Here is a 116,864-nt window from a genome sequence, read left to right on the forward strand (position 1 = left end):
CTGAAGTCGGGCCGGCTTGATTTGTCACCATAAGCATCGTGCGAGCTCGTGGGTGAATTATCTCCTGATGCAGGTATCCGGGGTGCTGTGGGGATGATGGCTTAGATTTGTAGAAAACAGGACCTACAAATGTGATTACCCACATAGATCTTTTCCCCTTCTGTTGTTTTTATTCTCTCTCTAACATCCCCACCTCCTCCCCGTCACTCCCTGACTTTGTGTAGTGTATTAAAGCTATGCTAATAAACCATGTCCCTCTGTCTGTCTGTCTGTCCATTCTCCTTTTAGTGTTTTAGTGTTTTAGTGTTCTAGGTGCAGCACACTGTTAAATCTCTTCTCTTTTCTCACTTCAGTCACCTCTAGTTATTCTACAGTCTCAGACCAGACACCCTATGTTCTAGCCCTGTCTTTTTGTCCTTCATCCCAATTCCTCCATTTCCCCTCTGTCTGCCCTTACACAGGTCCGCCTTTATTAAAACGCACAGGTGTTTTCAGGGTCCTGCATCAATCTGAACACTAGCAGATCAGCACAGGTGACTTCTCCTTTGCCCGGTCTTGCTCGTTCTGTTATTTTTCTGTGAAAATTGTTTATGCACATAATTGTATCAATGGAAACTTAATTAAACACTAGCAGATCAGCACAGGTGACTTCTCCTTTGCCCGGTCTTGCTCGTTCTGTTATTTTTCTGTGAAAATTGTTTATGCACATAATTGTATCAATGGAAACTTCATTAAACACTAGCAGATCAGCACAGGTGACTTCTCCTTTGCCCGGTCTTGCTCGTTCTGTTATTTTTCTGTGAAAAATAGTTTATGCACATAATTATACCAATAGAAGCTTCATTAAAAAACCCCCATCCCCACCCCCGCCGTTACGCTTTTAGCTCACCGACCCCCCACCCCGCCGTACCCCCCACCACCACCACCACCACTACCACCTTTCCTTTGATCAACGCCCACTCTCAAATCAGCCACCACATGTGGGGACTAGCCTGTGGGTTTACAGCCCTCCCTGTGAACCCAGCACAGGTTTCATCTCACATGCAGCGCAGGCCATGTAGGTGTGAAGCACTGTGCAATCAGAAAAAGAACACAGCTTGCAAAAATTTCGTCACCTGGCATCATTTATTTTTAAGCGTAGCAAAGGCTCCTGGCTGCACAGTTAGAGCTCGGAATTTGCCCGTGCAAACTGTAACCTGGGAAGCATGCCTAATACTGTATCTCCATGGTGATTTCTCTTTTTTTTTGCTTGAAAAACATGGAATGATCATACCTCTCTACAATACTGCACATGCATTACAGCCACTGCAGACAGACTGTAGATGAAGGCTGCATTGTCTCTCTCACGGCGGTACTGTATGTGCAAGGCTTGCATTAATGCAACGTGTGACGGTGTGGTGAGTCCCAGAGCCGCTCTCGGTCGATACCTCCACTGAAGATTTATCGCCCGGGTCCCCTCTTAGCGAGGATGTTCAGGCAGTGGCCGACAGCCTGGCTTTACAGATTAAACACTGTCAGACTCGCGTACCTTGTGTCCGACACGTTTCCAAACAGATGCAGACCCCAGAGTCTGCAGACCCACTGGTCCCCTGTATTTGTTTCCTGCTCTCTGTCTGTCCTCTGTGGAGGACTCAAGCTCAAAGTGTCATGCGTCACCCGATGCAGTCCTGTGGGACCCGCACATGAGGGAATGTTCGAGGCCTGTCGAACTTTGGAGCAGTCATCACCAGAGGGTGTGTGGGTTCTTATTTCAAGTGGGGGGTACAGCTGGGACAGCTTGCAGCAGGCATTCCACCAAACCGCTCCAGAGATAGACCCATCTGTTTAAACTAGAGCAGGAGTTTGTCATGGTGATAAAAAAATGAAGGAAAAAAGTATGTAGTATAAAATAAAATAATCCACTGGTCACGCATATTTGCAGTCTGTAAGGATAGCAGATGAAATGATACATAGTTTTTTTCTGTATATTTATTTTATTTATTTTTTTTGTACATAACTTCACTGGACCATCCCAAATAAAACTGTACCGAGTGCCCAACAGAACAAACAAGCTATTACTGAAGTAAAACAAAACAATTTCTGCATAAGGCCTCACAAACAAATCTTGTCCAACAAAGAAAGATGAAGCTTTTTATGAAGTGTAAGTTCCTAAGGTCTTCACTAAGCATATAGAACCCCCTAATGAGCACGCCTTTATGAAGCAGTCATAAACAAATGGTGACGCAAACGTCACAAACAACATTTTTTATGACATATGACAGCTGACACAGTGTTTTTATCTACTTATTTCTGTTTACAGTTATCATGTGCTTGGTTTAATTTTCACAGCGCATGTGTCAATATATTTCAGCTATTTTAAACCACTGCAGTTGTTGAATGCCCTATAAAACGGTAATGGTATTATCCTGAAAGTGTTATGTATGCTTTATGAAGGTCTCATAAACACCAAATATAAAGTACAACTTAGAATCAGTTCAAACCCACCAGTGCCAAAATGGACAGGATTATAGCCAGAGATTTTATATTCAATGTGCAGGTATGTGAGGACTGAACATGCTAAAGCAGTTGAGCTATCAATCAGAGGGAGCCTTGTTTTCTGTGTTACACTCATGAATAGAGATGATACAAGGCCAGGGAGATTTAATTATTACCTGCTGTATCATTTTACACGTCATGCTTTTACATTCTGGCGAAGTTGTCAAACGTGCGCTGAGGGTATCACGTGGCCATATTTTCCCAAGCTCTCTTAAGCAAGAAAGACTGTAGATGGGCTCCAGTTGGCTCCAGCCAAAATGTGGGATAGCGTGGATTGGTTATGATACCGGGATGGAATTACATAAGACGTGCAAGCAGCCATTCATTCAGAGGTCATTTAGCACACAGGCCTCCAAACTGTCCTATACTGCACTGCATTGCTTGGGCTTGTTGGCTGAAGGCTGAGAGAGCACAATGCTGAGATATCAGAGTTGACTGACCACAACTCCCTCAGGGCTGAGCTTAGGCAGCATCGGAAGTCTGCCTCCTCTTGCTTTTGACATCATCTCTCCAGTATGATGCTGTTGAGTAGTGTCACACCGCAGCGTGGGACTGTGGGATTGGAGCCGCAATGCCTGGAGAATAGATCCATTCCTGCCTAGCCTCAGCGGATAGCCCCCCCATATCCAGTCTTCTGTTCTCTTAATAAAATACCTTGAGAGTGACTGAGAGGTCTCCTCCCTTTTAAAGAGTCTTTGACAGCCCTGATGAAAAGGAGGGCAGTGGTGTTCTCCACAACCACATGAACTGATTTATACTGTAAATTTGAATGGTAGCGGCAGCAGTGTAGCATAGTGGTAAAGGAGCAGGACTCATAACTAAAAGGTTGCCTGTTCAATTCCCTGCTGCTGTACCCTTGGGCAAGGTCCTTAACCCAAAATTGCCTCAGTAAATATCCAGCTGCATAAATGGATAACACTCCGCTTTCACTGTGGCCCCTCCTACGATGTCCTTTTCTATTCGTTTCCGTTTCTGCTTCTCTCTCTGAGAAAGTTTCCAACCTGATATTGCAGGAGATACACAGGGGAAAAAAAGCCCTTTGATATTACTTTGATTTGCGGGCTACAGTTTCTGCAGTGCTTGTTGTTATTGTGCCAGTTACGGGAGGTCAGCTTGACACGTTGCCATGGATACGGTCTTCACTCTGGGGCGCGTCTCAACCCCTCTCGCCTCGCGGCTCCGGCACTCCTTCCACGCGACCAAAAAATATGCTCTACCCCAAATCGTCAATACTCCACCCCGTACCCCTTCCATCCTTCTCAGCAGCCCCTTAGGCCACTACACCGATTGAGAAACTGTGCAATGGGTGCTGTGTGGGTGCGCCCAGTCCTCCTCTCTCTATCTCTCTCTCCCCATCTCTCCCTCCCGCAGCAGAGGAGTGCTTTTGGACGGCCTCGCTGGCTCCTGGCAGCGGCAGAAACGGAACGGCCCGGACTGCGGACGCAGCAGAAAAGCAGGGAAACGGAAACCGCGGCTGGCGGCACGCGGGGCCACGCGGTGACGGCGTGCGGCCCGGGTCCCACGGCGATGCCATCTGCTCGCTGACGGAGATAGCCTCCGTCCTCAGCACACCCCCCTCGAACCCCCAAAATCACTGCTGAACTGTACTGCATCCACCTAAAATGTTTGGACACATCTATTTTAGAATAATCTATCTTTTAGAATAATAGTAAAGGCTTCAAAACTATGAAATAACATGGATTATATTTTAGATTCTTCAAAGTAGCCAAAAATATTTTTTAAAGTAAATTTTTTACAGAAATTCATACATAGGTATCAACTTCACTATTTATATTCATCTAAGAAACGCATCTCAAGTATTTAAGCATAAGTCCTTAGATCAAACTGTCTTTGAATTTGAATTGATGTTTCCCATTATCTTAATCAGGTGTATCCAAACTTCTGACTGGTACTGTAACAACCAATAGAATGGAAGCAGTAGCATGGCTGATTTCTTTACTCTGCTGAATGTGAGCTAGAGGGTTTTTTCATTTAAATCAAAGCTTTGATTCCTGTGTTCAAAATCAAATCAATGCCATGCCTATGGTGGTAGCTGCTGTATTTCTACACTAGTGTATTCATTGTTTGCATGACAATTTCGGTAGGTAAGCTTAATGCATATCAAGTAGAAGCACACAATTACAAGCACAGGAATGGTTCAACTCATTAAAAGCAATGGCTGAATATATTTAAGCGTTGTAAGAGTTGAGCAGCCATGCTGGATAGGATTGGATCGGGATCTTGGTTCAAACTGAAAAGTAATTTTCTCTTATCTACAACAGAAGGCACTGCTATTGCGGAACACAAAGTTAGTATTCTCTGTCATTCAGAACGTCACCACAGACAGGGATAAGTTTACGCAAATGCGACTGAATTTTTTAGCCAGCCTAGCAATTCTATATTGACAGATAGAATGCACCAGTAAGTCTTGTTGTTATACGTCTGTGCTGGCTTCAGACCTCAGAGGGTGGTGTCAGACACGGGCTGGCGGTGACATTCTATATGCGTCTCATTGATCGGAGTGCTATAGACTGTCAGCTTCAGAAAAGATTTACTTTTATTGTCCTTTTTTAAATGAACAAAATTACACTCACCAATAAGATCTGAGTTTCAAAAGCAATAATCAGACATATGTATTTCTCTACCTTTCACTGCCAACACAATCAGTGCAATATCTCCCCTGGTTACATAACATTATTGTCATTTAGCGGATGCTATTAGCCAGCGCAGCTTGCATAGCTTACAGTTTTTTGACATGTCATCCATTTATACAGTTGAATATTTACTGAGGCAACTGTGGGTTAAATACCTTGCCCAAGGGTGCCACAGCAGTGCCCCAGCGGGGAATCAAACCAGCAACCTTTCAGTTACAAGCCCTGCTTCTTACTGCTATACTACACCACCACATGCCACTACTTGCCACTGTTACTACCTCCGTTTCTAAAGAAGGTAGTAACTGTTCTACCATAATTAGTAAACTAATGGCAGTCCTATCAGCTGTAGCATTAATGGTTATAACAGCAAGCGCAGCCCGGGCGCGAGGCAGCTGTTTGGCTGTCCGTGCCGCGGCGGGTGACAGGTGACACGCGCTGGCGGCTGACGGGGCGTGACACTGATGGAGAGGGGAGATCCTTGCCATTCGTCAGGGAGTGGGGTGACAGCGCATTACGGCTCTCACGGCATCCTGATGAATGGCGGTCTGTGATGCGGGGGTCTGTGTGACGCCTCTCGCCCCCCTTCTAACACTTTAACCACAGTGTGAGAGAGAGAGAGAGAGAGAGAGAGAGAGAGGGAGAGAGAGAGAGGAGCTTCATCTCAGTCAATTTCTATTTCCCCATTCTTTCAGATCCCATTCCATCTCTGTCCTGCGCCAGTGTAACTTGTGTTCTCTCTTTCCCTCTCCCTCTTTCACAATCTATCCACCTATTGCTCTCCCTTCCTCCCTCTCCTACTCTGTCGCTCCCACTATTCCTCTCTCTCTCTCTCTCTCTCTCTCTCAGCATGGTCTCAGAAACATGGAAATCGTAATGAAATGAAAATGTGCAAATCCGGAATGACAGCTCTGATGTTGTCGGTATACAGTGCATAGCACAACGCCAAGGCTTGGGTTTCCAACATAAACACCATATTCCCCACAGAGAGAGAGAGAGAGCTCTCAGCCGTTCTCCCAGAATTCGCAGCAGTGGGGCGCACACAGCATCTAATGTGTCCACCCACCCAGAGAGTGTCCCTCAGGACCATCGAGACAAATGGGAAGTACGCGCCTGCCAATTCAGCCACACTCACCTCCATATGTGCGTGTGTGTGTGTGTGTGCGCGCACATGTGTGTGTGTGTGTGTGTGTGTGTGTGAGTGTGAGTGTGTGTTTCTGTGTGTGTGTACGTGTCTGTGTATGTCTGTGTGCGCACACATGCGTGTGTGTCTGTCTGTGTCCGTGTGTGTGCGCATGTATGTGTGAGTGTGTGTGCGCGCATGTGTGTATGTGTCTGGGTGAATGTGAAGGTACAAAAGTAAAACGTTTAGGGCACAGCACAGTAACTTCCCATTACACTATTACAACTTCCCAGCAGCAATACATCTGTGCCATGTGTTGGTTTCTTTTGAATTTTTACATCACATTTTCAGTCTGTGAGCTGATGCTCTAGACTTTGAGCGCCTAAACAAAAATGATGTGCACCAGAATGAACTTTATTGATACATAGAGACTTATGTAAGTACACTCTCTCTGTCTCTGTTCATATATAATAAATCATATATTCTTCTTTATTACAGTGGCTGCACCGTCAAATCTGTCCGCCTTATTTTTCCCGCTGTCTTTTTGTGTCAATTTATTTTCAATGATTCAGTGAATCATTGGGTAAATTGAGTCTACACTTGACTACAGTCAAGTTTTTTCCCTCTCTCCTCAAGACCTCTGCCTTAAAGTGATCTCTGAGTGCAACCTTTTCGTGGGTCCTGCAGTTATTGATTTTGATTGGCACCTCGTCACACTCCTGGCATTTCCAATCTCAGCTTTCTCTTTATTGTGTGCTGATACTTCTCCTCTCCTCTGATTCTCCACCCTCAGTGCCTGGATGTCAGTTCCTCTTTAAGTCTGGAAGCAGGATGTCAGACCGGTGCTGATGTCACCGCTCTCCCCTCCTGCTTTCTGGCACTTGCAGACCTCACATGAGTTTCCCCTCATAATTGAAAAGATCACAGTTGACGACTGCAGTTCCACACTGCCCCCTATTGGTCAGAACAGGAAAAATAACATCCGTTTGTGTAGTGGTGAGGCGCTCTTGGTAAGCTGGAAGCTGTGTTTGATTACAGGGTACAGCAGCTGAGGCTCACAGCGTGGACACCTTTCTGAATTGTGGACTTCACCAAGGAGCAGGTACTGCAGACCACTACACACCCACTGGAGCAACAAAAAAATATATATTCGCTATGTATCTATGCTTAGTGATAAAGAATATTATAGAATCACAACTGAAGGCTAGATCCCAGCTAAATAAACACAGAAATGGTCTGAGCTGGCATATGTTCAGAGGGAGACATAAGGTAGTCCCTCCCCACTGTCTCATAGCAGATAGCAGCACCTTCTGAGGAGATCAAAGGTATAAAATATAGCTTTAAATGTGCATGACTTTAGGCCCAAGTCAAGTGGACAGGACACAAAGTTGTCAGCTGGACCCAGGGCTGCTGTGTTTCATTTTTGTGCTCCAAAAGATGGACCAGCGCATTGGCTCCCATAACCCATCAGCCTGGTTGTCATAATGTTGAGCGTGGCCAAGCCTTTATTGATGGGCACATTACCAATGGGACTGTGCTGGCCCGATCGGTATTAACCACTGATGTGGCGGCATTCTCAACGACCTCACTGCAGCACTGCAATGCAGATGTTCATTTTACACACACCATAATTCTCCTTTGGTAGTATTTCTGAAGTATTAAATAAATCATAATAAGCATGTTTTGGCTTGGCTCTTTCTCTCTCTCTCTCTCTCTTGCTCTGTCTCTCTCTCACAGTCTGTCTCTCTCACTTTCTCTCTCCTACACACACACGCACACACACACACACACACATACATATATTAAGCGAGAAGTTCCAGTGGCATTGGACAACGATAATCATATTTCACCACTAGAGGGCGAGAAGGCCAGCGAAGTAGTCACAGGTGTTTCGTAGTGTCCAGTCTGTTACTCTCCCATGCATTGCCTTCATATAGGGCATAATTGGAAATACACTGCGGTTGATATGTACACTAATCATTTGTATAATGGATATTTCAATGTCAGGGTTGTTGATTAAATCAGCCACTTATACTATAGCTATGTGGCTCTATCAAACATATTCACAGCATTATAAGTAGAGTGCAATAACATACTGTGGCTTTTGCATGCATTTGTAAAGAGACTCAAGGCAAAGAGTGGTACATTATTTGAGTTATTTATATACAAAAGGGTAAAAACTGTGTGGAATAAACTCACACTCAAAGACACACATGCATCTCGAGTTTATTTTTTCAAAAGCAGTGCTTATTCCAATAACCTACTTTTTCGGATATTCTCTGACGCTTAGCTGTGATAACTATAGGCAAAATAAAGTTAAGGAATAGCATGAATAAATTTGTATTAAACTGAGCTATATTATTTGGAGTTAAAAACAGACTAATTTGTGTAAAACAAATACATGTGTCCTTACACAAACTTAGTTTTTCTTTAAATAACTTCTAGCCACACGTTTCAACTCTGCTACCTTCCTTCAAATGCCAAAATGAGTTTGAGAGTTCAGTGGTCTCTGGTAGTCCTGGAATAAAGCAAACATATATCATATTCACCCACATAATGAAATGCATGTTCGCCAAATAAGCCCGGGATTGCTTGCAGTAGTGTGGCGAGTGGAGAGACTCCGGCAGGATCCATCACTTCTCCATGGAAACGCATGGCGTGAGGCAGGGAGAGGGAGGAACGTGGAGGTGAAAGATGTGCTCCGAGTTAAATATACTGCCTGACCCTCATTTGAATTGTATGAATATGCACTCCATCTGTCAGTCCTGTTCATCATTAGACTACTGAGGACGGAGAAGCGTGCAGGGAGAGAGAGAGAGAGACGGAGAGAGTGGATAGCGACAAGATTGAACTTTTAAAGAGACCCCACCGGTAAGGTGCTACATACAGTGATACATTTCATTAATTTTAGAGTCATATTTCCCAAAGCCGTTTATCTCAGTACCTGTCTCTCCCCCTCTTCCTCTCCTGTGGAATGCATTCATGCATTCATTGACCGGCACTCAATATTAAATCATTCAATAAAGCAGGGGGGTCTGACCCTTGCCCAGGGGATCGGCAGTATTGCTGTGGCTATGTTTTTATTTAATCCCATTCCGTAACAGATTTACACAGTCAATGGGGTCTCATCAGACAATTGCTGCTCCTATGAGGTGTTCTGGACTTGACTGTTCAAGCAGGAGAGACATGCTGCCAAACGTCCTGCCTGAGCTACCCTGGTCAAGATGGGATGGGGACGATTCTTCTGAAAAAGGTAAAACGCTGCTCTTGATACAGTGAACCAGAACTCAGTCTAGCAGCTGTCATTATTAACCCATGCAAACACAGAGAAAATGGTGAATGCCAGAGCACTTAACAGGTGCTCAAAAGCTGTTAATTATGATGAGATCTGGGAGGGGAATGACTGGGAGTGCTTTGAGTGTTGGTGCCAGCTGTTCTACCCATTACTAAAGTGATGCTGGAATAAAATAAAGTCATATTAGAATGTACACCCTGTAAGCTTCAAGGGGGACAACTCTATTCACTATAACAGCAGTATAATAGCATACAATATAATAGTTTTGGGTAATATTTCATTTGAAAATAATATGGTTGTATAAATAATATGGTTGTATAACTATTTTCTATTATATCATTACTATATATATTATATACATAATTGAAAATACTAAAAACAGATGACAACAGATGATCTCTTCCACCCCATTCAGTCTCATCTCTCTCTCTCTCCTGTAGCCCCCAGCACTCTCCCCCTCTCTCTTTCTCTTTCTCTATCTCTTACCTGAATTCAGTGCTTTATTAGCAGGACAAACAGAAGTGTTGCCATAGCGGCGATGAGCAATACAAAACATGTAACTATGAAGGACAAAAGAGTAGCACATACACTCACACATTATAACAGACATGTCCCCTTCAGCACACACACACACACACTCTCTCTTCCTCTCTGCTGGCACTACACCCCCCCCCCCCCCCAACCTCCCTCTCTCTCTCTCTCTCTGTTCCTCTTTGGCGTGGCCTGGCCTCTCCAGCAGTCTGTCCTTTCTGGCCATCTGCTCTGCTCCCGGCCAACGCTCCGGATTCACTTAGCGCAGCAAAGTCCCTGCCGTCAGCACAAAAACGCTCAGCCACAATGTAATATTTATACATGCTCGGCATAATTGACCCTGTTAAATAAAGGAGGCGTCATGCTGCTTAATTCACAAACACTGCTGCTTAGTTCCCGCCATAAATTTGCATCTTTTCACCGGCCTGAGAGCCGTTGCAGGGAACTTGCACACCTCGAAAACGGGCTGGGATGGTGCCACGAGTCAGATTTATTAGTGAGATAGGTGAGAAGTAGAACACAGCTGCCATCACTCGATTTCATGGGGCTTTTTTTTTTTTTTTTTTGCTCCATCATCAGCTGGGCTTCACACATAAAACCATGCCAATGGTACTAAGATGTACCAAGGAAAACATGGACCAGGCCATTGACTGACTAAAAGTATGGATGAGCATGTATATTGTGTTTCGTTATTATATTTCAGGCACAGTGGGAGGTTTGGAAAAGGGGGCCGATTTTTCACTCATGAGCGATGACAGGTCATTATGATGTCAGCAGTTAAGCTTAGGCACCCCCCCCCCCCATCACCACCTCCCCCATGCCTTTATCTAAGCCATGGTGTTAACACAACATCCTCTTTCCCCTTATAATGCAGGAAGTTGTGCCATCAAGCGTTACATCAAAAGTGAATTGGTGAAAAAATGTCCCTTAGGGACATCTAGTTCATCTATTTTAAAATGCTTTTTGATTCTCTGCTGCAAAGATCAAATGTAGTGGTCTTTTTCAACATGATTTTTAGACTCTATTGTTATCCTTACGTAAACAGCACACCTCAGAATAAGTAAACTCACCATCCCAGCTTGTGTCTGTTAAACCACAGTCTATAAGAGATATTTCTTTTACAGGCATGCTACAGTTAGAGCTCAAACGCAGTCTTTGTGGAAAATTTGGCTTATGTCCAGCATTGTCTCACTGTAGGAGAGCTGAAGTGAAAAAATCAATCATCACAGTGTGGTGTCAGCTCCCGCCTCTCTGGAACCCCAGGTCTTCTGATCCGCAGCAGAGCGGCACCTCATTTGCGTAAAGCCAAGCAAAGTGACCCCGCTCCTTCGGACACAGTTCATCTACCTTACAGATCAATAGGACAGGTGGGACCGCAGCCTAGTAACACCAGGGGGCGGGATCAACGTAGTGAGTCCACTGTGTTGGAAAAAGAAAGACCTGTCTAAGTCATATTGATCTGGAGAAGAATAAATCGGCCGGAGATGACTGAACTTGAACCCTGCCCTGTCACTCGGCACTTTTTTTTTTTTTTTTTTTAATTAATGTTCATGAAGTGTCTATTGATTTTTGGCTCCTTCATCTGGTGACAGCTGGTGACAATTGGACGTGAATGCCTGTCATTGTCATTCAGTATCAGTGATGCCCCTCATGAAACGGCCTGGTCTCTCTTACGGTGGCAGGGTGGGTTTCAGAAAGTAAGGGCAGGTGTGCAGGCACTACGCCTGAAACACACATCACTTTTTTTTAGTCAAAACCAAAGCAAGCGTGGCCTAGCTAGCGCATGCATGCAGAAATGGCACTTCAGGCTACAACGAATATCATGTCATCATGATTACGATGCTGTGCCATTTACAATGTACATTTGCATTAAATTTATTCATCTGGCAGATGCTTTTATCCAAAGCAACTTGCAAGTGAGGCAGAGCACAACACAAGCAAAAGCCATACACACCAACATTAGAAGTGCTGCATGACCAAATTTCAATAGTTGGCCAGACAAGGTACAAGCTAGCTGGTAGAAACACAAGTGCATTAAACTGTTTTTTTTTTTTTTTAAGGAAAACAGAGTTTAGGATATAATGGTGAGTACTCGGGACAAGATGGCCGCCTGTTGCTTCTGAACATCCAAGCAAGCTCGAGTTTGGGCACGCCTGACTGAATCCATGTTTCTCATTATCTTAAAGACATTATCTTTAGACATTATCTTAAAGAAATGCTTGAAATGAGTTTCTTAGACAAATACAAGTAGTACTGGTTCCTATATATGAATTTCTTTCCAAAACAAAATGTTTAATTTAAAAAAATATTTTTGGCTGCTTTGAAGAATCCAAAATATAAAATTTGATGTAACACTTTTTTTGTCACTGCATAATTCATTTTGTGTAATTTCATAGTTTTAATGTCTTTACTACTATTCTAATATGTGGAAAATAGTGAAAATAAAGAAAAACCCCTCTATTAGTGGGTGTGTCCAAGTGTTTGACTTACTGTACATTCAGCTTTTGAAATGTGAGCCACATCCGTCGTATCTGTTTTGCTGGAGACCAGAGGGAAACCTAGGGAGGTAAAAGGTCCTGTAGCCATTCATGCCAACTCAGCTGACTTAAACGTGCAGCTCCTGGAAACAGAGGCCTTGGTTTAATCTCCCAGGATCAATGTGTCTCTTTTCCCTCCTGACGAGTGACACTCTGAAACGGAACAGCAGAGTGCAGGAATGAGGTAGGCTGGCTGGTAAGTGGAATTTGAGGGCAACATGGGGGTCAGGACAGTGGGATCACTGGCCATCTTCCAAGGGAGACTGAAGACATGCCTCTTCAGACTGTATCTCAGTTCCGCCTCAGTCCCCACCCCCTAACACCTATTATTTGTATTATTTGCTGTTTAATTGTTGTAGCGCAATGTTTTTCTCTTTTTTTGGGGGGGTTGGGGGGGGGTTTGTGATCTAGTGACCGATTTATCGTAGTATACTTGGCTTCTTTTGTCTAGTCAGGTTGCACAAGTTAACTTGTGGTAGGGCTTGAATAGTGTTGTGCTCACACTCACTGGTCTGGGAGTGTTGTTTGCCTGGTCTGACACTGTTGAATGGATACACTTATGTTCTATTGTGCTGGAGGTCACTCTGGATAAGAATGTCTGCTAAATGCAATGTAATGTAATGTAGTGTAATGCAATGTAATGTAATGTAATGTAATGCAGTGTAATGTAATTTAATGCAACAGAAGACAGCCTGCTGCTCTTGCTGTTCATGGAGGCCCAATTTGGATGGGATTAGACATTGCCCCAATCAATAACATATATCTACATGTGTAATAAACAGTGATAAGCAATTTGTCCTTATCAATAACATATTATAGCGTGTAATAAGTAGCGGCACGCAATTTTATCTCAACGCTGGACTATGTATAAACATGTAACACACAGTGAAATGCAATTTGTCTCATTCCACAGCAAATTTATAAAAGTGCAAGAGTGATGCGCTGTTTGTTCAAATCAAAAGCAAATTTATATTCTGTAATCAACAGTAATTGTTCTAATGGATTGAATGTTTATACATTTGTAACCAAATCACTTGGAAAGGAGGTTATAGGTTTTGAGTACAAGTTTACATGAATGCATAATTACATTCTTGAAAAGGCTGAAGTACATAATACAGGAGAGAAAAAAATCAGACCTTATAAATGAGGTTGCAGCTATGAATACCCTGAATATAAGACATAATGTTTTCCCTCTAATGTGCTTACACTGCCAAATGCTTTCAGAACAGAAGCGTCAGTCGCCCAAATAAATCCACTCTCCAGAGCCCTCAAATTATACTAATTTGGTTATGATGGCATTTTGTGCCTGATACCACTTCACTCATAATGGCTTTTACTGCCTTCATTGTTTTAGCAAGCTTTTAAAATGCTTGGGCACACTTAATAAGTACATCAGATCAAACAATTACACATCCTCTGATGGAAGCGCAAGGACAGAAGTCATTATTCAGGCCTTTTTCTTCCTTTGTCTGCTTCTGCAGGCTGTCTCTGGAGTCCTTCTGTATGCATCAGGCAGGTCTCCTATTGGTCATATTTTATATCTGTTGCAGCATTGGTTTGAATAATGCATCAAGATTCTCCTACCTCATAAATACTCATACGGTTTGCTTTGTCCAAAGCTAATCCTTGTGTCACAACTCTGTGGTATTACAGAAAATAATCCGAGCTTTAGCACCATGCCCCGGCTTTCCAAGTGGCCCGATGTTGTGACGTTGCATGCTTTAAAGCATCAACATGTCAGGCGTACCCTCGTACCTTTTCCATCCATGTGGGGACTGCAGAAAGCATTCGCAGAGCTGCTCCCTGACCTTTGAACCTATTAATGTGTCTGTGCATCCCTTGTACCCACAATTCCATTCAGATCAAAAAGAAGAGCACAGGGCTGGGCCCTTCTCATGAGGTCACAGTAGCATGGTGGTCACAGCACACAAATGACCTGGCTATGGATGGCTGCGTCCCCACTGTCACAGACCCCTCATCTGAAGGTCAGAAGCACTTACAGCCAAACAGAGGGCTAAAAGGTGCCAAAGTGGAGATTAGACAGGCTGCCCCGACAGCATTAATCCTGTTTTCACAGCATCCTTAGCTGCAACATTTCTGTGACATACATACAGACATACGTTGTTATCCAAAGAGGGTGCTACAGGACTTTGTAGATCACTCAGTCTTGGGTAAGGGTTTTACATTTCGCTCTCTCCTTCTCTCCACGAACTGGTCCATCTCTGTCTCTCTCAGTTAACTTTCTCAATTTGACATGACCCGTTTGACTGTATGGTCATTAAAACAATGATGAAAAATGGTGAGTGTATTTTGAAAATGAAAATGAAAATGAAAGGTCCGAACGATGTGAAATGATGCAATTGTGACACAATTTCAGTAAAGAACATATACTTTTCACTTTTATATTTATCACAGATTGCAAAAAACTGACACACTGTCTTGACCTCCATTTGCTGACAGCAAGAGTACAGCCTCTTTCTCTCTCTCTCTCTCTCTCTCTCCCTGTCTGTCTCTCAGTCTCTCCCTCCCTCTCTTTCACGCACCTTCACAGTGCACCGGAGAAAGCAGTGGTGTGGTTTGAGTCACTGCGGAAACCAGCAGTCTCCAGCTGCACATGCAAATCGCACCGCTGAGGTAAGTTGACATGGTTTATTACAGTAAAGGATTCTCTCAAGCATAAAGACTTCGAAGGGGAATTTTCGAAAACTTTATTTTCTCCATTAATAAGCACCCATGCCATCTTCCTAATAGCCTCCCCATTAAAGAGCAAAAAAAAAAATCCCGCTCTCAGCAATCACTGACTTACAGTTATCCAATCATATATATTCTACATTGTTTTTGACATATTTCTGACTTTGTTTGAAGTTAAATTAAAGATGAACATTCAATATATATAGAATATATAATGAATACATGTATTCATTCTTCATGAATATGGGCTGTTAGTTCATCCAAAAATTAGTTGAATGATTGTTTTCTTTATCACTTGATTACTTGATTAGTCACCGAATGCTCATATAATGCAAAGGTCTGTGGTAGTTCTAATTTCTCTTTTTTGTTTATTCGATTTTCATTTTCTAATCACTTCCGCAGTTTGAACTGCTCTTTAAAATGTCACTAGTATGTTACTAGCCCAGTAGCGAAAATGACTTATTTGCAAACCCAGAACAAAACCATTAACCATTAAGTCTTCTGTGGCATCACCGCAGTGCAGTCAGGTTAGAAAGTAGCACATTTTGTGCTGCTGAAGAAGCCGGCTAGCTGCAGTTGGTTTGCTATTATGTGGTAGCAGTACGTGTTATGTCACACCTGTGGAGCTTGCAAAGTTTAAAAACTTTAAAATATTTCACTGTTTTATTAAACCTGATAAATATATGCAATGTATACTGACCAACAAGGCTTATTCATAAACTAACATTAACTAACATTAACTGATACCATGTACATACATATTACATACACACAAATTGTTGTATGTTATCAAATGTTTGTACATTAAAATGTTAGTTACCGTATGTAGTGGATTTGAGGTTGCACCTTTTTGACAGTTTTAGCTCAGGAATATATTCATGTTTGGGAGTGTGACCTGCATTCAATCGCAAACTACGATCAGGTGGCAAAAGAAAATCTAATCAGCTAATCACTGACAAAATGGGCAGTTGCAGAGTAGAGATGGAGTCTCAGAACAGAGAGAAACAGTAACATGCAGTCCTATTCTAAAGTTTAACACGAACACAAATTCCATACCTCCCCACCTTGAATGTAACTGTTTTTACTGCAACTTGCAATTATAGAACGCCACTTAGATTATTGATATTGGTAAGTCAAAATAGCTAAAATACAGGAGTATAGTTTTTTTTAATTTCATTAAAAATTATATTTTAATCTTTTATATAGTACTAGATTGTATACTGTTATAAATAGTAATGTACATCACTGATAAAATCAACCTTCCTTACTGAGAAACAAATCTGTTTGATCTCGAACCTTCCGGAAACAGGGGTAGAGAAGGGGGGTGGGGGTCTGCTCGCTATCATCAAGCTTCAGGTTTCTGTGTTCCTTGAAGATAGATATCAGTGAAGATTAGAGACGGCAAAAACATGAAAAACGATAACCATCATTTCAAATATTCTGTAGACATATTTTTAGCTAGTTTAATTTGGCATGTTTGGTCTACTAAACAAAACAATCTCGCTGGGTTTCATTTTCAAACTCTTACCGACTATTTTGAAAGTGCTGAGAAATAAATATCTAGTTATGATTATATATTTAATAATAGGTATTACATATCCATGCATTTAATAGAGGGTCAATATAATAAATTCAAGTGGTGTTCCTTCTTTATCGTTTTATAAGCCCACTGTAAAGGAACCCACCATTTCCTCAAACGCTATCATACTCTGGGGTTTCAGCACTGTGACCGTGGTGTGAAAAGAGAGGACCGCAGGAGACCACACCAGTGTGACAAACGTGTTCTCAAGGTCAAAGAGAACAAAACGTTTGTGTTCCTTGGCAGACAGACTATGCTTTCACACCACCTACCCTCATGCACCTTTCTGTTCAGCTATCACCCCTTTGGCCATCTCAGTCTTCATGAAACTGCTCCCAGGCTCTCCAGCATCATCAAGCTGATATAAATACATACCATAAATACATTAACCATACTGATATATTAAGCACAAATACATAGTGCTTTCATCTGTAGCAACTATTCAATATATAAAGTGTTTTTGCTACTTATTCTCTATGAATGCTTTTTAAAATACAGCCTAATGATTGTGACAGGTGACTGCGGTCAAGACTTTCTTTGCTTAGTATCTTCACCTGCTCAATAGTAGTTTAATATCATTTTTTTAAACCATTTGATATGCATGCTTTTTTATGTAAACGAACCACTTTAATATTACATAAAACCTACTTATTACCACCTCTTGGACTGCCAGACTCACATGTATTGTTAATTATTCACAATTTAGCTAACAATGCTTACATGTTAAATAAAATTGTAAATGGCTCTGTTTAACCATTGGGTCCATCCTGTTCTTGTAATTCACTCCTCTAAGAATTTCATCAATATTTTGGCTTATTTTCCTGATAGACGTCAATCTGATGTTTGGGTAGTTCAGTTCCCAGTAGTAGTAACACTGCGCTATAATGACAATATGCTGTGCTGTAATGATCGGCATCCTCAGTGATATGTTGTTAATGATCTCTCTCGCTGTACCACCATACTCACTATGTTTTGTTCGAGCATGCTGTGAACGTTGGCCTTTTTTCAGCCACACCTGGGACAGAAATGAGGAGGCATTCTCAAGAGCTCCGTTTTAGAATGTTACATTGAAGATACGCTTACAGTCCCTTTCCAGTCCCACACAGCAACAGGGAAACGAGCCCGTGTTTGCTGAAACTCGGCTACCAGATCGACAACGCAACCTTGCTTTTTACAAATCAGTAACCAAGCGTCTTCCTCTTTCGAGCACAGCCGTTTGCTGTTCACGTCCATGAGTAATTGTGCAATGGCTGGGCTTGAGAACAGAGGAATGCCACGCGAGTGCTGGAACAGTGTGGTAAACCGGTTAATATTTCACACTGTGCCAAATGCGGTAATATAAAGGCAGCCTTGTCTGTTATGGTAAGCTACGCCATAACACTGATACAATAAATCATCTCTGCCTTCCTAATTATGCTCTCAGTAAATTTGAATAAACAGGGAACTTTATAGTCTCTCACTTCTTTATTTTCCCTCCTAGATCACCATTGCATTGCCGATGTTTGAGGAAGCTCTGACTAGCAGAAAATGACACAACAGGAAGGCGATCGTTTCATTTAACTTATTTATCCCCATTTATGCTCTTGGAACCATGAATGTGGACTACAGGCCTTTCTCTTTTCTGACCATTTTAGAGAGGAAGGGGTTGATGGTATGGGTGCTAATATGTCACAGACTTAGAGATGCAGACAGGACACTTCTTTCTAAGATTTGTTTTTGTAGCAGAATAATCTGAGCCAAAGAGACTGGTGTGGCTTTTTCCCCATGGATGGATGGATACATGGATATTTACTTTACTTATGGATAGTTACTATAGCAAAACAGGTTACATATCTTGTCAGCAAGGATTTGACCCTGCATCCTTCCGGTTGCAACAGTCAACTCCCAAGTCACAACATTACACTGCTACCCTCCTTCATGTCTATCATTGTGTTAAAATGCGTAACCAGTAGGAATACTTGTTTTGAATTTTATCACATTCAAACTGAAGCTTGTGTGAGCTTTATACTTGAGTCACACAGGATAAGGAATGTAAACTTATATTTATGCGTACAATTTTACAAATTTGAATTTTGATACCACTACGAACAAGCGCAATGCCATTTTTGCAATTTCTGAAGGGACTGTATTAACTGGTTCCCAGCTTTGTGAGCAACAACTTCAAATAAGACATCAAAACTGAAGGATAGGAATTATTCCCTACTACCCTGAGACCTTAGTCTGTGAGCACTGAAGTCTCCGGGCTCCAAGCACTTGCTTCTCCAATGAGCTGATCCAGGATCAGACAACACATCTTAATAGTTACCCCTAACTTAAGATGGAAGCACCTGCAACTGATCTAGGGGGAGCAGTTGGTACCCCACCATCAAAGAGGTAATTTTCCAGCCCACCTGCCTTACTGTGACTCTAGCTGATCCCAGGAGCACACTGTTTAAGACATCACACGGGAGACAGCTGGAATATGCTTATGCAGATCTCCTCTGGCTGAATGAAAAATCACTGATGGTTTGTCTCGGCAAGGCAAATCCTTGCCTGTGTGTAACAGAAAGCCAACTGAACCAAAGGTGGAAGGAGACAACAACCATCTGATTTTAAGCACTTTAGCAAGGCCAAATAATGCTTTATTTCTATGCATGAAAGAGTAACATAGGACAGGCTTTTATCCATAAATACATTAATTTCATTTAGAAACCCTCTCCATTCCTTCTCTGTGGAAATGAACAGGGTTCAGAGTCTTAAGCTTCCGGACAAGTGTCACATCTTCAACTGACTTCAAACCTCACAAGTTCCAGATAGGCCAAGATAACGTAAAATTAGCCACTGAATCTACACATAAGGCAGTGTACAGTGCACAGCTGACACATCTAAGCGTTTGAAGGCACGCATTTGCAGGCGTGCGTATAATCAGTGCGGCTTTCATGTATTTTTGACCTTAAAATATTTTTTGCCTGTGCGGTGTGGGATGAGGAGATAGAGCAGGGGGGAAGGGAACCTAGCGTATCATAAACAGACAGAAACCACAAAGTTCCACCATGTTGCATTCTGTACAGCCTTAACTTCCTGTAGCAGGCTGTACTGCTCCACTTCACACACAACACGTGCAGAGGCTATTTCTTATCTCCTTTGCATATGCTCCCAGAGTTGTTTTTGTTTTTTTTTTTTCTTCCTTCTATGAATTTCTATCACATTAAATGAAATAAAATAAATACAGTGTTTTTAAAGAAAATCAACAGGTGACCCATATAAGTTTTCTTTTTTATTTATTTTAGAAACATTATAGTATATACTGCAGTTTTGTTATAATCAAAGACAAGTGGATCCTGCTTTTATGCTTTTTTACTGCATGACACATGTTACTTCAAACAACTTTGGGGGGGGTCAAACGCTATAGTACACTATCCCAAAACCCATCTCAATAAGCAATGATCCTCAAAAACATGAATTCAGAAAAGCACTTTTTACTTGGTTGATGCTGTTGAAATTTGACTAACATGACGCTACCTCTGAAAATGTGGAATTTCTAACATTTTTAATGCCGGGAGCAGAATTAGGTCAGAAGGGAAAGCATTTGTTTCTGTTGGACATTATGAGATGACACCCGCTTTGGGTGAACACATGCAATGCGATAAAAGCTGTGTATAATTATGACAAAACATGCATGTGTTCTACACTTGGAATGTAAGTGTTCTACACTTTGAACGAACAGACACTAAACAATCGGAACCAACGTCACAGTCCTGGCACCAGGCGCTGGTTTCCAATGAGATGTTCCAGCGCGACATCCAAGAAATGTTAAGTATTTGGAGAAACTACAGACGATGCCAATGGAATGTAAATGGAGAAAACAACGAGAAGAGTGGTTTATATAAATAAGAAAGAAAAAAAAAAAACCTTAGGGTTAACCTATATACTAGGAGAGATTAGGCCTGAATGTTTGCAAATATGCACGCCGCCTGAGTGCATTAATTCGTTAAGATTATAAACTTTTACCTCATTCATAGGTAGCATTTACCAATTCGTTAAAGTGATGCATGTCTGAGAAATGGTGCAGGGTGGTTTATCCGGTTTTGACAAGCTGGGCTTTGAAGTGGAGTTGCTCCGTCAAACGTTAATCTAGTTTACTATTAATTTACACCACGATGTGGGAGGGGTGTAGCGGGAGGCAGCAGGGGGGAGGCGGGTAATTCTGAATTTTAGCTGAACTTTTTTTGTCGTTTTGCATGCACAGACGCAGCCGGGCGGCTATGAAACGACTGAAGCGAAAGTAACCAGTTTTTTTTTTCTTTATTTCTTTTTAACTTGATTGATTGTTGGGAAAGCTGCAGGTTTCATGGCCTAGGGTACTGTATGACGTATTCCTACTGATGCACTTGTCTTGGACATAATAGCCCGAAAACAAGAACGGATCGTCGCAATTTACTACATTTTCTGCGATTCCTTCGTTCTTTATATGGAAACATAAGTAAGTATTTCACTTTTATGTACAACATAGTTGGCATACTTGTCGTTTTTTCCTGGTCATTTAAATGTTGATATAGTCTGTCTGGCAGAATATATCCAGTTCTGTAGTTGATCTTGCTGTTCAGGTTTTGGTATCGTTATTAGGCCTGTTTTATGAGACTACTGTGAACTAAAGTGAATTTGACGAAGCACTAGTTCGGTGTGAGCGTGCTTGTCGGGACCAATTTTACCTGGAATGGTAGAGCGGTTTCTCGGAATGGCCTTCGCAGGTGTGTAAAGCTACCAAGAGAGAACAAGTGGTATGTCTGTACATTCATTGTTATCTCTCTTTCTCCCTTCGCTGGATTCTTTAACTTGCGCACAATTAGCCTTCCTCTACAAACAATCTTTTTTTCTTTTCTCACCTTTTTCAACTTGCGTGCGCGCGTTTGCGTGTGTGAGATGTGGTTGTTTCATTACCTTAACTGGCATCGCTAACTTAACCGTGAACGTCAGCACCAACACCGGCAGTTTTCGGTGAACTGACTCACACCAGTCCTGACTTCGTAACTGAAACCCGACAATATCAAAGGCTGATTATTTCGGTAGGACATGGAACCTTACCGTGTATCACGGTAACACTAAAAGAACAGGTATTAATATATCGTCAAATATTACAAGAAGATATATCTGAATAAGTGCTGTTGGTAATTATCTGCCGCTGTGGAACCGGATGAATTGTAAGTAAAAGGAGACACTATTACATTGTACACCAGGTTTGTCAGCTTGTCCCTAGTGCGTGCATAGTAAGCGTCAAACGGATGGTATAATTTGAATAAAATGGTGTTCATATATATATATATATATATATATACATATATATATATATATATATATATATATATATATATACATATATAATATTCTGTGTGTGTGTACACTGGGTACGAATATACAGTTGAAGCACTGTGGAGTATTCTAGTTTTACAAGCTACTCCAAAAGATGGCATTGAAATCATTTTGGATTGTTATCCAATTAGTATATTGCGTGATGGTTCACCTCATTTACCCTACAGTGCGTATTAGAGAATTATCACTTTAACATAAAACAGGTGCACACAACTCAAACGGAAAAAAAACGTATGTTCTGCGAGTGCAAGTAAGAGGTGACATAGCTGCTTGCGAGAAAATAAAATATTTCTTTTTAATGGTGAACATTTGGTTTTAAATTAGAACATAGCCCTAGCAGTTTGATAGTTTTAGGTTTAGTTAGTCAAACGATGTTGGTCGGTAATCATAGCTTAGTATGTTCAAAGTATATTTACTGTTTGTGTCTGTGTGCGCGCGCGCTCGTTGTGTGTCTACGGTGCGGGTTCGGTGAATCCAAGTGTAGGTCATTTTAAAGTCAGAGTTTGATTTTCGTAATTAATTGTGTACTAAAGAGTTCATTGCAGCTGTGATCGTCTTGCTAGTGTGGATTTACATCTCTCAAGACGCTCCGGTTTTTGTCAGCAAACAGGAGTGGAGGGCAGGCCCGGCGGTATGGGGGTGCTTAGGGGTGCATTTGCACACCCAGACGGATCTCAGTGCACCCCCAGTTGTCTCCTTACATCCCGATGGCTACGTAGTCTTTTTTGTGCACCCCCGTGGATTGCAATTGCACCACTCTGTATTTTCTCCAGGCGCCGAGCTTGCTCTAGGGTAATAAATGTCTTGCTCGGCTTGTTCTCTTTAAAATATCCACTACCTCTCTCGATGCAAAACCTTATGTTTTTCAGTAGTGTCTCATTTTGCCCATGTGCTTTCTAAACACACATAGGCCTACATGCTTTGTCAGTAAACAAAGTTTGTAACAATTAAGGAGGGAAAATCTGTTTTTACAGATTTAAGGTAACCCCTTAGATATTGTGGAGATTGTTACATGAAAAAGTGAAAGTATTTTTTGTACACATTTGCATGTATAATATAGTATTTTAATGTGGTACAGTAACCTCAGTTTCAGGTCAGTGAATTTGACATTCTGAGCAGTGTTTTAAATAATGAGACAATGTTGAATCGATTCAACCTCACCTTTTTCTTTTTAACTCAGGATATGGGCTCTATACGTTTTAGTCAGTGTGCTGATTACAGTATATTTACTCTCTGCTTTACTCTCTCTGTTTTCAGTGGCGTTTATTGCATTATGTCTCAGAAGTCCTGCTTTTTCCTAGTACATCTATTCTGTTGGTCTGCAGTTTCATCTGGAAATTAATATTGGCTCCACTTGAATTCTAAAGACCAGATACGTTCAACAGGTTGTTTTATTTAATTATACATTTTTTTTAGTAAATTATTTTGTCACCTGATGTTTTAGCTTACTAAAGGAGACCGTGATGCACTTTGTCAATGTAAGTATGCATGTATTGCTGGTGTTTAGGTGCCATTAACGCTGAGCATAAATTGATTGAAAGCAGTGCATGCATCCTGTCCTTTTACAGTAAAAAAAAAAAAAAAATCAACTCATTTCAGTTTTACATCAAAATAATTATAAATGCATTTTTTCCTTAGTAAATCATAAACTAATAACCACACAGTGCAAGAGAAGACAAGGACTAAACATAAACCATATACAGCCAATACCAAATCACTAGGAACGTTCAGCTAAGAACAGAGCCTCCAGCCCTCTGTACCAGAGGGGCACTGTGGACTGGGAGGCCAGTGCTGAGGAGCCATTAAGGTGGGTTTTGAACCTGAGGGTTGTGTGTTTTAATCCCAGAAGGGGTCTCACTGTTTTGCTGTGTCTCAGCTGTGTCCTGGGCAGTCCAAAATGGTTAAAGTTAATTGATCGATTGATTGTCGCAAGCTCCCCGGTGCAAGGGTGAATGCTCCTAAATACTGGTGCTGAATACTACAACTGCTGCTGAATCCGTAGCTCAGCCTGCAGCTTGAACTGGGAATGACCAGGACGCACTGGCACATACAAATTGGTGTAAGACATCGGTTTTCGTTGGTGTGCTTATTTGCAGTGTATTATTTTTCTAGCTACTTCCAGAACATTCTTAATGGTGTGGTGCATTTGCACTGCAGCCCGTCTGACCTTCTAATTGGCATTTCACCGGCAATTCACAGCTTTCTCACTAAAGCCACTTCAGTGTGCAGATGAAATTTTCATTTCAGGTTGATTACTGTCCTCTGGTGTTGCGAGGCTATGTCCACCTTCTGACACTGTAGCAAAACTAATTTCAAGGAACTCAATGTGACATTCAGGGAATTTATGTTATTGCATCCTGTTGTACCCTTGAAGCGGATGGGCCCACATTTGCCCAACAGAAGCTGTGCTTTTTTATTGGAAATCATCCATCAGCTATAGTACAAAAGGCACAGCGTATTTCTGTTTGGGTATTATAGCGGACGACATACAAGAGCCTCTGCCTTGCCGCTGTTTATCATAGGTCAAACAAGAACACTGAGCCATTCTCCATGGTGCTTCTTTTTTCAATTAAGATAACTGCTGAATTTAAGTGGGACTGCATATTTATGTGACTGGCGGATAGGTCTTGAAATCTCATTGCCACTCATGTCCAAAAGGATTATGCCTGATAAAAGAGGAGATGAGGGCAGATTAGGTTTGCATGAAGTGATTTGACCCCCTGGAAGAAGTGATGGACAGTTTAAAAGAATGAGAAATGGGAAACTGTGTGTGTCTGAGGGATGAGAGACAGGATAAGCCTCTCTACGTTTGTGAGCCTACTCAAGGCTATGCCAGGCCACCACTGGAAAATTGTATGCACACATCATTAGGTAAGGAAGGGACAGGAATCTGGGGCTTATTGAAACTGGCACAGTATAGTATTGTGCACCTGAGTATTCAATTTCATAAAGTCTGCTTCAGCAAGAGCTTTATTCTAATGGCTGTCCAGCTCCTAAGCATACACTCACAATGAAATCCCTTTAATCATACATGTTCCCATATACAGTAGATACACTTTCTGTGTAAGTCATAGTTTCTTCTGTTTCCTGCGGCAATGTTAACACGTCTTGTTTTTTTGTTTCTGTGATGGTGTTTTTACGCAAGAAACTCTTTTAGACCCGTGGGACAAATATCCCATAGGAAGGCAAACAACCTGAGACTGGAAAATGATGCAGAGCAAATTTGCACTCTTGTCTTGGTTTTTGATGACACCAGTTATCCAACATCGAGATCACAAGTCGATTACTAGGACCAAGCGCATGTTTGTCCACTAATTTCAGAGGCTAAGAGCCCTGTGTTAAATAACAGAAAATTCTCTTAAATTGACAAGTCTGCCTGAAACAATGAATGAGGGCAGTAAGTCACTGTTTTCTCAGAAAGAACTGTAGTCTTATACAAAAACGTGGTTTTAAATCATTTGAATATTTATTCTTGGAAGCCGGAGAACATTTGAATGTCAAATGAACCGACAATTCACATTAGAATTAACGTCTCTGTCAGCGTATTGTCCCTGCATGTCTTTATCTGTGACAGAGATCAGAACACCTCTCTATACTTCCTCCTAACATGGCAGCAAACTCACCAGTCCTTAACTACAACAGGTTAAAACAAAATTAAACATTAGGAAGAGCAGCATTTTTAATCAGCAGTAATACTTTTGTTTCTATAAGAGGTCATGCAGTATGGGGCTGCTGATGGAACTTGTGTTTACACTTAGCTACACCTGAACCTGCCCCAAAGCATCCCAAAGTCGGTGTCTGTTCACCTCATGCTTCGTCAGGCCAAACCATGCTTGTTAGAAGTGGAGATCATTGTGCTGTTTCATCCCAGTAAGCTGCCCTTCTCTTTCAGCTCAAAACCTCAGTTACAGTCCACAGCTATGCTACAGTATTGCTTCAGTCACCTTTCCATTTTAAATCAAGTGTTCAGTTTTAAAATCATTTTTTAATCATAATATTCTAACAGATTGCTGCAAGGTTTACCTAATACTGTGTAAACCTAATAATGTAAACAATGAACCATACCCTTTAGACTTTTGAGATTTCTGACTCTTTTTCCTTGATGAACAAGTTCTGCAGATCATGCCAGACTCCTCAGTTCATATGTGTACATAGTTAAACATATCTTTATTCATCCTTTGATTCCAGCTGTGTAGCCAACAAATCTAGGAAAGTCTGACATCACTGTTTTTTGACATAATACAGGCAAAAATATCTCAATTCGTAATGATCCACAAACACTCCAAAGGCCCGCAACATAACGTGCATCACCTTTCGAACACTTGACCATCGGCAGTTTAATAATACAGGACTGGAAAATACAATCATTTTAGTGTTTCTCCATACATCAGATGCTGTTGTCATTTCATGTCATTTCAGAATGTAAGACACTGAGCCCGTTGAGCATGACAAGGGACAGCTACCCTCTGTTGACTTGAATATTCCAGGGATCAAACTTAGGACCACAGACAAGGCAGTATAGAGCAAAACACCTGCCAAGAGTTTGATACAAGGGCGAAAAACAGGTTTAGTGCCACTGTGGTGGCCTGTGTTAAAGGTTAGTGCATGCTAAAATATGCTTTTCAAAAATACTAGAAATGCATAAATAGCTGTGTGTCCATGTATACAAGGAAACATGGAAATATCTTATATTTGACTTTACACTTTGTTCAGTTGCATGACCTGCTGTATTTCACAGCTGTGGCTTCACAGACGTGGCAGCACAAGTGCTATTTTAAAGAAAGGGCACGGCCCTTGTTTCCTGTGCGTGGCTTCTTTGCAAGTGCAGCTCCAAGACATATGGACCGAAAAGGATCCTGAATGGCAGCTGATTTTTCTCTGGACTGCTGGCGTCATGTCACTGACTGGCATGTCACTGGCTGCAGGCCATAGGCCATTGGGACCTAATTGGTGCGATGAATGGGGGTCAGTTTATCCGGACTCGGCTCCGGTCACATGAAGAAACTCCCATCCTGCCAGATTGAACATTGTGTGTTCTGCCAAGCAGCACCCCACTGGATCCAACTCCCGCTTAGCTTGCGCTAAGTCTTTCGGCACATTGTGCCGTGCTACAGGTCCTGTTTTACAGACTAATGTGTGTTTGATTAAAACATTCAAAACCTTTTTGAGTCTATAATTAAAAACCACCATAATATACAGGAGAGATGAGTTTGTGGGTGGATTGCGACCCACTTTTGATTTAATGGCAACCTAATGTTCTATGCATAAAAGTTCAAGCTGCAAATATTGATGTGCCGCCAAACATTTGCGTCGTGTATGTACATAATTACACTGTGCTTGTGGGAAGCAGACCTCTGATGCAGAGGGCTGTATTTTGCAGGGTTTGTGAGTACATTCGCGTTTTGCTCTCAAACCATCTCAGCCAGATGGCATTAAAATTAAATGAACATAACAGGTAATTCACAGTTGAATAGCCTTGTTTTTGCCCAGATTGTGCCAACGTGTCGCGAGAGAATGATCGAACCAAGTTGGATGTGGGACATAAGCTGCACTAACGGTTTGGAGAGCATTTGAATAAATGAATATTGAGATTTTACAGATGTGCAAATTAAAAATAACGCTTAAATAATAAAATAAAGTTTTGTGGATTCAGAATCCATAGTGGATAAAACTTTTACCTCGCGGGGTTATGGAATGCACCACTGTAAGTTTAGACATGAATAAATTGAAGGGGTTAAAAGGTTACCTGTTATAAGGACTGTAGAAATGTGTATAGTGAGGAATGTGTTCTTTTTGAGAATGTGTGTTCCTGAAAAAGAGCAAGAGAAAGGAGGATCGATACAGCCATCGGCTCGACATGATCTTTGTCCTCTCCAGAATTGCTCAGAGACCACTTAATACAGTGAGGACGTCTTTGTGCATGTAATTCAATTTTATCTACATATCTCATTAAGCCATTTAATCCAAATCATCCTCTTAGTCACAGTGATGTGAATGTTCCTGTAATTACCGCTTGGGCTCTCCCCGACTCCCCGTCCAGAAGTTCTCTGTGAATCGGGGGGGGGGGGGGGGACATTTTTCCGCAAAGCCGTTTTCTATCTGGGAATTAATTACGAGCCTGCAGACCTCAGCCCTGCCCCCACAGTTCTCTGAAGGGGAGGCATGCTTGGGACGTGTTGTCAGGCCCTTGTCCAGCGGCTCCCGACAACCTTGCAATTTTCATTCCGTTACTTTGTTTACATTACATTTTTGGCATTATTTAGATGCTCTTATCCAGAGTGACTTACATAGGTTACAGTTTTTTTTTGTTTTACAGTTTATACAGGTGGATATTTACTGAGGCAATTGTGGGTTAGGTACCTTGCCCAAGGGTGCCCCACTGCCCCACTCCCCCAGTGGGGAATCAAACCGGCAACGGGCAACCTTCCTTATGCTACACTGCCGCCCCATTCCTCTCTTACCCTAAAGGGCACATCCAAACCTCGGGGCATGGGCAGGGCTATAGCAACCAGCTCTGCGGGGGATTTAAGTTGATCAAGGTAGTGAAGGGGGATTGTGTAGCACAGTGGGAACCGGGCTCATAACCGAAAGGTTGCCTGTTCAATTCCCTGTTAGGGAATTGCTGCTGTACGCTTGGGCAAGGTCCTTAACCCAGAATTGTCTCAGCAAATATCCAGCTGTATAAATGGATAACATGTAAAAACTGTATCTTATGTAACTCGCCCTGGATAAGAGCATCTGCTAAATGACAATAATGCAAATGCAAAGTAACAGGCGTGGAGCAGCCAGGAGGCCATTGTGGAAGGCAACTGAGACAGAAAGCACACAGCGACACTGCCTGTCCGAGCACCCGTATTTACAAATCACCCTTTTCACCTGGTTTTCCGCAGGTGGACGGCGGTGGATGCTGGAAGCCAGTGAAGCAGGTGGCAGACCGTCCTCATCTTTCTGACCAAAGGTAAAAGGGGTTGGACAGTCATGCGCTGTGGACACCATCCTGCCCCGTCTTTTTCACGGCCTTAACAGCGTTCTGGCTCAGAGAGCACTGCAGAGCAAAGTCGCTGAGTGATTGATTTACTACATATGATGTAGAAATAAGTTATCAAACATTGACTCTCATCTTTTCCCTGTAGGCATGAACTCTAAGAACCTTCACTGGCACAAGGACAGCTTTGTTAATCTATCTACATCATATTTATCACCCCTCAACCAACCCCTGCAGACCCCCACGAATAAAAAAGAGTGATCTATCAGCCAGTGCTGGTAGTTCTAAGCGAGTGTGCAGTCAGATGAATGCAAGTGTGCTCCTGAAAGTAACGCAAACTGAAATTCAGGGACATGTGGTAGAAAGCAGGGCTGAAAGCAGGATTGCAAATGTGAATTATACTGTATGATAACAGTGATACCCATAAAAATTCTGACAATAATTTACAAAGTAACATAAATATCAATGATAATTATCATAACTATAACAATAAAAGAAACAGACAAAAAGGAATACAAAGTTGCTGTCAACACAAATTAAATACAATAATATAATTTAATATTATAATAATAAATAGCCCTCGTCAGAGAGGCCTCCCTCTGTCTGTGAGGCTCCAACAGGTAAACACATTCAGATCACATAACAGCATCTAGCTGTTATGTTTGGTGTCCATTCTTTATCCGCCAGGAAGGGATTGTACTGTAGTCCAGCAAGGATTTGGGGAAATGATCCTTTCTAATGTCTTCTAATGTGTGTCTCTGTCTCTCTCTCTCCCTCTCTGTCTCTCTTTCTCATTGTCTCTCTCTCTCTCTCCTTCTCTCTGTCTCTCTCTCCCCGTCTCTCTGTCTCTCAGACCGCATTCTTGCTGTGCGCTCTTCCCCTTGACCAGGTCTCTCCTTGCCCATCATGGAAGCCACCGGAAAGTACGACTTCAATGCCACTGCGGAAGACGAGCTGAGTTTTCGAAAGGGAGACGTTTTGAAGGCGAGGGCCTCTTCATGTTCAAAACGCTGTCTTAACCCTCGGTCCTTACTAAAAAAAAAAAATTTAAGAAAAAGGGGAATCACATTAACAATGTCTGAAGTACAGCTAATAACTATGTATTTTATAATCTGCTGAAGTGCTTTGGTTCTGCATTTATCATCAATCGTATTTCTGTCCTCAATCGCTGAATTCATACGTTCAACAAAGACAGACATCTGCAGTCCCCGCATGTTGTGAGAGCTCACTAAAGAGCCAGAGAGAGACGTCTGCTGCTTTTTCTGTTTGTGTTTCCTTTCTTCCTCTGAGCAGAGTCAGAATTGCAGCCAGGTCCTGTCTGTCATGTTGAATCCCCCTCTCTGCTCCGCAGATCTTAGGCACCACCGATGACTGGCATAAGGCAGAGCTGCACGGGCATGAAGGCTTTGTTCCCAAAAACTACATTGACAGACACATTCCCAGGTGAGACACCTGTCTAATAGGCAAGTCTTGAAAGCAGTGTGGAGCTGTGAATGCATGAAATTATGTGTGTGTGTGTGTGTGTGTGTGTGTGTGTGTGTAATACATACAGTATGTGGGAGTGGGTGTGTAATGTATATGTGCGTGTGTGTGTGTGTGTGTGTGTGTGTAATACATATGTGGGAGTGGGTGTGCATGTATGTGTGTGTGACGTGTATATGAATTATGTGTGTATGCATGTGAAACCAGTGTGGGTGTGTAATTAATACATGCGTATGTGTATGCTGCATGTGTCCGTATGTGTCTGCGTGTGAGTATGTGTGTGTGCGCCTATGTCTGTGCATGTATAATAGGTGTGTGTGGAATGTGTATGTGTGCGTGTGCATATGTATGTGTGTATGTGTGCTGACTGCTGACTGCTGTCCTTTACCCAGCTGGTTCCAGGAGAACGCCAGCAGAAATTCAGCAGAGGACATGCTGATGTCCCGTGAGGTGGGAGCCTTCTTGATCCGCGGCAGCCAGAGCTCTCCAGGGGACTTCTCCATCTCTGTCAGGTCAGTCCCAGCCCTGTAGCCAGACCTCCCTAGGGAACTTCTCCATCTCCTTCAGGTCAGTTTTAGCCCTGTAGCCAGCGCTCCCTAGGGAACTTCTCCATCTCCTTCAGGTCAGTTTTAGCCCTGTAGCCAGCGCTCCCTAGGGAACTTCTCCATCTCGTTCAGGTCAGTTTTAGCCCTGTAGCCAGCGCTCCCTAGGGAACTTCTCCATCTCGTTCAGGTCAGTTTTAGCCCTGTAGCCAGCGTTCTCTAGGGAACTTCTCCATCTCGTTAAGGTCAGTTTAAGCCCTGTAGCCAGAGCTTCGCAGGGCCTCACCTGTAAATTCACCTTTGGCTTCTAGAAGGGGAGCTATTTCTTGCCACAGAGCAGAGTGACTGCTACCACACAATGCACCTATACCTGTACAAAGGTGTTTGTGTAGGATTAACGTCAACATGGAGCCAATCCTTCAGCTATGGTTACAGCAGCGATGTTTCCATAATCCGGCAGTGTGGGCCACTAACAGCTGTGTTCTAGAGCCACAAGGCCACCTCGTATGCACCAGCACCTATATGTAGGTCTCAGTATTTCTGCCGATTCAAATGTGAAGTGCTTAAAATCACATTAATATTGCATGACCTACAACTCCCCTTTTCGGTCTGGTCCAACAGTGCAATTTGTATGATCCCCTCACCTCATAAATCATCGATAGGATCCAGCTGCTCTGTAATGCCAGATTCAGGCTGAGTGTGAGGTGGCGTCCTCTTGCCCAGGGCTCCTCCTAGAGGTTAGTTGAGGTACTGCATGTTGCATAAAGCACATTATCAGATGACCCATTGAACTCTGCAACCATGGAGATATTCATGTGTCTTTTTTTGGTCATTGTTTGTTGTTTACCATTTTTTAATCATCCAGTAAATCTTTGGCTCCATGGCGACATTGAATGATGCCAGTAGTTTATTACATAATAATTTAGTAACCTGATTAAGAGTTTGGATGACACGAAGTCCAGACTCATCTGCATGTGCAGTGAGAGGTTGCAGCTATACATGCATCAGTGTTAAAATGTTCCACTATCCGGGCTCAATTAGGTCTTTAAATGTAGACAGTCCACAAGGGAAACCATGTACACCCATGCACTTGGTAGTCAATTTCTGTGACAGACAGTATCGTAGATATTTGATTCCTGCTTCACTCTGGAATCTTCTCAATTCAGCTGTGCGGATGGGGGTAAAATCGATAAAAACACCACTGAGCTGGCTGACACGAGTGTGTTTAACTTGCCATGTGTTCTTTGACCCCCCCCCCCCCCCCCCCCCTCAGGCACGAGTTCGACGTGCAACATTTCAAAGTGATGAAGGACAACAGGGGGCACTACTACCTGTGGACGGAGAAGTTCACCTCCCTCAACAAAATGGTGGAGTACTACAAGACCACCTCCATCTCCCGGCAGAAGCAGATCCTTCTCCGCGACGGGGGCCGAGAAGACTCCCTGCCCCCGCCCCCACAGGTGGGCCTCAACGGTGGCACAGAGAACCCATTGTGAGAGAGTGAGAGAAAAAAAAAAGAAGAATCTGTTCCTGGTTCCGCCCATGGAATTTTATGGAACTGATCCCAGTGCACTAGAATATGTTTCAGAATATGAGGAGAGGAGGCGAGGGGAGGAGGGAGCTTCAGAAAAGCCACCACTTCTGCTGCCAGCCTTAAATTGTGCTTGCGAGCACAGGGAATTGTCTTTTTACAGTACAAAAGGGTTGCATGCAGAAAAAAAGCAATAATCAAAGCTATTTTCTGCCTTATCTGAAAGGTGTTGTAGCAGTTAGGGTTTTTTTAATTGCCCTAGATTGAACTATCAGAAACATTTGTTATATTTTTAGTGTTCCCGTGCAGTGTTTTGTCAGTGGTGTTGTAGAAAAACTTCCTGCTATTAGGAGGTCATAACTGTAAATGAGTGCTTCCTTTTTTTGCATTCACATTTTACAGTTATTCATTTGTTGGATTCTGTTATCCAGAATGACTTGCAAGGCCAGTGTGGCAAGCAACATCAAGTGCTGATAACAAAGGGTAACCATAGGCAACAAAACAGAGTGCAAAGTAACACAACAGAGGAACAATGCTAAGCTAACACTACAGTTCACATATAAGTGAGCATATACTTTATGAAATGAGGTGTAGGTGTAGATTAGTTGGTCTTTTGACTGGTATCTGGTTGAGATCAGGTGAAATAAGTAATATAAGTCAAATACTCTAGCGATTTAATGTTTCTTTTAAGCTGTCATGCCATATGTCAGATTCATAAAATTCTGCATTCACACCACTAATAAAATCAGTAAAGTCTAATATATCAAATTACAATTCTGAAAGGACAGTGCAATGAGCCTGAATGTAGCTTTTGACTCTTTAGCTCTTGTAATGTGACTGTTGCTGTCAGTTGTCTCTGTTAATGTTAGTCTTGACTCTAACTCTAGTAACGTGACTGTTGTTGCCTCTTGTCTCTTGTACTGTAACTCTTTTCATGTGACAATTATTCCATCCAGGGAAAGAGAGGGAGCCTCCCTGAAGAGAGGGGTCACCCCCATGGGGGGTTTGGAGGTCCCCCTAATCCTACAGCTTATCGGAGGGCCTCTGACCTACCCCCCACTCCGCAGGTAACCCATCCAGCCCTTCATATCATGGACCTTCCTTGTGTGGGTCTTCCTCATTTTCCAATTGTGCTTTCACTTTAACAATTTTCCCTTATTTCCTTGCTTCATTGTAAGCAAATTCACAACGATTAACAATAGCAAGTACTGAACTAATAACCTCTTTCAATTCAATAAAAACTGCCACACCATCATATAGGAAAATGTAGTTTCTTGTAATACGCTGGAATGAGTAAATGTGGGAGATTTTTAACATTTTGTTAAATATTGGATTGTACTTTCCTTTAATATGACTTGGCAGATTTGGCTGAGTCCGCTGATAATCTGAAAATACATACAAAGATCATTCTTATCAACTTCTTTTCCTTAAAACCCCTGTGTGTGTGTGTTTTGTTTTTGATTTCTTAGATAATACACTGTTTATGTGTTTCAGTGTTTTTCAGGCATTTTCATGTTGCGCTCTTGTTTGGAAGCAGGCTCTGACATGCTTTATTGGGGGTTGAATTTCATTCCTTTCTTTTCGCAGTACAAGAGAGGCAGTCTGGAGGAGAGATCACACACCCTGGGGGCGATGGGTATGGGCTCTCTCTCCTCCTCCGCCCCAGTCCTCCGCCGGCCGTCCGACACCATGCCACTCCCCCAGGTACTACCCAGGACAGCCAGTCACAGGTGTCATCCTGACCCTTCTCCCACCACTGGAGTTACCCAAGAGTTTCGGCTAAGACTCAGTGATTAGTATCCTACTGTAATACAGTCTGTGCAGTAGTGCAGTACTGTGCAGTAGCGTATTCACAGAGCCGTTAAAGGCCCTGGTCAAGGACTGAATCACACATTTGACCAATCACCTGGCTGGAATGATAGAGTGGAATTTCCCAGAGACTTCTGAATGTGTAAATGAGGGATGGTAGAGTATGCACCACATAAAGAATGATATGAATCGTAGCGAGAACGGGAATGAATTACGCCAGGTGGTTCAAATGGGGATTTTGCTTGTGTGTGTGTACGTCTGTGCGTGTCTGTGTGTCATAGAGGACGGTCATGCAGGTGAGGGCACTCTACGACTTCACCGCCGAAGAAGCAGACGAGCTGGGCTTCAGTGCTGGTGAGGTCATTGAGGTTCTGGACCAATCAGATTCGTCGTGGTGGAAGGGCCGACTGCGTGGAAGAATCGGCCTCTTCCCTGCCAACTACACCATGCCCATCTGACCCCTATGAGATGATGCCATTGGTCCCCTCCAAGCGGAGTGAATCAGGGTAGTGTGCAGAGTGTTAGCGTGACTGAACATGACTTACCACTAATGGAACGAGGCATAGAGAACGAAAACGACACTCACAAACTGTCCGATTTCAAATATTGACATGTGTTGTTATCTAAACAGGAGATGGGCTCTGAGCTGAAAGGAGCAGATGTTAAAATGCATGAGAGAGTGGCTACTGGCTTTTTAATGTGGTCTAAGGAAATATAATGAAAGTTACACACTGTTGTGTAAAAATCGAGTGAGAGATCCTGTACAGGCAAGAGAGAAAGTTACCTCGGAGTCTTCACAAGGCAGCTTCACACGGCCTTCACAAGCTTTCGCTAGGCAGCACCCAGACTCCCTGAAAAATGACATTAAATACAGCATGATAACAGCAGCAGTACCATAAAGACAGTGCACTCCTAATTTATTACAAGTTTTCATAATCATAATCATAACTTCCTTTGATGACTTTACACTCAGATGGCTTCACATTGATTCAGGGGCCGATCCAGACTACCGCTGTGAGAGCCTGCTCGCTGTACAAATGCCCCTTTCTCAAGTTTTGCACTCTAAAGATATGACGCACTCTTCCTCTGGGACCAAATTTCAGGTCATTCCACTAACGACCAAATTGAGTTAATTACGTGCCACTGTTCGTTGTAGTACTTGCACACAGAATGTCCATATTCAGTGCATATGCTTGTACATACTTCCCCATTCAATCCACATTTGTTCTTCAATTTGATTTACAAATAATTTCAGGTCGTACTTTTATTAAATGCAGATACACTTTAACCCCTAGTTGTTTTCAACAAACCACGTGCATAAAGAAACATTTGTGTTTCATTGTGACCCAGTTAAAGACAGCTGTTTGTTTGTTGTATGAAGTACAAGAGACAAAAAACAAAACTAAAAGCATGTCCTGTTATACGCCACAGCAAAGTATTTCTATAAAAGTCCAGAGACCAAAAGCTCAGAGTTAATATACTGTTTCGTATATTTTCACATGTGCATTCATGGACTGTTGACAGCCTGGATAAAGTGATAAGTGACACTGGAAGAAATTTAGCATTGCAATTGAGATTTTTTTTTAATGTATCATTCAGAATGGTAATACTGAAATCCTTGTATTATTATTGATATTATTTTCTTAATAAAATACATTACGGGTGATAGTCCACCGAATTTGTCATTTGTGCAACATAAATTTAATATTAAAATACTTGACTATTTTACAGTGTGGCTTTTTTGTCTGCTCAGATCATGCCTTTAAGGTGAACGGCGATGTTGTGCCACTTGCTAGCAATTTACATGAACTTCTTTATCACAACATCATACGCTTGGCAATGGATAGGGTTCCAAATTTCTTCCATTAGTTACCCAACGACGGAACCAAAATGTGTGTGTGTGTGTGCGCGCGCGCGGTTGGGGGGGGGGGGGGGGGTGAATTGAGAAATGGCATTTTCCTTGAGAATGATTTAAATTATAAGAGATTTTACTCAAAGCACCAGCGCGATCACTCTGCATTGACCTCGCTTGTACTCGCTCCCACCGGCTGGCATGCCAAAGCTGTCTAACCACTCCTTATGAATGACAGTTTAACTCCGCCCCTCCAAGTGTTGGGAAAACTGCTTAGCTCACCTGTATACCTGAATTCTCAGGCAGGTAAAGGTGAGAAGTGGACTTCCTGGAAGGGGGGTATACTGTTATTCTGTGGGGAGTTTTGCAATGGCCGAATCCCAGCTAATGTGCATGGACGATGAACACGTCAATGAAAAGATACCGGAGTCCAAACCCGAGTTTTACTACAGCGAGGAGCAGCGTGCCGCCGTCGAGCAGCTGTTAAAGAACGGAGATGGCGCTTTCAAGATGAGGCTAAAAGAGGACAAAGTTAAGGATTTCCTCTCGGCCCGGGAGATTAAATGGATACGTAAAAACTTTCGCGCATATGACACTGAGGGCGAATCGGACAACGTATGGACCGGACCACAGCGAGACTCCAAAGCGGACTCCGGTGTTCACTCCACTTACTGGCCTCAGCTATCGGATACCGAGGTGCCACCTTTGGACATCGGCTGGCCGGATGGTGGTTTTTATAGAGGAGTGACCCGGGTGACAGTTCACACCCACCCACCTAAAGAAAACGGGCCACATATCAAAGAGGTGGTTCGTAGACTGATCCAAGAATCTAATAAGGTAATGGTCCTCATTATTTACACACAGTCTCATCGATAGTTAAGATTATAATCGATTGAGCCAACCTAATGCCTAAACAACCTGCTGTTCGGGACGGACTGTCATGCAATTATTTATTTTTGTTAGCAACCTATATCTGACGTTGAATTCCGCCAAAAAAAAAAAAAAAACTGAGCCGATTCCCGCGATAGAGTTCATAAAAACACCTTTATAAACCTCATAAACAAGAATGATCTGTTATGAGTTGCTTATACTTTAAATTCATAAACACTTCACAGATGTGGTTCTCAGTCACGTGGTTCGTAACGGCAAACAGGAAACCTCCCGTTTGCCAAAGTGTTTAATCTGGTAAATACAGCTAGTCAAAAACAACCCCACAACACGTAATTATTATTCTGTCTGTAAAACGCATGTCATGCCATGACACATTTTGCCCCCAGGATTCCATGTTTAATATGTAGCGCACATGTAAAACTAACTTTCTTTGGTATCGCACTATTTTTGGACAAATTTTTTTATGTTCACTTATTTGTCTTTGTGCCACATCACCCGTAAATACGCGTGAAACTATTGCGGCTACCTGGTTTGTTAAGAGTTGTTACTGTCCATCTTTGAAAACAGGCGATTAATGTCATAGCATTTTAACTGTAGCTATAGTTATTTTAGAGAACTGTGCTGGTATTTGATTTGACTCTTTCATCCACGGGGATTCACAATGCAGATGCATCCATCTGTGCCGGCAGGCTTATAGAGTCATGTGAGAAAGGTGCCCTAGTCAAGGGAACAGTGGCAAGGAAAGAACTGGAACTTGAACCCACAACCATCGGGTCCAGACACCTGAGCCTTGTATGAACAGTATGACGTGTCCTCGTTTTTAATGTGCATTGAATTTAGTGTAGCTTACTGTATGAGAATTCATTCTGCAAACACCAACCTTTCTTTAGGATGAAGATAAAAAGCACACGTAAACTGATGGCTGTAATTGTTACAGTTAACCGTTACAGGAGGGGATCATTTAGTGAACTCAAGTAGCAAGTGATGCAAACAGGTTTGATCAGGAGATGTTTGATCTTTGGAATTATGCTTGGAATTATGCAAAAGCTGCTCCTACATTTATCGGTCTTATTACTTTTTGCAAGTCAGAGAATTCAGATACACATATAAACTCGTGTAGAAATAAACTGCTGAGTGAGTACGTACCACTAATTACTTGCTGTTGTGCAAGAGGCTTTTTAGCATTGAGCATAAATCATATTACATGCCCTCGATGAATGAATGACTCAGAGAGGGATTAGCAAAATGCAGTGCAAATAACTGAGAGAACAGTAAGGATGTACTTAAGATTGTGACTGATCTGAAAGAGATTTTTTTTTTTATATCAAGTTGCGAAAGGCCAACCTGTCATAAAGTGAAATGTCAGTTTCACATAGGAACCAGCTTGACATGCATCCTGTGTGACACAGTATGTTGGCTTTAATCGCAGTATCGTCCCCATAGGGCCTGTTGTGTCTGGGCTGAAAAGGCCATTCAGTGTTCCTCGTCTGATCAACGTGACTTTTTCCACGACTGGCCAACACTGATGCCCGTGCCTGTGGGCCAAAAAAGTCAGGTGCACGTATATCTCGGTGGTAACGTTGTACAGGCTGTGTCCCTGTAATGTGGAAAGGTAGGAGTTTGGTATCTATGCTGACAGGCCGGTTTCTAGCAGCCATATTGGAACCAGATATGAATGGAGCTCCCTTCCATTATGATAACAGCCTCTCTGAAAATGAGGTTATCACTGTCTCATCAGTAACACTTTCAGATGGCAAAACCTCTGCCATTTACCAGAGGGTTGTCATTTTTTTTTTTAAATTAATCAAACACGAAACTTTATGGCTTGCATTACACATCATGAAAGGAGTGAAAAGGCTATGGTTTAGCTTATTCCCTGAGAGAAAAACATTCCCTCACAGACAACAAAAGTATGTCTGACCCTGCACTATAAATATGTTTTATGAAAGCAGTGAGGCAATAGAGGCCAGGCTGCCTGAAACGTGTCACAAAAATATATGCACACACACATATTTTTATTGGAAAATGTTACAACACTGCCAGTAAAAATGTGGTGATTCAGTATCATGTGCTAAATGTTCCTTCTGAAGTCCTGAGGCTGATAGTTTTTCCCTAAAGGAGAATATGCTGCTCACAGCATATTATTGTAGCTGTGGTTTTAGCACCATGGAGGCTTACTGATGCTGAGTTTTATTTACATTTGTATATACAGTAAGGACATGCCAAAGGTTAGCATATCCCCATGAGTGCTGGTCCACCAGGGATCCATTTAAACATGTGGATTCTGTGTATGATGGTGACGCGTGTGTAACCAAATCAGCCATGTGTGGTCTACAGTTTGACATGTTTTGCATTTTCATGTTCAGGTCAGACTTTCGGGAGCGGTTAATGATTAACCCTTATGTGACAGGCTTACTGCATAATAAAACCAACAGGCAGATGAAAATTACTCATCACCCATCATGGCAGTGACAGCTTTGACAGGCTGTGTCAATTCATATTTCTGTATATGCCGGTATCCAGAACCCCAGGCTTGCAGTGTACATGTTTAACCACATGATGTGTGTTTGTGTGTGTACGTGTGTGTGTGTGTGTGTGTGGTGTGTGTGCGTGTGCGTGTGTGTGTGTATCTGCATACATGCCTTTGTGCATATGCAAGAGCAAATGCTGCCAGGCCTGCAGCATCTCACAGTTCTGTGTTGCTGATATCATGACAGATCTGCAGAGCGAAACCAGGAAATGAGTAAGACCAATTCTGCTGACCGCAGGCCAGCTTGCCCGTCATAACCACTTATTCATCATTTTCAGGCATCTCATGCCATCTTACAGTCTTTACATTCAGAATGTGTGATCTCTTCTGATTGGTGAAAGATACGCTGTACTGACTGAATACACTGAGACTCGGATCATCGTTTATAGAGTACACAGGCCACACCTTTGCACTTATATTAACCTTACCCTCGCTTCACATTTCAAGTTTCTCATTTACAGTGGTTAATGCAGCAGATTGAAGTCTCCTCGGGCTCCTGGAACGTCTTTGTTAAATGAGTAGAGTACAAGATTTCCAGAGGCGCATGTGTGGTGGTTCACTAGTGATTGTGATGCCGTAACATGCACCTGGCATGTGTGGTATTCTCAGAATTTGGGAGTATAAGAACGTAATTAGTCGCTGATTCCAGTTCGGGAGTTTCAAGGTTTCGTGGAATACAGTGCTCAGGGTACTTAATACACTTAACACGTGTGCTGTGCTCCTCCACAGACATGGCAGCAGGGTTACTTTTTTAGGTATTCAAGTTGTGGTGAGGTTGTCTTTGAAGAGCTGATTCAAATGAGTAGCTGAGACGCAGGTAAATTCCAGGAGTAACGGAACTGCCTATCTGAGTTTACCGTGGTAACAGTTAGCCGTGTGCGGCTTCGGCCTGAATTGCTGTCACAGTGTCCACTCCTCACAGCAGTTCAGTTGCATTGTTCAGAGAGGAAACGGGAGCTCGCCATTGCGGTCTGGCTGTGCTGCATACTGTTATTTATGGCTGTTAGGTGTTATTAGCTGAATTTGTGGTTTAAGATGTTAGAAACAGGCTTTGGTCAAAGTAAAGTGTTTGCATTTAAATGTGGTTGAACACAGGCATTTTACTGTCATTGAATTCTTTGGCCATTGTTTATTTTTAAACTGTCTGTATTCGCATTTTATTTTGACATCTGTTAGTTTTCAGAGTTGCATCTGATTGCAGAGGTATTTTTGTGTTTAGATTATAATGCATTTGCATTAACAGTTTGACATTTTATTTTTCTATCCTTTTTTATTTGTTCTCTTTTGCGTCCCTGCCATTTTACTGGATGGTTTCATTCTGCTCTGCCCTGTCATTTCCATACTTGCCCTCCAAAACAGTAATTGAAGACGTTTCCCCGAAGGTGAAAACCTGTCACTGTGCTTCAGCACTGCACTGGAGCCTTAGATTGCACCAATCAACTTGATTTGTGTATTTGTCGAAACATTACATTGTTAGTGTGCTTAATAATGTATGACACTGTTTATTTGGTGAGAAAACACTCATCTCAGGTGAGTCTTAATTATTGTCGACCAATATATTTTATATATTTTTAGTGTACATATTGGTTATATGTTATCGAGGATGTAATTGTGATGTATAATGATAATTTTAGTATAATCTTGAGTTTTATAGGATAACAGTGGCGTGTGTTTGGCCCAAACAGGAAAGTTCAAGTGCAATAGAACAGTAGCACATTGTTGTTGGTTGTTTCTTATTATTTCAAGACAGGGGTGAAATGTTTATGCCAAGACAGGCTGAGGAGGAAATACACCCAGCCATAAACACCCACACACCACACACACACATACACACAAATACAGACACACATGCGCACCAACACATAGGCTATCCCTGTTGTGGATCGAAAATGGTATATTTTGAACAGTATTTGCTTATTAGAAGAATTCGGAAGATAGGTTTGATTTTTACCAACCCTTCTTGTTGCGTAAACGTTCACAGACAGTAATGGTAAACAATGCTATATAGGGAGTCGACATGTTTTGTTAGGGCATATAGCAGTGTGGCTACATTTTGTGTAGCCATATTGTAGTACTCGCTGTTTATTTTCCATGTAGTATTGTGATGTGTTCTGTGAACCAGTGATTTTGATGTAAAGGTAGTATATTTGGCTTCCCTTGTCTAGTCAGGCTGCACAAGTTAACTTAGGGTAGGGCCTGAATAGTGTTATGCTCACACTCACTGGTCTGGGGGTGTTGTTTGCCTGATCTGACACTGCTGCTCATTCAGCTTGATTGGATACACTTATGTCCTGTTGTGCTGGAAGTCGCTCTGGATAAGAGCGTCTGCTAAATGAATGTAATGTAACGCAACATTCTGACTGTCGACGATTACCGAAATACCGAAAAGTATTTTCAAATTCAATCAAATTTGTACTGAAAGAAGAGCTGAGGAGGAAATGTTAACAACACGTGGCATTTTGACGGGAACAAGTTTTTCTAGGTAAGTGTAAAGGTTACCGGCTGCCTCTTTGTCTTTCCACTGGCTTCTGCTCCAAATCCCCTCGGATCCTTTGAATCATACCTGCTGAGTCACATTCACATCCTTAGGGCACGCGGCCCTGTGCTGTAGACATGGAGGAAAAGCTGACTCACTCTATTGTGTACATGAGCTTGTAAGCTATCGCTGTGTGACTGTCTGTATCCCACAAAGAATATCGATATGCATCCATACGTTAATAATGTTCCTGAAATCTGTCAGGCTTCATGTGCTGAACAGGCAAATGTTTCTCATTGATGAATATCAGTGTGGACAAGAGGTTTGTGTGCTATGCGTGAACAATCACCATCAAGAGAAGAACATCTCTGAAGGCATCAATTCTTTCTTTACACTTGACATTATATTTTTCATGCATATTGATGCTTTTAATTATCAGATTAAATTGTAGACTGTACACAAAGCACGAGATTACACTCTCTGCATCCCCTCTTGTTCTGGAAGGGGAAGGGGTTTTTGGTCGCTGTTGAAAATGTTGAACCCATAAGGGATGGAACTCTCCCAGTTCACAATGTTCTGGTTTTCGCTGTCCAGGTGGTTGCAATTGTCATGGATCTCCTGGCCGACCTTCAGATCCTGCAGGATCTTTTGGACGCGGCGTCCAAGCGCAGTGTGGCTGTCTACATTGTGCTGGAGGCGCACGGCATTCCTCACTTCTTGGACATGTGCAGTCGGCTGCAGGTGGGAGCCATGCACCTCCGGGTAAGGACCTTACGTGAATTCTCACAATCTCACTTTCCCTACGATCTCGTAACATTTATTGTTTTTGCCTGCTCTGTAATGGACAGTGTGCTCAGTTAGCTTGCCCCTGCTGAATCAGAAATTGGCAGTGCAATGATTGTGGCATTCGTTTAGCTCAGGCTCTCGCTACTTCTCGGTCTGTGTGGGTGTGACACGGTGCCTCAGTCTGCGTGTCTGCGATTTGACAGCTCTCATTGTGTACCCCCTCTGTGTCTCCTAGAACATTCGAGTGCGGACGGTGCAGGGCATTGGACTAGCGCTGTCATTTGGCAAGCTCGCGGGCTGTCTGTGTAGTAAATACATGCTGGTAGATGGAGACAAAGTCATGTTCGGATCATACAGGTCAGTTTCCATCTCCTCCTTGCTGAGCTCCAATAATGTACTCAGTTCCACCCGGCAACATTCCACTGCATGTAGTGCCATTTCACTCCATTCTATTCCAGAACATTCATTCTGTTCTATTCTGTGCTCTGTTCCAAGCCACTCTCTTCCTTTTAATTTCATTCCATCACATTATACTCTATTACCTTCAGCTTCACTCCGTTCTGTGCAATACCCATTTAAACCTATCCATATTCTCACAAGCAGCGTAAAGATGTTCCCATATCATACTGTCTATGACCTCGACTAAAGATAAAACCTGGACAAGTTTAATGTATTTTTTATTATTTTTGCAGCTTCACATGGAGCTCCTCTCGCATGGACAGGAACATGATCACTGTCATGACGGGTCAGGTGGTGGAAATCTTTGACAATGACTTCCGAGAACTGTACGCCATCTCTGACAACGTGGACCTGTACAAGGAGTTCCACATCACCAAACCCCCCAAGCCCACCCCTGTCAAAGCAACAACAGCCCACAGGCCAGCTCCTGCAGCTTCCACCTCTCGCTTCCAGGTGACCCTGGGGGACTCCAGACAAGCCAGCCTCAAGGTCCCAGCACACAAATACTACAACCCCAAATATTCCCTGGTTGTGGGGAACAGTCAACTGATGACAGGCTCCATGCAGGATCTGCCCTCCATGAGGCCATCGCAAAGCGTGGAGAGCTCGCTGAATTTGATGGAGAAGTTCCTCCAGGCCAGCAGTGACAGCAGTGAGAGGCTGGACACGCTTGCTCCCCTGCCGTCCACCGCTATTGAGGCAGAGGGCAAAGGGGGATCCAAAAGGCAAAACGGACTCGGGGCAAAGAAGCAGCGCAGCTCCTTCAGATTTTTCCTGAAGGGAAAGGCAGCCAATCAGAGCATGGCTGCTGAACCGGAGGCCACGCCCTCTATTCCAAACTCCTCCCCCGTCCGCAAAACCCCGACGACCACAGGTGAGAGGCTGGAGGATAGCTTTGAGATCCTGGTCCCAGAGAAACAGCCGAAAGGAAAAAGTAAGAAGACGTCGAAACTGCAGCCAAGGAGCATGTCTCTACAGGCCGTCAACACGCAAGAGGAAGAAAGTACGTGCCAATGTTTCCTGAAACCCTGTTTTCCAGAGGACAAGGGCATTCCTGTTGGAGGCTTGTTTCTGCACCTTTAAAATGGCTTTATGCCTGTTCTTGTAAGAAATGTTTCAGCTGATCTTTGTTTTCTCTCCGTTTCTTTCAGGCTTGAAAGGTCGAAAGCGAAATCAAAAGAAGGCCTGTATTCAGTCCTGAGAGAGAGGGAGCAAGAGGGAGGCATTCGATAGATCAATGTGAGCAGCAAATAACTGAAGGACTCACTTTCTGCCAAGGTGAAAACTGAGACAATGGATACAAAAATGAACATGAGCGTGTGTGTGAGATCCCAACATGGAGGCCTTGTGCAATACACTGTATCTTTATTTCACATTCCTGAGACGTTGCTGAGAAGTTATGATAATGACTCCTCCGTGGATGGTGAAATCACTCACGGAGTCAGTTGGCAGAGTCCTGTCTTTATTCATTTCATTACATTACATTACAGTACATTGCATTCGTTTAGCAGACCCTCGTATCCAGAGCAACTTCCAGCACAAGAGAACTAGCACCACTCCCAGACCAGTGAGTATGAGTACAACACCATTCAACTAGACTAGACAGCCTAGGAAACTAGGGGAAGTCAATTACATACACTAGCATATATCACACAGTATCCATAACATACTGCAATACTACAAGTAAATTAGTGGTAAGCAATAAAAGTAGCAGATGTTAGGGGGTGGAGACTGATGTGGAGCAGCGATGCAGTCTGAAAAGGACGGTCTTCAGTCTGCGGTGGAAGATGGCCAGTGATTCTGCCCCTCTAATCCCCGTGGGAAGTTAATTCCACCACTGGGGGGGGGCAGTACATACAAGGCATCATGTTATTCAGGGGGCCCTTCGTATATAATGGTCTGAACATCTCTTGCTGAAAACAACTTACACGGAGATCGCAAGGGTCACCAGATGATGCCCTGTGATGAATAAGAAAAGCACTTGCAGCCAGCTCTGAAGACCTTGTAAGGTCAGCTCGTGCATTAGAGGTATGTAGCCTCATCTTGTTCTGTGCACAGTTAGTGTATCAAAAGTTGTCGTGGGCAAGTCAAGCTAGACGTCTTAACAGTGATTGCAGTAACCATGCCCATCTGTGAAGGAAAGCCTTCTCTACATGTGCTGGTAAAGGACAAAAGTTGTCTGAGGTGCCCAGTCACGTTTTTACTGGACATCAATACAGTAATGGTGAACTCTGGCACTTGGTGCTGTTTGTGTGTTCCAATTGGAACCCTAAACCGTGACCTCTGTGTGATCCTAGTATTGAAGCTAATGAGAATCTTGTAGCTTTGCACTTCTACATTGTCTCACATGATCATTAAATATCTAAGGTAATTTTTTATTATTATTTTAACGACACCATTTGGTTAGAAATTACTGCAGTTGTAAAAAGAAAAGGTAAACAGCAGAAGATGTGATTAGGATAATAAGCACATAAAAATTGTAACAGCAAGATTTTGAACAAAAGTGTTGAGAGTAGGGAACTACTGTATTCTGTGTGCCATTTTTACAATGTAAGAACTCCTTTGGCCAGTTTATTTACTCTCTCTGTGTAGTTCACAGACCACATGAAAGGTGCCTATCTCACAAATGTCATCATTGTTGAAGTTCTTGGTTGTTTTTTAACGATTAGCTCTCACATGTAATTATGAGTATTTATGAGTCCAGAAAACATTGATCAACTTTCACTGTACTGTAAAAGAAAGGAAGTGTGTCATGTTGAAGACTCTGTGTCTATCATTCAAACAGACGATTGCTATAGAAAAATAAACTTCTACAAAAACGCAAGAGCTTCTTTCCCTCTCTGCACAGCAATGCAATGTGCATTGAATATAAATGTCCTCTTTATGGCAGGAATGAGCAGCTGCCAACGTACGTCTCATCTACAGGACTTGGTTGAATGAAAGTTCGTCCATCGGGGACTGGACATCACTGTGAAATTTTGAGGAGGGATGCATATGTTGTATGTTCGCAAGTATTTATGTGTGAACGCACGCAGTGAAGGGTCGCTATACCCATGCAGTGGCAGTAGTGCAGAATTCCAAAGATCAGATTCCCCATTAAGGTTATTCAGAGGGAAAGTGTTCAGGGTCTCTGTCCATCAAGTTTTTTTACGTATGAGCATCTCTGCCAAAATTAAGCCCTGCACCCCCTTCCACCCCTGCGCTGTGATTAAAACCCCCTTTTTCCCCTAAACAGCCCAGGAGTGTAATTCATTACTTGTGAGGTTACATTGGAAAGTGCCAGAGAACAGGTGCTTCTTGCCATGTCTTTTCTTCTTATGGAACCCTGTGTCCCTTTTTACATAATGTGGCCGTCCACCATACCTGTGCATTTACGTAGCTCAGGTGCTGTGTGCCTACTGTGTACACATATGCTTACAAGGAGCTGTTAAACTTGTTTGTGGCTCGTATAATTGACCAAAATGGGCAGGTGCACAGTGGTTAGTATAGAGGTACAGTGTGAATACACCAGTATCAGGCAAACTGAATGTGAAATGGGGGCCTTTTGTGTTTTTAATGGATGTGCATGCTTTTTTGTGCCCCCCACACACACACACACACACACATAAAGTAGTAATGGACTGAGGATCTCAACAGCATAAATCACTGACCCAGAGAAGGGCAGCTGGTTAGGGATTGCAGCATTGTGGTTCCTTTGATTCTGGGATGTTGAAAACATTTTAGTTTTGGTGTCAGTGTCCTTTTTACAGAAGGGGAGGGGGGAGTCTGCTGAACAACAAGCTGTGCTTTGACTTTACTGCCCTGGACTGCATGTACCATATAATTCAGCCGTTTGGGATTTTTTTTTGCCTCTTGTTAATGTGGAGGCCATCAGTGACAACACAGACTGTGGACAACTCCCTCTCCTGCCCAACAATTAAGAGTCCCTAGCTTGCATCCTTCTAAAAGGAACTCCTGTTCCCCCCAGAAAAAAAGAGTGCATTCCATATTCCATAGTGAGCAGTGCTGTGATTCCGAAGTGGTGTTCTGTGTAGCTTTGCTCTCTTTCACATTCTGAAACCTCAAGGACAAATTGTTCTTGCTTGTGGCACATCCCATCAACACCCTCAGCATATGTGTCAGAAGCATTCTCTTCTGCTGAGAGATTTGTGTGCTACCCGGCTGGTTTTCAGAGGTTGATGCTTTTTTTAAAAAAAAAAAAAACTGTCCAAATAAATAGACCAAACACAGGTACTTCTGTGAGTTTGAATGTGTCTGTTTCTCAGACTAGAGAGTCCAATGAAGCCTCAGAGTATGCCCTGCATCTATCCCAGATGCACCTGGATGGAAATATTGACTAAGACTCATACCTCAGAGGCCCATTAGTTATAAGTGTTGGAAAAAATGTACAAAACATATCCACTTAAAGTAGGTCTCTTCTCTCACTGAAAAGAAAGAATGGAGTTCAGAGAGTATTTGCTTGGACATGTCAAGCATGAATCAGTCTTGTGAAGTCTTTGACTTGCTGTGTGCTTGGCATGCCAAAGCAAATCTACTCCTTGGCTTCATTTCCCATTCTCATCAGATCATATCTGGAAAGGTAAAGGTAAATGTGCAGTCCTTGATCATGTGTAAATGTAAAATACTAATAGTAGCAAGGTAAACTGGTGATGGAGCAAGAAGTACACATTATTATAGTTATTCAATGTTAAAGAATACTTTCAGTCATTGGTACAATCTAACTCATTTGTAACCAGGTGAAGGTGATCATAAACCAAGACAGATCTAATGAAATTTTGGGATTCGCTGGGATACAAAGTGTCTTCCAGTATTTCAACTGACCACGAAATGTGCAGATGAAAATCATAGGTGGAGTCAGATTGCCCACCTTTGTTTACATTCTTATTGTGCTTCATTTGTTTACTGAGGAGATTTATCTACACTCTAGTCAATGAACATTGAGCTTTGAACAGTTACATAGTGACTGTTCTGATAGCAGTGGTGCATCTACATCCCTGATCCAACGCAGGATTTTCCAGCAGTATGTGAGTATGCTATGTGAGTGTGTACGTGTGAATAGTGAATGACTGTTTTTTCCATCAGGCCCCGTGATCAACAGAACAAATACTATAGCTGTATAGCTGTGTCCAGCCACAGGAAAATGCAGAAACACGGAGGAAGCAAAGATGCACCGATGACGTCTTTTAAAACGTCAGCCTTGCAGCCATTTGTTCCAGCCCAATTTGTCGTATGGCCTTCTGGGCCTGGTGAAAAGGTCTTGTCCACGGGCTATTATTGGAACACCACAACCTTCTATGTCTGGCAGGCATTGAAGCCATTTTGTTCTGTTCGACTCATTTCATTTGCACTACAATGATATTTATTTTTGCGCTAACAAAAAGCAGAAAAACGCCCTCTAAGCTTGCTAAGAAATTTGGCCCCATAATGCATGTTTTCATTATTATTAGCAATAATTGTTTTTGACCTTTGTTTTCGTTTCGCTCTGAATCCCAAATGGGCCAAATACAGCAATGCATCTGTAAGTGGCTGCTGTCTCCAGAGGAACCAGTCGGTTCTGTGCTTGGCAGCGTCACGCTATGCTCTCCCTGGTGCTGCATGATAGAATCTAAACAGCAGAGGCGATAGAGAAAATGCAAAACTGCCATTCAGAAAGGTCACATAATCTGACACGTCGCAATCGCGGGGAGCCAGTTTCTCTCACTCCCGCGTCACCTTGGGCTTCGCGCTTCTGTGGTGCCACAGCAGACCAGGCAGTGCCACCTACTGGCAGAAACTGTGTAAGAGATTATGCAGTTGATTATGGGCATTGAATTTTGTGAATTATTTCTGCTATTTTATTATTTCTACTGGCTTTTGGGGGAAAAAAATCACATCACAAAAAGAGATTTAGTAGTTACAGTTTGTTTATGTGATGTTCTGAAACTTCATAACCATTTTTTTGTGTGCCAGCTCTAGCAAAATGTGTTGGAATAGGACTGTTACCCACCTGAATACAATGAAAAAGTCCTGTTCTCTAACCATGCATGCAGTCCATGGTCATGTATGTGAGAACACAAAATAATCTATGTCCACATAACTATATTTCATTTTTGATATACTCATATTGCCGCCAAACAAATACACATTAATGTACATTAATGAACTAAAAGAAACTAATCCACTGTACCACCCTGTATATATTATATATCCTCCATCGAATATCATTGTTTAACTCCTACATGAATGTAGTGTAAGGTCATAAACACTTTGAGAATCTAACAGAAATTTGTGTTGACATAAGATTCATTTATTAAATAAGACAGTCAATATTTACAAGTTTAAAAGAGGGAATTATTTTCTCAGCTTACTTATTGACAAGGTCATTTACAAGGTTATGTACAGGATCACAGAGCACATATCATGTCTAGACATGTAAAAACTACATCCTATGTCAAAATGCACATGATGTCATGCTACAAACATACAGATTATAACACACATTACACAGTCTGTATGTGCTGCTGTGTAAACCCTAGCTGAATATTACCATGCATACTTTATATGAAATGATCACATTCTTGCACAGAGTATGCTTTTAACACTGATAAATACAGGGATAGCTTATGGAGGTTCTAAAGAGATCTGAAGAGTTATCTTTTAAATTTCATACTAGATGGTAATTGGTCTAATAATTTAGTCATGTTAATAATTATACAGGAGTTATTTGGGGGGGGGGGGGGGGGGCTGGCAAAAAACATAATATGTTATTTGAAGAATTAAAATAGAGGAACCACTGCTTTCCTATAGAATGACACTGTTTGCCAGGATCAGCAAAATATCGGTGAACTAAAAAACATAATAGATAAAATACAGTATTGTTTAGCATAAAGTCATAAAGTCACAGTGGTGAACAGTGGGATGGGGGCTCAATCTGGACACCTCTGCTGACTGAGTCATATTATCATTTCATAAAAGCTGTCAGTGAAGTCCGTACACTTACAAAAACCTTAGAGCAAGATGCCATCGATATCACAAGATATGATAGAAGGTCTAGTGGGAATGTGCCTGACTGATAGCAGGCAAATTTCAAAATAAGCACATCTCATCATTGCCCACTCACTTTCATACTTTATGCATCACTAGCTGTTTTGGTCTTCTGTATCTATAAGGAGGTCCACGGTATGGTGTTAAAACCACATCACTGGCCTCACACACTGACGTGTGCATGTGTACACACAGATATGCATGCGTGTGCATATGTGTGCATGTGTGTGTAAGCATGTGCATGGGTGTTTGTGTGTGTGTATGTGTGTGAGTGAGGTCTTTTGAGTACGTGCCCTGCTGAACAGTGAGCAGGACCCTTAACCTCCAGAACAGGGTGGAAGTGAGAACAAGCTGAAATGGTCGGGCTCTGAAAATAGATGCTTTGTCACAGCTGTTCTGTGAGAAACTTCTCCTTTTCCTTTCTAGCTAATCAACCATCCATTCACATTCACCGTGAGAATATGAACCTATGAAAGCCACATGATACTTTAATGCTCACAAGAGTGATGGCCAGACAGAGCAAGTCTAAAAGAATAGAATGAAGGTAAAACATTCTATAGAATCTACATGAGAATGAATCAGGGGATGAAGAACAAGCTACAATGTTAGTACATGGATCTAGCATACTTTTCCACAAAAAAACCCAAACAAGTAATTCAATAATCTTTTGCACTATGGTCCTTTCCACTTTCACTATCACAAAATGATCAGAGCTATCAATTTTGTTGTCCATTCTGGGCAGACTGATAGGGTTAGATCAAGTCAGTTTTGAGGTTTTCTCTCAGCAGTGCAAAAGTTCACCCCGGCTGTCTTCTCTTATTAATGGCAAAAGTTCTGATATCAGGCTCTGATTGCAGAGCCTCAATACCTTTAACAACCTCAGATGCAATGCCATAGAAACAGATTCTAGGTTGCTTTCCTTAAACCCACACCTGGCTGGGTCTTTTGTGTGTTGTCTTCAGCAACGCAACAGGAACCAGGCTTTGCATGACGGAGAGTGTCCGTAGGCTGAGAGAGGGAGGTACTTGTGCTTTGCTCTTACTCCTTAGTAGAGTCATTGTTTTATGAGGAGGCAAGTGCTTCACAGTGCAGGGGTTCTCCATCTCACCTCCACATGGAAGGCCTTTTGTGAGACCCCCCCACCCCCATGGTCCTCTGTCCACTGACTGACTGCTGATCTCTCAGGGCTGGGACATCTGGTTGATAACCTTCCTCTTACGGACCGACACCAGGTCATAGAAGGGGTCCTTTGTGATACTCGCTCTGCGTTGTGAAACAAGCAGATTATTATCATCAGGGGTGATATCCTGAACAAGTAAAACAGGGCTCCAAAACTGACTCATCCAACCAAATAACGCAGAGCTGCTTTTTTCGGGACTGACCTGATGGACTTTATCCAATCATCTCGCTCCTCAGCTGAGGATGCTGAGATCTTGTAAGATTGGTGCTTCCCCTCCACCACCCGGCCGTCTGTCTCTGTCTTACAGGCCTTGATCTTCTGACCTTTACTATTGGGGTTATAGAGCTCCAGGCAGTACTACATACACACAAACACACACAAATACAAACGGAAACACACACGTGCTGTTTAATGGTTTTGCACCTCAAATTTCAAATATAAGGCATAGATAAATAAATGCAGTTTTGTACAAACTACTGTAACTTAAGAGCTTAAACACCTAAACGTTAGGATGAATCATGAACATTTCTTTCATACATACACGTGCTCACACTGACATACCGGTTTGCGCTGGTCCGTCACTTCCCGTACACACAGGTTTTCAAGTGGAATGATGCCTCTGGGCTCCTTGTCCTGACCGGAGAGACCCATTGTTAGAGCATTCCGATAATTCATTTCACTTCCTTAAACACGTCCACCACACTAATGGCCCATATGAGGCCTGAAGGAACACATACATGTTCTGCTGGATTTTCATCCACCTCTGTTGTTAACTATTTAATCCATAGTTCACACAGATAGCTCCCATTAAGCAAGATTTTTTTTCTGGCATAAATCAGTTGCTGATTCAGAGGTAGATCTGAAAAAATGATTGATTTCAATCCCCTAGGAGTCCAGGATTCTCGCGTGTTCAGTCTACAGTAAGGAGAACTAGTTATCTCCTCTGTTTCTTGCTAAGTTCCTATTCCTGCTCCACCCTAGTTCCTATTCTTTGCCTCGACTTCTCATTCTCCTCCTCTCCTTCCTGGTACTGATGGCTATCAGGGTGCTTACTGCCCAGAACAGCTAATCCAAGGTAAGCTTTTCAAGCCCTAACCTGAAGCCCAATCAATATGTGAAAAAAGCAGGAGGTGGTCTAGGATCAGAACTTTGTGGGAATACCATCCATCCACACTACTGTTAGCTCAGGCTTGCAGCTTCTTTACTTGTTAAGGGTGAGACTGTTACATCAAGGTCATTCTGGCCTTCACTGGCCTCCATGGGACAGATTCCTGACCCATCTGTTCTGAGAGGACCCCTCTGTAGCACCCTAACACTGTTCTCAGGCCCCCCCCCGCCCAGACCCGCATGTGTGACAACGGGAGAGACTTACTGTGGTATACTCAAAGTAGTACAGGCAGTTGTCCGTCAGAATAAACCACCTCCTCTTCCAGGTCTTCACCCTGCCCCCTGTCAGCCCAGAAGAGAAGAAGGCGGCAATGGACTGTTATTCACTGATCACCGACATGTTCCATTCATTTAAGAGCCATTTGTCAGATAGAAAAGCATGCATTATATAAGCACTTTGTGTAGGCATACAGTTTTTGATAATGTGATGATACATACATTGTATTCTAGAGTAGCTTAGGTACTTATACTGAATTAGCTTTTTACTACTAATTTAAATACTGATATTGGTTTGACATTACCAGACAGTTATTTGCTTTAAGCCCCTAACATGTCTTTGTTGGCTGTCTGGCCCATGTGGCCCTTCAACAAAGGCCCCTCAAGTTAATGAGGTTCATCATTGAAATCAAGTTAAACACCAATCACTATAAACAGTCTGGTAATAAGATGAATTATATTCATGAACACACACCTCTTTCACAAAGGACTAACAGCATGTAAATCCAAGCCCGGTATGCAATTATGTTAAATCAAACTTTGATAATTAACAGCTCAGTAGGAACAAAAACCAGCACATAGCATACCCCCAGGGACCAGGGTTAGAAAACCTTGTTCTAGGACAAGACAGATTCACTGCCCTGGGTTTAGTTTAGAGCTCATTTTAAATGAATTTACAGTCTCTCACTACATCTTCTGTGCAACAATGTCCAGCGACATAACATGGGTCACATGTCTCACCCAGTTTGAGCAGCCAGCCCTCTCGGTCAGGGTTGAAGAAGGTGTGAGTGAGGTCATTCCCATCATCCTCTGGGATTTTGAACGGCTCGCTCCTTATGCTCTCGTACAGTTTCTGTGTGGGAATTATAGAACGCAGTATTTTTACACGGAGTCAATCACACCCGAAGATATGAAGTCACCACCCGTGGGAAAGATTCTGCAATGACGGCACGGGATTTTTTCATTTACATATTGCGTCAGGTCTCAGAAATGGGAGATATAAAATTAGTTCACACTGCCTATTCAAATTTCCGTGCTAATACTTGTGGTAACTTATCTAAGTCCAACTGTATCTTAAGTCTTTCATACATATTTTTAATAATGGAAATGCAAGAGAAGATGAAAAAAAATCAGTGATATGCAGATCGCTATTTTTGCGCAACAGTTTAATTTTTGACACATCTGAATCATTCATTCCAGGATCACTGCAAACAGATCGGGGTTCACTGTTCGTAGTGGTGGGCGTGGTCAGCAGCACGCGATGGGCGGAGTCTGTTTACGCTTACTGTGAGAAGCTCGTCGGGCAGGTCACCGCCATTGTTGATGCCTCTGTTCATACTGCTGAATCGCTCCAGTGTGGGTTTGTCCCTTACGTTGGGGTTGTGGAGGCTGGTGTTCAGCATGATGATGGCGAAAGACAGGATGTAGCAGGTATCTGCCCCCCCAAAAAAACAACAAAGCAAACAAAATGGGTGTGAGAGAATAAAGATGGACCCTGAGTCTTACAGGGCGGTAGTGTGGTGGGGCGGTTAAGACAGCAGCTTCATTTCCCAAGTGGGGCACCGTCAATATATCTTTGAGCAAGGTACATGAACTGACTTGATTCAGCAAGTACAAAAGATAACATCCAGTGATGTAAACTATGTCTGCTGCTTAGCATAAGAAAATTAATAACGCAAAATAACAATCTGGAAAGAGTTTATTCAGCCCTTGAGTTCTTGGAGGGTGTTACCAATGGCTGTATGACAGTGTAGTGTAATTCCTGACACTAAACTACAGGAGAGAGTCAGGTGTACCTCCGGAGCCTGCCGTCTGGTGTCTTTTTTGTGAAGGAGTTACAAACTGATTACCCAAAAACATATATGTTCCGGCACAGAGCGTGTGTCTTTACACACGCAAATCCAGGAACCTGTGTCACTGTTACACCATCATTATTACCAAACGGGTACCTTTACGCAAGTTTCTTTCAGGAAAATTTCACATACTCTCGGAGACAGGATCAAAGGGTGAGAAGAGTTTAATAAACTTTGATAAATATATTTTACCTGAATCCTCCATGTCTACAAGAGTTGCTGAATATATAGTGTCAGTTTAATCATTTTCTTTGTGACATCTTCCCTTTCTCCAGGGTCATGAATGCATTTCCATATGGCTGCCCCACCCAGTCGCAGGCGGGGGGGGCGATGGAGGGAGGTGGTGGCCGCTCACCTGTGGACTGGAAGACATCAGAGTTGCAGTTGCAGTAGCGGGTGGCGAAGGCCTCCATCATGCGATCGATTTTCTGCGCTTCTCCCGGGAGACGGAAACTCCACAGGAACTGTCTGAGGGAGCCCATGGGACAGATGGATGTGGGTCAGAGGTGGGTACACAGAGACGACTGTACCAGGCCAGACTTTATAATGCCGTTATCATAGAAAATTATACATGTATCTGTATGGGTTGTATTATAAGCATATCACTAACAAGTGCACTATTAAATATAGGGAAATGAAATTATGTGTGTATAAAACTTCTTTTTTGTTTGTGTGTGATTTTAAATTTTTTTTAATTTTGAAATTTGGTGCTTCTCTGAGTACACCCACCTTAATGCCTGTACAAGGTTAAGGTCTGAAAATTCATGAAGTTCCACAAAGGCTTTCAGGATCTGAAGATGCATGTCTTCCCTGGGGACAACCAGAGCAAGAGGAGAATCCCATCATTTCATCATCATCATCATCATCTTCTTCTTTTTCTCCACCTTCCTCCTGCTTTTCGTCATCATTAATACAATCATGATCATCCCAACAATCACCATCACAATCTGAGTCCTCATTGTTTTCATACCTCTCTCCTAGGAAGTCCCCGATCGCAGTCTTGTTGAGGCCTTCTTCTTTGTACAGGAACTCCGCCACAGCCTCAGGCTCCCACTCTAAGAGGTCATTGTCAACCAAGTACTGTATACCCTGGAGAGTGAGAGAGAGAATGAGATAAAGAGAGCTGGGGGGGGGGGGGGTTAGATACAGCTCAGTCAAAGCTCTTCCAGGCCACCTTGTCTTCCATTTATCTGGGAGCATAGCATTAATGATAAGGAGCACGACTCGTAACCGAAAGGTTGCCATTCGATTCCCCACTGGGGAACTGCCCTGCCGTTCTACCCTTATGCATGGTACTTAACCCAGAATTGCCTCAGTAAATATCCAGCTATATAAATGAATAACATGTAAAAAAACTGTAACAAATGTAACCTAAGTCACTCTGGATAAGAGCATCTGCTAAATGCTAATAATGTAATGTAATTTCAATCACTCTTGTAACCACTGGAGGGTACAGTACTTACATTGACAAAGTCTAATATGTACTCCATCACACATTAAATCACACATGCCTCAGAAAGCTTTTTATGTATATCCCTCTCAGTACATTGTGGGTACATGAGTGGACTTTGAGTTCGCCAGTGAACAGAGATAGCCTTATAGGGTGAGTTACACTCATTAATTTGTATTGCTTGTGTGGAAAGTACAGTTAAACATAAGTCCATTCCACTGAGAGCAAAACATTCATTTCACTGTGTAAGCTATGTATCACTTTGGCAGTTGGGCTACCATTATAGCACTGGCAAATCAGACAAAGATAAACAATTAATTCCTTGATGAAGACTCATTATATATTAGGAGCTGTTGACAGTGTCATGCGAAAAGAGCGAAAGTGAAAAATTGGTGAGCTGAGATGCAATTAACTTAGATACACGGCACAGTCGTGTTCACAAAACACTCATCCGCCTTGTGCAGCAGGTCTTTGCAGAGGCCGTCAGCAAAAGGCACATTCAGCACAGGCGTGAGTTACTAACGTGCGCTCTTTCTGTCTCCAGACCACAGCATTTTTCTCTTTAATTCTTTGAAACCACAGCAATTCAAGTGAAAGAGAGGAAGTCCCTGAGTCGGGCCTGTGCGCTTCGAATGCTGCCGATTTACTGGCAGCCTTGGCCGCAGAGGCCCACGCGTTACAAGCTTCCTGGGTCCCTCTAAGTCAGCTCATTGAAGAGTGCACCGGAGAAATGAGGGAGCCTGCCAGCAGCCACCTCCATCCACACAGTACAGCTTCCTCGGCACCCAATGAGCCTACTGCAACAACGTCACCTGACATCATTGGGGAACCCTGACTGGATCCCTCCCCCCAGGGGGTGCAAGTCACTGGGCAGACGTGCGTCCAGGAGCGGATACATAGCTACAGCAGTGTGTGCAGCTATTCAGAAGAAAATCTAGAAAATCGCTCTAAACAGGATGCATAAAATGTATAAGAATATACACTATGCTGAGTTTTTAATTCAGCAAATTACTAATAATAACTACCCTTCTCAGACAGTGCTCCATATGAGGAATTGCTTCCATTGTATTTCACTGTGTTCTCATCTAATACATCTGAATCTAATAATATAGTAATACTGTAATAATCCAAATTAAATGAGATAATAATCTATATTCATATAATACTACAAACTCTATTCTATATGCATCTAACAGGTAGAGGAGCTCATGCACCAGTTTGTCAACATAAAGCACTCTGTTTTAAAGTATGATGTTATACCTGCACATCACAATGGCAGGTCATAACTGGAGCACCAGTCTTAAAGTCAACTCGAGGGGTCTTCAGCACCCCCCGCGCCCCAGTTTTTTCCTCCAGTGAGGGCAGGATGTGGTTCACTCTACCTTTCTGCAGCTGCGGCTCGGGGCCCTGCAAGCAGCACACAGCATGCAGCCTGCATCCGCTCGCAACGAGCGCTTTCGACGCGGAGGCGTACGCCACGTGTGGCATCCGCAGAGAGAGGGCCGACGCCGGAAAACAGCAGCAGGCAAAAGGATGCCTCGCACAGACCCCGCGCCTTACTGAGGACAATGGGAGGACCTGTGAACTCCACAATAGGTGGAGCCAAGAGTCAGGAGAGCTTTTATTGTCAGCCCATCCATGTACAAGTACACAGTAGGGTTGAAATAACGTTTCCCTGGGACCCGTGGTGCTACATTCAGTCAGTGAAGGACAAAGACAACGTAAGGTGCACCGAATAAAATCAATAAATAACAAGACAGTGGGTACAATAAATACAGCCATGGAGTTGCCATTTACAGTCAATCACTGGCTCGTGTGAGCCAATCAAAAGACTTTGCTGTCTACAGCAACTCACCGTGATGGCATGAAGTTCAGACCACACTGACAACCATGTAACCTCAATCCCACTAATAATTATCTCTCTCCTGCTCTTTCCTTCTTCTGTGTAACCTTCTCTGCATGGTGAATCTCTATGCATCTGCATCTCTATGAATGGTAAAAGAATGACAATATGACCGGTTAGGTTACAGCTTCTGACCTCACCTTTTTGGGGTCCATGTTGAACTTCTTCTTTCCACACAAGAACTGCTTTCCCCTCACAATGTCTTTGCTGTGGAGACAGAGGTGAGCACCGTATGAGCAATGGAAAGGGCGTTGTGCAGCAGTCAGGGAAATTAGCAGCGAGCTAATAGCTAATGGCTAATCACAGCCGCTTATTGTGATTGGCTGCGGGCTTAGCCCTTGAATAAATCTCCCTTCAGGGTAGGTGTCAATGCTAATTAATGTAGCTGCTGAAGTATGCGGGGCTTCTGATTTATAAAACTGCTTACATACGCCACTTGCGTTTGCATGTTTTACAATGCGTGATCTTTTAGGGTGATTGACAAGACAAGCTGTCAGATGATCACCTAAAATGGTACTGCCCACAGAAGCAACCATTGCCAGTCACTAGGTCCACACTTAACATGTCTGTGTTAGTTGAACATAAGAGTAAGCTGACAAGCTGTTTGATCATCATTGTGTTGTGCTACCACGCATGCTTTGTGTGTCACCTATCAGGCATGACTTGCTGTGGTTTGCTGACTGCGCCAAAAGCGGGCCTCCGTTTGACATCTTAAGGGCCAGCAGAGGAACTGATTTGGTTAGAAAAAGGGAAAATCCCTCCTCCTTTACAGATGATATGTGGTCATCTCCATAGAAACGTAAAAGGAACTATCATGTACACAGGGGATTTGCTGTTTGTCTGCCTCAGCTGTATCCAAGACACAAGCAGTCACATCCTCTATGACATATCTACCGCCGGAGGAAATAGCCGTGCAAGGCAAGAAAACGATGCGCTGTTTACCTTGGATACAAGACACGTAATATCTCTTTCGGATATAGCACACCCTTAGTTTACATATTACCCATCATTACTGGGATCGAGACAGCTAGATATTTACAGGAGTTCAGATTATGTGCTTTGCTCAGGACCCCCAAAGCAGCACCTTGCAAGGAATTCAACCCTGCAACTCCGTTTAGGCAGTTAATAAGCAGACCAAATATTTTCATCTACTGTGCTGAGCACTGGATACTACACCAGGACCAATCCTTGCTGCTCGACAGAACCAAATTAATACTCTTCCAATGGAGGTGGCAATTGTCTGACATTCTGTGGGGGTTAAGTCTGGTCTTTCTTTCGGCCTCAGTACAGGGAAATGCATGCATATGAGGGAAAGTATCAGACCCTCCAGCAAAATGGTAACTCTGCTGTTTTAGCAGAATCTTCAGGCTCCTCACGTGGCATGACTTCATTAGACTTTTGATGACATTGTGAAAGACAAGCGCAGTCTTAAACCGTCAACGCTTTCTGCTTCATGCATTTAAACGAACAGGACTCCTGCTGCGCCTTCCTGGTGATTGTTTTAAATATTATGCCCTCATAATGAAAACTAAATATACCAATATTTAATGAAAACCAAGTAAGCGCCACGCTTTAAATCTCGACTTAGGAAGACGGAAGACAGCTAAAATACTGCTAACTCTATAGCTGGTTCATCTAGCTGCCTTTAACAAATGGTGTGCTGACACGCAGGAATAATAAGAAATCAGCCATCAGGTGATCTTACGTGACCTCACGGTATGCAAATCATCACACAATCATTACATACTTTTCCTCTTCCGACTCCATGTTCTGTATTTCTGACATGACGTTGTCGATCTCCATCCTCAGTTTCTGCAACAAAAAAAAAAAAAAAATTCAGACAACATTCCAGTGACATAGTCAGGCCACAAAGCCAAGTGATGCTTCCTCCAGTTCATATTCATATTGCTAAAAAAAATTGTGACATTTGTGACATCCTCTCCAGTTAGTTTTGGAAAGTTTTAGACATTTCTTCTGCCTTATGATATTTTTATCATTGTAGAACAAGATTGTGATTCTAATTGATCACTGGTAAACCTTAGAAGACTTAGATTAATGACTTAGAAGTCATCATATACGTGTGTGTGTGTGTGTGTGTGTGTCCTTCAGTGATGGTGTGTGTATTACCTGAATGTCATCTAGCAGGTCATTCTTGTGTGTTTTCAGGATATTTATTTGCTGCAACTCTGCTGGTGTGAGATCTTCCGAAGCTATGAAACATGCACACACATACAAAAAGGTCAGTGATATTTTTGTTCCTGAACAGCACATTTTATTGTTTTTATTATTGTAGTTTAGATGAAAAACTTCTTGTCATACCATCCTTCTACAAGGATTTGGCATCCACGCAAGTCCTTTTTGTTATGATATTTTCTTATTTGATTCATTAAGTGTACTGAGAGGCTGATAAAAAAAAAAACATGACATGTGTATTACCCAGATTAAAATAAAAATCATATATACAATGATTATATTTTCATTGAATGTCTTTACAGCGTCAGCCAAATAAATGAGCAAATTCTTACTATCATCTGTAATAGAGCAAAATTAAGAAAAAAAAAAAAAAAAAAAACACATGAAAAACTTAGTGTGAAGTTAACGCCCTGGAGCCCAAAAGCACACAGAATGATCATTGGGCTGACCACACATGCCAGTAACAGGCACATTGGCACTGACAGAGACTAGCTTGACAAGGTACACATTTCCCTTACTCATGTTGTACATTTCCACTCATTCATGACCTTTTACTTCCTGATTCTTATTCTCATAGGTAGCCAGTCAGAGTTGTCCTTTCACAGACACTTACGGTCACCGGTTCACTTGACGTCAGGAAAACCAGTGTGTGCTAACACTAAAGCTGACGCTATCAGGACAGGGTGAAGACATAGATATGTGCTAACCGTGGGCGTGATGGCGGTGCCAAAGTTGTAACCAGAGCTTTCCACAAGCTGTGTCTTAATCTCAAAGAACTGTGTTAATTCAAGTGAGGAAGTTATCAAATCATTATTTTTGCTGTGCTTGTGCTTTGACATGGGTAACTGCCTGTCAGTTGAGTTGTAGGACGAGCAAAGTGAAACAAGATAAAATAAAATAGAATTAGATGAAACTGGAATCAATTCATCTAACCTTGCCTGTCCAGAACTGACCTTTGGTCTTATAGTGGATGTAAGTGTGCAGTTGTCTAAAGAAAGATCTGAATTTAAAAAAAAACAGTGTGGAGTTCTGAAGTGGTTTTTAAAAACAGACACTTGGATTCAGAACAAACAGTTTGACTTTGTTAAAAATATCAGTCCCGCTCCCTCAGAATACCACAATTTAGACACTTTAGAGGCCAAAAAGACTGTTATCACACTTTTAAATGGGCCTTCTTTTCTGTACCATGTGACTGATATATATACACTGTATGCACATATGTACACACCAACTAACTCACACAGTTCCCACTGGTGTCATGAAACCACACAATGTAAGTGCAACTTCTGCGTACTGTATGTGCAGATGGATAAACATAGACTTCCCTCTAAGCTCTGGCTATATATACAGTAACTGCTTCTATTTAAATAGGGCGTCAGCTATGAGTACATGACCATCTGACAAGGCTCTTCCCTCTCCAGCCATTAACTCCAGTCTAGAAGAGAGATGCAAAACTCTTTCCCTGATCAGCTCTCATGTGCAGATTGTGCATAAGACTATGCGTTCAGCTATTAGTTCAGATGGTTACGGTACCAAAACGGGCCCCAAGCAGTTCCGTACTGTGTCATTGTGAGACGAAAGTGGCCATCAATAGCTAGACATTGGAGCTCACAATCTATTTATACAGCGGTATTAATTGCCATGTGTACATTAAGTTAAACAGGCAGTTAACACTGTCATTATAGTAAGTATTGTTCCTTGGATGTTTTGTTTATGTTTTTCACTTCCAACTTTTGGTTCACTTTTTGTGGTCTGTGATGGGTCTGAGGGCATGGTCAGACTGGGGACCCAAGGTCAAAACGTATAGTAATCCTTGCATTAGACTGTTTTTGCTATGAAAAACAATCTGCAGATCTGATTGATAAAAGGACCTACCCAAACCTAATTTACTATTTGTATTGTATCTTCAGTTTACATAAGTTGAACTGTGATGAAGCACGGAGACTAGTGGCAACCAAATTAGCAAATTAACTCTGTCCAACAAATTACAGAGATGCCACATGCTGAATAAAAGGTACAACAAAGAGACTAATTTTTATCAAGCTGTGGTGTATCGCAAACAGAAACTGTTTGCATCCTTGATTAATCAGCCTCACCACAGGAGAAGTAATTTGAATGGCTATCCAAGTATCATGTGCTTCTCTCAGTCTATGTCTCAGTCTAGTCTATGCCTCAATGAACCCAGACCATATACTCTTTGCACCTGCTGCTCATTGTCAATGCATTCACTGGTTGGCAGCGAATGCATTGACAATGAGCAGCAAGAAAAATTATCAATCTGATTAATTGTACCATGAGTAATCTAGCACCTTGTATCCATCTGTGATCTTGAAGATCCAAATTGGCAAAATTTTGAAACATTTAATTCATTACTGTCACTTTTTCATTTTGTGGCAGTGTAGCATAGCGCTAAGGAGCAGGGCTCGTAACCAAAAGGTTGCTGGATAGATTCCCTGCTGGGGCAGTGCTGCTATTCCTGTGGGAGTGGTACTTAACCCACAATTGCTTCAGTGGATATCCAGCTGTTTAAATGGGCAACATGTAAACACTGTAGCCTATGTAGGTTGCTCTGGATAAGAGCATCTGCTACAATGACAATAATGTAATGCAATTCATCTAATCACCACCTTCACTCCATTAAATCAATATCGTAAGCTGAGAAGGAGACCTGTCAGTGTTACAGGTCCGAAGAGAATAGGCAAGGCTTCTGGCCTCGCACGTTGCAATGTGTTCACCCGGCGTCACTGGTATTAACCGAGGATCAACCATTTGATCAAGGTGGTCAGACCTCTCCCACCTGCGGTAGGCAGATCAAAGCCGTAGCTTTTGGGATTGCTGAGGGACGGGAAGTGGCTGGTTTTGACATCACAATGGTTTCGAGCTTACAATGAAAACCAGATCTGTGTCAGTTCCGCTGTCTGGATCTCTTTGTGGTGCTCACATTGTGATATCACAGTACTGTTATCTGAGCTTACAACCATGGGCTATCTTCTGGTCACTTCCATGCAAAGTATTCAGCTCCAGCTCAAACAGCAACTGACAGCAACATATCAGCTCCCACTAGATACCGATTCGATGTTGAAGCTGAACACACCAAAGAATTTTCTGCTATTATCACTGATTCAAAAAGAAGACTTGGACCAGCTGCCAGTGTCTTGTATCCAATATCACACAATGCTCAGGGCAATCTCCTTTTGACAAGGCGCATAATCTGGTTAAGATCTGCAACAGGAGAGGTGTCATGCATGAAAGGAGGAAAAGTGCCTTACCTTCTTTTTTTCCCCATAGGAAGCTATCTTTCCTTTGGCTGCCCATCTCACCTGCATTAGAATACATTTCAAAACAGGAAATGTGTGTCAGTGATAAGCCACTTCAAGGAGGTACTTCTGAGCAGACTGTTTTAGAAGCTCCCGTGCAAAAATGATGTTTGCATCATAAAGGGAACCGGTTAACCGGAGTTAAAATTGAGCGCACACATGTTATTTTTACATGTTATTCACTTATACATCTGGATATTTACAGAGGCAATTTTGGGTTAAGTACCTTGCCTAAGGGTACAGCAGCAGTGCCCCAGCAGGGAAACAAACCTTTCGGTTCAGCCCTGCTCCTTACCACTTTGCTACACTGCAACCCATGCTTATGAAGATTGTTGCTTGTAGGATGAATCACGGAGAGTGTAGAAGGGTTAGGGGCTTAATTTCTGTTAACTGGCTGTTACAAGCCTGTGTTCCAAGGTGTATAAATTCCAAAATGCAGTAAACTGTCACTCGGACCTAAGTGGTCTAATGCAGTCCCTCCCCTTCCCACTATCCCCACTCTCAACACAACTTTGTGTCCCCAAACGATTACGCAACTCTACAAACGATATAACACATATCTAACAAAATATATCTTTGCAAGCTTCAACGATTGTTACAATTGATGATTTATGCTCTTGGCAGACTCCCTTGTCCAGGGTAGCTCACATAGCTTGCAATTTTATACATTTACATTTCTTCATTTAGCAGACGCTTTTATCCAAAGCGACTTACATAGGTTACAGTTCTTTACAATGTCCATTTATACAGCTGGATATTTACTGAGGCAATTGTGGGTTAAGTACCTTGCCCAAGGGTAAAGCAGCAGTGGATCAGCGGGGACCGGTAACCGGCAACCTTTCGATTACAAGTCCGGCTCCTTAACCACTATGCTACACTGCCGCATACACCATATGTTTTTACAGCAGGGTATTTAAAGAAGCCATTCAGTCTCAATATCTTATTCAAGGCTACACTAGTAGTGCCCCACCTGGGAACTGATCTTGCAACCATCCAGTGAAATACATAATTATAGATCCTTTAATATAAATCTGTACTGAAGGGGTAGCAAACCACCAAGCTCTATGCACCCAATAATAGTGAAAATAAAGTTTATACACACCTTATACTACATAATGTGGATGGGCTGGATAGGCATTGTCATCGAAAATCTGTTGAACCTTATTGCAGCCTACTGGCTAAACTCCTTCCTTTAATTCCATATTTACAATTATATGAACATTTGTTGCTGCTTTGTAAAGTGTGATGGTATGCTAAATTGTATTGTCCTGAATATAACATAATGACATGACTCAGAAAATGTACTACACATAATATTAACAATGTAAAACAACATATGGTTATACAGAAAACTGAACAATGATTACTACTGCAAAACGTACGTTTGGACAGCCTATACAAAGCCCACACAAAGATACCAGTGCTACCAACAATCGTGATCATTGCTAACCTACTGTCAAGACTAAATGAATTACCACGAACGAACACAAAAGCAATTTAGCAAATCCAGACAAATGAGGAAAAACTTTTGTCTACCTACCTATACGGCAATATGCTGTCATTTGAGCTTGTTATTTGAATTTCTTCAACCTTTTAAAATGTCAGATAACAAAACGTAAGGCAAATCAGTGAAGAATAAAATGCAAGATATCTTAATGTCAGAGAGCACATTGCTTCACAGACATCAAACGAAATTGAGTTCTCTAGTGTCAAGCACTTTCCTGCCCCATCTGACAACTGCGCTGTCGTCATCATTCACAGAAATCGTGCAGCGCAGTTTCCGTTAATGATGTTTTTTTGTGTGACTGCGTTTTTTCTTTTTTCTTTTTCAGACGCATTGTGCCAAGAACGTATTGTGACATGATGCTGCAACTCTTTTGAACTATGCCAGCGGCCATCTATACTTAGGTAAACATTAAGTAGGCAAAATTTCTGGCGTGAAGTCAGAAACAGTATTTTGGAATATCCTGAAGACAAATTTTAAAGTTCTGAAATCGCTGTGAGTGACGGGTAGTCGGCCTCCAGAATTTGAGTTATAACATTTTCTTTACGTTTTCAACACTTCTGGGAAAATGCACATAATATGTAATATCTATTGTATTCTGAATACAACTGGTTCGGGTTTGCGCTCTAGATCTGGTTGTACACAGGTTGCGATGTAGTAACCTCATCTGGTCCATTTTATTGTTGTTTGGCACCGCCTAGTGGATATCTTCTGGAATCACAACTGTGTCAAGTAATTTTAGTTCAATTAATGGAATTCAGAGCTGCAGACCACCTGATGGATGTTGCTACAGATTTACTGGTATAGGGGATTACAAATACGTGCTCACTAAATGAACATCATTAAATATAACACGGTCACGCACATATAGGCTATACATTTGCAAATGTCAATTAGTTGTTTTGTGTCAGTATATCAGTGTCAGTATATCCTTGTACTTCTTGTACTTGTACTTCTACAGTCTTGCGCTTTTGAGATCTTCCTTTTACTCTCACGTTTACCTTTTAGATGACAAACTGAGACACGTTAGGCCGCCTGCTCGCAAGATGAGGCATGAAACGAAACTATGTTCGGTGTGCGCTTTGTGTGTGTGTCTGTGTGTGTGCTGACTGCTGTCTGATTGCTGTCTACTGTGTGAGTGATTGAGAGAGAGGGAAGGAGAGCGAGAGATTTCCTGTACTACATCAAAACTTCGTGTTTTTCCTTTCATAGCAGTTCATAACGTTTTTAAAAGCTGATCCAGCTTCGGCATAATGCAAGCTATTAAATGTGTGGTGGTAGGCGATGGGTAAGTTGTTTAACTATTTTTTCTATGCTGTTCGGTTTTCCTCATTTGTAAGTTACACGTGTGTGTAAATGCGGAGGTGTTCTACAACTGCATTTACGGCGAACTGTTATATACTTTTTACGCGTTATTTGTGTGCTATTGGTGGTTGATGTTTTTACAAAGAGATAATCACGAGCAGCCTACAGTTTGGCTACGCGTTGAAACTTAGATACTTAATCAGAATTTTAGCAGTGATAAGGCGTGTCAACGCAGCGCAGTTTCTATTAAGGTTGTACATTTCACTGCGTTCCTAGTATTCCAGCTCTGCTTTTATGGTTACGTATCGATTGTCATATGTGCCCTTCAGAGAGCCGTACGCTCGTACAGGACTAAGATGTAACGTATAATAGGCCTATAATCTAAAACTCAGTGGTATGACTACCTGAAACTTGTGTGTCTATCTTGTTCTCTCTGACAGTTACAGATAGTGATCATGCAAGCAATTATGAGAAACAAACTGACATTTCATTTATACAGTATATACGCAGACATATATAGGCATTTGCATTTAGCAAGAGGCAGAGCATAGCAGTGTATGTTTTGAATGTTTGCTGCCACGTGCGTGTATTTGAGTTAGGTTTTTTCCCCCAACACCAATGCTGGCACTTTGAGCCCATCTCAACAGTTTTGGAAGCCATTGACCCATTGATCCGCTAAAGTTAAGAAACTTCTTTCCTCTGTAATTATCAGGTAAGCAATGTGACAATGTCCAGGCAAATACTTTTTTGAATTATCGACATAAGACTGTCTTGATCACCCTCCCCAGGTGCCAATTGATGGATTGCAGAGGGTCGTGTTTGGGGTCACGGAATTGGCTATGTTTAGTGGGAGGGGCTTGGGGTTTGAGCATGAGTTTAGGAGGCCCAGAGTTACGGCAGAGATTTGATGCGAACCCTGTTAATTCAATATTACCCCATGTTAATAGACAGTTTTGGTGTACTATGAAATTAAATCTGAGAAATGCTAAAGAGCTCACTTTTGTTAGCATGTTACTGAACACTTTAAAATTCTGATGAAATTATGACTTTATCAGTGCTGACATCTCTTGAGAGCAGAAAGTTTCACTCAAAAAGTTGCAATGTGTAGACTGTAAACAGAAATCACTGGGGCTAGGATGTAACTCTCCTGGGGAGAAATGTAACTGTAGGACTGGTGGAGAGACATAGGCTTTGAACACAGAATTAGCTGGCAATTAGTGTTGCAATTTGGCATAGTGTGTCAACATCACACCTTTATGGCAAGGACAAAGCTCATTAGAGAAGGAATACGCCGTGCAATAATCCCCAGCTCCATTCAGAGCGTATAAACTCTCTCCGTGAGAATTTTCACCTCAGATACCCAAAGGACCTTTGAAAAGAGGGTCTGATTAAAATGTTTACCACGGCCCCTTTCAGTGTGTATTGGAGAAACGATCCTAACAGCGACAAGCTGGGTTGGCCTGGAGAGCAGGAAGTGGCTCTGTGACACTAATGACATGCTGGAGATTGGGAAAGATAGCAGCCGATGCAGAGGCAGAGGGCGATTGAGATGTTGGAACGAGATAGAACTGGAAAGTTTGGCTCAGAGAGAGCGAGGGAGAGAGAGAGAGAGAGAGAGAGGGAGTACAGGAAAGAAAGAAAAAAGGTAGCCACAGACGATAACGTTAAGCACCAAAGAGAGTGAAAGATAAGGAGAAAAAAAAAGAAATAGAGGGCCTTTCGACAGAAGTGCAGCCTATCATTTTTCTAAGTATTTCCTGTTTTGCGTGGCTCTTTTTGAAATGGATCAGTTCCTCCTGTGCTATTTTGACTTGCACGCCCTGTGAGCTAAGTTCCTCTTCTGTTTTTCTCGGCGTTTCAACAGTGCTCCTGTCACCCCAAGTGACTGGATAAGAAAGTGGCTGAATTGGTGGCTCCCCTTTACAGAGATGCAATGCTCTTTTCCAGAAGCGCCCCTGCCCTGCCCTGCCCTGCCCTACCCCGCTCTACCCCGCCCCACCCCAGATCTGGTCAAAGTTGAAAGGACACCTGCAAATCCATGAAATCCTTTGCACTTTACCCAGTCCACTGGCTTAGATGGTGTGGAAGCTGTAACCATTTTTAGAGAGTGCGACCCTAATCTGTACTATGTCCAGATTCACATCACAGGCTGGGTCAGACATCAGTTTTCAGTACGGCTCTGAACCCCCAGCTGACCTCTGTCTGATCTCTGCAGGTTCGGCTCGCCCTGTTCGCTTTAGTTCATTTTCCATTTCCTTCGCCTTTGTGTGTAGAAGCCCTCCCACCGGGGGCTGTCTGTGAGAGTTACACGGTGGCGCAAGGCAAGCTGGGTAATGGAATCCTACATAATTTATGTAGCGGCTAACTCAGGGTCAGCAACAGGCAGGTCTTTAAAGACCTCACTGAGAATCACTGAACCATCCGTAAACCAAAAAAAAAATCAACCATATGTGTTGGGTGAAATTAAGATCCATGACAATTTTCATATGTGACACTGTGAATGTAGTGAGAGGGAAAATAAAGGCCAGGGGAATGAGAAAATAATGAAATCTGTACTTTAAGAAATTTCTGTTTGTATGAAGTGATGAATTAATGTAGCATGTGAAAATACCTGAAAGCTTTGGAAATATTTGCCAAGAGGATTTGGTGTCATATGTAAAATGTTCTGATTAAGATAATATCTGAGAAAGTGGCCTGATAAAGTGCATAATATTATTAAAAATAAATTTGCACTTGAGTACTGGTTTCTTACCCAGCTGCATTAAATTTACTCTTCTTTCATCATATATACCTTAGTCTCTGCATAAAATGATCATCAGCATACAGTTAGGCCTTGTATGACATGCAGTTAAGTCTTTCTTTGGTTCTTTGGTTTTTAGTGGACTGATATTGTCCTTTTTCCCATTTTATTTATTTAATTAAGTTTTATGTTATTGGAATGCAGAGCATTGTGTATTGCAATTTGGGATATTCAGTTTTCACGGAACAAGGAAGGATGGGTCTTTTCTGATTTTATAAACTTTCTGACCCTGGAGTCAGCTTCTGTACAGAGGCATTAACATCACAGAGCCACAAGAGTCAATAAAGTTTAATGGCCTGAGAGAGGGAGAACTCAGCGCCATCAATCATGATTACCAATCGTTTAAAGTGCATTCATCGTGTCACCTACATAATGAACTAACAGAACTAGCAGTGTTCTCATTGTGCAAATAGTGACAAGGGGCGCACCAGCAACAGGGGGGGCCACAAGCAGGACAGCTCCTCTTCGTAAACTGAAAAAATACAGTGCATCAGTTGGAAGCAGATGGAGAGCCCTATAATGAATGGCAGGCCTCGCTTGAAAAAAAAAAAAACAAGTGGATAATTTCATTAGCACACAGAAGGTCCTGTTCATGGGGCTCCAATTTTTTTTTAAAAAACACTTACATTTTACATTTCCAGTTATTCATTTGGCAGATGCTTTTATCCAAAGCGACTTACAAGGGAAGGTAGAGTACAAATACTACTTTACACAAATGTCCACACTAAAATTAATGGAATGTTAGTGAATACTACTAATACTACTACTGCTGCTGCTGCTGCTGCTGCTGCTACTACTAATAATAATAATAATAATAATAACCGAAATCTTAATAAGAACGCCAAGCCTCAAGCTCCAATCTCACAATCAAGCTCTCAGAACGCTATAATACATTTACATTTTATATCTTTTAAAAAACAATTTAATAAAATAAACTATGGATTTTACAAAAAATACAAAAACAAAGCTCTTCTCCCCTATGCAATTCTGTGAAACTGTGGAGCTTAACACTGCTGAAAACGAAGTAGTTTGTGCATTAGCTTACAGCTTCATAGGAAGCAATCAGTATGCTAGCATGCACCTCAAACAGCACACAGATAGGCCTGTGGCGGCCCGGGACAGGAGCGCATGAGAGTGGGGCGTGCACCTAAGCCGAACGCCATGAGAGCGGGTCTTAAAGCGCCTTGCTCTCCTGCCAGCCGTGACGCCTGAGGGTGCCTGTCATATCATGTCACATCTTTGGCAGCCACCTCACTTTGTGCTGCTGTTTTCTCAAGGGGCTCAGGCCCTTGAAGGGCCTATCAGATAGGGAATCTCAAAGAGCTTTGAAGGCAGTGAAACAGAAGGACCAAGAGGCCTTATCAAGGATTTAGGGCTTGCAAGATTCTTAATCAGCCTGCTAAAGGAAATATAAAAAAACCAAACGGCAAAAGTTTCAGTCTTAACACACATAGGGAGGCAAAAAAGGCCATGAGTTTGTTCTTCATTTCAAACTTCTCAGACAACTCTGTAACACAAATTAATCTGTCCAACAAATTGCAGAGCCACAAACCAATTAAGATTTTGAGACGGTTTCTCATTAAAATGACTTTGTTAATAAAATGCTTGGGTTGAAAAGCGGAAAAAAAATGACAGTGGGTTTGTTGATCTTAATAGCTGCTATAGTCATTTTGGGTTTAGTTGATGGAGGGGTCTTTGTGAAATGATAACAAAGCTCATAAAATCTCCAAATTAATTCTCTGCACTGAATAATAATCTTGAAACAAAACATCAAGCATACAAGCAAAAAAAATACAGCAAGTGATGGGTGAAGGTGATATATGACGTATTTTATTTATATTTATTTATGCATGTATAATTCTATGCATCAGGTGGATTATAGGAGATTTTAAAGATTTGCTTAGAGTTTTGTTTGTCCAACCCAGACATGAACAGAGCCGGTTTATTGCTGTAGGGGTTAGGTCCTTCAGTGTTCTACCGCCTCAGCTGTGTCTTTCAGGATGAGATGAGTAACGGAGCAACCTGACCCGAACTGAGTCAAACGTGTTAAGACCTAGCATCCTCCCCATCATGCTAGTTTGTGATTGAGTCAGCATGTCAAAGTGCCAAAACAGGATCGGTATTGGCAACCCTTTTTTTTTTCTTCAAACCGCTTGCAGCTTAGTTTCAAAGAGGAAAGAGCCAACCTCCATCTCTCTCGTTCTCGTTCTCTCTCTCTCTCTCTCTCACTCTGTCTCTCTTTCTCTCACTCTCCCACTTCACTGTGAACCATGTGGCCCATTCTGTAGCCAAGGCTACACGCTCTGAAATTCACTGCCACTTCCGCCACCTTCAGAGCACTCTGGCCAAGTTCCGCTTTGAATGGGGACACTCAATGTAGCACCATATGAGGACTGTGAGAGCCACCCCTGCATCCCAGAATTCCCCAGTACTTCTGATGCAACCACTTCCCTGATAACAAAGATCCTTCCATTCATACAGTGACCAGATTTTTTTTATTTTTGTTGTTTGCATGTTGTACATCATAGGAAACCAGAGAAACGATATGTAAATAATTGTTTTGCCATCAATAAGTGACACTCATTTTAGGTCCAGGTTTTGGACAGAAGACTGGACATATTCATGGCTTAGGCAGGATCATCATATCACAACCAAGTGATTGATACCCCTGACCAGGTTCCAGGTTCCAAAATCTTCCCTGTGTTGCCTGCTGCAGAGATCTAGGTGTGCCCACAACAGCCCCTTGGATGAGACTGTCTTGAAGTCTTATTTGAACTGAAATGAATCTTTTCGTCTCTACACCTCATATGTGTTGCCTCAGATCCATTTTTTCCCAATGCCCCTGAGCTATATCTAAATGTCCTCATTTAGAATGTCTCAGAGCACAACATTCCGAGACTCCTGTCTGTACACGCTTTCTGCTGCATGTCGGTCTTAGGAATTTGCCATTGTTCTTCTTCTTCTTTACACTGCCTTATTTAGGTTTATGAATGCAGATGTTTAGCCAGGCAAGGTTCATTGGTAGTCTCTGGTCTTTTTTTTGCGGAAACTGAATTTGCTTATGGGGGTGTCACGCAAGTATTTGTGTAAGTAGCAATCCACTCAGATTATTTCGGTGCAACACGGAGCGTTTGTGGTAGAGAGAAGGAGTGCCTGGAATTGTGCTGTGCTGCAGCAGGTTCATGACTGTGCAGGCTCACTTGTGCAAGACCCTGGAATGCCTGCCCTCTTTCTTGTGGGGCAGGATGACATGTTTCATTCGGTACTATTTTGCTCTGTTGCACTGGTTGTGTATTGAAAGGACCAGGCTCTGATTCACAGTTGGGTCATTGCCTAAAACCCTTTAAGACCTGCCACGTTTGGGGAAATCACTGAACAATACTACAAGACTGAAATACAAAAACTCTTGAAAAATCAAGTGTGTAAGGCTATTTTCTGAGCAGCTGAGGGGGATGCTCTTGAGGCAGGAGGCTGATGGTATTTTTTCATGATGTGAAAATGATCTCTTTCTCACTACAGCGAATAAGCGCGGGAGATTTCCCGTCCGGTTAAGGGCACTCTGAATTTTGATTCGCCTATCTTTGTACTTCAAAGCGCGTTCGATTGAGCTTGGCTTTTTTTTTTTTATTTAATTCTGCAGATCATTCTCCTGCTCTCAGATTGAATGTGTTTTGTGTTTCAGGGCTGTGGGAAAGACCTGCCTTCTCATCAGCTACACCACCAATGCCTTCCCTGGAGAGTATATTCCCACCGTGTGAGTGCCAGCATCACAAAGATACAACAGCAAAAAGAAGCTGTCATAGAACATACTGGCCAGACATGTGGCCAGAAGTACGCCATCCTGGACACACTGGCAGAATCAGAGCATCCCTAACACTGGATCTTGAAAAAAAAATCCTGAACACTGGGTCAGAAATAAACTACCTGAGGCAGATTTAGAATATCCTGAACACTTAGGTCAAAGCTGAACACCATGACCTTTGGGGGTAGATTTAGAATATCCTGAACACTTAGGTCAAAGCTGAACACCATGACCTTTGGGGATAGATTTAGAATATCCTGAACACTTAGGTCAAAGCTGAACACCATGACCTTTGGGGATAGATTTAGAATATCCTGAACACTTAGGTCAAAGCTGAACACCATGACCTTTGGGGGTAGATTTATAACATCCTGAACACTGAGGTCAAGCCTGAACACCATGACCTTTGGTGGTAGATTTATAATATCCTGAACACCGGGTTGGATTTAGAATAACACTCTAGTTTAAAAAAAAAAAAAAAAGGAACCTCGGAACACTCATAACATCTGAATTAAGTATTAATGTTCCTGTAGAAAACATGTAAATTAAATGCCTGAACAACAGCAGCTCAACGTTGTAATTTCTGCACTAGGGACTTCCATGCTGTGTCTTTTAGCATCTGTCACCATTTACCCACAGAACCTGTTTTATTTGCCAGAATGATATGGGTTCAAAACCCAGGTGGAGGCTGTATTCAAAGCTGCTAAGTAATTACAGCCACCCAGGTCTGGTGATTTGGAAGACGCTGTTTGCACCTCACGACATCTGCTTGTGCGTTTGCAGGTTTGATAACTACTCTGCCAATGTGATGGTGGACAGCAAACCGGTCAACCTGGGGCTCTGGGATACAGCGGGACAGGAGGATTACGACAGACTGCGGCCCCTGTCCTACCCACAGACGGTACAGTGCACAGCGCACACCCCCGCGTCACCTGTCACCAGCAGGATGGCTTCAACACCCGCTAAAAATTTCTCTCTGAGTGTTATAAGCTCTCACATTGCCACTCTGTCACCCTACCTACACTGCATCTGTGTGCTTATCGAATCGCTTGCTCTCTCAACCAGAGAATTCCTGTTGGTACAACACACACGTTTTATCAGACAACAGATTGTTTTCTTGGCCACTTGACACTGAAAGAAAACAAATATTTGGCAGTCCATGCTTCCTTTTTTCTCCCTCTCCCTCTCCCTCTCTCTCTCTTTCTCTCTCTCCTTCTGCTTTTCTCACTCAAACTATAAAAACCTTTCCCACGTTCAGCATGTTTTTACTTGTAAAATGCAAATGCAGATTTTTTTTCCTCAATCTGGCCACCTGCAGTACAGTGATCCTCATTATCTTTGGCCCATTGGTTCTGCCTTGCGTTTCATCCCTGCCCACCTTCTTGCTGATCTACATCCTCATTGCAAGGAAGGAATGTGTTCCTCCTTTTAGTTAAGGGAGTACATAAATACATTGTAGCTGGTTTTCTCATTCAGCACATAATCACCTTCATCTGTTCTGCAATGAATCTCCACCAGCACTTGCAGGTTGACTGGTAGGCAAAAAGGTCACCCAGAGCTAAAGAGGAAGTCAACACAAATGGCAGTTTAATGATTAAAATCTTCCTCGTGCTCTGGACTCAGGTTCCAGGCCCTATGTCATGTCATTGCTGACACAGCAGTTAATTTGGGTAGTATGACAGGACCTTAACAACATGAACAAAACAAAATTTCCTGCGTGCGTGCGTGAGTGTGTGTGCATGCGTGCGTGTGTGTGTGTGTGTGCGTGTGTGTGTGTGTGTGTGCATGGGGGAAATTATGCAAGCATTAGTTTAATTGTTCTCATAATGTGGGTGTGTGTGTAACAGAATGTAGTGCTGACGTGTGTGCGCATGCATGTGTGCACGCGTTTGTCCAGCTTTTACAGACTGCAATCTCTCTAATGTGTGTGCTTAGCAGAGTGCTGCTCTCACGTATCTGTGTGTGTTTTTGTGCTTCTTTCAGGACGTGTTCCTCATCTGTTTCTCTCTGGTGAGCCCAGCCTCATACGAGAACGTCAGAGCCAAGGTCAGTAGGAGCCGTGAGATCACCTCACGTTAAAAATAGGGGCAGTGAGGCGATGTAGACCCCCAAATGATCAGAGCTGGCAGATGTGAACCAATCACAATGTTGTGCAAAGGACAGTGAAGCCTTTTAATTGGTCTGTACATGTGAGTGATTGACAGCACATCATAGCTCAAGCAATTGTGGTGTTCATGAAGTCTCACTCTCTTACCTCTAGTTTTTTTATGTATGTTTTATGTGTTTATCTCTTTGTGCAGACAGGTAGTGCATGTGGCCAGTCATTGCTGTCTCTGAAAGATATGAAATGCAATAGTCAGAAACATAGCCAAACAACATGTGGACACAACAGTTCTGCTCTCACTGTACATTATCTTATTGTGGGTTTCTGTCTTCATATCCACTTTGCTGAGTTTCCCTTTGGCCTCATTACAAAACCTTCAAGACAGTTAACACCACAGTTAACTGTGCTTCTGTTTGATTAGTCTTGAAGAATGCTCTCTGAAGTGTGCTCAGTAAGATAACAGCCAAACCAACATGATAGGTGTGTCATCAACAGACAGTGAATCATACAGGGATTCCAGCAGAGATTACCAAAACAATGATCATTAATGATCCTTTGGTGTCCACTGTAATACACACACACACACACACACACACACACACACACACACACACACACCAACAGACTGACTATAAATTCTAGTAGCAGTAAATTCTGAGTGATTAAGTTACCGTTTCTGTCATTATCTCAGTGCTGATTTTGACAAGCTCAAAAAGAACAGTAACTGTCTATGCAGTTATCCATCCATACACTAGATGGCGATGTGCACATAATGCTGTTTGTCTTCTTACGTAGTGCCTACAACAGGGAATCTTGTATACTTCCCTGTAGTCCCCCGCATACCATTCCAATTTCCCCACTGTCAATGTGCATAAATCATTTGATGACTCACAGTGAGATGTCTTTTTTCGAACATTGATATGCATGCTTTTAGATTTTCAAACTGATGCAACCAAACAGTACCGGTTTAGGTTGCATTTCTGCACATTTATCTTCTTTATCAGATATAAAGGCTAGCATAAATGAATTGACGTTGTCATTTTTGTTAGTGGATTTATGATAATAGTGGTGGGACATTTTTAGAAGTTCTTACACGAATTAATTTGCAATGGACACGTGTGAATCATGCCAGGTTAAATAAGAAGAGTGTGGATGTCATTTAGTGGATGTCATTTCCTAATTAAATACAAAGCAGTGTGCTGTAAGTAAATAAGATATGGCCTTCACTCAGACTGTTACCCTGTGATTAATAGATCTGAATTATCTCGACACAAAGACAATATTGTTAAGATGCCTTAATTTGTTGATGGCAAGAGTGAAAGCAATTTCCCTGAAATAACCTTCAAAAGTACTGCCTGTGGCAATCACATGTGATACCTCCTTCTACAAGGACAGAATAATATTAGCTAGTTCGTCAAAGTAAAACTTCACAATTTCAATCCAATATATTGAGCCAGTTATGTTGAAATTATGTTAAAGACCAGTCTGAGAAGATTCCTGCATATTATCTGTTCCCTAATCCACCTGGTTCTACGTGATCAGTGACTCCTAGCAATTAGCTCCCATCCTGTCTAATAGCCAGCCCTGTTATTTAGAGAAAGACTTAAAAAAAAAAAAAAAACATTCGTTTCAACCATGAATTGTTTCAAAATGGCATTACCTGAAACTACTGCAGTGCAGTCATAATATAATGACATTGTGGGCTGATTTCATAATTATCCAATGACCTTCAGTTATTCAACCTCTGATTGCTACTAACAGGGAAATGTTGTAAAGAGGTATTATTTAAAGCATCATTGGGATCATTGTTATGTATCGCTACAATTCTCTGAAGATCCCAATATGACATAAAGCTGAGGATATACGACGTGCAGTGACTTGTGTGAAGGAGTAAAATAAACACCAGAGTAGCAAAGATCAACGCTTTTCAGGTGTTCTCCACTGCGAAGCTGCTGTTGTAATATAATCTTCCTCTGGCATTCTGATCAGTGATGCCTTATCCAAGCGATTCCTTTCAACATTATTGTTTGACTATGTAAATGAGGAGGAACCTCCGCTTTGTGATGTCATTGATAAATGTCACCGTAAAGCAACTGCAGTGTCAGAAAAATGGATGATTCATGTCATAGCAGAGTGAGACAGAGACAGCTATATTGTAATGAATAGCTTAAATGTACCGTGTCAAACCTGAAAATGATACACCCACACATTCAAAGGGCAGTATTTTAAAATTCATATTGAACCTGAGTGCTTAGCTGAGTGATTTGGCTTCATCTAATAGGGAAATCAAGCAAGTGGTAGTGATTTACACATTTTTATTAATTCATTCTTTTATAAACTCAATCTAGTGACTGACAAACTCCCAATATTATGAAATGGAAAGCAATTGTTGAAATTTGTTACATATAGATCATATAAACTGAATGGCTTCTAAAATGTTTAGATGAATATGCCTTATTTCCTGTGTATCTTTAATGCTAACAGTAGTGACTTTTGTCATTGGCTGAAATTGTTTACATGTTCAAAAGACTTTTAAGGTCTAGAAATTGGATATGCTCACACAGTGAACACAAAATCACAAGTACACTTAAGGTCATCCGCAAAGCCGCCTCACCCATAAAACAATGATTGGGAAAAACAATGATTGGGAAACTCACACAGCAGCGATGTTGTGTACGGCCTTCACAAGCAGCAAATGGTGCAACCATGAAAGACTGTCCAGCGGCTCAAAACCTAGATCAGCTACATACTTTAAGGGATATGAAGGCTCCTCTAAAGCCATTTGGATATGAGATATATTGTAGTTGTACTGAAGCGTTGATGTATAAGCCATATCACATGCTTCACATGTATAAATGAGATAGGAAACATAAAGCTGGCCATGTTGGCATGTGTTGATAGACTGAAAGGCTTTTCAAAGTCTCGTTCAAACAGAAATGAGTTTACAAAGTCCTTTTGGTTTGTGATTAGGTCCACACCACACACAATCTCCTTTCTCCAGCCTTTATGCAAATAGATGCACTTTCTTTCCCAAACAAACCCTTAAGTAGTTTCTTTTTTTCTCCTTCATCTTCTTCTCCTTCTTTTCAGTCTCTTTATTTTCCACCCAGTATTCCCAAGAAGTCGTCATGGCAACACTGGCCATATGCAAACAGAGTACTGGTAGATCTCAAAAGGTTCCGGAGATGTATTAGGATCTATTTAAAGACTGGCAAGCGCACATATGTGTAGGGGCGGAAGGGTTCCTGTAGATTCACATGCTCCACTCTGTTCAGCCTCTCTCGCGGATGGCATGTTGAGATAAAAACTGCTGTTGCTTTCTGTTTTTCATTAACGAGGTCACTAGTAGCAGTGGAGTGCGTATGAAGGCGAGTTGACATGCGTATGTATTAGCACAGATCTGAGAAGCTACAAGTTCTGGTCTATTGGTTTAGTTAATTATGAATTAATGTGGTTTTAAAACAAACACGAACACAGTTGAAGATAATAAGCTAGTCACATTTTGGCTAAAGTGGTGTACAGGCAGCCAGAATCGAAATCTGATTTTAGTCCATATGTGATCAATAAGGATGAATGTATTTATAAATTTACAGAGTAAACAATCCCTTCAAATAGTATGGACATATGGCCCAGCATTCAGCATGGAATTGTTAATTGTTATGCTTTATCATACTTCTACCCAAAAGTCCTGCAATCAAATTAAAAAAAAAAAAGTAAAAATTTAAATTATGTCAAAACATGAAGCGGTGGAAATCCATGTTCTTCAACAGTTTAGTCCTCATTTTAAGCTATTGGAACTTAATTCCACAATTCAACAGACACACCTGTGTGCTTATCACTGCTGACAGTAGGTCTGTAACCATGCCTGCAGACTGGTTAAAACTGGCAGGAGGATTGTCTACGTTCGGTCTGGAGTATGTTCTGGATCTTTGGGGATGCAGAATGTGGGTCCTGCGAGTAGTATTATTAAAGTTTCTGCCTGGAATTGAAACCTGATTATCTATGGGTGGCTTAGCTCTGTGCAGCCTTTCTGAACGATAATTTCAGCAACCTGCAGCCACACTGTTTGAGGACTGGCACAGCAACACTACTTGGGATCAAGAGCTGGTGCTACCCTTTTGCTGCGGTTGTTGTTGCACAACATTTACACAACGCTGCACTTACGTAGTCTTTATGCAGGTTCGAATTGTGATCTGATTCATGTTGACCTGTGGTACGAGACACTGGGCATCGGGCGCAATGGGGCATCAGTTTAAATTCTCTGGGGAATATTTCATTCGAGCTGCAGGTTTGCGCTTACAATGAATTTACCCCTTTAGAACCTGAAGGATACAAGGAAAATGAGCCAGGGATGTGGGGGAGTATAGAGTATGACCTCTGACATGACAGAAATGACATACCATAATATCTGTAGGCAGGAGTCTTTTAAAAAAAGCCCAGTAGTAGCATTCTTCTTACCTGTCCTTGCTTTTTCCCCTTCTCAGAAAATTGCTTAGAATAACGCTGAGGCTGACCATGATTACTTCTGGTTTCAAAGGCAGCTGCGTCTCTATCAGCCTGTGCATCCTCGTTCAGCCTTGGTCTTTGTGAGGTGCTCAAGGTTTGATGGTTGCTTTGTGCTGGCAGACAATGTGGATGGTGAGTGGGAGAGTCAGAGCTTTGACAGTATCCTTGGAGGGAGCTGAATGCTGCCAGGGTCCCGTCGTTGCTAAGGGCTGTTGAGCGTTCTACAGCACTAAACTTGGCCGCTCGGGAAAACAGATTTTGAATAGTTAATGACCATGACAGCCCACGATTTGTCTATGGAGTGATTTAAGGGACCAGATTTTTGATTTAAGATGTCATTTTCATTCATTTTAATTGACTGTGGCTGTCTGCCGTTGCCTGAACATATTTGTTAATAAGCGTAGTGCTTTTGCAATATTCATAGTAAAAACAATAAAAAACAAAGGCAAACACAAGTTAAAAATCCTCAGGAAAGAGTAACAAATAGCTCAGTGTAGCATTTCCCTATTAGTGCTAATTAAAGGTTCACAGCTGGGATTTCAAAGCTAGTCTTTGTTTTAGGCTAGTGTTTGTTACTCTATATAGCACACTTTCAGCTCAGTATCAACTATTGCTTTCCATGTGGTGCAAAACATGTCATTTTTGCTATTTTTATTCAGCTGAAATCATTTATAAATCTGCCGTGTCTCCACGATTAGACAGAAGAATTGCTCTAATGCCAAGCTTAAATAAAGTGCACAGTGAGTCACTAATATACTGCATAATTTAGTTATTTTAAGTATCTATCCCCCCAATCCCAGCTTGAAGTATGTACCCATCATTAGATATGATACAGAGAGAGATGCTCGACAGCTGAAGGGTGGTGGGTTGTTGTTGACAAACGCTATCATGATGAAAAACAAAATGTCTTTAGTGATGTAGTGAGCCACTGCCCAAGGCAGTACTTGCCAGCACCACCCAGCCGCACACAGGGCTTCAACCAGTTTCTTTGATTTCAAGATTAGTATCGATCTGCAACTTGGCCACCGTGATTGAGCACTGATCCTTCAGTGTTGGAGCAAAGTTACAACACCACGCCGTGAGTCAGATGTCAGGTTTAGGGTGGATGTTGAACGATAAGCCCTCTGCCACGTGTATGACAAGACAAACCAGACAGCGGAGGTGATACATAGGAGTGTCTGAGCACCCCCAACCTGAACCCCCCCCCGCCCCGCCCATTCCTCCTGGCACTCCAGGTAACCTAGCCTCTGCCTCTCTGTTTCTCTGCCAGTGGTACCCAGAGGTGCGGCACCACTGCCCCTCCACACCCATCATCCTGGTGGGAACCAAGCTGGACTTGCGGGACGAGAAGGAGACCATTGAGAAGCTCAAGGAGAAGAAGCTGGCGCCCATCACTTACCCACAAGGCCTAGCACTGGCCAAGGAGATAGGTAGGCCTGTCACTGTGTGTACATTTTCAGATATTTTCATAGAGTCACTGTTTTGTTTGATTTAGCTGTCGTGGAATTATATGTAAAGAGGTGCAGCTGGAAAGGGGTTTAGAGTATCAGAGAGTAAACAAGGGATGAGAGAGGCACGGAGCCCAGAATGGGCAAGGCCCCAGGAGGTAAGTTACAATTTGGGAGGAATTGCTCGGAATTGATTTATTTTCTTTCCCGGAATCTAGGGAGATAGACATGGATGGAAAGAGACGGTAGTGATTTTTTTTTTAATCAGGGGTGCTGATTCACAAAAAGCATGAATGAGATGTTTTTGTAATTACTCTTCCCAAATACAAATGGCAGTACAAACACAAAAGCTATGTGAGAGGATGTGTACAATTAACGCTAATCATCGCTATTGTAATTAAAGTAATCAAAGCCAATACTGCATAATACATATACTGGCATATACATAAGAAAAGGTAAGTATCTTCTAATTAAATACTTGATGTAACAAGACTTATTGGGAACAAAAATGGAGTTGGAAATCAGAGTTCCATTAAAATGTAACATCTTTATTTCCCCTTTTTCAAAGTAAGATACTTTTTCCTTGATGGCTTTAGTAGGAATGAATGTCTTTTCAAACTAGAATAGAATGTTTAAGAAGATGTGTATAATCCTCATATACAGTGATCTGTGACTTCTGTAGAGTGACAATTATGCAAAGAGTCGTTGGTGCCATATCTGTGGGTGACTCTGCATATGTGGGTATTTCAGAGTCTGTGATTGACTCATTTCTGTGAGGCACTGTTGCGTCTGTGAGTGGTTCTGCCCACAGTCGAAGTCTGGATTCACTCACACTAACCGTTAACTTTGACTCACATTCAGATGCACTCTGGTGCACTCCAGATGCGTCCATTCCGGTGGAAGCTCAGTCCAGGTTTTGTTTGTGACTCAAAGCAAGAAAAAAAAACATGGATTTATTCTTGAGTCAAAGTTAAGGAATTATTTTGAGTGGATTGTGCATATCTGTGCCACTCCATCTATCTACAAGGGGGTGCTGTGGCTGACCGTGCTCTATCTGTTCCCCACATGGACAGACGCGGTGAAGTACCTGGAATGCTCCGCCCTCACGCAGCGGGGGCTCAAGACTGTGTTCGATGAGGCCATTCGAGCCGTACTGTGTCCCCAGCCCACCAAGGTCAAGAAACGAGGGTGCCAGCTCCTCTAAGGGTAAGAGACAGGGGGCGGTAGAGAGACAGAGACGGGCAGAGTCTGTGTGCAGCTCACAGCCTTATTTAGTGAAATGCTGCACGGCTTTAAATAACATTTTTTTAAAAAGCCTATTTCAAAAGGTTTATAACTGCCTCAGTGAATTATAACCAGATAAGCATCTGCAGACACATTCTGCTAATTCAATTCAACTGCCTTGCACTTTGTTCTTAACTTTGAGCAAATAGTTCAAACAAGTTTTTTTTTTTTTATTTGCTTGTTTTTAATTGATTTCTGTGACAACTGACTTCATCATTGTGTAAGACATAAAAACTCCTATTTAAGACTTTAAAAGGTAGGTTTTCTTTTATATCTTATGAGGGAACCTCTATGAGATGCATTAGATGGTTATACGGAATAGAGTCTGAAGGGCAATATCTAATAGTGAGTTATGGTAACACTACTGTTAACCATGGTAATAACACAGTGATATCAAAATACTTATATGTAACTTACATACTAGATTCTACAGTAGTCTTGCCAGCTACACATTTGAACCCATTTTTGAACCCATTTTGTGCCGGTAGCAAAGCATTTAACCATCTGTATGATTTCCTGACTGTTATTTTTATTTATTTTTTACTCTGTCCAGGATGTGTTTGTTTACCCCAGAAAGAATTGAATATGACGAACCCACAGTGGAACTACAAGGTCTGCTAGTCTGTGCACATGTTTTTATATATATATACATTTTTTTCTCATTTATTTTCAGTTGCTTATCTAAATACACTTAGTAATATTTAAAAAACCTAAGAAATCATGGTGGTGTTTCCTGTATGTTTGTATCTGCCAGAGACTTATGTGAGCATACTGTAGTGTACATTTGCACAGGAGTTTGCACATGCAATTGTATAGGAAGTTTTTACCTTTGTCAGTTTACATAAATGACAGGTGTATATCAGAGAAAAGATAATTATAAATCTTCTTATTCATTTACCGCTGAGAGGAGATCAGTTTTTTATTTTATATTTTTACAGTTATGAAATTAGTGTATACACATAAGATATTTGTATTAGACACTGGTGGCCTTTAGGATTTGGGCTTGGTCAATACTTCAACTACTAAACTAATACTATTTTAATTAATTTCACTGTTCTGAAATTTACATTGAATAAATCTCTCTGTTGAATATCTTTGTTTCCAAATAAACTGTTGCTTTGTCTTCAGTACCCTGTTGAGTCATGCGACCCTCCCCCCCCAACCCACACGCACACACGCGCACACACACACGCGCACACACACACACACACACACACACACACACACACACACACACACACACACTGGATTTGAGATCACACAGTAGATCTGGCTGAGCTGAATAGCCAATAACGATGAAAAGGTTGGGGAGATCTGATCCTGAAGTTTCTTATCTGACTGTCTGATGTTGTCCTCTGTCTGATTCAGATCAGTCTTTAAGGGGAAAGTGTTTCTGATTGAATAAAATTGCCCATGGATCAAAAGGCACCTATGGAATGGAATATTCATCACTGTCTCAAACAATCATTATACTTTCTTTTTCACTGACAAGGTGATTGAGAGAATGAAAAACCAGGCAATAAAAACAAAAGGACAAATAAAGACAAAAGGTAAAAAACTGAAAACAGCTGTGTTTGCAAGTTCTGAAAATAAACGAGGCAGTTCAAAGCAAGGGAAAGAAGTGTGAGAAAGAGTGAGGAGTCTGGAGTCTAAATAAGACTAATCTTTAATGCAGTTCTGATGCTTCATCTCCTTTTAGATTGTGAAGTCCAGGATAGCATTATTATAAAGAATATGATTGATAGATTGTGATATCAGCATTCAAAAAAGATGCCAGCAAGTTCCAAATTCTTTCAATTCATTATGCAAATGTGTGGAAATTCTTTCTAATGAGAGTGATATAAAACAAACTCATTGAAATTATTTTTCCAGTTTAGTAGAACAACCTTTTCTACGGGCTGCGTAAAGGAATTTTGCACTGGTTTTAACATTTTACCATGTATTTAATATTTTGCATTCAAATGTACATTCAGTCATTTAGCAGACGCTCTTATCCAGAGCAACTTGAAAAAGTGCTTCCAACAGGGTTAGGCAATCAGTTGCACAGGCACTAAAACATTAGTTCCATCGTTGAAATGTAGTGCCATTGTGGGGAAACGTTGCCACAATGGGATTAAATGCTGTCAAAGGGCATACAACCTTAAGGTATTACCCTACCACATTAATCTTACAGCGTGTAACCTTAAACGCCATAGGTTTGTATCGTCACAATTCATTTACACCTGAGCTTATACCCACTGCAAAGCTTGAGTTGCCAGCGGCCTTTAATCTTTTATGTTTAAATCACATTCAGTTTGACAGTTACCAGCTCTTATTAGTGTTAGGAGGGGGAGGTGTGTTCTGAGCTGCAAGGAAGTACTGTGCTTAGATTTTGAAACGCAACCAATGAGGGAGAGTATGAGATTTGACCTTCCCTTATTGGGTATGATTTTCAAGGTGGGTTCAAAAGATCAATAAACTGTTGCCTTGGAGTTATTGTGGATTGGATCCTTAAATGTTTTAGTGATCAAAAAATACTGCTTTAGTACGAGGCCTGGGGTCACATCGTCAAAACTGAATCTGTCTGCGTAGAGAGTCAAACGGTCACATCTGTTTTGTAAGTTGAGATCTTGACAAAGACTGGATGTGATTTAAAAGCCATGGAAAGGAGTTTTTAGGATGTTGTAAGTAAAGCAGGAGTCACTGACACTGAAATCTACTGATATTGTATTCCTATAATCTGTAGATGAGTGTGGGTTGATGCTAGTGGCTCCATGCATATTTCAAAAAACATGGGGGCAGCCCTTTTTTAATGCCTTTATTGAGGTTTTAAGGAATTTAAAATCGTACTATTAGACATGACAAGGGCAAGGGGTGATACGGTACCTAGTAAAAAAGAACACGAGAAGAATTGCTAGCATACTTCTTCAAAGACCTTCTCTGCATCTGGCTAAACTTCAGATGTCATTATCCCTGGAAAGGTGAATGAAGTGAAGTGATCATCAAGAAAAAAATATGGTAGTTTAATGAATCCACGTTGGTCTTGATGAATTACATATACGATGACTGTTTGTAGCCTTGTAGCAAGTGCTTGTTGGCTTTATTTTGTATTTATTTGTCTATTTTTTATGTCCACATTGAGATGTGATAGAGATATGTACCGTGAACCTTGAGTGTAGGTCTTTGTGTAGGTCTTTGTTTTGTATCAGATATTGTTGGGTATTAGTACTATGTGAGCTGAGGTCACTGATTCAGCAAGGGTAGAAATTCTTATTACAGCTCTGGGCATAGAATCCTAGAAGGCAGAGATAGGATTTTCTAGATGTTTTTTGTGGAACTGGGCAGGGAAGCTATCTATTCTTGGGGATTTACTGTTGTGCAAGCTGAATATTGCTTTGTTGAGTTCAGCTAGGGTAAGTGGGGCATCCAGTCTTGCAGTTTGTTCTGCACTTAGTTCGACAAGCCATCTTTTTCTAGCAAGTTATTTACGTTTTCTCTGAAAGCAGTTGATTCAGGTGAGCTGTAAATTGCAGTAGAATGACCTGAAAGTTTCTTTTCATTTTTATGATCAAACAGTAGTAGTTTTCTCTTTTGTGTTTAGTGTGATATATATTTTTTTTCAATCTGACCCTGTGTTATCCCAAATTGATTTTTATGTCTAAAGCTTTGCTATCTTTCAGCGGCAATTTTATTGTTCAATTTATACTTAATTTGAAATACATTTCGAGGTTTATACCTTCAGCGAAGTTCATGTAGTTTCAATTATTCCTCTTTTATTTTTTTTTATTTGATGAAGATGATGTGATTTTTCTGCTCTTTCTGTTTTAGCTATTTCTCACAATAGTGTGGGTAAGCAGTCTGATGTGCCTTTAAGTGCATTAAATTAACTTAATTCTTTGTGGATAAAACTCTTCAATTATTCATCTTCTAGGAGAAATACTGACTTACCATTTCATGAATTAATTAGAGTTTTCATGTGTTTTTAATTCAAAACTAATGGTGGAGTGGTCAGTGAGTACAGCTGGGTGCATTTGCAGATTTTAGGCCGTAGAGTTCAGCATGTTTCTCATCAGGAAGTCAATATATGAATACGATTTGTGGCAGTGAGAGAGAAATCTGTTTTGGGGGGGGGGGGGTCGTGTGATGCAATGTCCATATGTCAACTTGGCCAAAATGTTATGTAATGATTCACTCAAGTTGTTAGTTATTGAGTTATTGTAGATGAGCCAAAGGCACTGGCGGCTTTTTAGAAAATTGAGCGAAATGATGGCGCTTTTTCATTCGATCCACAGAGATTTATTGTTGTGATTTTTAAGGTCCAGTTGAGCCACTGATTATTATAAATCTATTCCATTCACCTGTGATTGGAAACATAATTGAGAAAGGTACGCTGTCATTTATCAAGAAACTCCATTTCTGTGGAGTTGTATGAATGAGAAAACAGTCTTTTTCATTCCTGATGCTCTGCATTTGAAAGATTCGTTTCTTTTCACTACCCCCCGTCTTCTGATATGTTTTAAATCTAATTATGTACCATTTTGTGAGTTAAGTGATTCCTTTTATGTTGATTAAGACAAATTTGACTGTTATTGATATACAGTTGACTTTTTGTGGGTTATTAATTAATGATGTGAATCAGATCAGGATTTTAAAGTTGAAAACAAAACTTTCACAGGGGATACAGGGGACCAGATTATGAGGAAATGAAAAGATGGAACACAAAATGTAGTATGTGGACAGTATGAAATATAGAGATGTTATAGCAGATTATGGGTAGAATTAAGGCTGGGTCAGGATAATGTCATTAGTCAACTTTGAGGGCAAAACTGACAAAACAGAAACGGTATGGTAGAATAGTTAACAGTAGGGGAATTTATTAAAAAAGAGAGTAATGACCACAAAAAACATGGAGATTTATGAGATTAATTTCAGCGTAAAACTGTAATTATGGATGGTATCAGTGGTAATGACCATGAAATTAGAGGGAAGGAAACAGAGAAAAGGGAATGTGGGAGGATGTGGGGTTTAGAGAATAAGAAAAGATTTTCATTTATACCTATGGGCCTATTTCATTAACTGTATTAACTCTATATCCTCTTGAGGCTGAATATTCATCACAGCACACAATGGGTCTTTGGACGCGTTGGAACAATTGATTGGAGATTGTTGGAATTGTCCTGATCATTAAATTTCGGTTTACCTAAGGCTAAAAGGGAAATGTAATGCAAAAACATAGCCTAGTGAACTGTCCAGTGGAGAGTTGAGGTTAGAGTTAGTGCCACAGTTCCCAATGAAAAAAACTGTAAGGCCAGATCGGTAGTCTTTTTGGCTTTATTTACTTTTGCCTCTGAGAAGCACGATAGGGTGACTAAAGCTGCCATCAGCAGATTTTTATTATTTCCTTGCAAAAAAAGCATCTGAAAATTTGATTATTTCTGCCTTGCTCACAATACCAGCCTCACAGTCACACACACAAGCCAAACATACACAGGCCGTCTGCATCCAGAGCGGAATCATTCACTACAAGATCAAGATGGACACAGGTATGTGGTAGTGCAGATGCATCGGTTGTGCGGATGTGTTTTCTTTTAATCTTTAACAGTAACTCCTTCAGTGATTATCAATATATAGGTTGATCTGACTGACGATCATTATACTGATGCTGTATTATTCAAACAGATCTGTACATACGGATGTCTCCGGGGTGGCGGGGGGTATGGGGGGTTGGGGGGGGTTTATACTGAAAAGATTTTCTCAGCCAAACAATAAACTAATTTATAAATACGTTAACATTACAAGGACATACAAAAGGTGTACCACAGAAGGACACAGCTCTTTGCCACTCTTTTTGCGGGTCCTTGAAGCGTGCCTCTGCACAGCATCACAGTTGAGGCTGTAAGTGAAGATCTCGCCTGTGTGAGGGGGAGAGAGACAGAGAGAGAGCTGTGAATTTACCCTAACCCGTCTGTCAAGCCGTGAGCACCTCAGTGTGCCTGCCCGACCCATCAGACTTCAATCAAAGCACCCCCCCACCACGCGCGCACACACACACACACACACACACACACACACACACACACACACACACACACACACACACACACACACACACACACACACACACACACACACACACACACACACCACCAGAAACACTTACATCAAAGTGCTGCCATTTAGCACAGTTCCTCTCTGGTGCAACACAGGCCCATCACTGGCTTCACTCCTCCAGGCTGATGCCCAGAATACAGTGAACTACACCACAGATTCCGGTGCGTTACAGACAAAATCATGCTAACGGCTCTAAGACGTGAGACCCAGTGTAGCAGGAAACAAAGCTAACAGTGCATGAATGTCTCTCGGAATTTGGTTTAAAATATAAACACATGTTCCTTTCCCAAAAATTGTTCCTTCCCAGTGCTGGATAAGCAACATGATAGCAGCAGTCGCAGAGGTCAGAGAATGGGGCTTTTCTTCAGTGGGAGCTGCAGACTCAAATCCCAGATGTGGCAGTGCCATTTTACAATTAAGCATGGCGCATTAATCGTGAGTTGCTTGGTTTACATATTCAGCTAAATGAATGTGAAACGTGAAGAAAGGGCGGGCTTGCATGAGGCCGTCTGCTAAGCAATTGAATTAAAAGGATGGCTCACTTGAATGGGAACACCAGAGTGCACCGCATCCTGACTTCTATGAGCGGGTATGAAAATGCGATCGATGCTTCCCAGAAATAAATAAATAAATAAATAAATAAAATAAAAAACACAGCACCTTCACCTGTGGGGCTTTTCCTCTCATAAATGCTCACTTCGCCAAGATGCTGCTTCCTCCAGGATTCAGTGCTATTCAAGGAATTTCAATGAGCCCGTACTGTCATGAGGCGGGGGCCCTGACTGCATGCTGGGCCAAAATACGGTTTCCCACATCGCAGGTCTTTGGATGATTACATTTGCATGCCGCAAGTCAAGCTGCGCAGGCCTATAGGGCTGTGCCGAGCATCACAGCACTCCAATCGATTAGCTTGACCTCGTTCCTCATAGATCCAAAAAATTCATCTACTGAATACATGCTAATGTTTTTTTTTTTTTTTGAGCAATAGGTTGCATTTTGCATTGCGGTGGCATTGCACCTATATGGGATGCAATATGACAGCAACGTGAAAACATGATATATCGAATGGCATTTTAAATGACATGTGGACTCATCTCTCAAAGCTGTGGTCAATGGTGTTGTATATTTAAACATTATATGCTCTTTGAAGTCTTACGCTAATCTAATCAAGCATTAATTTGGAAGGAAAAGTATTTTCCACAAGCATACAACAGCGTAATGATGTATAAAACATTTAATAGTAGAGAGGACAGAGGAAAACATAAGTAGAATTATAATCAGATATTGGCCTGGATCATTGTGTTAGTTTGGATCATTTTCTACATGTGAACAATTCTCTGAGCTCGTAGTGAAACCAAGGTGTAATGCATCCATGCTCTATTTTGTATAGTGCCCTTTCAGTGGCAGTGATGGGTCCTTGTCTGACTGAGGCCCATGACCAAGTCATCCTTGAAAACATGAACAGTGTGTTCTGATTTCCTTGAACAGGGTAATGAAAGAAAAGAATAATCCATCGTAGCCACGTTTAGTATGTAAAAAAAAAAAAAAAAAAATCAACTCATTGAATATTTCTCACTTTTAATATGCAATTGGTTTGTTATCGAATTATTATCATTATTGGCATGGGAACCAAGAGCTCACAAGATTATTAAATGTGTTGTATATAACATATGCTCTTTATGATATGAATACATCTTTATGAATAAAAGGACCGTATACTGTGAACGAACAGCAGAAAGTTTTGCAATCCTCTGAACAGCCAGGAGAAACTAACTCCGCTGATAAGCGTCGACATCACAGCTTCACAACCGTTTGTTTAATCTCTGTTCCAGAGCTAAACCTAACTGAAAGCGCATTCCAGTGAAAAGGACAGCTGCACTGCTGATAAAGTTTATTTCAAAAGACTTAATCTCCTTTGGTTGAGTTTATTCAGTCATTTCCCTCCCATGATCAGACACCCAACACTGGGGCAACTGAATCAAAAACATGTACAGGCCAATATTCATACATGAACAACATATAGTTTGAACAAAACCCATCAGACAACAATATATGAATATGTTATATTGTAATATATATAATATTTTTTTTACATTGTTCGGCCTAAGAAAATATTGCAAATGCATTTAAGATATATAAATGAAAAGGAAAATTATACTACAATATAACAAATTGGCAAAAATTCTAATATTTTCAATATATTGATTGAGCTAAAAAAAAATCTAAAGACTATTCTCAATATATATATTTTTGGATAAGGACAGTTTTGGGTAAAATATATTCTCAGTATATTATTTAAGGATGAGGATATTAAGGGTAAGTGTTACAAATTTTTGCATAGGTTGTTTTTGTTCAGCTGATAAACAAGGTGAATTATATACAGAAAGAATTTGCATTCATTTATTTTGTTTCTGTCTATGTATGAATCTGTCTCTATACATACAACATGAGTGCATGCTTATTTCCTGGTAGACATTCGCATTAGCTATCATACGTAGTTACACTCACATGCCTATATTTACATGTGATGTCTAGTTCTATCTGTCAATCCAGTCATGGCAGGAATAATCAGCTGCTGAACAGGTGGTTCATCCAGCTGCTCTTGAGGCTCAGTGCTCCACATGTCCCTTTCGTATCCCACATTAGAGGGAGATTGAAGAATACCCCATACAGCCCTCCAGTGAAGAAGGAGCCTTGTTATTTAGCATCATGAGAAGCTGTTGTGCGTCTCAAGAGGCCACTCTCCCCGCTGGGAAGGGCCGAGTATACACCTGCCTCTCGAAGTTTTAATTTTTTTCAACCACAAGAAGCACCAAGCCCCATGCACCTCTGAAGCCGCATCGCAAATATCAAAGCACCACCGTCTGCTCTTCTCGGTCACAGGGGCCAGAGCTGCTGCAAGGAAGACCGTAATGCGTTGAAGTGAAATCAAGGCTGAACCATGACAAACAGGAGAAGAGGGATGATTTCATCTGTTCTCTTCCATTAGCGAGGGCCTGGAAACCTGGAAAGAAAAAAAAATGGTCGCAGGCATTCATATTCAATTGGGGCTTTAATCCATCAGTTAATGAACTCTTCTTTGGAGTGGAATAAATACGAGTGGTCTCGACGGCACTCAGGCGCTGAAGCTGCCCTCCTGCCTGATCAGGTGCTGTGTTTCACCTGATGAGCACATTACAGATTACATTTGAAGCATGTTCCTTATGATTACCCAGACTGTATGTTTATTATGTTCCATACATTCGATGTAGCTCTGTCTGTTTAACACAGTCTCACTTGTATATTACATTACATTATTGGCATTTAGCAGACACTCTTATCCAGAGTGATTTACATCAATTACATGTTTTTTTTTTTTACAATATTATCCATTTACAGTCACCAGCACTGTAAAGAAAATCCTCTGTGTACAAGGGGTCAAGGATAAAGGGTGATTTAAGTACCTTACCCAAGGATACCTTGAGTGGCAGGAATTGAACCAGCAGCCTTTTGGTTACAAATCCTGCTCCTTAACCGCTATGCTACGTTACCCCATCTAAGTATCACTTGAGACTTACATGCCTCATCTCTTGCACAGGTGAGTTGGTCCAGTATGATTCTAATGTAATGCTGGTGTAGCTATTTGTATGAATGGATGATGCTGGAGGCATACCTCTATAAAGTATACCAGTAGCACACCGTCTCTGAGCAGTACATGGAGGCTGGTTTCTTACTGGTATTGGCCATTTGTGAAGAGCCATGCAGGTACCATTGTACCATTACAGTAGATCCATGTTCCATGGCATCTTCCTCATTCTTAATAGTGACAAAAATATTCAGTGATGTTTCATATAAATCAGTGAAATTAGTAAATTTGAAGCATGTTTTTTTTTTTCCGAAGAGGACCTTATGTGAGCCATTTACAGTCACCAGCACTGTAAAGAAAACCCTCTGTGTACAAGGGGTCAAGGGTAAAGGGTTTAGAACTACAGCCATTCTGGTGGCAGTGCAGTGCAGTGGTAAAGGAGCTGCACTTGTTACACAAAAGTTGCAATTTTGAATTTCCAAATGTCATGTTACTTAACCGTAACAGCTTCAGTTGAATACCTAGCTGTCTAGTTGTGTGAAATCTGTCTACATTGTTCTGAATGAGGGCATCCTCTGAGCAAATATCTAATAATAGAGCCCTTACTCAAACCTTTCAGTGCAGTAACTTGAAGGCAGTAAACCCCCTTTCTAAGGTTACAGTGCTCCACCCACTTATACCACCATTATGTCACCACAAGTTCATTGTGAAAGAAAATATAGTATAAAGACTGAGATGGATTTGAAAAGAAACAATTTGTTTTCAATTTCCTTGAATTTCACACCAATAGTAGTTGTCCGAATGATGGGCAAGTGACAGAGGGCATGTGGGTTCAGTTCCTCAGAGGGGCATAGCTTATATACCTCAAAAGAAAAAGTGCATGGTCCGGCCCATATATTGAACTTCAATGTGGTCTGTCGTACGTGGTCTTATATATCATAAAGTAAATGGCCCCGAATAACAAATAGGTGCTGATGCATCAACATCAATGACACCTTCATCATCATCATCATCATCATCAGACATCCGGATCAAATCAGATCAAAAAGGCTTTCAGAAGACAGCTCCTTGTCCATGTTTTCCATGCCAAAGCTCAACTCTAGTTAATACCAATATGCATACGGAAATGTCAAGCAGCCATAATCCATTAAGGGGATGAAGCAACCGTTAAGGCCAAAGTCTCCAGCTTGAGCCAATCGGGGATATTAGCATAATATTTTAGTTGGTTTGACGGCTGTGAGTAATTAGTTAATTACACCCCTTTCACATTTTTAACATGCACTCCACAAAGAATGTCACCGTCAATCAGAACAGTCTAGTAAATATGTCAACGCGTTTATTAGACTTTGACATACTTACTGTGCACAGTGATCCTTCAAGTGACACTGCTCAGAATGTATTTATAAACAGTATAATAACCTAGAAGCAACTTGGGGCATGGGTTGATGTCAAACCTGCTGATAAATAGAGCCAATAGGCTGGTGAGGCAAAGAAGTGGGTGGAGACAACCAAGGAAACAATTAAACACGATGAGGAAGGAACAAATTTGAAAGTAGTCATTGGGTTTGTGGAGAACTAGGGGGTCATGATAACGCAGGCACGGATTTACAGGTTTTGCACGGCTCTAGTTTGTTTGTAATAAATCACTGTCTCTCTTTCCCTCTCCTTTTCCGTCTCTCAGTCTCTGCTTTGAAATATTGGAAGGGGGGGAGGTATTCCCTATTGGTAAGTGTCGCCTTCTCCCTTTCACTTGAATTGCATTGCACAGGACACAGAAAACAATACATGGACTACACAGCAGCTACCAGCTCATTTTGGTTTTGGCCTTGACCTGAAAATCTCTCCTCATTTGAAAATATGCATCCACCCAGAAGAGTCAAAATATCAGCACAAGCATATGTGTGCATGCAATAACCAAACAAAAACGACTCAGGAGACAAAGTTCCTAACCCATGGGATGACCAGCTAACAGTGGTGAGAATGTGATTCTTCAGACCCGAGTCAAACTGCCCTTGGCTCACTGGGGGACTCTGATTGGTCTCCGGAGACGCTAACCAAAGTCCTGGTCATTTAATGACCGCCAGTCTTCTACAAAGACATGAAAATAAGGAAATTGCAGTGCTGTCCACGGCACTGAAATTACTTGAGGGGAAATGAGTGTAATTATTGGCTAATTATTGGGCATGCTACCCTCCATCGCCAGCCAGCGGTGCCGTATCATGTGACCTTCTCAGCTGTCTTTTTTCCTAATGACAGGGGGCAAAGACCTGGTGCTCTTTACCCTCTCTGTAGCAGAGACTCAGCATTCATATTTACAGGACACGTCACTCTGCCAAGCCTGGCAGGGGGTTCGCTAATGTGAATAACACATAATGAGTAATTTGCTGAGAGATGTATTTTAAATTGCCCCGAACTGCAATCGTGAGAGGTGACAGTTAGAGGCTCCACTCAAAACAGTACAGGCAGAACAGCAATATCGTGCAATTGTTTTCAACACTAAGATTGATTACTGTGCTTCATTAGAGTGACTAAGGGGCAGTTCTGGCGGGAATCTCTGTTTCTAAGCAACAGTGCTCCATCAGTCAGTTAACCAGGCGTCTCTGTAACCAATAGCCTCAAGTCAAGTTCATATATCTACCAATTGTTAAGAATTGACGTCCCTTGGAACATTCAGTGTTACTGCCAGCTGTGCTCATACAATATTAGCTGCATTTCTGCAGTATCATGACCTGTAGTGGTTGGCAGGTATGCATTGAAATTTTCTTGAAACACCCTTGCCTCCTCCACCTCCATTCTCTCCTCATCTAACAATAGCTCTCTGGATATTAGTACATTCCCTCCATTACAGAAGGTACCACTAGGGATAGGGCCAGCAGCATGTCCATAAAATTTTTATTGTCAAGAAAGTAATCGATCAAACAACCTTGAGGTAACACGTAGATACTGATGTTACTTTGGGGGAGATGCTCAAATACACAGTGAGTGAGAGAATGAGTCCTTGACATTACCAATCCCAGGCTGTGGCTGCGATTTTAAGAGCCAAATCAGAGGATACTTTGAAAATGTTGGGAGGAGGAGGTAGCTTAGATTTCGAAATATTTTGCAGTTATGATCTTGACCGGAATGTCTTCGTGTGTGACGTCAGCAACGGGAGTTACGCAGACTGGTGCTTGCGGGGATTCTTGAGAAGCATCTGTGAGATTTGTTGCAGTGAGAGCATGAGAGATTGAAAATGCCAGAGCAGCTGTAGACAAACTGGCAAGTGGAGGCCGAGTCAGAAGCAAGTAATGAGCTATTGATTTTCTGTAGTATGCAGCTTTCTTTTTTTTTTTTTTTTTTTGGTCACAAACAAATGCTAGCTTGTTCTTGCCAAGAGGAACAAGCAGTGGCTCGCATTTTATGGTAATCCTACCCTATCTCGAGAGGGACACATCAACCAAGTGACTCTTGCAAAGCTTTGTTTTCTCAATGTTTACTCTCGGCTACCACGGTGCTTCTTGGCTGCGGCTGATGAAATCCTTAGCTTTAATATGGATCAGAAATGATACTAGCAATAAACCATTATTAATTAGTTATGAAAGTACCTGTGCCATAGATATTTTAATGATTACTAGAATGTGAAACTTGAATTCGAGTCATAAGGTATTTCTCATCATTTCAATGGCGGGAAACCGAGATTCCGTAGGATGCATTTTTTTTTATTATTCAAGAATCTTGACTTCAAACAGCAAACAAGCACTGTGGTTGTGTTTTATAACAATCTCCATTATCTACATCCCTGTCAACTTTCAAGGGAAGGTGTGAAAAAGTGCAGTTATCAATAGAATAATCTTTGATTAAAAACTGCTCTGAACTTCATTGAATCAAAACCATCAAAATGTTTTTTCCTGTTCAAAACTTGATGGAATGTCTTGTCACCTCAAGCAGACAGACTCAATCAAACAGGCTTCCCACTCTGTACTCCCCCTTGGTTAAACTAAGGAGATTACAGTTCGTGACAAACACAGAATTCTCAACGGAAAAAAAAACTGGGTGGAATGTTTGTGTCTGTGGCAAGATGCATTCTTTTTATGTACAACTGTGTGTGTGTGTGTGTCTGTCTGTCTGTCAGTGTGCTGAGGGAGGGGGGTGGGGGGGCAGGGTTATCAATTTAAATGCCCTATTCGAGGCCGTACCAGCTATGACCAACCCACAATTTAAACCTTCCGGTTACAAGTTTCACTGCCTACCCACATTGCTACTAAGATGAAAGAGTGAAGTCTAATTATTAAGAGAGACAAAAGAGCTCAATCCAATTAAACATCTGAGTCTGGTTTTCTGCACAAATAATATCCTCTAAGGCAGTAATTAACTATAGGATCTTATCATACATGGACTAAATTGAATAATTTGCCCTGTCCTTTAAATACATTGTGAGAGTAATAACTGTAATCTGTTAGTTGTTTTTTAAAAGTCATATTGTGGCCTGAAATAAGTCTGTCACATCACTGATTGATTTTGTATTATTGACAGTAATGTGTCCTTCTGCCAATAATGGATTCTGAAAAAAAAAACAGTTATCCAGGACACATCACAATTGAGTCCATGGCAAGTGCTTGGATTGTTAACCTTTTCACTAATTATGGACAGTATTAATTGTTCATTAATGTGCTGTTAGCCATTAAAGTGGTAATGGGTGGCAGTGTAGCATAGTGGTTAAGGAGCAGGACTTGTAACCAAAAGGTTGCCGGTTCAATTCCCGCTGGGACACTGCTACTGTACCCTTGGGCAAGGTACTTAACCCACAGTTGCCTCAGTAAATATCCAGCTGTATAAATGGATAACATTGTAAAGAACTGTAACCTATGTAAGTCGCTTTGGATAAAAGCGTCTGCCAAATGAATAAATGTAAAATGTAAATGTAATGCGGCCCTTCATGTGCGCCCCGAGATGAGTGAATATTGACGCTGTGCCACTTGTTTTTTGTAAGCTTCCACATGTATTCAAAGCACCAGAACAGAGGAGAGGGTAACCTGTTACCTTACTGGCTGGCAGGCTAATTATCCTATAGCAACACCAATAAAGAATGCACACCCATGACTTTGAATTCATGTGTTGACAAAAGGCTGTTGAAGAAGCAGCAGGCTCTCACTGCGGCTCTGGTTCTCAGTGCCTGAGTCTGGCTCCCGGTAGGAAGCTCATATGGGCTGATGTCAGTTCACAGCTCAGGTGCTAAATTATGCCCAGGCCATTTATTCCATAGTAGCAAAATTCATTTTTTGCTCATAGAGGAACATTCTGATGCTACTGCAGTGCGCTAAAAAAAGAATCGTATATAAACAACATAATTTCGTGGTAACAGAAAATAAATTGTTGCTGTTTTTTTTTCCAAAACCAGCAGGTGAATGAATATGCTGAGAAGAAAATCAGGCTACATCTAATTTCTTGGAGGCCTAATGTGGGAGCACATACTGAGCGTCCAAGAATAAAGCGCTCGCACATAAGTGTCTCATGCTGATGAAAAGAAAATCAAATGTCAACAGTGGGCGTGAATGAGAAATTAATTGGCGGTCAGTGCGACACGGTGCTGCTCAGCATGAAAGGTAAGTAGATGCTCTCAAAAGGAATTCATGGACACTAATTTCTTGAAGTCTTTTTTATGAGTATTCTCTGACTTAACATAGATGTACGCAACACACGACATAAAAGATGGCGAAAGCCCAATTACCGGCCATGTCACACATAAAACCATCCCTACACCTCCTCCAGTGTTGTCTGCACTGCTGTGGCTGACCTCCTGCTCTTACCGTGTGGCGCAAATGAAGGGCTCGTGTGCTTGCAGCGTTTCTCTCATTTTGTTCCAAATTTATGCATGGCAACTTAAGCCCCGATCAGCACGGAGGCCCTGCTCTGCCGGAGCCCCTCTCCTCTCTGCCTCCTCTTTTAATAACTGGTAATACTGTGCACTGTGCGTTTCTGTCGCAGCTTAGCTCCTTTTCCAGCTTAACTGAATTCAGTGATCTCCTGATATAGATTGGATTTGCTATTAACGCGTATCCTAACCTGACCTAAGATTTTTTTTTCCTCCTCTCAAAAGCAAATTGCCTTCACGACGTATTACTATATATAGCTGTAAGATGTTCATTAGGATACCTCTGACTTAGATCAAGCCCGGTTTGATCACATTTCAAAGCATCCAGTACTTTTACTCTTGATGTTTCCTCTTTTATTGCCAAAGCATAATTTCTCTACTATAAAAAGCTGATTGAGTGATTGATTGATTGATTGATTGATCGATCAAGCAGTCTACATTGATTGGAGTGACTTTCGCACATATTGAATAATGCTTGGAAAAAAATATGACAGATACTTTAAAAGATCTGCAACTTTAAGTGTCTTCATGTTATTTTTTTGTTCTTAATGAGATGTGAGCTATCAAATTAAAAATAATTGAAGGAATACTTGAATGCCTAAAGTTTGCCTAAAGTCATCTGGCAATTTCTGATCAGTGTAAGAGGAAATAAATTATCTGTTCATCACAAAATTAAGACATCAGGGTGCAGAAAAGCTGTACAATGAAGGTTAGTATCTGTACAGAGAAAGTTACTATCTGTACAGAGTAGGTTAGCAGTGGGTAAATTACCTGTATATTATTCTACTATCGTATGTCTGTAGCCTCTCTCAACATTTAACAAAGGGTTCAGGATTACAGCAAGATTACCCAGCAATCATGACCTTCATGTGTTTGTCTACAGTAATGTGCTCAATTTATTTACTGAAAATGTTGCTTTCAATGTAAAAGATAAAAATATGAGGAATGTTCTCATCGTAGCCTTCCAGCGGCAAATAACCTTCCCTACCACACGTGCCACGTGTTTACTTTAGCGTTCCCCATCGGCCCACTGACTACATGACGAAACGTCCTTGAGTTGAAAGCCATTTTCCATTTTAACAGTGTATATAAGATAGCTATCACATCCATTATCAACGGGTCAAATAGAGAGTTTTCAGGAAATTATGTCGGTCGTGTTTTATCGTGAAAACGCACTTAGGGAAAGAAAAGAGTGCATTCATTTTTTTTTTTTTACTTCCTTTGTTAAAGTTTTTCTTTTACTACTTTTTTTCTCAGGCTCACCATGTCACCACCTGGTTGCCTGTGTTAGAATCCCAGGGTAAGCGGCATATCGTAGTGTCGCTCAGAAATGGGAGGACTATCCGTCCGTAATTCTCTAAATTGCAGGTGCCCGTGATAAAGAGCGGCCCGACACTCGCACACCTGCATGGCAGTAAAGCAGAGCTCTTTCTCCAACTAAAACCCACCGGCACTTTCACTCTCATTGTAGGCATGTTGAACACTCCCCAACCCCCTCTCTCTCTCTCTCTCTCTCTCTCTCTCTCTCTCTCTCTCTCTCTCTCTCTCTCTCTAACACACACACACACACACACCCCAAAGTGATTTATTTCAACACCTCCCACTTCACTCTCTAGGGCGCCTGCTAGCTAGAGGACGGTTACCTGGTTACGAGCGAGAGATGGTGCATTGAGTAATGTAATGTTGCGGGCTCTGTTCGGTATTGGAGCGAAGACAGGAGACAGAAGGAGCATATTTCGATTATGTCAGATTATCAGCACTTACTGACTGTCTGATGTTTGTGTAATTGTATCAGATCCTAAAATAAGCGTCTCGTGAGAACGAAATCCTTATTGCATCGTTATTAAATTTTCTGTTCGAGTAATACAGTAACTTTTGTATTTATCAATTGCCCAGCTCATTTTTGGATGCATACTGCAACAAGACAGCACAAACTATAGAAGTTCGGAGGTTAGGTAAGTATATTTTTTTTATGCAATTTTATATTTTTGTACATGATGTTATGGTTTAACGACCCAAATTAACGCTAAAACTCTTGCTTAAGTTATACCTACCAACAAACGTCTACAAGGATAACATTATGATGAGCTATGTAGCAGTGATTTACTGTTATCTTTATATAAAAATCGCTTATGCGTTTATCAAAAAACTACCTATTGCTAACTTTCCACTGCTTTTCCAGAGGTAAAATCTTGACTAATAAAGACATGTATACGGTAGAAAGAGTAGTGGTAACTACGTTCTCTGGTTCCGCAACCATTTTGACTAAATTAATGCAAATGTTCCTTATTTTCTTATGTTCAAATAAGAAAATAAGGAAAGTGCAAATAAATAGTTAATCCAACAGTTTTACTGAGGGCACGGTGCCGTTTTAAACCTTTTTTTCCTCGTTCGACTAACACGTTCACATGCAAAGGTTATAAAGGACATATTTAAAATAAAACGTACCCTTCCTTGGTATCAGTGCTAAAATACCCTACATTCAGAATAATAGCTGCTTATGGCGAGTTGGAGTGCCATAGTACTAAGTACCACTCCAAACACTTTAATCTGAATGGCAAACACCACACCGCGTAAAATCATGTTCGCAGGTCTCCGTAGAGTGTACTTGAAGTTGAACTATGCATGTTATCTATAATTCCTGTTCGTGTTTAAAGCCCCGCAGAGACATTCAAATGACTTTTACCCATGCTGATTGCATCACCGTTGCACACTAAAACCACAAGTCATTTTGTCGGTTTAATACGATGGGACCAAGGGACGACTGAACCTGAAAACGAGACTGACCGGTGTGTCCATCAATGTCCATGAGTTTAAGCCTGAAGTTGAGGACACTTGGTGGTCCGACAGAACAGAGATTAAGAAAGCATGTACACAGCCGCATTAGCATCCCTCTCTGTCAGCACCGAGTGATGAAATGCGAGGTGCGGCGCATCCGGCGTCTCTCCAGGTGGAGTTGAGATCCCCGCTTAAAGGGGATTGTTTGCGATCTTTCGCCACTTGGCCGTGTTTGGCTGTTGTCCCTGATAACACGCGGTCAGCTGTGGTTCTGTTGGGCAACGTAATAAATACTATGTAGACACCGGGGTATAAGGAGACAACTTCGGGTGCACTGAGGTCCGTCTGGGGGTGCAATGCACCCATAAGTACCCCCACAGTGCTGGCCCTGTAGGGCACTCGAGTCCATATGTAACGTGATGGCTTAATTTCACACAGTGCAAAAACAGTGTGGCGAGAAATTCTCAACTATCTGTCAGCACCCCTTTTGCCCATTGTCTGTTAAGTGCACTTATCCAGCCGCTGGACTATTAACACAAGTGCCTAAATATTAGCCTATGTGTCTCTCTAGTTCAGGCCAGCGATAAATATGTGTCTCTTTGACAGCCCAATCTGCAGCTCTTTATAAAATGCGGTTCTCTCCAGCTGATAGTCTGCCAAGGAGAAGAGGCTTTTCATTAATTGTGATGACACCCCTTTGAACGTTTTAATTGACTGAGATTTAAATCCAGTTGTTTGCCCAGATAGACATGGTTTTAACATGTTTATTTTATGGGCTACTCAGTTCATTTGTATGTTTGTGTGTGTGTGTATGTGTGTGTGTGTGTGTGTGTGTGTGTGTGTGTGTGTGTGTGTGTGTGTGTGTGTGTGTGTGTGTGTGTGTGTGTGTGTGTGTGTGTGTCTTCGTGTGTGTTGACTACATAGGCATACTCAACACAGTCAACATTCACAATACACCCATTTAATCAACCTCTACTACCACCTCACTCAGTATTCAGTAACCCTTACCATAATTAACTACTGATGCCAGTGAACTGGATAGATGTGTCAACAGATATGTCTATATGTTGCTAATCATGTTCTTTAATGTACTTATTATGAATGGTAATATACTGCAGACTATATATATTTTAAAACATATGCAGTACTTTAGCATAGACAAGTTACAGATAGCTGATGCTGTACACCCACCCACACACACACGCACATGCATACAAACTTTTGTTCAAGCGAAGCAACTTGTGATTTCATTATTGGTTCTTGTTTGGTGCATTATTGTGAATTATTCATTCTAGAGAAGCAAAGGAAAAGGCATATTAAATGCAAGGCTGTTTCAATCCAATAATACAGGGAGCCTTGAAGATGTACCCAGTATTGTGTGGGGAAAAATATGTAACATATACACCACAGTGCTAAACCATGGTCAGATTACTAAACAACATGTGACGGGCTGCATTGCTGAACATTTCCCAGGTGTAAAGAATTTTTTCACAATCATTCTCAATGCCACTTTTGTATGCCATTTTATATATATAGTAAATAGCATTAGTACATAGTATATAGTAAAGTGACATGCATTTTATTTTTATATTTTGTAAAGGGTGCTGTGTTTACTTGAGTAAATACTCTCCTTATATTTTGGCTTTTATCCATGTGGCCACATATGAACATACATTGGTTTTCATGAGGTTTGGCTCTCTCTGAGGACCACTATGAAGGAGCCCATTCATCTGCTCCAAGGGGTTTGATTTTTGCTCTTACTGGCAGGGTTGTGGCGGGGGTTTTGGTTCTCCATACAACCCACAGAAGTCAGAAAAATAGTGACAGAGGTGTCAGTGGTTGCAGATCCTGGACCTCTTCCGTATGATCTGGCAAGCAGCCTATCAGACGCTGGAACTGGCAACCAGAAACAGGGTCAGAGAAGTAAAGGGGGGGAGGGGGGGTCCTCGCTGGGTGGAGGCCACCGGCAGTCGCCGAGGGAGACCACGTCCCGCACATTTTACAGTTTGCACACTCAGTTCAATGAAGGCCAGGCTTATCCCCGCTCCCCCTCCCAACTCCTTCAAGTAGTCAGTGCAGTGACGTTAGAGGGAAATAGTGAGTGATTTCACAGAAAAGGTGAAATGTATTCATTTATAGACAGCCAAGGGGAGGTGGTGGTGGTCGTGGTGGTGGATGGGAGAGGAGGGGTATTATCTGTCACATGGAGCTTCTTTTGGCTGAACAGCTTGGTGGTTCACACTGTACGCCCACCTCCCGTGTGGACCTGACTCTGGTGCCACCTACACACAGCGAGAGTGTGTGTTCAGACAGCTCGCTCGCACAAGTCCTTGGCATTGAAATAGTGGTAGGTGCCACAACAATGTTTCATTTTTGCCTCCCGAAATAAAGGAAGAACGCGTCATTCAAGGAGGAAACTGATAATATGAATCCTAAATACGACCAGAGATTTCTAGCTAATACATACAAAATAGTGCCGCTGGCAGAGTTGAGTCACCTATTAGGTTATTCCATGTTCTCCGGGAATAAAATGCTTTCATACAAATAGGGAATGGAATAACAAGATGTAGATGTAGATGTAATTACAATGTGGTTCAAGAGGTACAAATCTGTGCAGCAAGAAGGCAGGAAATGAGGCATGGAAACAGCATGAAAAAGCATTGGTACACGTAAATCACTCTGCCCTTCATTTTAAAACGATTTAGTCATGCTGTAGTACTGAAACAGCCCCCTTTTAAAACATGCGCAGGTTTATACAATGCATGCACAATAGTCGATGACCGCTGTGAATGGTATGATTACATCTCTAGTTAGAAACCTCCTCTGGTATTGCAGGTTTTGTCACATTTATTTGTGAATTTCAAACTCTGCCCTCATCTGCGTGTACAGCGTTTTCATTGGTTGCTATTTTGGAAATGGTCTTTAAGAGCTTCCTTCACCTGTTAAACTGCACACCTGCATTTCCTTTCTGAGACAGAACGTACTTTTCAGTGAATGGTGTAGAGCTGTGTGCCATGGAACTGTAACTCACCTATGTGTCAGGTACCTTGGCGTGTTTAACAGGCAGGATCACAGCTGTAAGAGGCTGTCAGCGGCCAAACTCGCCGACGTGTCCATTTTTTTTCAGCCGTACGCACAAACACAGTCCCTTTGTTTCCACAGATGTTGGATCATACGCGTCTAAATTTGCACGAAGAGGTTTTTGGGGGGATTGTCTCACGGATCTCTCATTATGATACAGGTTGCCCATGGTGACGTGTGAAACGAGCTGCCCGAATGCACAGGTTCAAGGGCGAATGGAGTCATGCTCCCCGGGGTTTAATTAAGTCACTGGCCTGCGTGTCTGTCTAAAATGTGTGTCTGTCCCTCAGCGCGCTTTGGGGGCCAGTAGCTTGGAGACGGGGTGAATGAGGAGGTGACGGGAGGTCCGCGAGAGAGGAGAGGTCACGGTTTTACAGAGCCGCTGCAGTACTCCCTTGCAGCGCCTCTCTTCTGGAGTCCTGATCCATCAGCAGCATTGACATGATCGTGATTACCTGCAGCAGGGTAGTGATTGCGGTTTCTGATGTATAATTGAACTCCTACTAGGTCCTTTTTTTTGTTTAGGTGTCAGGTTTTTACAGTGGCCTGTTTCCCCTGGTGAGCACACAATAGCATATTCAGATGAATTTCATTAAGCTGGTTGGTGGTAAGGAATCTAAATAGCACACCAAAAAAGGAACTAATAGATTGGACAAAAAAAGTAATTTTTTTTTCCCCTAGAAACAGTATATGCAAAAGACAACAGTACCTGTAACCCTTTGGTTTCGAGTCTAGTTTTAAAAGTGCTCTGCCACCCTGCCACTGCATACCCAGAAACAGCTGGCATCAGAACAACAAACCATGCAGGGGCAATGCTGAGGGGCTATTAAAAGTGTCAGAGAGGAGGGGATTCATTAGCTCATTAGCAGTGACGTGAAGGAATGAACAGGTGCCCTCCACAGCCTACTGCCACTGCCTACAAGTGCCACGTCCCACCTGATGTGACCACCTCCACCTGCCCTATGGGATATCGTTAATTACAGAACGATCAGCCTGGGATTAAGGCAGTAATAGAGGTCAGGCTCATAAATTAGTCTTTGGGATGCTAAGATATACAAATGAGGATGAAGGTGGCTCGCTCAGTTTTTTTTTTTTTTTTTTCCTAGAGGGATCATTAGGATAATGTATCACTGCAGCGTGAGCTCTTGATTTTATTTCTCTCTTTTTTTCACTTTGTTGTTATTAGCAATGTTATTGAGATTGGCATATCTGAAATGCCACAGGCCATGTTGCTTTCTCTGTCTTTTTCAGTTACTCGTTTTGAGAATATAATGTACCCAAAGTATGCAGAGAAAGAATTGTATTAGCAAAATACGGAATGCAAAATGTGATAAAATGGTTTAACTATTAAAACTGGATTGTTAAATTCACGGGTTTATTAAGATTTTAGTGCAATTATTTGCTCAATAATATAGCTGAATACATATTACATATACATATAACATAGCACTATACAGCCCACAAAATGTATCATCTTTTTACTCTGGACATCATGTCCATGAAATGATTAGTCTGTGCAAGGTATGGTGTCTTTTACCACTGATCAAATCAGGAATACAGCAGAATACAGCTTGTTAATATCAATTAATATAGTTTTATTTTGTATGGGGCAGCCTGTATATTTGTCACAAAAGCTTGAACATCAGGACTTGAGGGGTGAAATGTGTTAAATTACATCAGTCTTGCACAATATGTTGGGCAATGTTAACAACACAGTAAACAAACACTGGGGAAATAATGAGAGTAGGATTCTAAATGTGGGAACTCTTATTAGCCATATGGAAAAAAGGTACATTTTTTTATCTCAAATTATAATGCAGCGTGCAAAAAGGTAGAGGATTAAATAAAGAAGACTGTTAGTCAGAAATGGCATGAAGGGCAATGCTAATGTCTGTGCACTGGAGGAATTATCTGGTGAAATTGCACTTGTGAGCTTTGAGAGCTTTTCCCCATGTGGGGAAAGGTTGTTTACGTGCCGGAGTTTAAGTGTGCGTTGACTTCGCTGTGCTTCATATAATTGCATTCAGCCCCTTTCTCTCCACAAAGCACAGAGCACGACTAAATCACTGATGGTCCATAGACTTCATCCAATGCAGTTTGTGGAGCAGTTGATGGAGAGCTTTTGTGAGTATGCATTATATAATCCCTTGTCAGGGGATATCTCCTCTCCAAGGCTAAGTCATTTTGCGAAAAGATATATGTCTTTTGTATTTGCGTGTGCCTCTTCTGCGCAGCGAATGTTTGATCTTTCTCGGAGAAAGTAAGTCGCAGCGCTTGCAAAGCAAGGACAGTGGCCATTTCTTTCAATAGAGAGAATTAATGGGGTTTGAGGTAAAGATCATCATAGTTAGTAAAAGATTAATATAGTAAAAGGCTGTCAGGGAAGAATGCAATACTGCTTGTCATCGTGCTCTTATTGGAAAAGGCTGAAAGACTAACAAAAACAGCACCTCAGGCAAAATGTGATTGATCCTTTGAAGCGAAAGAGGCTGTTAGGTATGTTAACAGGGAATCCATCCAGTTTTAAATGATTGCATTTGTGCTGCAAGCAAAGTTGGTGCTTGTTCTGCTGTTTGTCTCATAGGAAGACTTCAAGGTGATTTCATATTCTGGCTCATATTACTGGTGTTTACCGGTCAGGTAATTTGAAATAAATGAAGACATAATTGTCAGGTGTTGCATTTTTGATAGAAATAGCGTCATTGAATATAAATGTATTATTTAGGCTTAAAAGGTTTGATGATATTGTTTTATGAAATGCAGCTGAATGGTTGAATTCTTTTATGCAGGTTAGTATAGATAGTCTGTTGCTACAGTGATTCTGTAATCTTTGCAATGAAAATATTTGTAAGGGTTTTCTGTTCAATGCCAACCTCTGTTGTAGTGCACTATGCTTTTAGATAAGGTTGGTTTCACCTTCGCAGTTTTAATTGCTTTGTTAAGGGAAAATGAACATTTTGTGATAAAGCATTTCCCAGTAACCTTTTTTTTCACTTGCATTTCTGTGAATAACAATATGTTCAGGATAGAACAATACAATATACAAAGGCACGTGTTTTTAGCAAACAGATATGTAGATGTGATAAGTGTGTTTTATTGTAAAATTGGGTTTGCGGTGTCAAACCGCTTTGACCCAGGCTCACCGCGCCCACAAGGGCAACGCAACTGGAACCTGGTGAAGGGTGTGTTGCTGTAATCTTAGCACACAACTCACTGATCTTCTACTGGTCAAACCATGCCACAGGTGGAGTTTTAACAGAGAGGTGAACACACAGTGTGTGTAGAAAGGAGTAAAACAGCCTTACCTGCCAGGTAAGGGCAGGTCTTATATTTGTGCGACAGAAGTAGGTGATGGTATAGGCTAAAGGTCCTACATTCATGAACTCATATTAGGGAAGCATGTTCTTCAGGGTCTACCACAAAAGAGCATACCTTTCCTGCTCCCTGTTACGTTTTACCATCACCCACACATTTTTGTAACTGTAATAAATAAAAACATTTAAGACAGACAATAACATTTGCTCACATTTGCGTTGTGCTTGTTGTGTTGTCACTTTGGATAAAAGCGTCTGCCAAATGAATAAATGTAAATGCTTACATTTTTTGTTTGAAGGTGAGGACAGACATTTTTACGGTTAACCTGAATTAGGCCCTGTGTAAAACCTGCTGACCTCTAGACCGCAGGGCTTCACAAAAAGCAAGAGACCAGGAGGGAGACTGAATCAAAAGGTATCGGACCCTGGCTGACTCGTTCCTGTTATACTCCTCACCTGTTGCCATCTCTGAGTTGGCCGGGAGGCAGGAGACTCACGGTAAATCTAGTGCTTCTGCCACTACAGCTTATCAGCTCAGCAGTCCTCGTTCGGAGGGGCTCGCGGGAGCCGCTGAACAGACGCGCGCACACGTCGCGGCCTCCTCCTGTTCGGGATCTAAACGGGCGGAATGCACAGCGTGTCCACGGCGGCCCTGCCTTTGATCAGCTGATAATTGAGCTCTGAAGTGGTCTGCTTATGTCTGTGTCTGTCATCCTGTTATGTTCTCAGGCTTGTTTTATTTGCCCGGTTGCCGGCAGGGATGCTATTGACTGACATCGCACACATGCGGCCTTAATCGAGCCTGTTTACTCAATAGACCGGCGGTTCTCGGTGGACCAATGGCGGCGTAGGAAAGAGAGGAAATTGATTGATTTGTGCACGTCAGTAACCATTAATATGTCCACCCCCCTGGTGCCTCGCTCATGGAATGCTGCTCTCTAATTTGTAACTTAAATAGATCTCCCATTGAGAGGGATTATGAAAGAAAAGGTCAGACTTCGATAGGGCGGAGAGAGAAAAGTCTCATTTAGATAGGTGAGGTGCGGCTCACGGTAGCAAACGCAGCTCCTAAGGGCCATAAAGCACAAATGACTGCAGAATAGTATTGGTTGCATATTGGTTTGCTCTCTGGGGTTCTTGAACTACAAGTTGCCCCCGTCTCCATCTCCCCAAAGTAACTGCCATATCCCATGTGAGGCCTTATTTCAGTCTCTCTCATCTGGTCCTCTCAGATCTCAGAGGGCTAACCTTACATCGACTTTCAGCTGGGCAAAGGCCTGCTTTGTTCCTTTGTACTGTAACAGTGGTGGAAAAATCACCCCTTGTGTACACAAAGCGGAGAGGCTGAGCTTATTAACTTGTCATGTGCAACCTTTACTCGTGCCGTTTTGATTTATTTGTGCAGGGTGCCCGCATTCTCTGCGGTGTTTGAAGCAGCTTAGGAAACCGATACAAATGATTGCATTTGTGGGGGTGCTGGGTGTGGAAAAGGGGGAGGGAGTGTGTCCTCAGGGTGTCTCTGAAGGTCCTCATGAATGTTTCAAGTGCATGGAATCAAACACACCGATAGAGAGAAAGAGAACTGGAATTGCTCACATTTTTCTGTCAGAATTGCAACCATTTTGTGCCCACATAGTGTTATTGCAGCGTCTTTATAAAAGTGGAAACATCTTGAAACATGCCCCATAGGCAATAACTAATCCTTGTGGGGATTAGGTGCCCATACTCACCATAAGATAGATGAGAGGTCATGAATGCTGAGCGGATGGGGAGCACACACCAATAGGCATAAGTTAACTGGGTCGATCTGGAACAGGAAGATGGCAAGATGGGTAGGCGAGTTGTGTGGATCCAATATACCGTATATTGACTGGGTTAACAATACAGAGGGAAAATGGCGTATATCAAGATGTTTTTGTTTTTTTTTTCCCCAATCGGGCTGATCATCATAACTTGCCAGCGATAAATCAGGAGTGTTTTAAAACAGGACTTTTTTCTAACAGCATTTTAGCTCAGGGTTTTTCAAGTCACCTGTATCTCCTTTAATCAGAGCAGAGTACATTCCTTCTGCATGTTCATAACACACACACACACACACATACACACACACACACTATGCTCTCAAATCAAATGTGCATTGATCTCTCTATCAGATGCTGTCTAATCTTATTCAGAAGGCACATCTGAGATATTGGGCTAAAAACAGACTTACATGTTGAATCATATCTCACCTGAAAATTAACTATCCACTGCGGGTGACAAATCGGAACTTGGTTTGCCTCAAGTACAGAGACTCCACAGGAAGGAGCTGTGAAGAAAAGCTTGGCTGTGTATTGTGTGGTCGACCTGTGGCCCTGTGTTTGATGTGAAAAGAATATAATACAGAACCATGGGAAAATGATTTAGGTGGGCACCAGCAATCTGGGCACGCATGCATTCACCACACAGGCATGCGTATGTGAGTCACACCTGCCATTTTGTCCCAAACGGAGGAAAAAATGTCCACTTCAAATATTTAAACTCAGGCACATTTTTTTTTTAACTTCTAAAATCTTTGTAATCACTAATCAGTTTTCTGGAGGATTGGGTCCTCTCCTGCTTTTATTCTTAATTTCCTGTGGTATCTGTGGTGAAAAAAATGGGGAAAAATCCAGCTAGGCAGGATTAAATTTTTTTTTTCCCTGGGGATGAACGATGGATAGGTAATAGATCTAGACTGAAAGAAAACAATATGAGCAGTGGAAAAATGAAAGAGGAGAAGCTGTGGCAAAGCTAGGGCAGGTATTTACTGCCGTGTCCTTCCTCTTCATAAGCGGCGGCCCTCGGCGCAATGCAGGACTCTGTCGGCTGTGCCTCTAATCTTCCCACATCTTAGCAGCACTCTGTCATGCAAACCAATCTATCATCTGCTGTTTACCCAGGGGTCTACTCTTACATCAGCTGCCCCTCTCCGGGTTTCAGACAGAAGATATTAAGTACCACAAGAAAGAAGATACAGAAAAATAAGCACTCTATATGCAAATTTACAGGTGTAAAAATAACCGGAGCATTTACTTACATACCATAGGGTCCTAGTCCAGACCTCTGGCAGATGCACACACAACAGTACACTGCATGGATACGTGACCAGTTTGGTATGTGGGATTTATTGCCAAATTTGTACCTGGTCTCAGAGCTTTTGTTCCATCATCAGATTACATTTAGGCGCATAAAAAAACAGCAATGAATGGGACATCGGGGTGCTTTTGAAATCATTGCCATGCAAATAGGAACGCTCTTATATCAAAAAAATGTTCTCACTTACATCAAACAATGTTCTACCAACTGGTGTTAACGTAACCATAAAGAACGGTCAACATTTTGTTTTTTTGTGGAATGAGTGACGATGTTCTCAGTGAACGTGGGCTGTGTGTTTGCTCAAACACAGACGCATTGGTTGCCATGTGTGTTTACCCAGCTCAGGACTTTGATATGAGATATTAAAGCTCTCCAAACCTATGAGAAGGCACTGCATCTTTTTTTTTTTTTGCCCCCCCCCCCCCCTTCCTCTCAAGCTAATCACACATGATGTGTGCGCAGAGCCACGATCTGTGGCTCACCTCACTTGGTTGCTAATAGAATGTCAATTATTTGCCATTCCGGTGATTGCTGTGTGTGGGAACACACAGTGTTTAATTTGTCTGAGGTGTCAATAGCCACAAAGGCAAGCCAAACACAACCACTCAATCATGCATTCTTTTTTCCCCTTCTCTCTTTCTCGCACTAGTATAATTGTTTCCTGTCTGATTCATACCCATCTATTTTCCTTAATATTGTTTGTTTTTATATCCTTTTTCTTTAATTGTTTCTTTCAGCTTTCTTTCTTTGCTTCTGTTGCATCATGCTCTTCCATTTCATTTTTTTAATCTTAATTATGCCCCGATATTTTTACAGGCAACATTATAGCAACATGAAAACTGACTGACTGACATACATGGAACATGTACTTTCATGAACTTTCATGATTGGCTATTAAAAAGTCTTACGGGCTTTGTAATGTTCTAACAAGAGTAAGGAGTGAAAGAGGAATTGGATTGGTTCAGTACTTGAGTGCACAGTGGTCACCTAGTAACTCACCTGCAGCATCTTCATGTTTTCAGCTGAATGAGTATCGGTGTGCTCACAGTGTATGAACCCACACAAAGGGATAATTGAGAATGAGTCACGGCCACCTGACGTGTTGTGACATGCTGTACCTCTTTTTCTGTGGTTCCTGTACCTCTGGAGACCTTACTCTAGTTCTCAAATGAGGTCCCCCACCATTTTCACTTGAATGTGATCACACTCCGTCCATGTCCATGTAATCCTCTAAGACAGCTCTCCCCCTTTTTCCGTCTCCCGCAGGGCAAATGGAAGGTCTGTGATCCCTCATTGCTCTCCTCCCGACTGCCTCCATGGAGTTCCTCTCACCTCTCCCGCCAGTGACGCCAGAGGCATGGGGCAACGTCACCACCCTCCCCCCGTACGCCGCGTTCTCCGAGTCCCTTCTCTTTCTGGACGACGCCTTCCTTAACGACTCCCTGTGGAACTCGACCAACTCGACTGGCCCCAGAGTTGGTCCAGGCTCCGGCATGGCGGGAGTCCTCATCCCCCTCATCTACATCATCGTCTGCATCATCGGCCTGGGCGGAAACACCCTGGTCATCCACATCGTCCTGCACTACTCCAAGACCGAGTCAGTCACCAACATCTACATCCTCAACCTGGCCATCGCTGACGAGCTCTTCATGCTGGGCCTGCCCTTCCTGGCCGTCCAGAACGTCCTCCATTCTTGGCCGTTTGGCTCCTTCATGTGCCGCCTGGTGATGACTGTGGACGGGATCAACCAGTTCACCAGCATCTTCTGCCTGACCGTGATGAGTATCGACCGTTATTTGGCCGTGGTGCACCCCATCCGCTCGTCCAAGTGGCGCCGGCCCCAGGTGGCCAAGGCGGTCAATGGGACGGTGTGGGCGGTCTCCTTCATGGTGGTGCTGCCAGTGGTCATCTTCGCCGACGTCATCAAGGAAGGGGGCATCTGCAACATCATCTGGCCACACCCGGCTGAGATCTGGAGGGCGGCCTTCATCATCTACACCTCCACTGTAGGCTTCTTCTGCCCCCTGCTGGTCATCTGCCTCTGCTACCTGATGATTGTCGTCAAGATCCGCAGCTCGGGAAAGAAGGTCCACGCCACCTCCACAAAGCGCAGGAAGTCCGAGCGCAAGGTCACCCGCATGGTCGTCATCGTGGTGGCCTTGTTCGTCTTCTGCTGGCTGCCGTTTTACGCCCTGAACATCATCAACCAGGTGGTTTCCCTGCCGGAGGAGCCCCAGGGCCTCTACTACTTCGTCGTTGTCCTTTCCTACGCCAACAGCTGCGCCAACCCCATCGTCTACGGCTTCCTCTCCGACAACTTCAAACGGGGTTTCCGGAAGGCCCTGTGCCGCTCCTCCCGGCGGGTGGAGAGCCAGGAGCCCACGGACCGCCTGCAGCAGCAGGAGGAGCGAAGGAGGGTGCTGAAGCCCAGGGACAGCGTGCGGAGGGCCATGAGGGATGAGGAGGAAGAGGACGACGACGAAGACAGGGAGGAGGCCACGGAGATGACCGAGATCTGCAGGATTGCGCAGAACGGCAACGGAAACGGCCAGCTGGAGAGCTCCAGGCCCCTGTTTGTGGAGAGGGGAAAGCTAGCGGGGACCTCTGAGGTGGCCTCCCCAGACCAAAGAGTCAAAGTTGGGGAGCCCAGTGGGAAAGGCCCAGGCTCTGGGCCTGCAGCAGCCATCCCCCAGCTGTTGAACGGGGCCAAAAATGGTAGTGTCAAACCGTTGCCAGAGGAGCCTGTGGAGAAGAACACCTTGCTCGAGATCAGTTATCTGTAATATAAAGAAACTACATTTCATAGTCTTGTCTATGTTACTTGAAGTGGAAACACAGTATTATTTTGTAAGTCATGCCAGGCCTATCCAGAAAGCCCCAGTTCCAAAGAATGACAGCTTTGTACAGAGACTTAATCAGAATCTCCCATCAAATCCCATCAACTGAAATAACAGTACTTAACGGTAAAATTTTGCATTTTCAGTCAATGCACAGTGTCTTTTTAATTGATCTATAAAATTAATTAAGGAATTAATGAAAAGGTAATATATCCAAAAATCCGCTTTAAAGCTTACAAACGGGGCATTTCAAAGACTTCTGACTGTATTTCTTTGTCTCACATGTGTGTCGGTGCTCTAGAGAAATGGAGCATTGAGGATGAGAAGCTGTGACACTAACTGAGGATATTTAACTGTTTCCAAAGCATTTAAAAAAAAGGTGGAAACATAGGCCGAAGCTCCATCTCAACCCAGGAGATGGATGTTAAACATAGAAACCATCTGTGTTCAGTTGCGTGGTCAGAAAATTTGGGTAAATATTTCCCTTCCTTAAACTTGGAAAAAAGTGTGTACATATGCTTGTGCCTTCACTTAAACAAGAACTGGGGCTAGGTTCCTTGTCAGTGCCAATATATTCTCTATATCTGTTTTCATTTGTGCCATCATTAAAATTGGTCGTCTTGTTTCCCGTGTGACAATACATTCATTCCTTTGAGGTTGATTGTGGCTGCAATTCAATGCACCAAATGAAAACCTTGTCTTCAGGCCAGGCCGACTGACAGAGCACAGATAGGCTATAAGGGTGAAGAGTTCAGGCTTTCTCAGGAGCATAGCTTGAAGCATGTTGATCTCCTGGTGTCTGGTAAACCAGCGCAACAACAGAGACAACGCTGGTGATGAGGATTCTGAGAGAGATTCTGCTTTTCATGTTTTCAGCTGGCGTGGAATATCAATTTGTGATTTAATATAGAAAATGTATTCACGGTTTCACTGGAATCGGGGTTTTAAAAAGCGCGTGGGCCGCTACTCACTTCCAGGAACGGAGCCAAGCGTGCGGATATGACAAACGAACGCATTTTCAGGGCGAGCCGCTGTGCTCTGTTGCTTTACCTTCCCCAGCCATGAAGAGGCGAACACAAAAGCCTGTGCTGGTTTTAAACTGCACATAATTGATTATGTTTAATTGAGCCGTTTACCGAAAGCTGATGTTGGTTTGTCGTCATCAGGCAATTGTCTGCCTCATCTCTGAAGACAGAAGTGCCTTTTTCTGAGGTGTGGGTAGGTGGGCTGACAAAAAGACACAAGTCATTAAATTTAACGTATTTTTGTGAATATCTGGCCCTTAAACAAAAATGCAAAAGTACGGGTGCTTCAAGCTTCATTGATTCCATTCGTTTTTCTGGGTCCGAAAGCCTCACCTGTATAATCAGTTATAATGTGAAGGGCAAAATGATCAGAAATCAGTTTCTTATAGACTTTTTACAAACAGAACAACCACACAAAAAATTTCGCCAAGGACTAACAGAACATGCCTGACAGGGTAACTGATGCAAATGCAAGATCAGTATTCAATGAGCGGCTCAATCACACCCAATTAATGAGGAGCTCTGCGGGAAGGAAAATCAGGACACACAGCATGCCCGGGGGGTCTCTGATCAGCCATTCAGGCTGTCATAGCACACAATTCCCAAACTTTAAAACAACATACTTTGTGAGAAGAACTCCAGCTTGGCACACAGTTCTGGTCAATGTGGCCCGATTTACACATTTAACCATGAAGCAACACCTCAGTGATGCCTGAAATTGTATTTAGAGTGTCGGATATTTAAAATGAATGTACATCACTGGACAGACGACGGGCAAGGTATGTAGCCTGATTTGCTTCAGCTGGATAAATAAATAATGTGTCAAGTTTCATCAGATCTAGGGACTGATATATGGTTGTACTCTTGGCTTCCATTGTCTAGTCAGGCTGCACAAGTTAACTTGTCGTAGGGCTTGAATCGTGTTATGCTCACACTCACTGATCTGGGAGTGTTGTTACCCTGGTCTGACACTGTTGTTCATCAAACTTGAATGGATACACTTCTGTTCTGTTCTGTGCTGGAAGTCCCTCTGGATAAGAGCATCTGCTAAATGAATGTAATGTAATGTTAATCTGAGATATGTAAATCATTGTGGGAAAGAGTATGTTCTTGGCAAACAAAAAAAAAACATATCCACCTGCAGTTAAGATGAAGTCCCAAACATTATGGAGTACATATTGCATGTAGGCTTAATCATGAGACAAAAGTAACACAAGATGTAATACTTGCGGTGTTGAACTGTGCTATATACAGTATAGTACTTTTCAGTGGGCTTGTCATCTTGTCATTGCTGTTTCCACTGCACCACAAGTTCACATGTCGGCCATCTACACCCCACTTACTCCCACGGATCTCCCAGATGCCCTTGGCAACAGCATCATATGTCTTATGAGATATCAGCTATGACTAGCTTGCAAATCACTGGCTTTCCTAAGCAGAGGCGTGCGGTCGCGGGGGGGGGGGGGGGGACGGGGGGTTGGGGGGGATGATGGATGGTGAAAATGTGCTTGCAGCAGTATGGCTCCCCTTTGCAGGTGCAACAATGTTGTCCCTCTCAGAGTCAGCTGCCCTTCTCCCTCAACCTCCCAACGTTCTGCGGTGCTGACAGCTCATCGAAAGGGGACCTCTGTTTCTGTGACAATGAGGAGCTATGATCAGCTTCAATGATAAGGTACCATGTTGTCAGTATGAAGGGGAATCAATCCAACACAGTTTTATCCACCACACGCTTCCCCGCAGACAGCATATCATTTTTCTGTTCCTACCGCTCATTGGCAGGAAGAACGAGACGCGAAGAACTTTAAACCGAAGAACGGTTTAAAGTTCTCCTCACAACGTTGCGCGATAACCGTTGTCCGATAAAGGCATTCGGTTTCCTGCGATCGCCCCTTTGCCTCCTCTTTTGCGCCTGTGTAATCCATCCCAGAGCACCCCACAGGACATTCCCTGCCTGCCCCGCTGCGGGAGGTGACGCGGCACGGCAGTCAGATGAACATGTGACCGGAGGCGTGCGAGATCTCCGTGTTTGCCCTGAATCACCGGAGCGCGACGCCCACAGCCGCGCGCCCACGTGCAGCGCAGGCGGACAGAGAGGGAAACAAGGCCGCGGCTGACTGCCGCCATTTCACCCTTACCCACTCTTTGTGCGGAGAGATATTTGTGGAACACGAAACGTAGAGAGAACCCACTGAAACAAAGCTGCTCGCTCAAGTGTGTAATGCAACAGCCCCCTTTGCTTTGAATGTCACATGATTTTACTTATTCAGTGTTTCCTTGTTCATATTTAATTTCAGTACATGATTCACAGACAGACACTCTCTGGTACGCTTTCTTTTGACGGGTAAGCATTCCTCTGTGCAGACACTAAATTCCAGTTGTCAGGTTGTACAAAGCTACAAAAGTACAAAAACACTCTGCCAGTGTTGAAAATAAATGTGCACCAGCTATTCTAACAAGCAAAAACATATTTCTTCCTTTCAGGTACAGTGCACAAAAAGTAACAGCATTCATCTTCAC

General features: G+C 42.2%; 5 protein-coding genes across 8 annotated transcripts; 4 read left to right on the forward strand and 1 right to left on the reverse strand.

The window, feature by feature from the left end:
- Positions 1-15,230: 15,230 nt before the first annotated feature.
- On the forward strand, positions 15,231-36,308 carry grap2a (GRB2 related adaptor protein 2a). Of its 3 annotated transcripts, none has more exons than XM_036552792.1 (9): positions 15,231-15,306; positions 29,182-29,249; positions 30,130-30,260; positions 30,628-30,719; positions 31,151-31,270; positions 32,574-32,760; positions 33,788-33,898; positions 34,419-34,535; positions 34,922-36,308. In XM_036552792.1, the coding sequence occupies exons 3-9, from the start codon at positions 30,183-30,185 to the stop codon at positions 35,096-35,098; spliced, it is 882 nt and encodes a 293-aa protein (XP_036408685.1). In that variant the 5' UTR covers positions 15,231-15,306; positions 29,182-29,249; positions 30,130-30,182; the 3' UTR covers positions 35,099-36,308. The 3 variants fall into 3 exon arrangements, with proteins under 3 accessions (XP_036408685.1, XP_036408684.1, XP_036408686.1); XM_036552791.1 differs by lacking the exon at positions 15,231-15,306 and adding an exon at positions 21,162-21,404; XM_036552793.1 differs by lacking the exon at positions 15,231-15,306 and adding an exon at positions 22,082-22,122.
- Positions 36,309-36,799: 491 nt separating this feature from the next.
- Positions 36,800-45,156, forward strand: fam83fa (family with sequence similarity 83 member Fa). The gene is made up of 5 exons (XM_036553331.1): positions 36,800-37,329; positions 42,984-43,151; positions 43,411-43,532; positions 43,868-44,637; positions 44,786-45,156. Exons 1-5 carry the CDS (start codon positions 36,862-36,864, stop codon positions 44,833-44,835), a joined length of 1,578 nt encoding a protein of 525 aa, XP_036409224.1. The 5' UTR covers positions 36,800-36,861; the 3' UTR covers positions 44,836-45,156.
- Positions 45,157-50,885: 5,729 nt separating this feature from the next.
- Positions 50,886-65,611, reverse strand: LOC118794279 (cytohesin-3-like). 2 transcript variants are annotated; one of them, XM_036552500.1, is made up of 14 exons: positions 65,477-65,611; positions 63,889-63,939; positions 60,554-60,636; positions 60,174-60,238; positions 58,567-58,633; positions 56,044-56,162; positions 55,803-55,883; positions 55,429-55,541; positions 54,507-54,655; positions 53,962-54,073; positions 53,210-53,286; positions 52,399-52,470; positions 52,040-52,194; positions 50,886-51,920 (listed from the first exon to the last, which is right to left on the reverse strand). In XM_036552500.1, exons 1-14 carry the CDS (start codon positions 65,496-65,498, stop codon positions 51,839-51,841), a joined length of 1,248 nt encoding a protein of 415 aa, XP_036408393.1. In that variant the 5' UTR covers positions 65,499-65,611; the 3' UTR covers positions 50,886-51,838. The 2 variants fall into 2 exon arrangements, with proteins under 2 accessions (XP_036408393.1, XP_036408394.1); XM_036552501.1 differs by lacking the exon at positions 63,889-63,939.
- A 967-nt stretch (positions 65,612-66,578) lies between these two features.
- On the forward strand, positions 66,579-83,593 carry rac2 (Rac family small GTPase 2). Its single transcript, XM_036552244.1, has 7 exons — positions 66,579-66,728; positions 73,228-73,299; positions 74,131-74,248; positions 75,331-75,393; positions 81,228-81,387; positions 82,479-82,611; positions 83,243-83,593. Exons 1-6 carry the CDS (start codon positions 66,694-66,696, stop codon positions 82,607-82,609), a joined length of 579 nt encoding a protein of 192 aa, XP_036408137.1. The 5' UTR covers positions 66,579-66,693; the 3' UTR covers positions 82,610-82,611; positions 83,243-83,593.
- Positions 83,594-111,801: 28,208 nt separating this feature from the next.
- Positions 111,802-113,342, forward strand: sstr3 (somatostatin receptor 3). The gene has a single exon (XM_036552802.1). The coding sequence runs from the start codon at positions 111,802-111,804 to the stop codon at positions 113,266-113,268; it is 1,467 nt and encodes a 488-aa protein (XP_036408695.1). The 3' UTR covers positions 113,269-113,342.
- The last annotated feature ends 3,522 nt before the right edge of the window (positions 113,343-116,864 follow it).

Source organism: Megalops cyprinoides, chromosome 19 (assembly GCF_013368585.1).
Source record: "Megalops cyprinoides isolate fMegCyp1 chromosome 19, fMegCyp1.pri, whole genome shotgun sequence".
Lineage (NCBI taxonomy): Eukaryota > Metazoa > Chordata > Actinopteri > Elopiformes > Megalopidae > Megalops > Megalops cyprinoides.

Coding starts and splice junctions, on each gene's coding strand:
- grap2a (XM_036552792.1), top strand. CDS start 30,183: ATGGAAGCCACCGGAAAGTACGACTTCAATGCCACTGCGGAAGACGAG. Junction 33,899..34,418: donor ACCTACCCCCCACTCCGCAG/GTAACCCATCCA, acceptor TTCTTTTCGCAG/TACAAGAGAGGCAGTCTGGA. Junction 34,536..34,921: donor ACACCATGCCACTCCCCCAG/GTACTACCCAGG, acceptor TGTGTGTCATAG/AGGACGGTCATGCAGGTGAG.
- fam83fa (XM_036553331.1), top strand. CDS start 36,862: ATGGCCGAATCCCAGCTAATGTGCATGGACGATGAACACGTCAATGAA. Junction 37,330..42,983: donor TGATCCAAGAATCTAATAAG/GTAATGGTCCTC, acceptor TTCGCTGTCCAG/GTGGTTGCAATTGTCATGGA. Junction 43,533..43,867: donor GTCATGTTCGGATCATACAG/GTCAGTTTCCAT, acceptor TTATTTTTGCAG/CTTCACATGGAGCTCCTCTC.
- LOC118794279 (XM_036552500.1), bottom strand. CDS start 65,498: ATGACAGCATATTGCCGTATAG. Junction 56,163..58,566: donor TCAACATGGACCCCAAAAAG/GTGAGGTCAGAA, acceptor CTCACTCTCCAG/GGTATACAGTACTTGGTTGA. Junction 53,287..53,961: donor GGGCTGGCTGCTCAAACTGG/GTGAGACATGTG, acceptor CTGGGCTGACAG/GGGGCAGGGTGAAGACCTGG.
- rac2 (XM_036552244.1), top strand. CDS start 66,694: ATGCAAGCTATTAAATGTGTGGTGGTAGGCGATGG. Junction 73,300..74,130: donor GGAGAGTATATTCCCACCGT/GTGAGTGCCAGC, acceptor GTGCGTTTGCAG/GTTTGATAACTACTCTGCCA. Junction 81,388..82,478: donor AGCACTGGCCAAGGAGATAG/GTAGGCCTGTCA, acceptor CCACATGGACAG/ACGCGGTGAAGTACCTGGAA.
- sstr3 (XM_036552802.1), top strand. CDS start 111,802: ATGGAGTTCCTCTCACCTCTCCCGCCAGTGACGCCAGAGGCATGGGGC.